Source organism: Hesperophylax consimilis, chromosome 27 (genome assembly GCF_061612785.1).
Source record: "Hesperophylax consimilis isolate HC1 chromosome 27, BYU_Hcon_1.0, whole genome shotgun sequence".
Classification (NCBI taxonomy): Eukaryota; Metazoa; Arthropoda; class Insecta; order Trichoptera; family Limnephilidae; genus Hesperophylax; species Hesperophylax consimilis.
The window spans coordinates 677464-816990 of record NC_142862.1 but is presented as its reverse complement, the minus strand read 5'-3'; the positions used below and the strand labels follow the sequence as shown (position 1 = coordinate 816990).

Here is a 139527-nt window from a genome sequence, read left to right as displayed (position 1 = left end):
TGTTAAAAGTGGCGGGGGTCATATTGTCGGGCCCCAAGCGACAGATTAAAACCTTTGCGCTTCTAGACGAGGGCTCAACTGTCACCCTTATTGATGCCACCACAGCACAGAAAATCGGCACAACCGGACCCACCCGTGAGCTACGACTACACGGAGCAAAAAATATGTGCTCAACAGACTTAACGTCCCGCCGCGTGCCAATCACTCTACGCGGCGCCGGAATCTCTGATGAGTACGTCATCAAGGCCAACACCGTCCAGCAGCTCAGCCTTCCTGAACAGAGGATCCACGGCCGCTACATCACCCCCACACTTCTCATCGGGCAAGACAATGTACACCTTATTGTCTCGAGGGAAGTGCGCGACGTTCGTGACTCTACGCGAATATTGTCACGGACGGCGTTGGGGTGGATCACCCATGGCGGAGGGGCCCCTGAACACGAAGCTGAGGCTACAACACTGGCCCTGCGCGAGGAGAGCCACAAAGACGACCTCATGAGTGATCTCATCAAACACAATTTTGCGATTGACTCATTGGGGATCACGTCCGCCTCTCGTGTAACTGCGCACATAGTACGTGCAAATCAGCTGATGGAAGATACAACCCATCAACTGACATCTGGCCGATGGGAAACCGGCCTTCTGTGGAAGGAGAATAATATCACACTGCCTGACAATCGGCAATGTGCATTAAAACGATTGTGGTCTCTGGAGAGAAAATTATCGAAGGAAAAGGACTTGGCAACCGCCTATGCAGCTAAAATCAACGGACTTATAACACAAGGCCACGCACGTGAACTTACGGATCGAGAGGTAGAAAAACCCTCTGCCCGCAAATGGTACCTACCGCATTTTGCCGTAGTGAACCAAAACAAACCAAACAAGATCCGTGTGGTGTTTGATGCTGCCAGCCGCTGCCGAGGGACCTCCCTCAATGATCAGTTGCTGACTGGGCCTGACCTGCTGACTTCATTGTTAGGAAATATACTCCGGTTTCGAGAGGGAAAAATAGCTCTCGCCGCCGACATCAAGGAGATGTTTTTACAAGTGAAAATCAAAAGTGAAGATCAACAGTCACAATTGTTTTTATGGAGACCAACACCTCAACAAGAACCACGTACTTACATGATGTCATCAATGATGTTTGGCGCTACCTGTTCACCAAGCAGCGCCCAGTACGTGCGAAACAAAGTGGCCCAGGAGAATTCTGCACTATTCCCTGCTGCCGCAGCCGCCATCCAAACAAAGTTTTATATGGATGACTATTTGGATGCGGTCGATACCAAAACTGAAGCGACAGCACTCATCACTACTGTTGCCAAAGTACTGTCAACTGGAGGATTCCACCTAACAAACTGGGCCTCTAACGACACTTCAGTGATGGCTACTATCCCGCTTATAGACCGAGCCAGGTCAGCCATCACCATAAACAGCGGAGAAGCAGATACCGAGAGAATCCTCGGACTTCTGTGGGATCCTGTCACAGATCGATTTTTATATGCATTTCGCGATGCTGCCGATCCTGAACTGATCAGCAGGCCTACCAAACGCCAGCTGCTCAGCATTGTTATGAAAATCTTCGACCCTGTGGGCTTCGTCGCTTGCCTCACAGTCCGATCGAAGATACTACTACAAGCTGTCTGGCGATCCAACATCGGATGGGACGACATCATCACACCTGAACACAACGAAAGGTGGATGGACTGGCTGGGACTTCTGCAAGACTGCAAAGTTGCCATACCTCGGCGCTGCTTACAAAACAAAGAGAGCTTCGTCACCCTCCACCTCTTCTGTGATGCCTCAGAGCAGGCATGCTGTGCGGTCGCCTACCATACCGAGGAGATTGATGGGAACACCACAGCCACCTTTTTGGCCAGCAAGTGCAAAGTGGCTCCTCTGAAACCTCTATCAATACCCCGCCTTGAGCTACAATCAGCGCTCATGGCGGCCAGACTGGCAGCAACCCTGAAGAAAGAATGTCGCAGCAACATTGCGCGAACAGTGTTCTGGACAGACTCGACAACAGTGTTGTGCTGGCTGCGCACAGATCCACGCACATACTCCGCCTTTGTGGCCAACAGACTCGGCGAGATCGACGAGCTCACCCGCATTGCAGATTGGAGATGGGTCCCTACCAAACTGAACCCGGCAGACATCGGCACCCGAGACGTCAACACTCCTGACCTCTCGCACTCTGGACGATGGTTCAGTGGACCAGCCTTCCTGACCTCAGACGAGGCAGAATGGCCGCGCGAACGGTGCAAACTGCCTCAGCCTGATGATGGCACCCTAGAAGTGAGGCCTCAATACGTTGGCATCACAACAACTGTGGCAGAGACACTGCCCGAAATCAACAGATTCTCTTCATGGCGTCGACTTATTCGAACTACCTGCTGGATACACCGTTTTATTAAAAGGTGTCGTGGAAAACATCACGAACAACCTGATAAATATTTAAGAAGCGAGGAAATCAAAGAAGCAGAGGCCCGATGGGCAAGAATATGTCAAGAAGAGACATTTTATCATGACATAAATGCGCTCCAGAAAGGAGATCCACTACCAAGTGACAGCCGGCTCAAAGCCTTGAGCCCCTTCCTTGGACCTGATGGCCTACTGAGGATGAATTCCAGATTACAAGCCCTCAGTAAAGTGCCTCAAGCAGTGCGGACACCGATCATATTAGATGGTGATCACGCCTATACAAGACTTCTGGTGAGACATCATCACCAGGAAGCCAATCACCCAAGTACGGAGAGAACCATGGCTGAGGTGCGAGGCAGCTACCTTGTGCTGCGACTGCGAACAAATATTCGGATGATCGCCCACAACTGCCCCACCTGCAAGATGCGCAGGAGCAAGCCAGCCCCCCCACTTATGGGGCCCTTGCCGCCATCAAGGCTAGCCCACCATGTTCCTCCATTCACAAACTGTGGACTAGATTACTTTGGGCCGATGGAAGTCACCGTATGCAGACATCGGGAGAAAAGATATGGTGCAATCTTCACATGTCTGTCTACTCGTGCCATTCACCTTGAGCTGACAACTTCACTGACCACGGACTCCGCCATCATGGCTTTACAACGCATGACGGCGCGCCGAGGCCAACCAAAAGCTCTGTTCTCAGACAATGGTACGAACTTCCATGGTGCCGACAGCGAGCTGAAGGATGCCATCGAATCACTCAAAAATGATACCCGGATGAGGGATCATTTGTCAACAAAGGGGATCGAATGGAACTTCATCCCTCCAATGTCTCCTCATATGGGGGGAGCTTGGGAGCGCCTGGTGCGTTCTGTAAAAACCGCCCTGAAGGCCATCTTGCTGGAACGAGCTCCACGCGAAGAGACCTTGAGGACAGCGTTTGCCGAGGCCGAGTGGACTGTAAACAACCGCCCCCTCACACACGTCTCGGTGGATCCCAGGGACGAAGAGCCCCTCACCCCCAACCACTTTTTACTGGGAAGAGCCGGAAACCGACCTCATCTGTCACTATACGACAGGCAGGATGAGGAGGTATGCCTCCGTCGCCAGTGGCGTATCAGCCAACAACTCGCTGATATGTTCTGGAGACGGTGGCTCCGCGAATATCTCCCCACCCTGGCTGCTCGCCAAAAATGGCAACAGCCAGTCATCCCCATCAAGAAGGATGACCTCGTGATCATCATGGACCCCGCTATGCCCCGCAACAGCTGGCCACGCGGTCGAGTCCTTGATGCCACCCCTGCTGCAGACGGCCAAGTGAGGACCGCCAGGATCCAGACGAGCACCGGAATTTACGTCCGCCCCGCTGTGAAGCTCGCTGTAATCTTGCCGGCCCCACCTACCGATGCAGCCTCAACAGTACCACCAGCCCAGCACCATCCTAGAGGGACTGGCCGCCGCGGACTGCGCCGTACCAACAAACGTCCTATTTTTTAGTTCAGCATAGCTAAACGGGGGGAGTGTAACGGACGTAGTTGAACATATTATTTAATTTCATAAAAATTGTTTACTTTTATAAAATGTCCCTACTCCACGCCACTGGCAAAATCACCACTCCCCGCCACTGGCCATTTTTTCCAATTTTCGGCCCAGGCCGCTTGAAAACTTTGTCTACGAACGGCATCGATACCGCGTCGCCGGCTTACCTGCCGCGTGGATCAATGTCCAGCATTTTTTCTATGTAAATTTTACATAGAAAAATCAATTTTTAAACATTGCAAATATGTATATTTTACTTGTTCATCCCCTCGGCGGTAGTCAAATAAACACTATTTTCGATATACTACCGCTGAGGAGATATTAAAAAAGCTGTTTTTCACCCATATGTAAACCCATTTTTGAACAATATTTTTTACCCTTTTTGCGTGTACAAAAATCCAGGAACCTCGTAGCATAGTGAATCTTATCTCTTTCTGAGCGCTATGTTACGGGGGACCTCGGAAAAATACTAACTTAACATGTTTTACAAATTTGATCGCTTGAGATCATTTTTACACATTTATTTTACAAAAATTTCTTATTTTTTGTCGTATCTTGACAAACAAAAAATCTAGTTGTCAAGATACACATTCCTATAACTACTATGCATTTAAACCATGTAATTGTCATTCATGTAAGCGCTCAAAATCTTTTCTAACTCGCAAATTTAAGCGACTACTATCACCATTGCTATCGACAAAATGAATATGCAACAGTTTGTCGGAGGCTATAAACTCATTGTTGGCGCGGGTACAACCCCCCACCACTTTTGGGCTCCTAGCCCAATGTCGGGCGCGAGTCAGGCTAATTAAATATAAGCAGCCACATAATAAAAAATAAATCAGTTCATCTTTACCACCAAAACCAAGCGTTTTATTTATCAACAAGTGACTCCTGCTCAACATCTGCCTCACCTCGCCAAGTCTGCTGCTCCAAGATCTTCTGGTGTTACCTCTTCGAGACCAGCCGGCCCTCCTTTGGAAAACCGCAAACACCAGAAGCGAGCAGAGACGAAAGCACACCCAGTGCCCACCATTCACCAAGCCTGGGTGCGGGAGGCAGATTTCATCACCAATATTACTACTATCATCATCATCGGCCGTAAAGGAGCATTCTCATCGGTTGAAGACACGGTTTGGACCCGGCGCCTAAATCTACAGTCTTGTGCGGACTCCCGTCCAGTACAACTGGGTTAATTTCCACTTCAAATTCATTCACGCAAAAGAAAGTAAAATTCAAATAGATATATTTAGAGAGAAACAGGATTATTTATTTAACAGTTAAACTGTATAGTATAAATAATATTTCATTGCAGATAGTTTAAAGTAATACTATAATAGTGTAAATTAACAACAAACTAATAAATTCCCCTCATACCTCATACTCATATATGGAGTTTCTTTAAAGTCTAGTTCAGTGAGAAAGCGCATTTCTTCCACTTCTTACCGTAATATGGTTGAGAAAACGACAGGCAGGATTGTCTGAGAAAATATATGATTATTTTTGTGAATCGACAGTCATATTATTTGCCCCTCGGATCTGGAGAAATTAAAGTAAGGGGCCAGAGAACATAGCTATTCAGATCTGGTCACTAAACACAGCCAAAATCTGACGTGAATTATACATGAATGGTTGTCTTTCACCACGGCGACTGTAACCAGAATTAAAAAGCCAGGTAGATTCTTCGTAAACCATCATCTTCTTATTGTCTCTTCACTTCACTTCCTCCATTCTCGCGAAATCTCCACAAAAGGGAAGCAATATCTCCTAACGTTTCAGATAGATAACTTTCTTGTGAGATATAGCAAAAATCTAAACTATAGTTTGAAGTTACTCGCAAAATAGAATCGAAATTTTAACTGCAAGTTTTACATGGCAGCATCGACGTGCTCCAAACGTATGGAATAGAGAAGAAAATGGAACCAAATATCCATTTAGCCAAATAGCGCAGCTCTCTGTCTAACTTATACTCACCTGACATTGTAGATCTCCCATCTACATTTCGTAAACAAAGCTTTGTATTAGAAATTTAAGCCTTGATTGGCCAAATATTTGGATAACGAAATACGTCCACAAGGGATTTTGTTGTGTTATTATTGATTATATGTCCGAACGTAACGTCTATGCTCCTCAGCCTAACCCATCCTAACCTAACCTAAACGGCTAAAACAAATGAGGGGGATTTAGGGTTATTTTATTTTTGGAATAACTTAACGAGTAAAACCTCAAATTGTAATTTTTAATCATTGAAGACAATATTAGGGAACCTCAAACGAAAATTTGAAACAGAAAAATCAGAAAAAGATACCGTCGCATCTAGGAATTGAACACAGGACCTTAGTCTTGTCGGGGCTCTGTTCTAACAACTGAGCTAAGTCGACCCTAATACCTTCAGTCATATTTAACTGTATCATACTTTGACTAAGAACTACCAATTCAATTTCTAGATGCGACTGTATCTTTTTTGATTTTTCTGTCTCAAATTTTCGTTGGAGAGTCGCTAATATTGTCTTCACTAATGGTTAGATTAGGTTAGTAAGGATACGATTTATGGTTAGGTTAGGTAAGTGAACCATATTGAACAATGCGTTCATGAACATTCTCAATGCAGTCACAAAATTACTTGCTCTTCTGAACAGTTACGTTACATTGTAGTTTTTTAACAATTTTGAAAGAAGATGGGTTATGACGGTAATTTTACCCATTTCGGCCCTGTATACTCTCGAGTCAATGTCACCGTGAGAACTTATGGAAAAAAGAAAAATAAATTACACAAGATTATAAAACGCTGCGCAGATTTCTAAAATACTCGTTCTAGAGTCATTATACCCTGGCTCGAAGAAATAGGAAGGGACGTACTTCTTTATAAGTATTTCCAATTAAGTGGATGTTTCTACCAATACAAATTTCTCACGTAACAGGTAATATTAGAAGTTATTGAAAAGTAGGTTGTTTCTTAAACCAAATAGGAAATTTGTTAGGTTGTTTCTGAAACCAAATAGGAAAATTATTAGGTTTTTTTATGAAACCAAATAGGAAAATTATTAGGTTGTTTATGAAACCAAATAGGAAATTTATTAGGTTGTTTCTGAAACCATATAGGAAATTTATTATGTTGTTTCTGAAACCAAATAGGAAATTTGATGATTTAAGTGGAATAAAACTAAGTTAATAATTATATGCCGACAAATTAATTTGCGGTATGTTCCAGAATAGTGGTCGTGTCGCCCTTATGAAAGTTCGTCCAATAACCTACTAAGAAAAAATTACCATAGTGATAATTGGTAATCGACGTAGGTATTTCATGAAAACGAAAAATACAGAAAATACCAGAATGTCGAATGTTTGAATGTTGAACACATAGAAATTGAAAAATCCGTTCTTAATCGTTTTACTGTGTCGAATAAAAAAGTTTAATGGCTCACAACGGATCTCTCACGAGTTCGACTATTTATGTAAATTTATTTCCTCAAGAAACAATAATTAATAACAAACATTTCCTCAGAGAAATTTTAATAAACACAGATTGGAAATTCGTTTTAAACCACTCGATCCTATTCACCTACAAATCCAATTCGTTGTTTGAATTCAAATTTGGAATTAAAAAGTATTTGTCGTCTATTTGACGCGTTTAGTATTCCGACGTCGGATGACAGACAAATAGACATGTTTCAGGATAAATTTGACACTATTTGACTGTTCCGGTTTACAATGGTAAACATTACACTTTCTTTAACGATTTTTTTGAGTCTATAAATTTTTAAAATTTAATTAGCAATTAGTGACTATTTGGAAGGTTCATAAAAAATAAGACCAATTAAAATACCTTGAAAATAATAAATCTTAGACATTGGAAAATGTTTCTCTTTTCAAACTGAAATCGTATTGGCCACTATAGAAATTGACAAACTTATCTTTGCAGGCTGCCAAAATAGGTACTGACGCACAATCTGTATCATACTGAATTAATTTCGGTTAGTGATGTAACAAATTTTCAAAATTGGAACTGATTGTGACAAGAATTCAGACAAGCGATAAAGTATCTACCTACAATATAATAATATTTTACCAGAAAAATTATTTTAATACTGTATTTATTTTGGATATGATTTAAGATTTTCACGGCCAAAAGTATTATAGTGATTTATTTTTGGGGTATTATGCCGTGTTGCGCTACCTCCGTCTTTAGCCAATGTGTCGGACAGCATTACAGTAAAATAAATCACTATAATATATTTATTTTGTTTAAATTTCTTAAGGTTTACTGTGTTAGGTGGATGTTATTTAAAAAAATTTAATTTTGTTACCTCTGTAAAATAAGTTTTTTTTCTTTTCAACGTAAAAAGCACCCTTTGACAAACTACTACAAAGTCGTTTGTTGGGACTTTTCTTGTATTATTTCTTATGAGTAATACGGTAACGTGTGATTATTTCCGATAGTGTCCAATTTCATGATTTTTGAAGGGTCTGTGCTTTTCAGCTAACATGCAATAGTTATCAATCCTACTATTATAATAACCCGTGATTTTTAACGGATCTGCGCCATCAACCTGTATTTGTGGCACATTCCATACATAATTTAGAATCGATTCGTTGCTTTTTTGTTGTTTGTTTTTGGGGTGTTATGCCGTGTTGCGCTAACTCCTTCTTTAGCCGACGTTTCGGACAGCGTTGCAGTGTCCATCATCAGGGCAGATCCGGTAGATCCGAAGATGTGAGTTAGCGCAACACGGCATAACACCCCAAAAACAAACAACAAAAATGCTTTTGGCCGTGAAAATCTAAAAACTTACTCGATTCGTAGCTTGTTTAATTACCAGAATGTGAATAGCCAGTTACTTCTTCAGCTTCCTCTTCGCATCTCCTTTCATCCCCGCTCCTTTTCTACCTTATTGGGGATGCCATAGTCCCACAGGCTCCGGGCAGTTATGACTCTTACATTAAAATAATAAGACAAACTGCACATGTAAGTTTGTACACCTGTTTAATCTAGCAAGCCGAGTGACCGCCTTGCTGAGAGGCCGACTTGCCAATTTCTCAAGTGACGCGGCGTTCTCTTAGAATTTACCAACTTATCGTACCAATTCGCCTTCTAATTTGAATTCTATATAATACGTACAAAAGATGAAAACTTTCATTTCGCAGCAATAAAAGAAACGATATAAAAATAACTTTCATCAATAACGGATTCATTCTGCTTCGCCAATTTATTATAATGTAAATTTATAACTTATTGAATTGGCTTCCACTTTAATCATTCCCAATGAGCACCTTGCATGTTTCTCTCTCGAGTATTGAAGAACTGCACTCAACCATATTTTAAAAGTAAATCGATTTTATTTTACGCCTTTTGACAATAAAGATGACAAATCGTGACAAATGTAGGATCATACTGACTTAAGCTGCTGTAAGTGGAATTTGAAAAAAATGGCTTTTCTCGCACAAAGAGTAATCAATTTTTACCCCCACGAAAAATTAATAGGCCTTATTAATAAAAAAATAAATTTAAGAATGTTTTATCGATTTGATTTTAAAATATATCATGACGATAGAAAGCACTTTTGTGGTAATGCAAAAATATTCGAATTTTCATGAACACGTGTCCGGACATCATGATTATATATTCGTAATTTACAAAAACTTTATCAAGAAATCCGTTAATTCACTCCTTAGGCCTGCAATCCCATTTTTAACCCAAAATACCAATAATTTAAAAAAATTCTTAATAAACTCTGACATGACAGCTCGCAACGCTCATGCGTTCTGGCGGAGTAAAAAGGTAGGTACTATCAAACATGGCTACCATCATTTTATTATTTATTTTAACTTCTCCAAATCGCCTGGAGCCAGTGAGACTATGGCATCCCCAATTGGGGTATGTTGTGAGCTGAAGGTAGTGGGGAGGGGAAGGATATGGGAAATAGGAAGGTGGGGTAAACCAAACATGACCAATACGATACTGAGAGTTTTTTCCACTCTGGAACGTACCGAAAATATACTATATATTAATTTTTAGTGAGTAAATCGTAAAATAACACAAATTAATCAAATACGTTTTTTTTTGACAGGATTGACAAGGAACACACAAACAAATTTTCAGACATATGAAATGCAAAGCGGTTGAGTCAAAACAGGAATTCGCTACACTCAAAAATTTTATGCGGTTCTGAAAACACGATTAAAAATTTGAAAAAAAAATTAATCCCAAACAAATCAATATGAAGGTGGCTCATTAACTCATTACTAAAAAAACTATCCACTGTTGATGTGATGTAGACATATTAATGGGTCTATTGAGTTACTGATTAAGTGGTTTGGTAAGTTTATGATACAAAAACCCCAGGAAGAAAACGACAATCCTGACCTAAAATTAAGAATAATTGTTATTAGTACAGAAAATTTTAGTTTTTAATTTTATTTGCTATTTAATGTGCAGCGAAAGTAAAATATGTTAAATCTATAAGTGACGGCCTCCGTGATCGAGGAGTATGGTCCTCGAATATGAATCCAGAAGTCGGATTCGATTCACTTCGAATCCTGGCTTGCGCAAGTAAATTTAATTTATTTAAATTATGTTATTTAAGATTATTTCAATTCATATAAAATAATATATAGTTTACATGCGGCACGTTCCAGGCTACCATTCAAAATTGAAAAGTTGTATGAAATGGCTTTATTGACCTGATCTGAATAGGCAGACTCTTCTCATCTTCTCCCCACACCCAAGTTGGAACTCTTGAATCTATGGTAGGTATGTCAATAAGATATTCAAATATAAGTTTTACTGTGAGATCAACTAATACATGACTACTTGAATAATAAATAAGGTCTGTAAAATCGAAAGTACCTAATTCAACAGCTTACTGATTCGTAAGTTCTACAGTAAACTTAGTCAGTACGTAGTATGACTACGACTTGAATAAGGTCGTTAGTAAAATCAATGGTAACTCTAAAACTTGCTCATTTGCAAGTTCTACTACTTTAAGTACTAAGTAAGTACTACCACTTGAATAAGGTCATAGTAAAATAACTCTACAACTTACTAATTCGTGAGTTGTACAGTAAACTCAGTACGTATACATATAGTATGAATACAACCTGAATTAGTTCAATAGTAAAATATGTGGTAACTCTACAACTTATATACTCCTTTGTATGTTCAGCATTAAACTTAGCCAATGCCCAGTATCGACATAACCACTGATCAACAGTAACAGCAATGGCATAACTCGATAACTTATTCAAAGGTACAGTAAGCTCAATACTTAGTTTTGAAGACAATATTAGCAATTCCTAAAAGAAAATTTGAAACAGAAGATCAAAAAAAGATACGGTCCCATCTAGGACTCGAACCCAGAACCCTTGCCTTGCCGGGGCACCGCTCTACCAACTGAGGTAATAAGACCCTATTTCCTTCGGTCGTATTTAACTGTGTCACACTTCAAATAAGAATTACCAACATTCTCATCGCAAATTTTTATTGGAGCTATCATTAGAATCTCCACATTTCTTCCACGATTATACACTGTTTCCCACACATGCCTCTTAGCGATCTTATTTCTACAGCATTCAGTCTACATTTATCCTTCCATGCCTCACTGCCCAATATCAGAGTAGGTACTGGTACTCTATTGTGGACTGCTAGATTTGCTTCTTTAGACAATGAGTTTCATGCATTTACTCTTCTTTCAATATCTCTTTATATATCAGTCATTCTATCTCTCGTAAACATACTTTCCAAATACATAATCACATCACCTGCTCCAAGTATTCATCATTCACAACTTACAATCAAGTTAATACTTAAGTTAATTGTATGTTATCCTAATCAGCTCAATATAAGCATTCGTCATGTAACTTAATCGAGGAGTAGGTACTTTTATATCCACAGTTGTAAGAATAATTGCTAAGCGAAACAGAATCGAACTCTCCAGTTAGATAATATTAAAAACAGGATAGAAACTTTAGTGTTGCATCAAAATAATTCATAGTGAACATCGCAAAAATTGCAAGCTGTACAGTAGGCAAATACCGACCCCACAAAGTACCTACCACACACCATACCGCGGTGTTTATATTAAAATATTGTCAACACCTAAGATCTCGAGTGCATGCTGTGGTTACTTGGTGACCCATTGAACTGAATTTGGCTCCCAGTTGCAGCCGAGAACGGTGCCAAAGTGCCAAGAGACGTGCTGTTTGTTGGTGCCATATTATAGCACAAACGCGGCGTGGAACTTTCGCTCAGATGCTGCGATATTGCTATCTGTGAGAGGTGATCTTCGGTCAACTTGCCGCGCTGGCCCGCGGTTCGCGGACGTGTTGTTTTGCGCTGTTTATCCATGAGAAAGTATTAAAGATAATATTGAGATCGCATAGCAGATGTAGGTGATGATGGTATTATTGTTTGTTAAATATACATGTACCTACACCTATTAGATTGGAGTAATTTCACTTTACGTTCATTTCTATGTACCTGGGAATTATGCTCATTTTGAAGATTCCAAACAAAGCTAGTTTTCAGTATGAGTTATGTAGTTGTATTTTTTAGTTGATATCAGGAGTACCACAAGGATCTAATCTTGGTCCTCTGCTGTTTCTAATAAGACTCTATATCAACTCTAGGTTACCTATTAAATCATTTATAATATATAGCTCTCATCATAAGATAATTCCCAACTTTAAATCGAACTATAATACAAGATATTCCTACCAATCCAACTATATTATTTCAAAAACAAAAAACCCCAATGAACCAGTCACATTTTAATTATTTGCTCCAAAAATCTTCAATAATTTGTCAATTGAAATAAAATCAATAGCATATAATATATATAAATATCATGTACATACATATTTATAAATAAATAAAATAAAAAGTTTTTTCTGATTGTTTAAAAAAGAGTCGTAATTTGGGCGAAGCCGGGTAGTAAATATTAAATTTTATTGGGTATGAACTGTTTTCTTAATGCGTACTATTAAGGCGTAAGAAGATTATAGCAGAAATTTACGAGTGAAATATTCCTTAAGTTAGCAATTTTAAGGTTAATACAGCCATCTAAGCTTGTCATGTCATTTCAATCATGTGCTATGGAGTATTGAAATATTTATTTGGAGATGAAAAAAAATTGAAAAAATTGTTAAATCTCGGGAAAAAAACGCTATTCCCCTAAAATAGTAATACACCTTTATACCAAACACCGACACTCCATAATAAACAGGTACCCCGTTATCATTAGCTCATCACAATACATAAATAGGCACCCGTCAAATAATAAAACCGGATCATTTGGTTTGGGACCGCCGCGCTGATAACACGGACTGCGCCTAAAAACTGGCCCAGCCGCATTCTAGTCGAGACGACTGCGACTGACACACTTTGCTACGGATCATACGGTGACGTGATACCCGAAATAAATATTCCCTAATTAGGATCAAAATTTCCCTCAAAATTCCCCTGCGATTACCCAGATTCAGGCTTCAAACATGATGTCAAAGAATTCTTATTCATAATCGCGATAGGTGGGTACCTAAGAATATTTTTTCGATGTTGGGATAGTCATGATATGACACAGAAAGAGGTGAAATTCTATGAAAACTTTAGGTTATGTTTATGGTTAGAAATCACAATTTTTAAAATATAAAATATAATTGTAATAATTATTGATATCGTAATAAAAAAATCATGTGATTTTCAGGAAAATTTCTATTGCACGGTTTCCTGAAAATCTAAATAAAAAAACAGAATTTATGAGAAAAAAACACGTTTTCAACTACAACAACATCAATAATGCCATTTTTTGTAATATTAGCACTCTAGTACATCCAAAAAGGCACGAGCCGCCAATGACCACGAGTCCTCTTTTCAAACATTAAACAGGAATATATATTTTCTGTACTTGATTATTGTTTTTAATATCGAGTAAAAAAAACAGATGTTTTTCCTGGTTTAATTGTGTTTTTAAATTGACCTTACACAGGAGGATCTGAGGAAAATAATTTTCCTCAGGGCCTATGTCATCTTTGGGGATGCTGTGTGGAGGGTATTTTTAAGGAAAGGAAAGAGAGAAAGTTCTGGGAAGGAAAAAGGTGTGAGGAGTGGGTAGGAATCCAGGAGTTAGTGTGTCTAAGAGTGACGGACGTTTGAATTCATTCCTCCCGCTGCAGTGCAAGACAATGGGTCAAGGGCCTCCACAAACGGCCTCTCCCGATCCTCCCCGCCACGCAGCTGGTGGAAAGGCACAACCGCTAAGATCCGAACACACCTCACCCAATAAACACTGGCATTTCTACAAAGTCACCAAACGTAGCGAGCCACTTGGGATGACCTGTTGAAGAGGTATTGGTTATCCAATTAATGGTTCTCGGGGCGGCGGTACCCATACCCGCCTCCCAAAGGGAAGTTTCATTGGCAATGCAGATAATATTTCCAAACAAAGAATAATGGTATATCACTGGTAGCTCCTTTGCAACCTCCTACTCTATCTCATAAATAATGCAAGTAATACAAAAATGAGGTTACAGCGCAAGAATAAATGGTAAATAAATGTAAACGAAATTTTTTTCTGTATTTGTGAAAACCTCTGTTTTAAACAAAAAATTCCCCAGATGTCGGGGAATTTCCCCACACATCACATCACCGCAACTATCAGAGTCTTATAAGTTATGCAGCGCGAGAAAAAAGCGGATAATACTATTATTATAGCGTAGCCATTACACGGAGTGTGCTATTATATCACTGATTTATCGACTGGTAATCTATAAACAAGAAAAACTACACGTCTCGTCGTAATGATATACCTACTATCTACATGTAGTGATTAGGTTCATTGACGGAATCTGAATGATTAGGTACCTGTCCCTAACTGTTAGGGCTCGTGTGTCTAAATGTATGAAACAGACAACCGAGTGTGAGTGAGACAACAATGATAACAATGTGTTCCCTCACTTACATCGGGTTACAAATATTAACATTGAGGAAGATAATATATCTAAACGAAACATGAAACAGAACAAGACACAGAAAAAAAGATAACGGTCTCAACTGTATATGTGTATTATTTTAGATACTATCTTGGTTACAACCGATTCTTACAACTTTGTAGTCATTCAAAAAGATAGCTGCCAAAAATATGGGAAAAACTAGTTGCAAGATAACTAATATTATTCATTCTGAATTTAAAAGATCGACAAAATTGACGTAAAATAATTAGGTCCCAATGGTCGAGTGGTTAAAGACGTTGTTCCGGTAAGACAGAGATATTGGGTTCGATTTCCAGTGTCTTATGTGAGTGTCTTATTCTGTTTCATATTTCGTTTAGGTTTATTAATATTATCTTCTTCTTCAATGATATAATATTACATTGATGTTATAACCTTCAAAATCTACCCCCAATATTAATGATTACTACCTTCCAGCAAGAAATTTACTTTGTGATTAATCACCGTATTCTAAGCCAAGGATGATATTTCTTATGTAACCTCGTAGAAGCATTCTAATCTATGTGGGTAGTACAACTCCCCCATTCTTTAAAAGCCCCGTAGTGGAAGGTTTTATTGGGTTTTGCGCACAAGTTGGTCAGTTTCAAAGTATCAAAAACCCAAGCGTGTTTGATTTCGGCCAAGAGGGAGATCAATGAATGCCTGGTGCAATTTGAAGGAAGCACCTGTTATGAAGCAGTGTTAAAATTGTTATTTTTTCATAGTAGTGGAATAAACACTGCTTTATAACATAATCCGACGCAGTACAATCCGCATCAGTTAATTACTAGTTAATTATTTCCTTATAAGTTATCAGTGGGATTACTAGGGCATCTAATTTGATTTTCGATGGCACGGGAGCACCATCGAAGATAGCATAAACATCTAGAATTGAGAATAAATAGACGAATGTCTTGATTCGGGTGGATATAGCTATGTTAAAGTTTTCTTATATCTAATACGAGATGTGTCTATAATATTCGGAGTAAATACTCAAACAAGTTGGTAGTTGTGATATAAATAGAGAACGCCATGGAGTATGAAGGGTTAGTTACATATGTAACCTATTTAAGCTAGTTTTTGTTTCATCACTTTTCATAACTTGAGTAAGTATATCAGTCCTGCTGAAGTATTAAGGCTAGATGGAACCCCGAGCAAATCTGGATTTCAAGAAACTGGGTGTCTTGTATAGGGCTAGCACATACTTCAATAATGAACAGCTGCTACTCCTGCACAACTGTACAAATCTCGCCGATATCCTTCTCGAATGCACAGACGCAATGCTGAGTCTGGCATATAAGTATTTTAACGGAGCCTACTCGAAGGAGCTAGCACCATTGATTCCCTGTGCTCGATGGACACATTCGAATTCAATATTCCAATCAAAGTGACTATGGTCATAAAGTCATTATTAATTGATGATCGGTTAAAAACCAACAAAAGGTTAACCAGTTAAATGGAGGGGTTGAACATACAATATACAATGAGTTTGAATGGCAAAGTTTCACAATTCACGTCCAGTGGATCCTGCTAGTTGTTAGTTGGTAACAGTGAGTTGGGGTTAGCTTGGTCTCGAGAAAAAAGCTATTTACTCGGCGTAATTGAAGCTTTCTATTGATAAGTAAGCTGCTGGGTGAGAACTGAATACTTGTTACGAACTTTATTAAGCAGGGACGCAATACTGCCCGAACTATTTATTATTTCTCTATAATTAGAAATATGCATAATTTAAATTTTGGTTAGAAAAAATCAGTAGCAATTCAACACAACGTTGAAAAGTGATTTAAAATCATAAAAAGTGACCAAAAAGGCATATTCACCAAACCTAACGTAATCTATTTAACCTGTTTTTTCATCACTTTTCATGACTTTATTTAACTTTTTAAAAGTGTGTTGAGTTGCCACTGTCCTGAGTTGCCTGTTTATCAAATTTAAATACTTATTGACCACGCTGTAATGTATTTTATTTATCAGCTTAAAAGCATTACAAGCACTAAGGCATATTTAAAAATAATTGGAAATTGAGTTTTGAAATACATATAGTAATAAGATGGGAAAACTCAACAATAAATTGAGAATTCACAAACAACAAAGAATACACAATTAACGGACTCCGTGGTTGAGGGTTAAGGCTCCCATCTAGCAAAGCCGGAGGTTGCGGGTTCAAATCCCGGCGGGCGCAAGTAAATTTTATTTGATTAATTAGTGGTATTTCATAAATAACTCATATAATAAAATATATAGTAAACTTGCGGCATGTTTCAAAGTGGAAGATACTATTAGTTTCGCGCAGGTGTAAGACCATCATTCTGAGTTGAAACGTTGCTTGAAATGTCTTTGGCCGTGTTTGGTGATCAGATCTGAACAGCTAGGTACTTCCCTACCTTCCTCTTCCCCATTTCATTCCCCTCCCCACTACCTTCAGCCTCACAACATACCCGAATTGAGGATGCCATTGTCTCACTAAATATAAAGTCAAAACTATTTCACCAACAAATGTAGATATAATATGTCTCGACGCCATCTGGTGAGAAATTTAGCACTAACAAAGCCTTTCTTACACAAATAAAGTTGGTTGTTTACAGGTGGAAAAAATATAATAAGCAGTAATTGTTGATTGAGATACTAGTACATATTGAATCATTTGGCGGGTTGGAAATAAGCCGACATAGCTCAGTGGTTACAGAGCACCTGACCGGACATCAGAAGGCACGAGTTCTTCACAGGTTCGTTATTTTTATTCGGGAGATATTTTCAATCTGTATTGATATTTCAGGCGACTAATTATTGCTTATAATTATTTGTTATGCAAAAAACCTTGTCATATAAACATTAGATTATAATTAAAAAAAATAATTTGCTAATGCTTCCAAGTCATCTTATTTATTGGTTTGTCTGGGGCCTAGCAGTCTAAAGTCTACTAGTAGTACCTAAATTGGCAACATCAGTTTACTTTTTAATCGGTGTAGACTTATAGACCACATTTTAAGCATTATTCGTTCGGTGGAAAGGAGATAAAAGGGTGAATAAAAAAAATTAGCTCCCAGTTTGTGGCAACCCTGTCGCAAGTGTTTAACCCAGTTCAACGTTGACAGTATATTCCGACGTTTCCAACATTTCCGCTGTTTATAGAGCATAAAATATGAAACTAGACCTGACTTGCCTGCGCTAAAAAATCCAACAACGATACATGATAGTTGCTGCTGATAGCAGGAAGCAGGGAAACAATAATTAACATCGATCTTCGCGTTCTGATGCCAATTTTCTTCGCCAGGTGAGAAGCGAAGGCAGAAGTTGATCGATCAGTGTGGAAATCAAACGGTTGAAGGGAAATATGATAACAACTGTAATTTATTTATACGGCTTTACTATATTTTTAATGTATCATCTTCTTCTTCGTATTGAAGAGAAGAGTTGGTAGAGTTCAGAGACCGTGATTGCTCGGATGCGGTTTGGTGAGGCCCACGTCTTTAGAGATAACTATGGGCCTTGATTCTCGGCGTAGTCATTCCATTCGAACAACGAGTGGTTCGACCAACTCGTTGTTCGAGTGGAATGACTTTTGAAGTTTGGCGTATGTAAATATGTACAATCGACGAGGCTCAAAAATAAGAACGTTGACCAATGTATTTACTTTCGACGGCTATTGCGAGCGGCCTGCATTGGAGAATCGATACCCTGGAAGTTTGAATGTATCATTAATTAAATTTAACCAAAATAAGTCCTCTAACACTATTTTTTATATCAAATACATTCGTGAATACGAGGTACCAATTAAAAAAAATACATTCGCCATTTCCCCCGTTAGGCAAATATTTTATCTGACGGGTCCACAAAAGGTAACGTATAAGATGTGATAACTCCCCTTAACACCTCCCCAATTGTTATTGTACAAAAAATATATTATTGAAACTATTCAAAAATACGGAATCCTCTACAATACCACGTATTCATCAAACTAGGTCAAATCACAATGACATAAAAAATATTCCAGGTCATAAAACCACATTCGGACAAAGAAATTACATTTATTTTGCGACAAAACTCCACAACATCCTTCCCCCAGATATAAAGTGAATAGAAAATTTGAATGAGTATAAATTAAGAAGAAAAATCTGGCTGAGATTAATGAAAAAAAAACATTAAAAACGACATAGAAAACTAATATAACAAAAATGAATAACTTTAGTTCACATCAGCACAGGTCAACGTAGTGAGGAGAAATAAGAAATACATATATTCACTATCATATTTTGTAAGTACAATGTTTCAATTGTCGCTATAATAAAACAAATAAGTTTTATTAGACTGCAAAAATAAGTTTGTGATTTACTAGATAGTTTAAGAGATTACTCATAGATGACACTAGATAGTACTTTAATGGGTAACCCATAGCTGTTGCAAATGCAGGGATTGAGTTTAAATACTATTGCAACCTCAAAGTCTAGGCCCAGAATAATTCCTATCGCCTTCTAATAATAATCCAATCTAATTTTACCAAAAATCATATTTGACGAAATTAGTTTTTTAGATCTTCATACAATATTATACGCTAGTGCGATTACTGTTTGTAATAAGTTAGGAATTAAATTATCATCCTCTGACGATAGATCATATAGTTATAGTAAACCAGAATGGCAGATCAGATTAGAAAATGATGTAGTATTTTTAAGAAGTAACATAGCTAGAGTAATAGAATATAAAAATGGAAATAGAAGTAGGAAAATTTTGAGACATGTAGATGAAATTGGTAGAAAATTTGGTTATAACATTGATAGTCATAATAATGAAAATATAATCAATGATTTATTGGATTTATTAAAACAAAAATTAGGCGTAAAAGCTAGTAGATTAAAAAGATATAATTATACGTATAATAAAAAAAATAATAATAGATTATTTCAGAAAAATGAAAAAATATTTTATTCCAAACTTGACGATAAACAAAATATTATTTCGAATAATAATATTCCGTTGCCATCTGAATCAGATATGCGCGATTTTTGGAGTAAAGATATAAAACATAACGAGTCAACTCCATGGATAGAAAATGAAGAACTCAATTTTTCAGGTATTGAACAAATGAGTTTTTCTAATATATCGGTTGAATTGTTAACCAAAATTATTAAAAATACTCATAATTGGAAAGCCACGGGTTGCGATTGGATACATAATTTTTGGTACAAACGTCTGACTACTTTACATCCTCTTTTGGCAAAAAATCTTTCAAAATTTGTCAGTCAACCTCAAAATTTTCCAAATTTTCTAACTAAGGGTATTACTTATATGTTACCCAAAAGCGAAAATATTAATAATCCTTCTCAGTACAGACCCATTACATGTTTACCGACAATATACAAAATTTTAACCTCTTGTTTAACAGATTTAATATATACTCATTTAGATGAAAAAAATATTTTATCTGAACAACAAAAAGGTTGTCGCAGAAAACATATGGGATGTAAAGAACAATTAGTTATCGATTCTGTAATTCTAAAACAGATTCAAACTCGAAAACGTAATTTACATACTTGCTATATAGACTACCAAAAGGATTTCGATAGTGTCCCGCACTCGTGGCTGATCAAAGTATTAAAAATATATAAAATTAACCCCATTATTATTAGCTTTTTGGAAAATATTATGTCCTTTTGGAATACCAATTTACTTATCAATTTAAAAGGTAAGAAAATAGTAATACCGGGCATTTCAATTAAAAGAGGGATTTTTCAAGGAGACTCATTGAGTCCTCTTTGGTTTTGCTTAGCATTGAATCCTCTATCTAAAATGTTAATTAAAAGCAAGTTTGGAATAAAAGTTAAGGGTAATACAAGGGAGAGTAGTACAATTTCGCATTTATTATTTATGGATGATATAAAATTATTTTCGAATTCTGAACAAAATTTAGAGAAAATGATCGAGGTAGTTAAAAACTTTTCAGATGATATCAAAATGACATTTGGTTTAGATAAATGTAGAACGATCCATATAGAGAAAGGCAAAATTGTAGATGGGGACGCGAGTATATTTAGAAATTTCCAAATTACTAGTATGAAAAGGGATGAGGTTTATAAGTATTTAGGATACCCACAATCAAATAGATTAGACCATAGTAGTATTAAAAATGATATTAGGATTAAATTTCAAACTAGGATAAGGAAAATTTTAAAATGCAATCTATCTGCTAAAAATTTAGTAAAAGCAATAAATACTTGGGCAATACCTCTATTAACATACTCATTTGGCATAATTAAATGGTCTAATACAGATTTAGATAACTTAGAAAGATTAATTAGAACTACGCTAACAAAGTTTAATTGCCATCATCCAAATTCAGCTATAGAACGAGTTAATTTACCTAGAAATTTAGGAGGTAGAGGTATAGTCAAAATAACTTCTTTGAAACATAATCAGGTAGAAATGCTAAGAACTTTTTTCCATAGGAAAGCTCATAGCTCAGAAATGCACAAAATAATTTGCAAGGCAGATAGAAATATTACACCTTTAAATTTATACGATGAGAATGCCAACATTTTTATAAATCCCAACCAGGAATTATTAGATTCCTGGTCAAATAAAATTTTACACGCAAAACACTTCAATTATCTCAACCAAACGTATGTTGACAAAATTAAGTCAAACAAATGGTTGAGTATTGGAGAGTTGAGCGCAGAAATAGAAGGATTTATGCTTGCAATTCAGGATAGAGTCATTAATACTAAAAATTATAGAAAGCATATAATCAAAGATACAAATCAAATTGATGATTTGTGTAGAAAATGTTTGGCTTTTCCGGAAACTATAGAACATATTATATCGGGATGTTCTATATTAGCACCGTCCGAGTATACATTTAGGCACAATCAAGTTTTAAAAATAATTCACCAAAATTTGGTAATTAAACATAACTTGATTGACTACCGTAATGTAGTACCATATTATGAATACGAACCAAATTCATTTTTAGAAAACGAATTTTATAAAATATATTATGATAAAACTATACTAACAGACCGAGCGATTAGTCATAATAGACCCGATATAGTTTTACATGACAAAATTAAAAAAATAACTTATATCATTGATGTCGCTATTCCAAATTCCTGTAATATTCAAAAATCTGTTAGTGAAAAAATAAGAAAATACACAGATTTAGGAAATGAAATAAAAAGAATTTGGCATTCTCAGACTATAAAAATATTACCATTCGTTATTTCGGCTACTGGCATTATACCTAGCTCTCTAATTAAAAATTTAGGCGTATTAGATCTATCAAAAAATTTATATATAAAGATGCAAAAGTCGGTCATTTTGAATACATGTAGGATAACAAAAGATTTTTTAAATATTTATGTTGAGGGATCAGTAGGATTTATAGGCCCTGTTAGAAGTTCTACCGAGCCGAACCCTCTGATATGAAAATATCTGGAGACGGTGAATTTTTTTTTCCCATTTGATATCTGGTGATTTGACGTGTTGTTGTTCTTGTATTGTTTTGTATTTATTTTACTTATATAATGCACTTACATAGTGTTGATTGACTAGCTGATCATTTGTGGAAAAGTGAGTGGAAGGGTTAAGTTTTTCCTTTGGGGAAGACTTAACCCGGACAACTAAATCGGAAGTTTAAAAATAATAGATTATTCCAGAAAAATGAAAAAATATTTTATTCCAAACTTGACGATAAACAAAATATTATTTCGAATAATAATATTCCGTTGCCATCTGAATCAGATATGCGCGATTTTTGGAGTAAAGATATAAAACATAACGAGTCAACTCCCTGGATAGAAAATGAAGAACTCAATTTTTCAGGTATTGAACAAATGAGTTTTTCTAATATATCGGTTGAATTGTTAACCAAAATTATTAAAAATACTCATAATTGGAAAGCCACGGGTTGCGATTGGATACATAATTTTTGGTACAAACGTCTGACTACTTTACATCCTCTTTTGGCAAAAAATCTTTCAAAATTTGTCAGTCAACCTCAAAATTTTCCAAATTTTCTAACTAAGGGCATTACTTATATGTTACCCAAAAGCGAAAATATTAATAATCCCTCTCAGTACAGACCCATTACATGTTTACCGACAATATTCAGCGCCCTTGAGGTGATTTTTCACAAAAACGGCGCTCTACAAATTATCCAATTATTAATATACAAAATTTTGACCTCTTGTTTAACAGATTTAATATATACTCATTTAGATGAAAAAAATATTTTATCTGAACAACAAAAAGGTTGTCGCAGAAAACATATGGGATGTAAAGAACAATTAGTTATTGATTCTGTAATTCTAAAACAGATTCAAACTCGAAAACGTAATTTACATACTTGCTATACAGACTACCGAAAGGCTTTCGATAGTGTCCCGCACTCGTGGCTGATCAAAATATTAAATATATATAAAATTAACCCCATTATTATTAACTTTTTGGAAAATATTATGTCCTTTTGGAATACCAATTTACTTATCAATTTAAAAGGTAAGAAAATAGTAATACCGGGCATTTCAATTAAAAGAGGAATTTTTCAAGGAGACTCATTGAGTCCTCTTTGGTTTTGCTTAGCATTGAATCCTCTATCTAAAATGTTAATTAAAAGCAAGTTTGGAATAAAATTTAAGGGTTATACAGGGGAGAGTAGTACAATTTCGCATTTATTATTTATGGATGACATAAAATTATTTTCGAATTCTGAACAAAATTTAGAGAAAATGATTGAGGTAGTTAAAAACTTTTCAGATGATATCAAAATGACTTTTGGTTTAGATAAATGTAGAACGATCCATATAGAGAAAGGCAAAATTGTAGATGGGGACGAGAGTATATTTAGAAATTTTCAAATTACTAGTATGAAAAGGGATGAGGTTTATAAATATTTAGGATACCCACAATCAAATAGATTAGACCATACTAGTATTAAAAATGAAATTAGGATTAAATTTCAAACTAGGATCAGGAAAATTTTAAAATGCAATCTATCTGCTAAAAATTTAGTAAAAGCAATAAATACTTGGGCAATACCTCTATTAACGTACTCATTTGGCATAATTAAATGGTCTAATACAGATTTAGATAACTTAGAAAGATTAATTAGAACTACGCTAACAAAGTTTAATTGCCATCATCCAAATTCAGCTATAGAACGAGTTAATTTACCTAGAAATTTAGGAGGTAGAGGTATAGTCAAAATAACTTCTTTAAAACATAATCAGGTAGAAATGCTAAGAACTTTTTTCCATAGGAAAGCTCATAGCTCAGAAATGCACAAAATAATTTGCAAGGCAGATAGAAATATTACACCTTTAAATTTATACGATGAGAATGCCAACATTTTTATAAATCCCAACCAGGAATTATTAGATTCCTGGTCAAATAAAATTTTACACGCAAAACACTTCAATTATCTCAACCAAACATATGTTGACAAATTTTCGTCAAACAAATGGTTGAGTATTGGAGAGTTGAGCGCAGAAATAGAAGGATTTATGCTTGCCATTCAGGATAGAGTCATTAATACTAAAAATTATAGAAAGCATATAATCAAAGATACAAATCAAATTGATGATTTGTGTAGAAAATGTTTGGCTTTTCCGGAAACTATAGAACATATTATATCTGGATGTTATATATTAGCACCGTCCGAGTATACATTTAGGCACAATCAAGTTTTAAAAATAATTCACCAAAATTTGGTAATTAAACATAACTTGATTGACTGCCGTAATATAGTACCATACTATGAATACAAACCAAATTCATTTTTAGAAAACGAATTTTATAAAATATATTATGATAAAACTATACTAACAGACCGAACGATTAGACATAATAGACCCGATATAGTTTTACATGACAAAATTAAAAAAATAACTTATATCATTGATGTCGCTATTCCAAATTCCTGTAACATTCAAAAATCTGTTAATGAAAAAAATAGAAAATACACAGATTTAGGAAACGAAATAAAAAGAATTTGGCATTCTCAGACTATAAAAATATTACCATTCGTTATTTCGGCTACTGGCATTATACCTAGCTCTCTCATTAAAAATTTAGGCGTATTAGATCTATCAAAAAATTTATATATAAAGATGCAAAAGTCGGTCATTTTGAATACATGTAGGATAACGAAAGATTTTTTAAATATTTATGTTGAGGGATCAGTAGGATTTATAGGCCCTGTTAGAAGTACTACCGAGCCGAACCCTCTGATATGAAAATATCTGGAGTCGGTGATTTTTTTTTTTTTCCCATTTGATCTCTGGTGAGTTGACGTGTTGTTGTTCTTGTATTGTTTTGTATTTATTTTACTTATATAATGCACTTGCATAGTGTTGATTGACTAGCTGATCATTTGTGGAAAAGTGAGTGGAAGGGTTTAGTTTTTCCTATGGGGAAGATTTAACCCGGACAACAAAATCGGAAGCATAAAAAAAAAAAAAAAAATTATCTACCACAAAAAGTTCAAAGTGTTTTATTGACCCCGGAGTTTTTATTTATAGATGCTCCGAGTTGTGGGGCTGACTCATTTGCGGTGTATAATTATATTCCCAATATAGCGTGGTCTGTCACAGGCATTACAACAAAATTGACATAATATTTTAATGGATTGAATCACCGATACAATATTTTTGCATGCCTTTCTTGAAGGAATTGTGATTTTATACCGACAAAACTATTAATTCACATTCATATTGTGTATGTATGGGCCCAAACAAATAATTCGTTGGACCTTATTTGGCCACATTTTGGCCAGTTTGCAAACGCCCGCGAGCTCACGCTGGCTAAAATGTGGGCAATTCGAAGAGATATTTTAAAACATTTATTGGAATTATTTCATAAGCTCCAGCGCGTTGGAATCTTCGATTAATCATAAAGCTAACTTAGTGATTTCATACTCTAATAAAAGATGTCTCACATTTCTTTCGAATTATTTGTTATTGACATTCCATGAACCGAAATTGTTGAAATATTTTTTCTCACAAATCATTTTATTATAAATAATAAGCAGAATTAACGCTTTTTAAATGAATGAATCCCAAAAATGTGCGATAAACGATCAAATGTACTTACATCCAATGGATCGCTAGCACTCCATGCAGTTTATATGTCTCGGAGAATTTTTTTTTGAAAGAGGGCGGGATATTTTCAAACCAAACATTTAAAAATTTCAAAGGTTGAAATTAATAACCCACCAGAGCTGCACGGCAGACAGGCTGATTGAGGGCAGTGGCGGCTCGTCACTTTTGGGTGTACTAGAGTGCTAATATTACAAAAAATGACATTATTCATGTTGTTAATGATGCCGAAAACGCCTTCTTTTTTTTCGAGAGTTAGTTTTTTTGTAAGAAGATTTTCATTAAATCCGTGCGGCCAAGCTGAAATTTCAGAAAATCTTCATAAAAAAAAACTTTTCTAAAAAAAAATCGTTTTGGACTAAACAACATCAATAATGTCTAATTTTTCACACTTAACTCTCTATCACACTCAAAAGTCATAACAACCCTTGACCTCTCCAGCCGGACTCTCTCGACCCATCGCGCCGCAGTGGGAGAAATGGATTCATAGTCGATTCATATGACTCCTGGACATACTGACCTTCTCAGAACTTTCCCGCCTCCGTTTCAAACAGCATCCCCAAACATAACATGCCTCCAGTGAGGAGTTAGTGTTAAAAAGTAACAATTACTCTCCATACTGATTATTTTGATAAGAAGGTTCTATTTGGCCCGGTACAAGCCATCATCATCACACATCATCACACCATCCATTAAGCAAAATATATCCTCAGTCCATCTCCTACACCAGATATAGAAAACTAATAATTTTGATGTCGCCCACTTGCTGAAATAATTCGTATCCAAACTGTGAACAAAAGTGGTGCCATCTCGGCGCGACAAATAAATGTATTGTATCTTCGGGTATTTCCGCCGCGTCATTGAAAAATTTCAATGCAAGTGTTTCGTTCCTGAGAATATTTAAAAAATCATTTACCTCATCACTCGCAGTGCATTTCTCGAATGCATTGCAAATCAGAGGACCCAAGTTAATATTTTTATATTATTACTTTTTTTTTAAATTTTCCGACTTTATGTTCAGGTTAAATCTTCCCCACAGGAAAAAACTAAACCCTTTCACACACTTTTCCACAAATGATCATCTAGTCAATCCACATTATGCAAGTGTGTTATATGAGCATAATAAATACAAAACAATACAAGAACAACACGTCAACTCACCAGAGATCAAATGGGAAAATAATTCACCGACTCCAGATATTTTCATATCAGAGGGTTCGGCTCGGTAGAACTTCTAATTGGACCTATAAATCCTACTGATCCCTCAATATAAATATTTAAAAAATCTTTCGTAATCCTACGTGCATTTACTTTTATTAGTGTTATTTGATTTTTGTTGGTATTATTATTTTTATATTTATAGAGATTTAGGGAGTCAACGCTCCTCAGCGCTAGCCGCCACTGATCACGCATAGACTGATTCAACCCCGGAATAAATAACTGGCGGAACATGGATAAAACTGCTAGAAGTAGATAATGATGTTAAACATCTTGCAGCTGATTTAGAGTATAAAGAGAAAGTATGGAAAGTTAGTATCGGAATACAGTAACATAATATATCTACGATTTGTGTTGTACTTGACTTCAATCTCGTATCCATTCGTAATACAATCGGCTTCATTAGAGACCGAAACGAACTTCACGTCATGTGAAGTTTTTAAATTTTTCAATCATTTATAATTGACTGAGAGCTTGATTTATCTTGAACGTTTGGCATGTCATCTATCTGTAAATTTGTTTCAATATGGTTGCCATATTGTTGAGTGGAATACTACCTTTTTATCCCACCGAAGTTCGCATTAGGTATCTATCTACCTGCCTAAAGAAAATAATATATGAAAAAAAATTGTTATTGAAAAATTATATAATTCTTTTTTTGAAAAACGCGTTACATAAAACATATGGTTTATGTTTGAGTGGGTAGGTATTTAAGTACCTTCTTTTGTTTTACAAGGTTTTGATTTATTAAAAGAGAAAATTAGAAACCTACTTTTTTGCACGAGAAGTCTACTGTTAACAAAACAACTGATTATACCTGACTTATGACCTCCGTGGTCTAGCGGTTGAAATCCTCGCCTACGAGTGCAGAGGTCGCGGGTTCAAATCCCGTCGTGCGCAAATAATTTTAAATGTTTTGTTATTTCATATCAATATATTTCAAGTTTAACATGACTTTAGCCGAGTGTGGTGACCTAATCTGATAGCCAGGTACTTCCCCACCTACCTATTCCTCATCTCCTTCCCCTCCCCGCTACTTTCAGTATCACAACATAGTCTCACTGGCTCCAGACGGTTGGGAGCTCTGCATCTTGTGCGGTATTCACACAAAAATAATGTATTTGCGGCACGTTCCACAGTGATATATACTCTCAGTATGTATCGTTCTCGTGAAGACCTCCACTCAGAATTGAAACGTTGCTTGAAAGAGCTTTAGCTGTGTTAAGTGACAAGATCTGAATATCCAAGTAGGTATCTACATCTTCTTTTCAACTACTTCCCGTGTACACTTCGGCAGCAAAGCAATGTTGCTTTCATCAGAGAGCTTTCATCGCAAATCCAGGTTGTAAAACTTTCCCAGCCGATTGTATTAAGATGTTCATTATATGGCATTTGGCGAATATAATTATTAGAAATTAAAAATGGAAATCGAAAATAAATAAAGTATTTTGATGGCAAAGCCGTGTTTGCGATTATTTATGCAGTTTGTAGGTTAAATGTTTGATTTCGTAAATCTTTTGCAAGAACTCGGTCACTCGTCCGTGAAAAAAATCAGTTGCCTGCAAATAATACGTACAAGTACGTATTTTAGTTTAAAATGAAATACACCATATTATATTTATTCTAAAAACCCGCGTTCCAAGTAGTCAGCGAATGTAAAAATTCAGGATTATCTTTAATGGTGATTTTCAGTCAGTAGGTAATACAGGTTACTACTACTTAGTACATAAATGGTATTTGTAAACAATGAAGTTATTTTGTAGGCTGCATATATTCGTAATGGTTGTTTATTTTAAGTGACCGTGAATTGCTATTGAAATTCTGTTATTATGACTGCAGAAAGAACCGTTGTAAAATATTGCCGATGTGATGGGTCGCATTCATCGATGGTCGCATTGTTCTTGTTGGTCTTGTCGAAGTAGGGAATCCGCGATTATTCAATGACAGGTGACAGGTAACCGGAGGTTGCAGAAAATAGATCGCATCAAAAACCATCAAAAGTGTTTTCTTTTTCTACGTAAGATTATTATATTATCTGATTGTTACAATGACTGTACAGTGTACGATTGTTGTAGACGGAAGTAGTGCCCTCTGTTATTTAAAAAAATAACCAATGAAGTTTTCAAACAGCATCCTCTATAAAATTTACAAAAATTGGAATTTCTCAGTTTCAAAAAATTTAACAAAATTTCTCGACACATTTTAAGTCCAATTTGAGGATAGTAACCAATTGATGCATTAAATCTTCGCAATAAGTGATGTCATTTTCTGTAACTTTTTGTAGGGTTTTGTTATTATTGCATTTAATGATTACAGAGTTTTATATTAGGGTTTTGTTATTATTGAATTCAATGATTACAGAGTTTTATAAGATTTTATTATTATTGCATTTAATGACTACAGAGTTTTATTAGGGTTTTGTCATTATTGCATTTAATGATTACAGAGTTTTATAAGATTTTGTTATTATTGCATTTAATGATTACTGAGTTTTATAGGGGTTTTTTTACTATAGCATTTAATGATTACAGAGTTTTCAAAAGTTTTTTGAAAGTGATCTAATATACTACCATACTTACGAAAATACTTACGTGAATTGAATTAAGAACGGAATATGAGAATATCTGAGCGTAATGCTCATAAAGAGTCGACATTTATAGATTTTTTCGTTAGACCTAGCATACTTTAAAATACACACCACGAAACGTAGACACGGTAAGCAACAAAAACGAAAAAAAAACCGTAACAAAAAGTATGATGAATTGAACATACAACCTCCTGACTCCAAGTTCTCACGCCTTAGTTTACCAATATATAGGTAATAAACATTAGAGTGATACAAAAAACAGGAAACAGTATTTTATAAAAAAAAGCAGACATAATATTAATTAAAGTCGTTGCAACTGACCTAAGCTCATAATTTAATTATTAATCAAAATCGGTAATTGGTGCGAGATTCTTTCCTATTCAAATTATGAACAAATAATAAAAAGCTTAAAAAATGTTGCTCCTCACTTCCCGATGACTGCAGCTGTATTTATACTGTAATATACTTGTATTTACGTCAGCGGTGGCGAACCTTTTCCACAAGTGGGTCAAAGAATACCTAATTACACTTCATCCCATTAGATTAATAATACTTATTCGAATCTTTTTACCTAAATCAATTTTTCATTGGGGACAAATCACAGTTAGGAAGATGAATTCTAATAAAATCATTCACAATAATTCTAAACTAGGATTTAAAAAAGCATCTATAATAACATGCAATGCGCAGTGTTTCCAATATTATGTCCCCTGGGTGCAAAACCGTATACAAAATCCCATAACAATACCAAAGTGATCTGCCAGGTAAGTATGGTCCTGTATAATTATCTACCTGTACATATATAAATAATATGCACGTTTATATGCAGCACCACGCTCACTGGTTATACACTGTACAAAAGGTTTTTATACGATATCGAATGATGAGTTTGTGGATGTACATAATTGTAACCAATTATATTTATTTCGGTAGAGCCCCGGAGAAAAAATTTACTTCGTCCTTGAGGTGATTTTTCACCAAAACAGGGCGATATAAACAATCCAATTATTATAAAGACAACCATTAAAAAGTTGTTGCTCCACATTAGGTTAGTTAATTAATCAATCATAAGGAATACAAATGAACTATTATCTCGAATGCCGAAAATTATGACTGTGTAGGTGCCCCAGTGGAAGTAACCCAGAGGAAAACCAAGGAAGAGGTGGATGGAATCTGTGACAGAGGATTGAAATAGGATGGGAAGTATTCGACCGGTCAGCGGGCGTTCAAATCCTCGGCTGGTTAAGTCCTCTGTTACGACTTAAGCAACATTTTCAACTTACGGTGGTGGTGGTAGGAGATTTTCAAATATTGTCATGTTATTAGAAACCCGGGAATTTTCTTCTTTCTTTCAAAGAATAAGAAGGACTGGGGACTGTTGTTGAAAAAGCGAACGATCTCAGTCAGTGAAGAACATTTGTGGAGGAGGTTAAATCCCACCCTTGGTGATGGGTTGATTAACCATTATAAGGTTCTAAGGTCAGGGCCAGAAAACTGCAATGAACTGGCCACGTGGAAGAAGGTCAGATGACAGGACTCTGAAAATCATGGCCATGTGGGTTCCCCGTTAAAAGCAACTTAGAGGCAGCTGGAGGAGACTTAGAGGGGTGAACTCACTGAGTTAAAGTGTTGGTGGGAAGGCCTGAAGACTGGGAAATAATGTTAAGATGATGTTTATTTTTATAAAACACCCTTCCATTGAAAAACAAACAGTTAAACAATTTTCACTCGTAAAAACGGGACAAATTCGATGAAGTGGCTCCATGAGATTACGCATTAGATGACTTTAGATACTTATCGTCTTATTAGTCCGAGATCGTGTTCCAGTCGGAATTCGTGACGTCAGTCTATAGCTGAAACTACCAGATCGTTTTTTTTTTTATCTTTTAAATTGTACTTAGAATAACCATTGTCAAAAAATTATTATATTCAAAATCGACCTAATTACACTGCTACAAGTGCTATGGCTATCTTTGGTCTGGTTTATTACAAGATCAAAAACAAAAACAAAAAGTTTTGGTGTTTATAATCATACTATTTTGGATTTGCAACCAAGTTTCGCACGTCCTAGGTTTGCTACCTCTGCCGGGAAATGGTAACTTGGTTAACTCCTCACGTACTGTAACTGGGTCAATGTTCCGATGTTTTGTTTTGCGTTTTTTAACTTGTTCTTAATTTCACTGCGGCAGTCAGTGGCGAATTTTAAAGTACAAGGATTTGGGACGTAGCGGAGTTTATGTCATAAGGTGAGCTATGCGCTGCAGGTGGATTTTTAGTGTCGGATTTAGTAATATTAGCTTTCAAATTATATAATAGGTTGATTTTTAAAAGATTAACCTTATTTAGTTTTATGCGCTCTCCAGACACTTTGACCTGGAGAGCGCATATTGAAAATACGGCCAAACGAATAAGCAAACTAATTTTCTTCTTGAAAGATATACGCAACATTGTTGATAAGGAAACCATTAAAATTGTGTACTATGCTTTTTGCCATTCAATTATCAGGTATGGGATACTAAGCTGGGGCGGTGCAGCCAAGACTATACTAGATCCGTTAGCCAAGGCACAAAAAGCTGTAATAAGAGTGATCGATAAAAAACCTTAGGTATATGTATCCATCAACACCCTTATTTAAGGAAAAAAATTATTAGATGTAAGACAGATTTATATACATGCACTCATAATGTACTATACAAACAATCCCAAGCTTCATAGTCTTGTTGATCACAGCTACACAACAAGACTAAGATCAGAACAAAGGATGATAGTACCAAAAATGAACACATCGTTTGGACAACGTTTCCATGTATTTCTGGCTCCTAAGGTGTATAATGGGTTCAAGCAGCAATGCAGTAAGATTAAAACAGGCCCTCTTCAAAAGAAAATAACCGTATGGCTCATAGAATGTGGCAGAATGAAATCAGAAAGCTTCCTGAAAGAAATTATTATCTGACTGAAGAAAGACCATTAAGCGAATTCATTCCGACTTTATTCATATTATCGCATATATATTTATTATTTTTGTATAATTGTGTTTAACATTGTATAATTGTGTTTTTATTTTATTTTATATGTTTTTTTTAATATTTTCTTATGATTTCTTTTTTTATATTTTCTTATTTATTACCACCATTATACGGGCATTTGCCTAGTTTGGGGTATTAATAAAAAAAAATACTTAGTTTAAAAAATTATTTTAAATAAAAAAGTTTGAACTATTTCTACAGCTACATTTTCGTGAGAAAATCACCCCGATGAAGTAATGAATTCATCCTATAAATTAGACATATAACTGTTACCTAATAACTTGCAGCTAAGATTTATAACTAAGTGAAATAAAACTAAGATTTTTAACTTACTAGCTGACGTGTACCCGGCGTTGTTTGTGGACTTAGAAATGGTTTGGGGTTAAGTTTTGAGGTTGTTACGATAACTGGGTACATTTTTAAGGTGGACATAATTTTATAATAAGTATTTGTTTCACTTGATCGTGCAATGTGTTCCTTGGGCGTCGTTCACTTCCAAGTCACACGTTCTCCTTGCATCTCTTTCTTCGTTCATCCCATAAGTCTCATGTTACCATAAATAATTATTTGATTCCCTTTTTCCTTATAAAAACAAATTATAAAATTCTCAGCGAAATCGGACGAATGGTATAGGAACGCGTATGGGACAAGCATGTTACAGGAAGGATTGGTAACAAGATGTGTGACTCCTTCTAATCGATTTATATCTATGGTTTCGGTGTGTGGCACTTTCAGAAGTTATTCAATTGCCAATTTAGTACTGGCCATATTGCTGTCACTGGATTTTTGACATTCTGCAGTTGCCAAACCTGCGAACTAGGACAGATCTGGACAGAGCCTGGGAAGGCGAATCTGGGAAAGAGCTGATTCCTTGTACGACAGCTGAGTGATTGGTCTGACGGACGACGAATCCGTAATTCGCAAATAACGTTATCATTACCTAGACTCTTGGGGAATTTGTAATGTGAAATCATCTTCCTATGGACACTCGCGAGCTTGTTGGCATGGAGCCATGGTCAACTTGGCCGCTCTCACTCTGGAAGTCACTTTTTTAATTCAGCCTTATTTTATTGCTGCCTGCTATGCTGTTCATCAACTACGCTTCAGGTGCTATCACACAATATTATTATCCTAAACAAACCCTTTTGCCAGACAGTTTCATTTTAGGATGTTTTTGATTTATTTAAATATATATATTTTCTAAGATCTTTTTTTTTCTGTTGTAAAAAACTCCACTCGTTTTCAGAGCACCAGTGAAGGATTCTTCATTTCATTATATTATTTTGGTTTCAAAACTTATCACGTGGTAAAAAAAACAGAAAAACGTTCGATTTAATATTATAATTAAAGTTAAAAACTTACCACTGAGCCTTATAACTAGGGACTTACAGCACTAAATTTTAATGTAATTCCAAAGCTATTTGTAAGTTGAAAACCGTTCAAATCTAATGTGATTTGACCATAGCAAGTAGGTAAATGATGAAACGTTCGAAAAAAGAACAAACTAAATTATTTACCAAAATATTGTAACGATGTGATTTTAATCGGATGTGATTTTAACCGGTTCTGTAAATAACATCATACTTTTTTACTCAGTTGATTGTGTACGTTTATTACTGTAGTAACGCATGTTAAAAGTTATATTTTCATATTTTGTACGATAACTTAGCACAATGATAATTCAAGCACACCTTTAAAAAGTGATAAAGTCATTAAAAATGAAAAAAGTAACCTACAAGGTTAACCCACGTAACTTTATGAAGTAGGAGAAACACGACGACTAGAAAGATAACCAAATGCCTGAGTTCAAATATTTTTATAATATATGATTTGTTGAATTTGAATAATTAATTAAATGATTTTTAAGTTCGCCACTGCAATGTCCATCTGCTTCCCGCCAATTTGCGAAAACTGTTTCAACTTTTTTTTGTTACTAACATCTTTTCTTTTGTCGGGTTTTTGTGTTAGAATCATTATTGTCTGTCCATTCCAGTCCGTGAGATATGGTAATCGATTTTTTTTGCATGTCTTTGTGTTTAAAGAAGAGATTGGATGTAGAAAGTTGCATGAATGGGAGAAGTAATTCGCGTATATGTGTAATTAGTAATTATAAATTAGATTGGTTTCAACTAGATTGAGCTTTTGTCTGCGTATTCACAGCACACTGCTTCGGTATATAAGTTTCTTATTACCTTCTTCCCCTATAGCGGTCTCCGCTCATAGCACATACTAGAGAGTTTCTAGCGTGCTATACCACTGTTAACATTATACAGTGTAACTTCATAGACAAAGTCACAGTATATGAAGGTACGGTTGAAATGGCAAAAGCCGTGTTTAGCGACTAGATCTGCTGAATAGCCAAGTGCTTCCTCCGCCAGGTTTCGACCATTCCTGGTTCCAGAGCAAATGAGCTTTCCGCTCTACAACGGAGATCGTAGATAATAGTAGATATACGTTACACAACTTTAAAAAAGAAAGGCCTTTTAAAAGAAAGAAAGTTTTGGATAAGTAGGGTCTGTCTTTTTAATATTAAAGGAAATTATTTTCTTGAGGCTGCGTCGAGGATATTCTTAGGAAATAAAGGAGAGGAGGTACTTAGAAGGACAAGGTAAGAAGGGTGTGTAGAAATCTGAGGGTTAGTGTATCCAGGAGTGACAGACGTAAGAAAGTCCTGCTGGAGAAGTCAAGGGTCTCCCATTCCGGCCCAGCAGCAGGAGAGTAGACGCAACCACCACCAAGACTTGAGCAAACCTCACCTGTTACGTCATCAAACATAGATAACCACGTGGGGTGACCTGTGGCAGAGATGTTCAATGAATGGTCCCTGGATGGCGGTATCCATACCCGTCTGAGCTGTTACCGCTCTATCTATCATAGTTCACTGGCTCCAGATTGTTGGAAGCAGTTGGGACTATTGTGCGATACTCACAAAGTAAAGCGTAAAGATTGAGAGATTACAACGGATCTATCAGAGGTATGCCTTCAACTCTGCATTTTTACACGCGTTGTGTACCGTTAAATTAGATTAAGAGTTCCTAACCTTGTTTTTACTTTTAATAGAAAGTCATTTCCATGGTAAAACGTGTGTTTTTGTTTGCAAAACAGAAAACGGCGGCGACCCCGATAGACTGCAGGCAGAGCGTTTTGCTTTCCAATTAGTATGAGGTCATGGGTTCAATCTCCAACTAGTAAACTAACAAACTAATTTCCAGGCTGTTTCCCCGAATGGATAGGCAGAGAGTCTCAACTCTCTCTCAGAACACACTCTTAGCTTCATTTACATCCATTCATCGTCTAATGCGATTCCATGGCAAACATGACACGGTATCTTCAAGACCCAGGTTCTCCACTCCTTCCTCCACCCGGGTCACTCCTTCCTTCCCTAAAAAGACCCTCTACACAGCAACCCTTATTAAGCCTTATCGAGTTAATGTAAAAAAGTTACGAAACTGAAAATTGAAGAAAAACAACAAGCCAAACCTAACCTATTCATTTATATACCATGTTCTGTTTTTTCCGGGAATATTTTATACAAACACACAATTTTCTGTAATTCTGATTTGTTTCATAATCACCTGGTCATTTGATTCACCTGATCATTCCATGTCTTCCTCGGACGTCCGAGACAACTTTTATCACTCACTTTCGGGTCAAATATTCGTGTGCTTTCAGGCGTTGTAAAACCATACATATAACATATATATAAAAGATATAAAGGGAAATTAACCCACTACCCGACATCGATCTAGCTGAAACTCATAAGATATTCTCGTTGTCGATGACAATGCATTTTATCAACTTTTGGTGGCAATAACGTACCCGCATTTTCTGAAAATGGATGAAATTACAGCAGTTAATAGGTATATGAAAGAAATCGGCATTTGGCGAGGTTGTTAGCGCGGTTGACTCCAGTACCTAGGAAAGAAGGTACAATCCCCAGTCAAACCAGATTTTAAGTTATTTTAAAACAGTAAAAAAATTCAGTAATTTTTGTTGATTGATTTTTTTTAATAATTTGTTTTACGTTTTGAGAAATTGAATGTTTGAGTCATTGTTAGAATTCAAAAGAAGCAAGAAGTGTGTGTAAAATCATATTTGTGTAGTGTTTAATCCTCTGAATGTTGTAGAAAAGAGATCGCGTAGAGGCGTATGTGTGTTAAAACCACTTATGATCATGTGAGAAATGTGGATATCCGCAAAGAATGCAATGAGCAAGTTTAAGTTGTACTTTATTTTGTTTCTTTCTCTCTCCTTTTCTCTCCCCTGTATGTGTAATCGAGCATAATCTATTTTTACCAATGTACTAAGTGAGTACCTTCTTCTAAATTCCTACTTTGGCTCTGTGCTTATGTGTATATCCTTTTTTAAACTCATTGAAATTGCTCTAGAAATAAATAAAAATAATTTAAAAAAAATAAAAGGACGCTTAGATGGTTTTGGCATGTAGAGCGAATGAACAAAGAAAGGAGTGTAAGGAGAATATATGACGCAAATGTGAATGGTAGAAGATTTTGGTGACGCTCGAGGAAGACATGCCATGATCAAGTGAATCAGATACTTGAGTCGAGCCATGTCAAGAGTCAGAATAGTAAGAGAATATTAATGTTGGCGGTCCGTCCTCTCTGTGATGGTTACTCAGTTCAATCCTCTCCACTTACTCCTACGGGAAATAGCATAATAGTTAGTTGGTTAGGCAATAAATATTAATTTCAACTAATTGCAACGATATACACTGAGATGCGATGGTTTGCTCAGTTTCGTGGACGCATCGTTAGCGTATGTATGCACATTGTAAATAAAGATGGTATATTAGAGACACAGACTACTGTGACTTGAGAGTAGTTGTACTTGGTCAGGAAGATGTAGGTTTGTTCATCTAATTGGTGTGTCCGTTGAAGGCAAATAGAAGATAGGAAATGACTAGGACAGTACTACTAATACTAGGTACCAGTAATTGAAACAATATACTTTGCTATTTTATTGATGGATTCTTGACTCAATGCCACAAACATTTTAAAATCGTCTGTAAATTTGTTTGTACGTTTCGTTTCCTGCTCAAGAGGGTGGCCGTTTCATTTTTATCATTTAATACACACAGGCGGCCCCGAAGAAACTATTATACCCTTAGGGCTTACGCCATATTTGGGGATGCTATGTGGGGGGTCGTTGTTGCTGTTGCGAGTCTGTTGAACTCAAGAACGACCCGTTTTCATGTGACGCGCGTTCGGCATCTTCCATTTTAATACCGAGGGAACAAGGACAGCATACCCACCTGACGCCTGTTATAAAACCTAAAGATTGCAATCCGTTTGTTAATATAGGGGAATCTATAAATGTACCGCCCGTTTCTGCAAAAAGATTTTTTCAGGTATTTTGGAGCTCTAGATCAGAGGTGGCTGCCAAATTCAAAAGTGGGCAACAAATAGGCGTTTATAGAAATATTGTTAACAGTATCATACAATGAAAAATAATTAAATTTTCCTCACTAGTTGTACCCTGTTCTAAGGTATTGACATTTTATAATATTTCCCTACTTGCTACGCCATCTTGCGTCGTGTTGTAACAAGTAGTCTACGATTTCATTTTGAGAACGAAAAAAAAATTAAAAATGAATATTTTGATAATAATAAAAACAATACAGGAATAATGTTGAATAAATCAAAACAATAGAGGTAAATAAAATAAAAACAGTTAAATTTTAATTTACTTTCTATGTTATATCTAGTGATTTAAATAATTAATTGAATCGCTAACTATATAATATAGTATAATTAGAAAAAAGAAAAGTTTAATAAATTTACAATGATGGAATGCATGATATTTTCAATATTGCAAGGGCCCCACCACTTTCCCAACGATTGTGAGGAAACTGATTGTTTACATCCTACATCGAAAACGTCAAGATTCCTTTAATAAAACGAAGCTACATTTAATTATTACGAACCCTCCAGTGTCCTTGCATACAATATTTTGTTAGTACGTGTACATATTTACACTCAGTAACAAATGTACAGTACATAAAATAAACAGTTTGAAATAATTTCTCCTCGTTATTGCCGGATCTGAAGAGAAACAAAAGTAATAAGTTCATTATTCAATTTCTGTACACATATTTTGAAAACAATAAGAAGATAACCAGGGCAGTTTAACTCTCATCACAGGGCCGTCCCTGTCATAAATATGCTTTGTAATTAGCCTGGTCACCTGCTAAAGCCAGTTCACCGAGAGTTTTTATGAAGAAATCTGAATTGAATAGGAGAGCTCTCTCATTATCAGGTTTTTCTTAAATCCAGTATTGAATACCCTTCGCAAAGAAAATGTTTTTAGTTGAGATCTAGCCTATTGTATATGAAGGGACCGAGAAAATTATGAGATCTCTGTCGATACTAATTAGATAACCAGAAAAATCTTAATAGTCCATCTACCGCTACAGGCAGACTGATAGAACCCAAGCGCAAGCCAAATACTAAGTTTGGTGATCGCTCTTTCGGTGTATCTGGGCCAAAGGCTTGGAATAAACTTCCTCCGGAACTAAGATCCATAACAACTCCAACAGAATTCAGGACTAAACTAAAAACTTACCTTTTTAAGCTGTCGTACCCTTAGATTAAATATACCATTCCTAAGAGAAAGTCTAGTTATATTCAAGTCCTAAATCCTGTATCTAAATTTCGCTAATAAACAATTAGATAATGTTAATTAAGTGTTAATCTCAAGTGACCTACCAGGTAAGTATTGTACTGTATATTATCTCCATAAATAGTTAAGTAATAACATAGATCACGGTAGAATTGTATTATAAGTTTGTATAGCGCCCTTGAGGTGATTTCGCACAAAAACGGCGCTATACAAGTCATCCAATTATTATTATTATTATTATTACAAATAATAAATTAAGAAAATATCGGAGACGTCCCAAAAAGATATACCACGATCAAATACTCGATTCAGGTAATGACGAGACTCGGTGTAACATAAAAACATGGATAGATGTGAATGAAGCTAGAAATGTTGGCCTTTCTGCTCACCCCTTTGGAGAAATTACATGATTTTGAGATAATTAGTTAAGTATGAGATACATCCGCAGGGATAGTCAGATAAATCTTAATAATCCACCAGTATATCACGTTTCAAGTCATGAAACCATGACAAATTGAATGCATTTAGCTTCTTGATGATGATGCAGGCATCATTTGAACATCCCACCGATCATCCCATCGTCATGAATCATCTTGACATCGTTGATGATGTACGGCGTCGGGAGTACCACATCAAATCTGTAAATACACCAAATAAATAAAACGACACAGACACACACACGTACGTGCGTCTATATTGGTATACTACCGCAGGGACCGCACGCACGTCCATGCAGTGTTCCGTAGAACGGCTCTAGTTTGTCCCTCAGAGGGTAAAGTTACATTTCAAATAAAAGGTTTTAAAAGTTTAAAAAATTTGTTGTGTCGCTGTCTTTTTTTACATAAGTATTTTGTTATAAGTGCGATATACTAATCATTTACCATTGCTTTACAGTGAGAACCAGAACCGAATCACGAATTATGGGAAGGGAACGAAGCAACCGTAAACGTAACTGTATTCAAAATAGTAGCAGTGATGGATATATTTTTTATGTGAATACCGCACAAGAGTCCCATCTGTTCCCAACCGTATGGAGCCAGTGAAAAAATGGCATACCCAATTGGGTATATTGTGAGGCTGAAGGTAGTGGTAAGGGGATGGAAATGGGGAGGAGGAAGATGAGGAAGCAACTTCTATTCAGATCTGGTCACCAAATATGGCCAAAACCATTTAATGTAACGTTTCAAATTTTGAATGGTGGTCTTACACCATGGTGATACTGAAAGTATCTTTCACTCTGGAACTATGCATTATTTTTAAATAATGGTTTGTGAAATAACACAATTTATTCAAATAAAATTTCTGAATTTGGAGTCAAATTCCTCGGAATTTGATTCAATTCAATTCAATTCAATTCAATTCAATTCAATTCAATTTTGTTTATTCCTTTAAAAACATTACAAAATTACATTTTATTTCGTTTTTAAGTATATTTGTAAAATGGTATTACATAATAGTTAGCGGTGTATAAACTATACCAGCATCAATAGAGCTTGCCTTTTAAAGGCAGCTTCACCGATGCTAAATATGTCGATATCCGAATTAATTCTGTTCAACAGCAAGACTGCTCTCCCCACCGGCATGACCATTGGCAAGTTGGTCCTGCAGGCCGGGAGATAAAACAGTCTATGCTGTCGGTGACGGAGATAACCATCAGGAACATAGAGACTAATACTCTCCATTATAGTCGGATTTTCAAACCATCCACGAATCAGTTTGAAGAAGTGTGATACAATATGCACATCTCTTCTGACCCGTAGATGGTTCATACCGAGCATGCCCAAGAGAAAGTCAGTAGAATAGAGCCACGGGTAGTAGCCATACTCCCTCAGGTAGAGGAATCTCAGAAATTTCTTCTGCACTCTCTCCAACATAAAAGAATACTTCACCTGATGTGGGCTCCAAACCACCGACCCACTCTCAAGCCTACTCCTAACCAACGCAATGTATAGCACTTGGAGAACCCGGGTGTCTCTAAAATTCCTCGCAGTGCGTAGGACGAAGCCCAGCATTTTCAGTGAAGCACTACACGTCATTTCGATATGAGTATGAAATGTCAGCCTACTATCAAACATGATGCCAAGATCTTTCATAGTGGAGACACGTTTTAAACTTCGGGCATTCATGGTATACCGGTAAAACCAAGTATGACGTGCCCGTGTGAAAGAAAGAATGAAACATTGAATTCGATCCGATTCCGTTTACTCCAGTCAACAATTCTATTAATGTCCGATTGGAGTCGAATGCAGTCTTCTAAAGTTTTAATTTCCAAGAATAGTTTTAGGTCATCAGCAAAAAGAAGTGACCTGGAATGCAGAATATTTTCTGTAATATCGTTAATAAAAATCAGAAAGAGGAGTGGTCCTAAATTAGAGCCCCGTGGAACGCCTGACAGCACAAGGAATAATTTTGACAAGAATATTCCATGAGATACAAATTGCTTTCTTCCAGTAAAATAGCTTGCAAAGAATATGAGAAACCGTAAAGAAAAACCTATAGTTGACAATTTATTTAATAATATGTCATGGTTTACGGTATCAAATGCCTTCGAGAAATCATTATATGAGCAATCTACTTGGTAGCCCTTATCTAAAGATTTGGAAATATAATCTGTGAGTACCAGTAGGTTAGTATCTGTTGATCGACCTTTTCTAAACCCATGCTGTTCCGATATTAAGAAAGGCTCTACTTGAAACAGCACATGTTTATGAATTATCGATTCGAATAACTTAGCCGGGGCGGAAAGTATTGCCACTGGCCTGAAATTTTCGACAGATGTCTTTGATCCACTTTTGAAAATGGGACAAATTTTTGAGACTTTCCAGGAATCAGGAAATATACCAGTATCTAAAGATAGGTTGAATATAAAACTTAGTGGCATTTTCAAAAATTCAACACATCCTTTAAAAAAAAATACTGGAAGAAAGTCTGGCCCAAGAGAATGTGTATGTTTCATGTTATTAATTGAAGATTTAACATCTGATTCGTCTATATGACTTATATTAATGTTTTGGGCTCCCTTCACATTCAACTTGGAAGCAGAAATGGGATTTAGTAATGGAGGCTCATTACTGTACACTGATTGGAAATGGGTTGCAAATGCATTGGCTACATCCGCTCCTCTAACTTCCCGATCACCATGCATCATGATGTCTGTTATACCACCATCCTTGCGCAGTGATTTTACGTAGTCCCAAAATGCCTTGGGATCATGCTTGATATCACTCTCTATTGAGTCGACATACGTTCGGAATGCTATATGAACATTTCTTCTAACATTTAAATATTGAAGACAATATTAGTGATTCTTAAACGCAAATCTGAAACAGAAAAATCAGAAAAGGAAACGGTCACATTTGGGACTCGAACCCAGGACCCTTGTCTTTCCGGGACAATGCTCTACCAACTGCGCTAATGGGACCCTATCCTCATCGGTCACTTTTAACTGTATCATACTTCGAATAAGAACTACCAACGTTGTCTTCATTTTTTCACCGCACATTTTTATTGGCAACTATCTTTATGTATGTTGGTAGAGCATTGTCCCGGAAAGACAAGGGTCCTGGGTTCGAGTCCCAGATGTGACCGTTTCCTTTTCTGATTTTTCTGTTTCAGATTTGCGTTTAAGAATCACTAATATTGTCTTCAATATTTAAATATTATAATTTGAGGTTTTACTCAATAAGTTATTCCGAAAAATAATAATTTCTTCTAACAACTGCTCTGAGATTACTGAACATTTCATACTCATTTTGGTCACCAGTAGCTTTCCATTTTTTATGGTGAGCATGTTTTTTCTCAATGTTCCTGATGGTATCTCTAGTGAACCACTTCGGATATCTACGTCCACCTCTGTTGGGAGGTTTCCTAGGGAAGCAAGCGTCAAATACGTTATATATACATGAATAAAAATGGTGTAGCGCCTCATTAACGGTATCGAATTTAGAAAGTTCATGCCGATCCAATTGGCTCATCATCTGATAAAGTTTGACAAAATTTGATACTCAAACCCCTCTCAAATCCCTCGGAATTTGAGACTCAAACCCCTCGGAATTTGAGACTCGAACCTCTCTCAAATCCCTCGGAATTTGAGATTCAAACCCTTCGACAGCGGAGACCATTGATGTTGTGTGCATTTATCACAAGTTTTGATTGTTTCTCAGACATTTTTTTTCTTCACATTATTATCATCATTGCCATTTTCATCCTATCATCGCTTCGACAAGGCGCTTTTTTTTAGGCGCCTTTCTCCATTGTTGTCCCAGCTTTTTCTAACAATCACTGCAGTATATTTTCTCTGTAGTAGTCCTTTCCGGTAGCTTTGTCTGGGGCGGTCAATTGGATGTCTTCCTTCTGAAAATTCCGTCAGTATCTTGTGTAGACTCTCTGGGGGTTGTGTCAAACGATGCTATACTCTCAAAGGGTTTTTTGGCGTGGTATATACAGATTATGTATGTGTAGCGTTGCTCAAAAGCTATTAGTTTCCTCTCCCACCCTAGCTAGTGGGAGAGTATGGAATAAAATTTCATTTTACGGGACCTTTCACCTGACAGCTGACAGTTGTTTGGCCACAGCACCTCCCTAATTCATCATTTTCAAATATCGCTCGGATATCGCAGATCATCTAGGCCACGCCCACAAATATAATACATTATCTGTCTCGTGTGACATATCTGTATGGTGTTGTATGGAGAGAGATACGGTGATACAGGCCACTCCAAAAAATTGCTTTGAGAGTATGGCGTCGTGTGACACAACCATAATACAAATTCGGAAGGTGGTTTTTCCTATACACCACCCTACCGCTTTCCCCCACCCTAAATCCTGAAATGTCGGATCCTGCAAGTCGTATAGAGTGCAGGGTCTTTAAATCACCTAATCTGAAAATTTTCCATTAAGAGAAGTAGAATTTCGATGCCAAACGCGTCTCGGATCGTTAGAATATATTTTTTCAATTCGGACAAAGTTACCCCATAAGGGTAAAAGTAGGTCACTGTTACCGTACCTGTGCGGGTAATCGTCACATGAAGTGTAAAGTACATGTATGCAGTGCGGTGTGTGTGTGTGCATCCCACTTGTGGTACGTAGAGTACACATAGTACCTGTAGAGGTAGCTGTCGGTACATGTAGTATATTATAGTATACGTGACGGCAGACGCCGCGACCCACATATCGACTGTTACGGTACATTCGTGGGGCTAGCTATGCACGCATATTACATACGGGGAGGCCGGATTTTCAAACGTAGTTTACATTATTATTTTATTGTAATTTAATTATTCAAAATAAAAACATAAATGAAAAAAGAATTTATGTGTGTAATCAATAGCTACGTTTCATTATCGCAATTCAGACCAACATTTAGAATTAAGACGTTGATTAAAATGTCTTTAGCCGTGTTTGGTGACCAGATCGGAATAGCCAGGCACTTTCCTGCTTCACCACCTTTCTCTTTCCCATATTCCTCCCCTCTCCACTACCTTCAGTCTCACAACATACCCCAATAGGGAATGCCATAGTCTCACTGGCTCCAGCCGATTGAAGGCAGTTTGTTTGATGCTAGAATTAATGAAAAAACACCGCCCGTATGAGTAAGTAAGTAGGTTAATGGATTAAGGCGATGCACTACGTCATGTAATATTTTAAATTGAGCCGCTATCAATAACAACCCTTATGTAGATGGCGATAAGGTATAAATTCCCGCTTAGCACCATCCGCCTGTTTTGATTTATGCAAGAAAAAAACACGGCCAAAAAATTGCTTTTATTTTATTTTGTGGATGTTCAGGCATAAATATTTGTTTTTTTTTGATAATTTTATAAATAACTTGATTAGCCACATTATACAATAAAATCATAACTGAAAATGGGTTCGTAAGTAGGAGCTTTTGAACTTTAAAGCAGTTTTCATAGGCCTTATACATTATTTTTTTCTGGGCTTATAAAAAGACTTATCTAAAAAATACTCATTATTTCAAAGGCCAAGATGAATTCTACTCGCAGTATTTAATTAAAGCATCTGAAACATTTCTAGGCGGCCAAATTTTCAAACCAAAAACCATTACTACGTATGGCATCGCCTTAAAAAAGAAGTTTGAACTGAAACATATTTATTGAGGGTCCGGTAATAAAAGGTTTTAGTACCATAAAATAAAGTTTTTAAAAATTTATTACCCAAACTAATAAAGTTTAATCAGAAATCCGTGATAGAAATATTCACTGCAAAACTAAGTTTGACAAACCCGAACCGATATTCGAAAAAATAAAAACCGGTCCTCGGAAACAGATGCTCGTACTGTAATGGAAGAGTAATTACTTGGGTGGTAAGTCTATCCCATTTCCCCGCCGGGGTGCGCAGAGAGGTGCTCTAATTGTGTATAAACGATGCTTTACCATCTAACAAACATTACTTACGTATTTATTTAAACATTAAATTCATAATTTTTATGTGAAACATCTTTTGGCTCAAATATGATTTAAGATTTTCTAACTCTTTCTTTAGCCAACGTTTCGAACAGCATTGCAGTGTCGCAACACGGCATAACACCCCAAAAACAAATAACAAAAATCTTTTGGCTCCCCTAGGGAGGTAAAACCGTATTTTGCGTCTAAAACGTGGCAAGACGGGACGACGCCCTTACACGGAAACGGGACGACGCACTTCAAGGAGCCACGCTTTGTTCAGCTAGCCTCTTGACTCGTCAGCTCTTTCCGCCCGGCTGCCAAAACTCCGTGCGGTATATTTGCTTCTATTCTCACCAAAATTGACAATGGATTTTTTTAACAATAGCTCCAAGGAGGAGGCCCTAAGAAAAATAATGGCCCATGCCATCTTTGGGGATGCTGTGTAGTGGCCGTTTAGAAAAAATAAACTTGAGAAAGTTCTGGGAAGTAAACTGGTATGAGGTGTGGGTAGGAATGTTGGGGTTAGTGTCCAGGAGTGACGGATAAATCATATAAATAAATATAAATATAAATCTATTCTAAATGATGATGCATTGTTAGTTTGTAATATATTTCGTTGAAATTAAAATTATTGAGTACAGCACCAATAACTACTTTAAAAAGTGATTAAAAAATGACAAAAATCCCTACTACCCGGAGCCCTTAACTAATCAGATATGGTCACCAAACCCAGCTGAATTCTTAACGGTGGTATCACATCAGGGCTTTAATCTACATGTGTCAAACAAGTCTTGTCATAGCTAACAACTTTATTCATTAGTCGCACACTTGAATTCAGTTTGACTTTGACTTTCATAAAATGGTGACATTTCCCACTCCTTTGAGCCTCACGACACACCCCAACTGGCGATCACATAGTCCCACTAGCCTCGGACAGCAGAGACGCTTACATAGTATTCACAATTAAAAAATATATAAATATTCCTATAAACAAATAAATAATTAATTAGACAGTCATAAGAAACTCACGGTCATTGAATATATTTTTATTGTGAATACATTTGGACCATCGCTAGAAAATGAAATCTTCAGAAAATGAATGAACATTTAATTGAGCATGAACTCATCATAATTGGAGTAATTGTCCGTGGAGAAAAAATGCCAAATGACAGGACACCAAAAATTATACTGTCCAATTGGGTGCAACGAAATGAAGCGACCCAGATGCAGCCCGAGTGATAACTGTGGAAAAGAATTGGCGCAGGAAGTTCTGACAATGCAGGAAATTGTCTATGGATAGGAACTGATGAAGAACATCACAGCACCGTGGTGATGATGACCGGTGGCCATCGGTCACTGTGAGTTCAATCAGAGATTAAAATGGGTCAAAAAAAATCATATTAACAAATATCATAGGTGTTGCGCACTCAGCCAACTGGTACATTCCAAAGGCCACCAGTTTGTTTTGTATGAATGTAAATTTTCGGAAGGTCCTGTAGATGATGATATTCACAGAGCATTTATGGGATTTGGGATTCATTTAGGACTCACTTTTGGCCAGTCCGAGTATTGTTCGGACGGGTGGATTTTTTAGCACGGAATTTGAATGGTGGTTTGTTTTAAGTTTCGTAAAATTATAATTAAAGTTTTTCTTATTTCCTTATATTATCTATGGGAGTTCACTGAACAAACACACTTTAGAGAAAACGGTAACTGATGATGACAAAGAAGACCGGAGACTAGATCAGAGAAAGGACGATGAAGTAATAAAAACAGAGAACTGAAATGATATACCATGTTGACCTTGAAAGAAAGGGTAATAAACCCACCAACAGAAATGCGTTAATCGAGGATTAAGAAGAACAGGGTAAAGAACATATGGCACACAATGCTTTTCGCGTCTTTCACATCTATGCATCTTCTACTTTCTCTTTGGCACCGTTCTGCAGGAGACCAATGAAGTGGGTCTACCAGCTAAAGTACTGTGCTCAGCCAGCGGCGTTTCAAGACGTTTTTCACAGCTTTCACCTCTTTCACCAAAAAGCACCAAAACATTTTTAATGCAAATTATTGCGTTGTCTGATAAAGGCGATGTAATTTCTGAAAGGTTTTCCGTGCAAGCAGCCACAAGAGGAACCATTGTTTGTTTATTTGTTTGTTATTGTTTCACAATATCACATAATGGTCTCTCAATAAAGTGTGAATGTGAACAGGTTCAAACCACAGAGATCATTGTGGAGGACTTTTCATTCTACCACATTGATGCTGTAAGTTGCAACCCCAGATGGATAAACCCAACCTCAAACCGTGCGAAGAAAAAGAATAGTAGAGATGCCTTTGACTAATAAAAATAGGCATGGGTAAAGGATGAGGAAGAGAAAGGTTGAAAAATGTGTCTAACTTTGCCATTAAAAGCAAAGTTTGGTTATCTAAATTTCGAAAAAAATTTCGCCAATAGAAGTTTTAAATCGAAGCCAGAGTTAGCCTCTCAGAAGCTGGGCATACTGTACAGGGCACGCAAATACTGAAGATGGTATACAACTGCTAACCCTGTACATATTGCAAGTGCGCCCCATTATTAAATTTGGCAGACACTTTTGGCCTGTTGTCCAAAAATACCTGAAAAACCCTTGACTCTTTGCAGAAATGGGCAGTCCGTTTGATAGATACTTGTTCTACCGGTATTTCAATGGAAGACCGGTGCACAGTCGGGGAACAGGCCAAACGCGCGCCCAACATTGCCACACAGTTGCCATTTATCACACGAGAACGGGTCGTTTCGATTTGCCAGCCTCTGTCTTTCTTCCCTCCTAATACCTGGATCTCAGGTTTACTCCTTCCTTGCCTCAAAATACCATTCACACACCACACAGCATCCCCAAAGATGACAAAGGGATTTTTTTTAGATTGCACGCCACTGCTTAGGTGCGTAAGTACTGTCAAACCCTGTCCCCGTAGGAGTAACCGGAGACAAACGAGAGCAACATGTTTCTGACCTTAAGCTCAACTTTCTCTGAGACGACCCACGGATTTGCATAGGAACCTAACCTACCTACTGCAGCAAGTAAATTCACCATAAAGATGTTATCGGCAAATTTATCATATTTTCACAGCGGGTCGCGAATGCTTAGAAAGAGAAAGTGCGAACATTTGTAGTATGAATATCAACGAGTATACTACGCGGTACTGTGTTTGTGATGTTTGATTTTGGATTCCAAAATCTGGAGTTCGATTCCAATTGAAGTGCAAAAATGCAAGATTTAAAAAAACTATCTCATCTCATTCAGCTCCACCACATACCGTATCGTATATAACGTTGGGGATGTCGTATTCTCACCGGCTCCAGGTGGAATAATAAGTTAATACTATTAATACTGTTTGCTGACAAGCTAGGCAAACTAAGCTAACAACTGTTTTATTAATTCCCGGCAAGGCAATATTGGCATGGGCTTTAAGTAAGTACAGTTTTTTCTTATACTAACGAGCACTCCTTTGCTAAACACAAGCACCAGTTTACATTAGGAAATAATAAAACAAATGCAAAATCTTTTGATAATTTTAAGTCTGAAAAAAGTATCCTGAATAATAAAGAAAAAAGGTGTATAAAACACATTACCCTTAATATAATCCACAAGCTAACCTTTAAGTCGATAGAAATTAGTTTAGATGAGGCATAACCATAAATTATATTGCACACCCCTGCCGCGGAGGCTGCACGTTCTGACATCATGGCTTTCTTTTCTTTATCTCACTCATCATACTCATGTTATTTCGCACAATCTTCTAATTGACCCTATTTCATTCACTTCGTCTTCTCATTTCTTTCTACTTTGCCGCACTCCTCTCTCCGCTTACATTACATTAAATGTCCACATTTAAATCTTCCACATTAAACTGTAACTACGCGAAATAATGCACATTTAAACGTTACGCATTTCGACATTTTTTATTTTCTTCCTGTCACTGATACAAACTGTAAAATCTTGAAATTTTTTGAAAATTATTAAAAAATCCGTCAATTTTTGATTGTGAGTCAAAATGACGAAGAAATGTTTTGCAATTTGTTTTCCGTGTACGAAGTGAAAAGATTTTTTTGGTTGGTGTCTTCTTTATTGAGATCAATTTCACCGTGTTTATATATAAATTATGTTCAAGACGACTTCACAATAGCGAGAATGTGTGTTTTATTTGCAAGGGAAATAAAACGCATTTGATTTTAATTTGATTGCGAGGTGTTGGGTTCAATACTTTAGCATCTCAAAAAATTGTTTAAATTAATTTTCAAGATAATTTTTCTAACAATTGATTTTTTTCTTTTTAATAACACGAATACCAATCAGGAGTCCCAACTGCCCGAACCCAGTGAACTATTGCATCCCCAAATCTGTTGTAGTAAAGCTAAAGGTAGCGGGGATGGGCAGGAAATAGAGAGATAAATTAATAGAAAAGCTCCATGGGTCATGACGAAAGATGCTGATAGCTGAAAATAGTCGCGTTTGCCTTAAAATTCAGCTAGAGAAAGCGGTGCAACTTCCATGACGCCAGAGCTACCAGACTTCCTGATTTACAAATAAGATGAAATACTTGAATTGACCGTTACAAATTTTAAACGAAAATAACGTACAAATTTCATAACGCTAGATTAAGTGATTTATAGATAGATTGTACTTATTATTAATTACACCGACCCCCCACTTCATCACAATTAATGTATCACATTTAATTCATACAACAGTTAATTATATCTTCTATAAATCACACCGTCACGCAATAACACGAAATAAAAAATGATAATTTTTCATTCATAAATAAATACTTTTTTATGGAACAAATTTCCGCTCTCGTCCACCCGTTGTGAAACCGATCTAACCGTTTAACTAGAAAAGTGAGTATGGTCGGAGAAAGAGGCAATGAAATTCCACCGATATGTATTACAATCCCCAACCGGTTAACAGTTTCAATAACCGGTTTCTAAAATTAACTCACGTGCTGAAAGGGTTAAACCCATGTAGCAATACAAAAATATTTTTTAAATTGTGTTTATATATTATAATGCCCATAAAAATGAAGCTACAAGTGTGGAATAATTAAATAAATTAAAACTGTAAAATTAATTTTTATTTGGTTTTCGAAGTATTCCTATATTTTGACGACATATTAAGTATAAATCTAAGATATTTATCAAGTTATACTCGTTTGTCTGGTGAGGTTAAGTGAGACGATTAACCTTCAGGATGCAGCCCTAAATGACGCGGAACTGCATTCGTACCAGGTATTCAAGGATAATTTATTTGTTAAGCAAAAGATTTGGGCACATATTATATATATAGAGAACAAATTATATTCCCGAACCAGTATGAATAGATTTGAAATATTTATTTAAAAAAAATGTTTTTACTGCGCACAGGTTTTAAGGCCTTTTGACGAGTGGGCGCTTTGCTGTGCGCATTCGTTAGTGTTACGAACCAGGGCCATAAACTTAGCCGATTAAAGAAAAGTTGGTCAGTCGGGCTCGGGGTCTTCTGCGCGGAAGACATGCGCACAATCGATCGCCTATAGTCAAACAGTTATACTAAATTAAGACGCTCGGGAGTTCGTAAAACAAAACAAATTAATAAAACAAAATTTCGGTGTCAAAAATATTACTTTTACCTGATTGTTGCCATTTAAGAAAAAAACGTTTTTTTCAAATTGAATTATCAAAATTAACGTTTTCGATTCGTTCTACTTTGACAGGTTATTCGTTCTACATTTGAATATTCATGAATTGAAGAACGCCGTCTTTAAAAGCCTAGGAAATTTGTTGAATCATTATTTATACAATACATTGAAAACGACTGCTTAAAAAATGTGAAGTGTTTAAAATAGTGTTAGATTTAAAAATAATGTGTAGTATTTAAATAAATTTGATTTATTTAATTAAAATGGGCAAAGTTTCAAAAAGTTTGACAGCTGTGTCAAAAACGACAAATTCGAAAAGCGTTCGAAATTTAAATAGCACATCAATGGCGACCAGGAAGTTCCGGTGTGCGCCGGAAGTGCGGGATTCTGTGAAGTGCAACAATACTAATATTAGTATTAAGGAAAACATTAAGAAAAATAGGACTGTGTATAAGAAATCTAATTGTGCAATACTTGTCAGCGTGCAATTGGTGTTGCTGGTGATAGTACTCCAATACTTTGTAGACTTTGCGGAATCTCAGGAGACCAGAGGAAGAACGAGACAAAATAAGGCCATGCAATTCAGAGGTAATTCTTTATTTTTACGTGCTTATTTTATCTTCACCTCAACTATCTATTTATCTGTCATCTTACCTTTTATTATTTTGAGATGTGCAAAAGAAATTTTGGCAACTGTTGGGTTATTTAGATATGAACCCACGACACTGGGACCTCAGTCACAGCCGTTATGCATAATATATTATTTAAATATATGTTTGATGGGACCTAAATGATTCTGTATTATGCATATATAATATATTCAAACCACAGAAAACATCATAGAAGAATGTCGCCTTCAGTTTCCTTGTGGCACATCTGTGCTGAACCAAGTGGACCGGCTAAAAAAACACAGCCTTCTAATTTGACCTCACCAAGTATCCTCCACCATACGAAGACGAAAAAGAATTGTTACTATTTCTCGAAAATTATCATTAGTTACAATTAAAGAACACAATGCAAAACAAAATAATTAAAAAAAAAATACTACACATCTTAAAAACCAATTCGATGTTTGCTCCAGGGTATCGATTCTCCAATCCAGGCCCTTCGCAATCGCCGTCGAAAGTACATATATCGATTGACATTCTTATGCTTGAGTCTCCTCGAAGGTACATACATAAGCCAAACGTCAAAAGTCATTCCACTCGAATAGTGGAATGACTTCGTCGAGAATCGAGGCCTGTAAGAGTTACAGATTTGTAAAATGAATATAATAATAAAAAAAAAAAAACAGAACAAAAATACAGCAACGCTGAGGCAAGCGCGAAACCTAAAATCTCCATTATTATTATTATTTATAGTACTATCATTAGTCGTTGCTATTTCCGTATATATAAAGTATTAAATTTTAATTTATTTGTGCAATATTCAGGTGAATGAATTATTTATATTAACTATTTGAAGGTTCAGTAGAAAGGAGAAAGTGCGACACAATTTTGTCGTGATAATAATTAGCTAGAATTGATAAATATTCTAATGATACCCGCAGGCCGCATCATGGAAACAGTCCATAAGTCGGTTGTATTGGTCACATATTATCATTTAAACAGTAATTTCATTATTGTATTATCATTTAAACAATTCGAAACTTATTAATAAAAGAATTTTATGCTAATTGAAAAAAAATGTTTGTCTGCTCTAATAGAATCAAAACATAACGTTATATGTTATAAAAAAGGTTCTGAAAATGAAATGTACAAGTGAAAACGTATTAATAACGTAAACATAAACAAATTATTGATTGAAATTAGCATTTGTAATAATATAATAAAGTCTTAAAATCATTAAATGGAGTCTTGTAAAGAGGAAAGGCTGTGCGGCCTTTTTCATACTGAACTTAAATTTAGATTTGAGGCCAAAATACCCAACTAAACTAAAAAAAAATTTTTTTTTATCAAAAGGTATAGAAAATATCTAGTAAGAATGTGTGCTACATTATTTTTTTTCTAAATTATAATAAATAGGGCATTAAATAATTCAATTTCGCGTGATTTTCGTTAATTATAATTATTAAAAAAAATCATCTTCTCCTACTTATCGACCTATCGTTCAAATATAATAAAAAATAGTACATTGCAAAAAAGGCATTTTTTGGGTGGAAATTTTGATTTATAGACGATAAATTTGTGTTCGAACATAAATCGTTTTTTTGGAATAGTTTTCGCCGGTAAAAATGCTAAATATCGGATATCATATATAGATCAGAATCACATTCGTATAGTAAATAGAACATTTAAAAAAAAAATAATTATTAACTCAAAAATAATTGCCAAAGTTGCCTCTAAAATTATGAAAAATTGGATTCTCTAATGGCCTATATTTTATAATTTAAAACACAAATAAATTATGTATCCGCACTAGAAATTTGCTATACCTTTTGATTATAAAAATAATTTTTCATTTTGGTTAAGTATTTTGACCTCAAATCCAATTTTAAATTTTATATGAAAAGGGCAGTGTTACCGTTCCTCTTAAATAATTAGTTACATAAGTTAAAAACAATAATCGATATTTTTCAAAGCCAGAATATCTAAATAATAATATCTTAACTGAAGATAATTTATTTTTATGGTTTTACTATTTTATCTCTAGTTTTAGCGATAACAAACCATTGGTAAAATGACGATGAATAATTGGAATCGTACAAAAATCATAAAAAAATACGAGAATAAATCTAGGCCAATGAAAATATTCACATATTTTGGCCAAAAAAGGTTATTAAAATGACACAGACCTAAAACACTTAACTTTCGGTCGTTTTCTGACGATTGTGGTAAAAGGAATTCTAAATTACTGGCGGACTTTACAAATGTGATAAAACACAGCTATTGTTCCTGGAACTGTTCTACCTTTGTTCTGAAATACTTAGAAAACTAATAAAAACCTATTCATGTTTTAAATGCTTCCGTAAAAATGTTTTTCTTTTGTTGGAGAACTCATTAATATTAAGGTAAATGAAATAGTGCATTGAAAATGGAAGCAAAAGAATTTAATACTTCGTAAGTCGGTAAATTGGATATAATATTTAATGAAAAACTATGAAAAAATAACCTACTTTATATAAATATTGTCTACTTTCATTGTTACGTAATATTGGCATTAATATTGTGCAGAAAGAACACTTATAACTTGCAGGTTGTTGTAAAATTCTAGACGGCTCAAATTAATTTGGTGTAAGTTGTCAAATTTAATTCCGTGTCCGCAAGGTAATTGACATAGCTCCCGTAAGCATTAAACCATTTGCGCATTATGCTATCTCATACATGTAAATACTGTAATAATAGTCATCTTATTGAACATCTATGGTAATGAGAACTTTGGATTCAAGTGCAAATAAAATAGTATTAATCTGAGAGGCGGGTTCGGGTACCGCCGCCCCGGGAATCGTTTATTGGATAACCAACATCCCTGCTATAGGTCACCCGAAGTGGTGTGGTACGTTTGGTGATTTATCAAGGGGCCCGGGTTCATGGAGTGAGGTTTATCTAGGTTTTGGCGGCGAAAGGCTTTAGAAGGTAGAGGAAGTCGGGGACGTCCGATGAACCAAATAGTCGTGTCGGGCCATATCAAGAGTTAGAATAACAGATGAATATGTATGAGAAAATTTAGGAATGTGAATAGTTTCATACAAACGGGCCGCACAACGCACGTGCGCCGCTCCTAAATAGTAAATAAATAATGAAGCAGTCCAAATAACAAAATAAACTATAATAGAGAATTCGGGCCTTCCCAAATGTTGAAGTATTTATTAATTTACTTGTTGATTAGGACCGGCTCAAGTGTGTTGTGCGGTTCGTGTACACGAAGCTAATGAACCAAGGAAACGGCGTAATGGTTATTGTAGCCTTGTTATTTGGTTGTAGTTACGATACCGCCCACCAGATAATCACTACAGTGTGTGGATCTAAGTTATTATTATCCAGTTAATGTAGTTTTAAGGTATTTCCATAGATGGCAGTACTTACACAATCTACCAGAGACAGCCTGTCAGCCGTACCCGAATGGTTACGAGTAGAGCCGATGCTAGCCGATCTCTAGGTAGCCAGATCAGGTCCAGTTGCTCGTTAGAATAACTCATGACCTCTGATAGAACGGTCATATATCCTGCTAGAGATTCATTATTCAGTAATTATTTTACGATAGTAAAGTACTCTTAATCTTTGACGAACCGAAGCATTTCTTGAAAACTACCAATCTTAAGTGTATTTCATGCTAAGAAAATAATTAAACAGTATACCAGTACAGTTAATTAGTTATGTATCAGTTATTACACAGTTCTCTGAGATGCATTGTTCCGTTATTCTCACCAACTCCGTTTTTTCTAATCTTCCCAAAATGCCCTTAATTTAGGGATGCCATAGTTCCCATGGCTGGGGGCAATTGTAACTCTTTAGTGGTATCACAATCCTAAACAAACTTGGCATTCTTGATGAAGTTGGGTCGTCTTTTATCTGTTGCTAAATCATGTCAAAAATGTATTCATCGTATAATTTAATCACTGATTTTTAAAAGATACTTTAGTCCACAAAATGAAAAATTTCACCTTTCTTTCTTTATACCCAGATCTACCATTTAACATTAAAAATCACTTCTAATGTACACATATATGACATAAAATTATTTAAACAACTCAGTCCTGGACGTAGGTTCCTTTAATAATCAATATTTCTGTTTTAATGTCAATGGTGAATTTTTCGTTTTAAAATCCCATACGTGCCAACTTCTAAAGCTGTGCACAATGAAATGTAACAATAAACAAACAAAAAAATAATCATACTCAAAGTTTTGTAGAATATATTGAACCATCGGTACTCAATTTATACAATCACATAAACCACTGAGATACGACAGAAAGTGGACAGATAAATTAAATTGATGTTTTAGATTAGATAAGGTTTAAATTTTTTTTTTCGGTTATTGGAACAGTCTAAGTACCATGCTTTTAAATAGAAAATTAATAAAACATAAATAATAATCTGACAGCCTCCGTGGTCGAGGGGTAAGGCTATCGACTAGCAATCCGAAGGTCGCGGGTTCAAATTCCGGGGTGCGTTATAAATTTTAATTGATGAATTTGTGCTATTTCACAATTTATTCAATTAAAATAATAAATAGTTCCATAGTCGCTTGAAATGGCTTTTGCCGTGTTTAGTGGCCAGATACTCCCCCACCTTCGTCTCCCACCTTCCTCTTTCCCATCACCCTCCCCTATAACATAACCAATAGGGAATGCCATAGTCTCACTGCTCCAGATGGTTGTGAGCAGTTGGGATTCTTGTGCGGCTTCACAAAAAAGTATCTTTTAAGGATCAGTGATTTAATTATTCAGATTTATCATAAGAATACGTGTCGGGTGAACACTATGGTAGTGTGCAGAGTACCACTGTATACTATGGTAGTGTGCAGAGTACCACTGTGTATACAATGGTAGTGTGGAGAGTACCATTGTATACTTCATCATTCACGACTATACTAGATAAGGTGCGTTTAGTGTGTCGCCTTACGGTTATTACCTGTGGTACATGAGGCACTCCGAGTTGCTTCGCGCTGGGAGCAGCAGTGATTGTTTGCAAGGTGATTACTGATTGGGATTTGGTACCGAAGAATAATGACGAAGAACAAATTGTTATATTGATTCGTGATAGATGTTTTCTTGAGTGGTTTACCTACTTTACTGAAGTAGTGTGAGAAATTGATTATTTGTATACGGAGAAAAATGAGTATTGATAATTTATTTAATATCTCTTCCAATTATTAGTATTCCGATTTGAAACGGGATTGCAGGCCGTTCCCGGATAAACTTTTAGTAAATTCCTAGTACATAATATCTGTAATATAATAATAAGATAATGTATGATGATGACATCGTCATGATACATTCGTAATATATACTAAAATTTTATCAGGAAACCTATCAATTCATTCGTTAAAGGCCTGCAATCCATTTTTAACCGGATTACGAATAATTTTAAGAGATTCTTAATAAATTAGCAATACTCTGTATAAAATGGAAAATCCATGTTCAAATGTTTTAAATCGACCGTTTTGCAATTCGCCTGTTCGTAAATTGTTTGTACATTCCGTTACTGGCTCAAGAAGATGTCCGTTATATTGGTTCAGTAAAGATTCTTTTTTCAAATGTGAATTCGTTCTGTGTATTTGGACATTCTTTTTCTATATATATTTTTTTCAATATAATGGTAGGTACTTGTTTGCAGAAAGTTTGAAAAATAATTGTTTTTGTGATGGTGACGTTTCATTGGAAAAATTCTATAATTCCTTATGTGAATTTTAAAAATTATAACATAAAATATGTATTACGGTTTACAATTGAGTAGGTAGGTATTGATTATGATTGTTTTTACAGAAGGAATAACAATAATCCTGCAACTAGTTTAAGTAGTCACAAAATTCTAAAGAATTGGTTTGTAACTTAGATAGTATCTCAGATTTGTCTAAATGTCTAGGATGGGTTGTTTCGGACAATTTGAACAATTCTTCAAATTTTAAAGTAAATTTCTGTGAAAGATTTTTTCAAGTTCTGTTATTGTTTAAGTTCTCTCAAGCAACTAGCCTATAATGATATAATAACAGTTCTGTGAAAGATTTTTTCAAGTTCTGTTATTGTTTCAGTTCCGTCAAGCAACTAGCCCATAATGATATAATAACAGAACTTGAATGGGACTTTCACAAAACCCGTAAATGAACGTTGAAATTTGAAGAATTGTTCAAATCCTTCAATTTTTATCTGAATAACCTATGAAGGTTATACCCACCAATGTAACAAATACTAAGTTGATTTCCAGTTGAGACTGTTATGTATTATTTTGTGTGTCTTGTTGTGTTTTTTGTTCCGTTTATATTTGTTAGTATTATCTTCTTCTTCAATGATAGATTCTCAATAAATTAGCAATGTTCAATTTTCTCCGTGCAGTATCGCGAGGAGTGGAGGAGTGTTGTTCACTTTGAGTTGGAGTCACAATCCTCAAGATAAGATCCTATGGATAGCAATAAACCTGCAGGCTAGGAGACCTATACATAGAAGCAAGATGTACACGATCATCGGAAGTAAAATAGCATCACCAAAGAGGCTAAAACTCTTCAAGAGTTGAATGTCCATCGAAAGTAAAGTAAATAGGTTTTATAGCTGTTTCCATATAATTCTGACAAGTTAATGTATTCAACTTCAAGGCTTAACCTGAATATTTGGTGGCAGAGGAAGTGTACCTGCACAGGAGGTGTATGAAGTCCGCCTACATTGAATGTGCATACCGAAGGTCTAAAGCAAGTTTTACTTTCGTTCAATGGTCAAGAGGTTTAGAAAATATTTCCATCAAGAATATTTTAACACGATATTTTAATGAATTATGATGATGTTCAACCAAAGTTTTTAACTTTGTATGTTTTTTGTTTGTTTTTTTTTTTTATTTTTTATAGTGAATACCTCACAAGAGTCCCAACTGCTCCCGTCTGGAGCCAGTGAGACTATGGCATCCCCAATTGGGGGATGTTGTGAGGCTGAAGGTAAGTGGGGAAGGGAAATAGGAAGGTGGGGAAGTACCTGGCTATTCAGATCTAGTCACTAAACACGGCTAACGCCATTTGGAGCAACGTTTCAATTCTGAATGGTGGTCTTACACCAGGGCGATACTGGTAGTATCTTCCACTCTGGAACGTGCCGCAAATATACTATATATTATTTTTAATTAATTAATTGTGAAATAACACAAATTAATCAAATACAATTTATTTGCGCACGCGTCAATTGTTAAATTCATTTACCGGCAATATGCTTTCCGAAATTTTTACATTGAATACTGCTAACTTTTCAAGAAAAGCTGGAATTTAAAAAATAGGAAAAATAACTCGTTAGACTAATTTCGAATTTTAAAATATCTCGGTTTTTAATAACTTTATTGATACTTGTTAAATGCTGCAAGGACAATTTTTTGATAGCCTTAAACAATATTGGCACTTTTCGTCGGATATGTTAAAAAAGTATGATTTTTATACTTACCAAGATCACTTTTATATCAATTTATGTGAATTTCTTACGTATTGTTACCTTTTTGTGAAATGTATTCTTTCCTACTATATGTATGAAATCATTTTGCATACTTACTTCTATATAAACGTTCAAAAACAAAAAAAAAACACACACACGCTTAAAAGTTAATTGTTCATAAAGAGTGAATATTTTAATTCGTGTCGTTAGAAGAACAGCGGTCATTAATTTGAATGATGGCACATTTAAAAAAAAAAATTAAATTGCTAAGCGTTATTTCGAAATTAATAATTAAAAATAATTTACTGTCTATTGGCAGCACGTTTTTTAATGTGAATACCGCACAAGAATCCCAACTGCTCCAACTGTCCAGAGCCAGTGGGACTATGGCATCCCCCATTTGTATTTTGTGACACTTGAGGAAGTGAGGAAGGAAAAGAGATAAAAGTTGGAATATACACAGAAAAAAGGAGTATTGCTAATTCTTTAAAATTTCAAATTATTGTTAATCCGGTTAAAACCGGAATTGCATGTCGTTTCCTGATAAACTTTTTGGTAAAATCCTATTATATCGGAACACGTATTCATGCACCCGCATTTGCCTTAATAATATACAAATAATATACTAAAAGTTAGGAAATTTATCAATTCATTCGTTAGGGGCCTGCAATCCCGTTTTTAATGGGATTGCTAATAATTTGACGAGATGCTTAGTAAATTAGCAAAAATTAATTTTACAAAGTTTTCCATGTTCCTGGCTATTCAGTTCTGGTCATCAAACAGAGCTTGAGCTTCTATCACCAGGTCGACACTGAGAGTATCTAGGTAGGTACCTACAACTTGGCCAACTTCTAAGAGTAGGTAATACTTAATAATAATAAGAGCAGGTAGTAATGTGACCAGTTATAAAGCCATCAAATCATCTCACGTTCACACAGATGGAAAATACGAATCTCTCGTAACCGTCGATTGATCAAATTACGTATCGAACTGTGGATTCCGTTTACCGTAACACTTGATACGTAATACGTATGAACTGGGAGAAACGGGCACGTAATGAATAATGTACGATAAGGTGGACTGTCCAGATTTATTCTAAAATAAATTTAGATACCAAACATTTGAGAAGAACTACCCAGGTACTGCATCAGATAGTGCATATTTTTTTTCACTGACATTTTTTTGATGTAATTGTAACCGTAATACAAAACATCAAAATTAGTATTGCTGATTTATTAAAAATCTGTTTAAAATATTGGTAATCCGGTTAAAAATGGGACTGCAGGCCGTTTCTCAATATTTTTTTAGTAAATTCGTAATAATATCGGAACACGTGTTCAGGCAAGAATTTTTATAAGCAAGTGATCCGTGTTGTGATTATACATTCCTGTTTTACTAAAATTTTATCGGGAAACCTTTCAATTCATTCGTTAAGGTCCTGATATCCCCTTTTTAACAGGATTACGAATTATTTGAAGAGATTCTTATAAATTTAAAATTAGCGATTCCCATTTTTCTCCGTGTAAAGAATTGTAATATGTAGTCTGAGTAACTGGCTTTCAGTTCTAGTATCTGAATAGACATTTATTTTCTCCAGGTCGACTGTCGGAGAATTTGGTTTCTACCTCACTGGAATATATTACTACTCATTAACCGAGTCTAATGGGTAATGTGCATAATGCTCTATAATGTAATGCGCTTCTCCTTTCTCATTTATAATTCGCAGAGCATTTCTGCGAATAACAGAAGGTCTAATAATAAACTGGAGATCCATTATTTAACAGTCGAACAGATTGACGATGAAGGTCTCTACTAGAACGGGACTTTTTGTTGTTAAAATACAAACGTAAAGAAACAAACATGTTCTGCATGCTTAGTGCCAAAACAACAAATCTGCCACCTTTCTGATTCTATTCAAGATGCACTGCATACGAGTTCAACTGTTGTCAATCAGGGAGAAAATTACACTATATAGTTATTATAAATAACGAGTACACAATGTATGCACGATCTTTAATTACAACACAAATAACAATGCTCTTGAGACATTAACACAAATTTAAGACTTAGTCATCAATTATCAATCAAATCTTTTATTTATTAACCACACAACGGATATCTCTAACAAGGGCTTGCAAATGTAGGGATTTATAAATAGGTTAACTAGAAATTTCTGCAATATTAAGTGTATTAAACTGTCATATTTTGCCTTTGTTAGAAGTCAACTTGAGTATATTACAATATTCAAGTACGAGCTAGTGAAATAATACAAAAAATAAATTCTTACGTTTTTCCATTTTTAAAATGAACTTTCCAATAATTAGTTTGAAAACTCTTTTAATGAAATGAATAAGCTTGAATTGTTGAACAGAAAGTTTTCACTGAATTGGTATTTCTATATAAAATTCTAACTGGTGCGGATTCCACTACGTAATACTAGAAGTCAGGATTTATTTCAGTGCAGAAATTCTGGTACTAACTACCATATTCCTCACTGCCCAGAATATTTTTGGAGGGAAATATAATTATATCGAGGCAGTGGAAATCTCTAATTTATCACTTAAGAAATCCAAAATATTATTACTGAGGTACCTAGTTTAGTTTCATTTTTATTATTTATATGTAAAGCCCCTAAAAACGGTGTGAATAAATAAATAAAGAGCATAATAGAATTATCGGGAGTATTTCCTATCCTTATCCTATATTCCTCTTCCTCTCCCCTTTAACTTCTTATTAGTTTTAAGGCAAAATAAAACTATCTCTAACAAACATTAGCTAGTGAAACTTTATCTGCTTAACCTAATTAAACCTCACATGTATTACCGGTATATCTGTGTATTATAAAATCTGTTTGTTTCTTACAAATAAATTATTTTCAATTAGATTTTTAGATAGGCTTTTAGTCTTTATGTTTTTGTCATAATGACGTTGTAGCCAGTTAGAACCATCTCGGAATAATAGAGTAAAGTTTTAAAAATCGAATGACCATGAATGTAAATATTAAAATTACAAAATTTTAGTACACTGATCAGAATCAGAAAAACGAACATTAAATCTTCCACACATTTTTATCGCTTGTGACAATACCCCATTAAGTACCGTAACATGTTTGAAGACCAGATTTGAATGGCCAGTAAATTGACGACCTTCCTCTCCCCCATCTCCTCCCCTTTCCCACTCTATTCAGCCTACATAACCCAATTGGGGATACCATAGTTCCACTGGCTCCAAACGTGTTCATGCCGCATAGTGGGCTGAAAATCGCCTTTCATAGACATAGAGACTTGAATTTTCAAGGGTATTTTTTTTTGGCTAGAAATGGATTCTGCTTATCATTACTATGCTATAAAATGTCGTACGAAGCAATTGCGTGTACAAATGAAGGAGTTATAATTTTTTTAAGTGTTATCTGTGTGTAAGGATAGAACGGCCAACCTTATGATTCCAGAGATAGCCTCATTTTTAATGTCAGCGCCATACAAATTGTTCTTAAAAAAATTATAACTCCTTCATTTGTACACGCAATTGCTTCGTACGACATTTTATAGCATAGTAATGATCAGCAGAATCCATTTCTAGCCAAAAAAATACCCTTGAAAATTCAAGTCTCTATGTCTATGAAAGGCGATTTTCAGCCCACTGTGTGGCCGCTGCATTTGACTTGATATATTTTGACGAATTGCGGAAATATGAGAATTTTATTAACAAGTGTTCCGACTTCATGATATTACGTATTTTACTAAAAGTTTGTTTATTATGGCCTGCATTTTTTTTTGCAAGCCTGCCGTTTTTAACCGGTTTACGAATAATTTGAAGAGATTCTTAATAAATTAGCAATATTTAATATTATTAATTTAATAAGAGGTATTCAGATCAAAATAATCAAAATGTATTATATACACATTGATTTATCACTTTTTGGGGTTTTAAACACACACCTGCAATAAGAAAGCAATTTCACTATGGTACGGTATAGTATTATTGTCGAACGGAATCAATGGCCTGACAGAAGCAAATGTTCCGGCACAATCCAATTCTCCACACTTCTACTCTCAGTCGTGCACCGTGAGAGAGGAATTTAAACATTTTCTCCTTCGATTGCAAAGAAAGGCAATAAGCATCGTAAGAAGTTATTATTATCAATTTCTGTTAAACTTACTTTTCTTGTCAATAGGTTTTTTTCCTCCCGATGACAATAAGGCAGCACGACAAATAATAATGTCCGACAGAATTGGCGGAGATTTCACTAAAATCGAGAGTTTGCTTCTGTGTTTTATTTTGTTTGTTTTTATTTATTTGTAACAGAATGACTGAGCACTTATTACAAATTATAGCTTTAAATTTAATGGAACTTTCGATTACAAATTTAAAAAATAATTAAGCATAATAATAAAAATATATTCAGGTATTTACCGCAATTTAGTTAGGTATAATTATACCACAGATAAATTCCCCTAATAAAAGATATTTCTCGTTCAATCCAAAGCGTATGTTTATTTATTTATTTGGTAAAACCAAAAGTTTTTTTACTTGTATAAAGAATAAACTTATAAACAATATAAATAAAATCTAATGAGAGATTTTCAAATTAACATCGAATTATCACAAAAATACTAAGGCTAATTTCAAAATTGTTAACATTTGATAAATAATTAAATAAGATAAAAGACAATAAATATAAACAAAATTTCTTCCCCACATATATACCTACAACTAAACTGAACAAATATTGTTTAAAATTAATGGTATGCTATACAATTAATGGCGTAAAATTAATGGTACAGGTTTCATAGCAACAACATTATAACTTGCAGTATGTTATTAAAAAATATGAATTATTCAATATTAGCTAGGATATATTTTTTAAATGTTCTTTACACCAAAATTTTTAAATATCCTTAAAATTATTAAATAAGTTACAAGCTCTGATTTTAAAAGCGTTTTGTCTGTTATTAGTAGAGCATGATTGATTTATCTTTAGATCTCGTGCTTTGGACTTAATCTCAAAACAAAGGGTGCGAACAATCAATAAAGCCATTGATAATTTTATGGAGATATAAAATTTTCTTTGTTTGGCTTCAATGCGATTTACATAAATATTATATTAGATTCTATATGGTAGAAGCAAATTCAAGATGACTGCGAACATAAGAAAAATATAAGTTTAGTATTTGAATATTATTGAATTGTTTTCTAACACGGAATTAGAATCCTAACATATCTGCATTATATCTTTTGTTTTCAAAATTGTATCTTTTTTATCTCCTCCCATTATTTACCAACTAAATAATATTAATAATAAACATTAATAATTTTGAATATTGATTATTCCATCTGCAATAATACGATTTATACTAGTGCAGGCCCGTGAAAAATCGCAGGATAAAGCAGAAATATACCCTTCGAATGTTAGTTAGTAGCCATATCTACTTGAAAAAATATTATCCAATGATATTATAAAAATAAAAGTAACATAGTGTTCAAACAAATCGAATAAAAATGTAGTACCGCTCATGAAAAGCCATTCAAAGAATATGTGCATACGAATGAAATGGTTATATGAACGGTCCGCTAAAGTATATCAACTGGACCTAGTTCAGTGAAACCAGGAGCATTGTCTCAGTAAAGTATCTTCACTCTATCAATTCATATGAAGATCTGTCAAACAATTAAATAAAAAAGCACATTTCGAATAAAAACTTATTATTTGGGTAGTAAAATTATTTTGGTACCTACTTGATCGCTTGTCGAATATGATTCATAAGTTACAAATTTTAAAAATAAAATTTCGTTGAACTTGATTAATGTTTGGCACTACGCAGGAATATTTCACATTACCGACGCATCAACAAACAAAATTAATAGGTTTAATAGTTAAATCATATCTCATTATATTTGTATAGTGATATTTTTAATTTAAACTTATAAATTATTGCTAAATATGATTTTAATAGTTTTAACAATATGTTTGTGTTATTTAGTTGTGTTTCTAATTCAAAAAAGGTTTCTATTACAATTTTTTTCATTTTAAACACCCTTGAGCTTATTTTTCACAAAAAAACCAGGAGGTAAAAAATGACCTAAATAGCATTATTTACGAGTATATGTTCATAAGATATACTTAATCATTTTTAAGTGTATCAAAATAAATCGAACGAAAATATCTTCTGAACAAAATTCCGCAATTGCCAAAAAAATCAATCCTCACTATATGCAGCACTGATTTAGTGTAATGATAGCTTACATTAAATTGTAATGCAAACACGAAAAAAAATATTGAAATATGCATGGTATCTCTTGGTCACTCTCGGCGAATCTGATAACTCAGCTAATAATGATTATGGAGTGCCTCAGGGCAGCGTATTGAGCCCGATACAAAATCCTATCTTCCTGATAAATATAAATGATCTTTGTAATAAAAACTGGTGGTCAAATAGTCACCTTTACTGATGATATTGCTATTTTATTCGTAGCCGTTTTCTGGGAAGAGGCTGCCAAAGTTAACGAATGGCCTAAAAATAATTGTTGAAAAAAATAAAATAACTGAACACCATACAAAAAAAAACATATGGTAGCTATAAATTGTAATGTAAACACGAAATATTGTTAATGCGTTAAAATACAAACGCAATATGATCATGAATAAATAGTTTTGCCCGTTTAAAAACGGAATTCTTTATAATATCGGTGTTTCTTCCAATATTGTATTTGAATGCCTTTCTTGAAAGAATTGAGTTTTTATTTGGCTATAGAGATAAATTTGCGAATCTGAAGAAGTAACTCCGCCGAACGAAATTCCCCCCATTGCAAGGAATGTTTAGAAAATTATAAAAATTCATCTGGTTCTGTTATTTAACATGTTACAGGTATATAAAATGTTTCTTTAAATGCTACTGAAAACATTTTTTGGGGAATTTTTGCTCTAATTTAAAATTAAATTTATGCTTTATTCAATATTTTCTCGTTCACCTATTGATTATAATCGTTTTTTTTTTAATATTAGCGCTCCCGCTCTAACATTCGAATTTACATATTTGTTATTCAAACGCGTACTAAGGAGCTTTAAATAGTTTCCATTAAATATAATGTCGCACAGTGGTCGAATCAAACTTTCATACCGGCAAGAATTCTGTTGGGTGTAAAACCTCTCACTGCGACGAACACAACAAACTCCAATCTCAGCTAACAATGGCTGGAAACGTCGAGTCATAGGCCCGTGGCATCGTAATTTTCCCATTTGGAGCATGAAGATGGAACCGTATCACTCTAGCTCTAGAGTTAGACTTGTGGCTTTATTTACCCGAATCAAGGGCAGTGTCAGTATCACATTGTTCACTTTCTTTTACGATGGGAACCAGTGTGCGACCTTCAAATTTCACTATGTCACTGGATTGAAATATATCTACCAACGTCAATTCATACTTCATATGAAAATAAACTTTTTGTTCAAGTACTCTAAATTTGAATTTTATATGCACGGATCACAATCTCATATTTAAGTTATTTTTTGATTATTTAATATTTGTATTTTTTACAATAAATATACAATGTTTACATGTCATACAGTATTATAATGTAAAACACAAATAGCCTTTCCTCACCATAAAAAGTCAAGGCTCTGGTGTTTGGTGAGGAAATTCTAGCTCAATTATAAAAAAAATCATGTAAGTAATTAATAAAATATTAACAAAAAGATAAGTGAGAAAAACGCAAAACTTATCAATAATATATTTTAAAAGTTAACGCCTATGTTCAGTAACGCCTTGACGAAACAATATTAATTTGAATTGAAACCTTGCGTTACAGAGTAATTCAATTATTTGGTGGAGAGATCTTCTTTATTCTTCAATATAACCGGCCGCTAAACTGCCATAGCAATTTGACAGCAGGTCATGTTCATAATATTAATTATATAACAAGACACATATAACGAGAAACCACAATCAAATAGATACAAAATATATCATTTTAAGGGACTACAACACAAATACTCGTACATAAAATTCGTAGACAGATAGACATAAGACAATCAAAATACTTAAAATACTCTCGTAGGCATATTTATACAATTACATGCATACAATCAATGGATACTAGAGTATTTGTAAAAAATATCAAATCTTTATTCACTAACCACTGTTTAAGCTTTGTTTTAGTTCAATTGTGCAGGTTGATTCAGTTTCTACATCCGTTGGCATCTTATTAAATATAGAAGGCACAACATAAGTAAATTAAACTCTGATTTAAGTTTCTTTTACCATAATACATCTATTTTAAAATGTCTTTTGAAATATAAACCAAAAAAATATATTTTTTTGGTTTAAATGAGTATTGAACCTTCCTATCCAGGAACTAGAGTCGATAACACTAGCAACCTCGCCAAATGTCAATCGGGTAGGATCGACATTTATTTCGTATATTAACTGTCATCCGATTTAAGTGAAATACGTGTGTGTTTACTTGATTGCCACCACAAGGTGATAGAATCGTATGTCAGAAAGTAGATTAATTTGAAATAAATAACAAAAACAAAAAATATTTGAGGCACAAAGATGACATTTATGAAACATGCTTCTAGGCAATATAAAATTTATCATTACTATTCAAATATAAGCCCCAAGATTATTGCACATTTAAAAAGTGACCAGTTTAACAGGTTAGTTCTGATTACCAATTAACTTAAAATAAATGTTTATTTTGGAATAAGTTATTGTAATACTTAATTATTGAAGACAATATTAGCGATTTTTAAACGAAAAATTAAAACAGAATAACCAGAAAAACATACGATAGTGTTTATATATAACCCTGATGAAGGGTGAACCGAAAACGGTTGGTTTACATATTGAAAATATAAGTGGTGTTAATTTTTCTTTTATTTTATTCTAATTATTAGAAAATATGGTTGCATCTAGGACATGAACCCAGAACTTTCGCCTTGCAGGGGCGCTGCCTTACCAATAAGCTAGCTAATGAGATCCTATTTTCTTCGGTCATATTTAACTGTATCATAATTCGAATAAGAACTACCAATATTATATTAATTTTATCACCGAACATTTTATTGGCTGCAATCTTTTGTACGATCGTAAGATTCATTTCGAACTAAATGCCATCTAGATAGTGTCTTGGATAAATCCTATTTTAATTTTAATGTGCGACATCTATTGACTTTTCTGCATTTCTAGGATGAATATTTATTTTGGAGTAACTTATTAGAAGTATTTGTGTGTTTCAAATTTTCGTTTGAGAGTCCCTAATATTGTCTTCAATGATTAAATATTAAAATAAATGTATTCCCATTTTTTCATCACAAAGTAACAATGTCGAATACATTTTTTTAAAGTTTCTTATTTTACTTATCCCAGCATTGTATGATGCAATAGCATACATATTACGTACACATAGTATCATCAATACCTAATCACGCCAATCAATAATTGATGATATCTGACAACGGTACTTACCTGCCGGCTAAGGTGAACCCAATCTGATTAAAATGAACCACTAACTGTTAACACGATGTACCTACTGTGTATTTATTGACCTAACCAATTAGGAGTATATGCATACCGAACTGTAAATATATTTATTGATTTGATGTCGTTTTTAATTAGCGGAACCCGAAATGTTCCAAGGCGAATTTATCATCATAAATAAGATAAAATTTTGCTGAGAAATTTAATTAAAATACTTGGCCAATTTTTACAGCGCCTTCCTCGTGAAATATCACCCAATTGTCATGAGACAGTGGATGATGATCCAGAATTAGCGGTATAATGGAAAGCTGAAAGAAGACGGGGTGGGAAGGAGGTGGGAAAGTGAAAGGTTGGGAAAATTCTGCAAAATTATGTGTTTTGTGAATGTTGTAATTAAGTCTTTTATAGATAGCAGGAATTTTTAGGACATTGTCAATTCAACACACTTCAACACTAGGATGAAGAAAAAACACTAGGTTAAATAGGTAACGTTAAGTTGGGTTATAAGCCGTTTTATATCACTTTCAAAAAGTGTGTTGAATTGCCACTATCCTAGGTTACCAAGTAACTCTTTAAAAGCCGAAGAAATATAAAATATCAGGCGTATAAAAACTGCAAAATCTGCCCCTTTTCAGATAAATATGGTTTTATTGTATAATGTGGCAAATTAAGGTCTTTAGAAAATGAAATTTATAAATATATAAAATTTAATATTTTTTGCAAAATATAATAAAACATACTTCTTGGCGATGAGATCAAAACAGGAGATGGTGAGGTTAGCGAGAATTTAACTTTATCCTCTTTTACGTAAGGAGTAGGTAAGTGATTTCGCATGCTATATACGCCGCGCTACATCGCCTTAATGCTGCATAAGGGCCCCAACCGTTCGGAGCCATGTGGACTATCGTGAGGCTAAATTAGACTAGGAAATACCTAACTGTTCAGATCTAGTCACTTAACTTGGCTAAATAGGGCGATACAGAGACTAACTGAACCAACAACAACAGTTTTGCATAAATAAATACTTAAGGTTAATGAAATTACGGCATGTTTATTTATAATGTAGCCAAGTCTCATCAATTTCAATTTGCCAATTAATTATTATTTAGAAGACGATTAATTAATTACTCTCATGATGTGATTCACCATTGACTGAATGATGATTAACAACACCAATTTAAATTTATATTGCCATAAATAAAAACGTTATAAATTGCAAGTACCTACTTATTATGTTATTATCGTGAGTGGAGGATACTGTCAGTATATGCCTGGTGAAAGACCACCGTTTTTAGCCGTGTTAGATCTGAATTGACAGTTATTCCCAACCTTCCTCTTCTCTGCCTCCTCCCTTTCCCATATATCAATTTTTCAAATCTGAATGGTGGTCTTTCACCCGGGCGATACTGAGAGTATCTTCCACTAGTGAAGAATGTATCTAGTGAGAATATATCTGTATGCTTCAGATTAAATAATTAAAATTACGTGTGAAAATAAAATTTTAATAACAATTTAACTTACAAGTTCAACTTACAAATGTAACTTTAAAATCTAACTTACAAATCTAACTTACAAATGTAATTTAGGTACAAATTTAACATACACTATTAATATAACTTAGGTAAAGATGTTACTTACACTATTAATGAATCTTACACTATTAATGTAACTTAGGTACAAATGTAACTTACACTATTAATGTATGTAAAATATGTACAAATGGAACTTACGAATGTATTTTATGTACAAATGTTACTGACACTATTGATGAAACTTACACTATTAATGTGACTTAGGTACAAATGTAACTTACACTATTAATGTAAGTAACATATGTACAAATGGAACTTAAGAATGTATTATATGTTTTTTTTATTTATTTATTTATAAAAGGAAAAAGTACATGTAAGTAATAAGGTTTACAATTTACAATGACAATATTTAATACTACTCTTCCAGAGAAGCATTCGATTGTGGTTGGATGTAACTTACAATTAATAATGTAACTTACACAATTAATGTAACTTACAAGTGTGACTTATAAATGTAATCTACAAATGTGACTTACAAATGTAACTTACTAATGTCACTTACAAAATTGTAATTCACAATCTATCTTTCAAATTTCAAAAAAAGAATTCCAAATTTAACTACCCTGTATGTAATTTTTAGTTTATTTGGCCAAAAACTCGAAGATGATTTCGAGTCCAGAGCCAAGTGAGCCCGCTACGGAGGTCGTTCATTAAATAGTTACATAACTTACATGCAAAACAATTGACACAAATTAACATTAACGGGCTAATTGTATTTATAGAAATTTGATCACATACTCAGTTCCATTTTTGAATGTTTACAAAACCAGTGGCACCCGCCACTTATATTATCCGATATCTGCCACAATGGGTTTCCAACAAAATATTATTATGATAAAAATTAAAATCTTTACTCAATAATATTCCATAACATAGTATTTTTACATATTAGTAATTTAAAAAAATTAATGTCATGACAATTCAGCAATTGTTGATCATTTAAGGCGATATAAGACTCTAATAACGGGGGTTTGCTCGACGCTCACATTTTAATTATTTCTGATAAACGTATTACTAAAATTTTAAATGTTTTTAGAGGGATCCCTACGGATGCAAGATATTTATATTTGAGATTAATAAAAATAGGACCTTACCACTAAAATATTTTATGGAAAACGGTTTGAAAATTTTATAAAACGTTTTTCAACTATATAATTATCGGTAAGCACCAGCTTTTATTTCTCAAGACGGTGAATTAGCAACTTCCCTAAGGATCCCTCTAGAAACATTTGAGATTTTAGTAATACGTTCATCAGAAATAATTAAAATAAACCCCACGGAAATAACAATTTTCTAGGCCTGCTAGAGCAAAGTCGACCGTAGGTCCGTACATTACGCTGAGCTGCGCGCCGATTTTTGTTTTCACACGAGTTCATCACTTATGTCGTTAAGATTTCCACTTTATTTTAGAAATTTGATAAGGCAAATTCAACTGCAGGTCTGTCCAATGCATCAGAGCCACGAGTCACACTTTTTTGTGCACGGCTGCTTCTCTCACGTCGTTCAGCTTCTGGCTTTATTTAAGGGTATTGTCTCGTCTTAATTGGAATCGGCCATTAATTTTGAATTTGTTCCTGAATTCCTGGGAAGAGCCAAAACATGTAGGCACGCCTAATTACGATGGCAATATAAATTCATAAAAATCCTATTAATATTAATAAATACGACAGGGCTAAGCTATATATAATTCTTTATATTGGGGATCTAGTGAGGAGGCACGGAATGAAAAATGTTGTGAAGGTCAGAGTGTTTATTTGATGAGTCAGGTAGCCGTGATGAGATGACGTTGGACAGATGTAGTATCCTCCGGATGCAGGTGGTGATGGCAGGTCAAGCGCGGGTCTGTGAGTTGACGCCGGGCGCTGGTGACCGGACTCGTTGACTGTCAGGCACTGGCGATCTTGGCAATCAGTACTCCAGTGCTGACGAGAAGGCCGAAGGTGCGGTGGACCTTGTAGGCGGTTGAGTGGGAACTGAGTAGACCAGTGAGGATGCTGCGTGTCCTCGTGGTGGTCATGGTGAGTGGATGAAGCGCTGGTCAGAGACGCTGGAACCAGGGCGCTGTAATCCATGTAGCGTTGGCCAGGGACGGCGATCTGGGCCAAAGCGCTATGATGATGTCCCGATGGAGTCCATGAGCAGAGCCGGGAAGAATGTCCTTCACGCAAGTGAGGTGCGCGGATTATCACTCGTTGAGCACCTTGTTAACTGATGGCGGATTGATGACTGACTGACTAACTAGATTCTTCATGCTGTCGCTTTTAAAAGGTGAAGAAGCTTCTGGAACAATTTGGTTGCTATGTAGAATTTTCCAAACAAATAAATAAAAGAACATCCAAGAAGCTTGTTTGGAAAAATTGAGACTTCTAGAATTTCGTTCGAATGAAGTAGTTGCGTACCACTAGAGGAAAGAAAGCATATTCGGAATACCATTTACATTTTAGGGTGCAGAAAATAAGATAAAAATGTTTTTACGAATAAAAGTCGATTTAAATGTTAAGAAACTAATAGTTTATTAGGAAACGAGAACAGAAATTAAAAAAAAATATTACAGTGCTCTTAAAAAATAAAAAATTAAAGAATGAGAAAAAATGCGTTTTTTTAAAAGTGCATGTAATTCGGAATAGTATATTCCAAATTATATTCACTTTTAATATTTCAGAATATAATAGTGTCTTGTTAATTATTTGCAATAATCACATACATACTCTGTTTCGCATCCGGCACATTCATTGTGTACCCAGAGGTTGCACATTAGGCACTTGACCCAAAGTTCTCCCCTTACATCCTGACTGAAAGGACCATTGCAGAAAAAGCACACTGCGTCTTCATCGTTTGGTTTATTAGTTCCAGGAGGGATGACTATATCAGAAGGGGAACTGTCATCAATTACTTCCGATGCAGAAGAATCCGAGTCAGTAGCAATATCTGTCGTTTTTTTCTTTTTGGAATTTTTTGTACCCTTGGGTTTGTTCTTGGCAGTCCTCTTTTCCTGTTCATCTATTAGTTGCTTCTTGTATGGAGAACTTGATATAACGGTTGAAACCGCTGATTTACGCCCTCTATTGGATGTTTTTTTCCTAGTTTGCGGAATAGGGGAAACATCAAATGGGGTAATGATAGTGCGATTGGGTCTTCCACGCGAAGTCGATGGCTGAGGTTCAATCGCGACCAAGGAAGGACTTTGTTCTTCGGGTGGACTTTCCATTAAAGCTAATGGACGTGCTTCAACTTCCATCATGGGTGTTGTTGACGCTTCTGCACAATGCTGGACTTCAGACTCTTCAATTTCTGCAGCAAGAAAGTCAGCATCGCTAAAAATATGCCGGTTGAAGGGATAGACTCCACTAACTTTGAATCCATTTGCTGCAATCTCTCCGGTTTGGCATTTGCGATAAGCACATACGAATTTCTTCGCTATAATAGGCCTTCAGAGGACTCATGAATGACCTGTCGAGGGGCTGAATTTTGTGTGTACAGTGAGGAGGGAGTGATATTATGGAGACGTGATTCGCTCTAGCCAAATCTACAATCTCCAAGTTTTTTGTATGGCTATAATGACCATCCAAGATTAACAAAACCGGAGAGCTCTCGCTTGGTTTAGTTTTCTCCATGAAATGTAAAAACCATTGGGTAAATAGGTGAGTTTGTATCCACCCAGATGGATGACATACTCCAACAGATCCAGCCGGGGCTCCTTTCATGAGCTGTAGATTCATATTTTTGCGGGGGAAAATTATCATTGGAGGCACATACATGCCTGATGCGCTCATACAAACCACAATAGTTATAAGAGACCCTCGTTCAGCCGAAGTTAGTGCACCGATTTATTTTTTACCACGGCGTCCAATGATTTTCGGGATTTTACTTTGAACGATAGATAGTCCTGATTCATCTACGTTGAATATACGGTCGGCGGGGTAGTTTTTTTCTGAATACACATTTTCTAGTATGTCGTAAAATGTGTCCAATTTTTTTTTGGTAAAACCGATGGCTCTTGCAAACGAGGTTCCTGTAGGTTTTCTCATAGATAACACATTTTTGTGTCTATTTAGGAAGCCTTTCAACCAGTATCTGCCAGCAATTCCCGATTTAAAAGGAGTTGGATGATTATTTTTAACAGCCACTTGATAAGACAATCGTCGGATATCCATTTGTGTTAGACCATAGAATTTTTTTTCCATTACAATGGCGTAGTCTACCAATTGTTTTTCGAACTCTGCACTAAAAACTGGTTTTCGGCCAATTTTCTTTGAGGTTAAAGTCAAAGGGTCCGCATCTTTTTCAGATACGAGTCGAAACAAAGTAGTACGTGGGACTTTAAAGTGTTTAGCTGCCATCAAATATCCCATTTTTTTATTGCGAACAGCACTAATGGCTTCACACATATCATTCGAATCCCACTTCTTCCTTTTCTGGTACAAATTTGGTGACGACATCTCTGTAAAATTAAATAAAAGTACTTAAAAAAATGAATATAATTTGGAATACTATTCCGATTTTGCATCACATTCCGTATTCCGCATTAGCAACATATAACCTAAAAGATCTTTCTTATATCACATGTCAACTTATTAAAAAATGCAAAAACGAAAGCCATACTATAAAAATATAACTCTTTCTGAAGTGCTTTCATTTGTAATGTTATAAAATAGTTTGGAATATGGGGTGATTATATTGGATTAAGAACTCACCGAAAAAGTTTTGATAGGAGCAACTTCACAAAACACGTCAGCATTCATCCGCAGACACAGGAGAACTATTATACCATAAATATACCACTCTCTAGATCGATATCTTCGGGCTTTTTGTATGTAACGGAATTATACAGTACTTAACCACAGATATACAAGCAGCATACAAGCAGTACCTACCGTGCGGAGCAGAGCAGTAGACAAGGTAGAGGAAACTCAAGGCCATTTAAAAAAAGATGCGACCATAGACAACATAATTGCTCTCAGCCTACTCTATTCATTCACTAGCCCAAAAAAACTATTATAAAAATAAAAATATCCTTGAAGCAGAAAAATGTCGAAATGTTTTCCAAGGGCAAGGTTCATCTGACTAAGAAAATAAACTTTTACAGTGCATTTCCTTAAGATGAAACTTGTTAATCTGAGAAGAAGAAACCCAAAATGACAAGAAATTTGCAAAAACACTGAAGAAAATTTCCAAAACATGATTGTCCGACAGTACGACGAAGAATTCCGACATTTTTCAGCCTCATGAACTCATGGTTACATATGTTTAAAAATCTTTAATTTCACCAAAACAATAAGATAATACAGGATAACACTAATCAATAACATGAATAAGTTTATCGATATAATAAATAACATTTATACGTTGTGGAGGAAGACATATGCCAAGTATGAAGCATTGTTCAAAAAACCGAACGAATAACCTAAAAATTGTCAATTCACTTTAAACTTGAACTTACGTAGGTAGGTCGAATATATGTTTGTAACTCGCTAACACTATACTGGCTTATATTGTATTTTTATCACCAACAACTTTAACACGCAATATTTTCGACGGAAATGATAGTCTTTCGGCAGCAAATGACAACCCGCGTATATAAATAAACCACACTCATTTTGTTTGAATGATTTGAAACTGTCAAACGGCAAAATTCCGACATCTCTTTCTGTTACACGAGTCATTATGGTAGAGAGCGAGAGATCAAACCAATCCTTCTTTTTCTCACCAATGAGATCTGAGCTTTTAGCCATATTATTCGTTTTCTATAAGAATTTTGAGGTGGGCGTGGCGGTTTGAAATGAGTTTCAAGGCCAAAGCTTAGTTAAATGCCCCTGTATTATACCGGCCAAAATCAAGGCTCACAGCTTCGACTTTCAATAGTTATAATTATTACCGATAGATTCCGCCACCCGAACCGAAGATAAGACGGTATTCCGAATTACCAACAGTATTCCAAATACGCTTCCTTTCCTCTACATATTCCACAATTGACGGCTTCACCAAAACCAAACTCAGAAAACTTTAATACTTTTGGCCGTGAAATCTCACAATAAATATTTAGTTTGGTTGGGTATTTTGGCATTAAATCCATAATTAAGTTTGCATGAAAAAACCATGCATTTATGTTTGCCAGTTTCCAGGAGTTAAAGTAACAACATTTTATAAAATCATTTTAATACACCGGCTATTCCTACGTTATTCTTTTAAAAAAATTCATTGTTGCTTGGGCTCTAACTACTGACAACTAGTCTGGTATCGTGATATAGAAATTTAAAAAAATAGAATGAACTATTAGAATTCCTAATCTAGCTATTTATTTATCTATGTAAATCTCTAAAAGTTTTTCACCGATAGTGCTGAAAATTTCAAGGTTTGTTCTTATTAGAGCCAGGTGTTAGATAGTGCTTTGAATGGTAGAAAAAGTTAAAGACGTAAAAATGAAATACTTAACGCAATATCTCTGCACCGAAATGAGATACGGAGTCGAAGTAATGTAGTTTTTTGACAGTAACAATGTGGTTCACAGTAGTGAATGGTGGAATAAGTCGGAGACGTCCGAGGAAGATATTAGCAATAGCGAAACATTGCTAATAATAGTAAATTGTGGCGCCACTGGCATTATGGTCGCACGCACTACGGCAGGTATAAGAAGTAACACACGGTACAGAGCCTAGATGGGCACGGTCTACACTTTACCGTTATTGTTCCATTTATCACCTGTTATTGAATACGGCTGTAATTGAGAGTACAGTAACTGATTAGCTTTTGCCGATTTATTGTGTCTTGGTTTCGCTGATCACACGGTTGTCTCTGTGGCTTTGTACTTATAGTGCATGCCTTTGGATCCTCACAAGAGTACCAACTGCTCCCAACCGTCTGGAGCGAGTGAAACTATGGCATCCCCAATTGAGGCTGAAAGTAGTGGGGAGGGGAAAGATATGGTGAAGAGGAAGGTGGGGATTACCTGGCTATTGAGATCTGGTCACCAAACACGGTTAAAGCCGTTTACTGAGTACGTGATACTGAGAGATTTGAACCCGCGATCTTGGGATTGCTGGTCGCTAGCCTTACCCCGCGACCACGGAGGCCGATTTTTGACTGCTTAATTTAATTATTTATATGCTAGTTGGGAGTGGCTCGGTGCGTTGTGCGGCATAGTATAGATAAAGCCAATTGTGTAAATTATATGCATTTAACCCGACCCTAGATCAGTTCCGTCGTGAGAATCATACTTCAAACATCACACGTTCTAAATTGATGAACACTCTTAGCGCACTTTTCTTTGTGTTATTCGTTGATCCGTGAGATGAAGAGGACGTTGAACTAACCATTACAGAAGATGGTATCTAATGAATGGTAATCTAATAAGTTACTTTGTAACAATAGACTGACAACCATTTATGACTAGCTAAGTATTTATTTATTAATTTATTTTCTCCATAAAACGGTAATGCATCAAAATATGACGGAGAAATGTCAATAATTGCACCATAAATAAGTACTTAAGATAGGTACTATGAAAGTTGTTACCGAGCAATTTTTAGTAACATTGTTGATATTTATAAAAATAACGTTCAACAGTTTATTGTACAGCGTGAATAAGTGTATCATAAAAATAAATTAAAGTAAGTTTGTTATCATAATCATAAAAATCTATATAAATAAAAATGTAAATGTTCGTTTGTTCAAAATCTTAAATCTCCGAAATTACTTTTTTTTTTTTTTTTTACAGTGAATACCCCACAAGAGTCCCAACTGCTCCCGTCTGGAGCCAGTGAGACTATGGCATCCCCAATTGGGGGATGTTGTGAGGCTGAAGGTAAGTGGGGAAGGGAAAGAGGAAGGTGGGGAAGTACCTGGCTATTCAGATCTAGTCACTAAACACGGCTAAAGCCATTTGGAGCAACGTTTCAATTCTGAATGGTGGTCTTACACCAGGGCGATACTGGTAGTATCTTCCACTCTGGAACGTGCCGCAAATATACTATATATTATTTTAATTAATTAATTGTGAAATAACACAAATTAATCAAATAAAATTTATTTGCGCACGCCGGGTTCGAACCCGCAACCTTCGGAATGGCAGTCCAATGCGTTACCACTGGACTATGAGGGCCGTCATAGTCCAGTGGCGGTGTATACTACACCGATTACCTTCAAATTTTGACACAAAGTTGCATTCGAATACGAGTATTCGAATGCAACTTTTCTATATTATATAGATGTCACCTGTGACAGGGAAAAACATGTTTTTTTAATAAACAGCTCTATCTGTTGGATATTCAAGCAAAACGCGTTATTGTTTCTTTATCTGCGCATACAGACTGAAACTTTCCTCATCATTTGGAAGTTTTTGGTTCTTTATATCACCATATCAATATTAAATAGTGGATATACTTCTTCATCGCCGTTTGCGCATTTAAAAAAAAATAATATCCACGTTTTAAATATACCACAAACAATAATTGAATGTCACAGTATACAAGCATAAGCAAATACAAGAAATAATAACAATAAAAAACCATTGTCTGTGGCATTTTGGGATATAAATTCATACAAAATAATTTTGGAACGAGTGCAATGTAGTGGTTTAAAAAATAGATACGTTCACATATAAATTCCATACCGAATAAGATATACCATACCGCACATTTCATAGCGCTAGAGTCTAGAGTTTTAATTAGGACATTCAGACAGATTTTCTACTTCATGGTTAAGATACGTGACAGCCGGTAAAGCTGGTACAACTATCAGCAAAGTGTACTTTGACACAGATACAGTGCTCGGATGCAACCGCTGCAAACCGAAACGTTGTACCGGATAGTGAAACTCATCGATCCAAATGTTCCTGTTTGGGAAATTTAAGGAAAATCTAAACAAACATAAACCGTCTTACTCATAATAAAGAATACGGGGTATAAGAACGGGTTAGTAGAAAACATAACTCATAATCATATACTGCGTATACTGGCAGTAATACAACAGTATTAGTAGTTGAGAGATTTTTAAACTACCAGACCCCCAGGTATATGAACGTATTACGGTCGTAGTAATTACGCATTAAGATTCTTGTGATGTATGATATATATAAGTTGAGTATTTAAGCTATATACGGCGCTAGTCATAAAGCTTACTCCAGAGTCCGTCAGATGACGCTATATTGTAATAGATGCTTGTGAGGTTATAGTGACAGGGAACAAGCTTCTTGAACGAGAGAATTACCAACCTTCGGGTTGTGTATGAAGTTGTCATGAACAGTGTATCTAAATCCAGATCTTTTATTTGTAACGTGAATAAACACAATATAAGTAGGACCTTTTACTTTTTAACAAAGAGTCCCCAACACTTAAATCTGCAAAGTAAGACAGATATAACAATTCCCTAACAACCCGCTGCAGCATTGGTATAGCTATACGGTGAAAGAGGGATAGTAATAATAATAATAACATATACCGCTCGGATTGAAATATTTACTCATAATAATATTCATGCACGATTTTTTAGATTGGCATCACTTTGTTCCAATCCTCAAAAAGATGGTCATTTTTGCATTCGCGTTTAGATGCTAACTTCACGTTTCTTCAGATGACATTTGCGATGTGATTTGTATTGTGACCATCCATCACAATACAAGCAACAATTTCCGCTTAATGTGGTAGTAGTAGGAGATTTTCAAATATTGTTAGGTTATTCGTAACCCGGTATGTTTGTCTTTCTTAAAAAAAATCACGCCGGGATTTGAATGAGTGACCTCCGGATTATGCTCTGTGCGTACTAGAGAAGTAATTAATAAAATATACGTTGTCATAAATACATAATCTGATCTAATCCAGTGAAATCTATATCGTAGCCTTAATCATAATTAGCATTGTTGTCCGCTATTCGTAAATTATGAAGCATCATTTACATTTCACACTATCGCCGAAAATAATAATGGTAATTATTTTTTGTGCCGTGTACACTGGGCTTAATCTACTTTCTTTTGTTATGACCTCGTAAAGAGAGAACCATTATCATTCTATGTCGGTGGTTGTACTAGATTCGCCCATTCTCATGCGTCGCTATCATTAAAATACGCTCTTATTCGCAGTAGCACACACAATACCGTCGCGCATCATGGAATATCGGAAGTAATAAGGTAGCAGGACCGGAATAAATAAATTAAAAATGTTTTGGGCCCGGTGTGCAAAGTGTAAATGTCACCCATTCCCACATTTCCCAATAAATATGATTGAATTACAAAGAATGAACATTTTCGCGTCCATAAATAAATATTGTTTTTATTCTGGTTTTCTCTGATAACTAATGCATCTATAGTAATTGAAGTAACTAACTAAACATCTCGCCATTTGCCTCAAAAGGTAGGCAGAGAGGACGCCCCGTCATACAGCTTTGCCTTGACAAAGACGCTTCCTTCTCATTCATAAATCGTCTCATTCGTACTCACTTCATCATCTCACGTCTTCGTAGCACGTCCCCCACTTCTTTTGCCATTAACTTTCACATCTAAACCATCTAAGCATCCCTTAATTTCGCTCATTACGCTTACATTCAGTCAGCATTCTTTCCGGATCTCAACATTTGTAGCATGGTTTTACCACACATGTGCCTCAGAGATCTTATTCTTATAGTAAACATTCTACTTTCATCCTTCCTCTAACAGTTCCTTGCTGATAAAGTGAGTATATTACATCTCCAATAGGTTTCAAGCATAGACATACAAGAGTAGACTCGCCTTAACGTAAAATCTGGGTATCATTCCCATGAAATCGAGGCAAAACCACGTGACTTATTTTTGGCACCGGTAAGGTTAAATTACGACAGTCGTACGTTGACCGCCGAAGGGCGCACATTGAAATAACCAGATTCTATACAGAAAAGTAAAGTTTGCTAAAGCAAGGTAACGGTTTGCAGCGCAGTCCATTGTGGGAGAGGGCCCCGACTTTTCTGCGCAGGGTCATCAAATCATGTTGCGAATCGATGCAAAAATGAATGAGGTGAGTAAATGAAATAAACTAAATAGTGTGACATAATATTAGATTTTCGGAAAAAACCCAAACTTTTGTTTACCTGATTTAGGATTTGCAGTTAAGGTTTTTACACAGCGAGCAATTTGGGTACCATTGTTAAAACGACCACTTATTCGCAAACAGATTTTAATAAATTATTATAAGCAATAATTAGTCGCCTCTAATATCAATACAAATTGAAAACATCTCCCGAGTAAAAATAAATGCCGCCGACGGGAATTGAACCCGCTCCTTCTGATGTCCGGTCAGACGCTCTGGACCACTGAGCCACGTCGGCTAATTTCCAACACGCCAAATAATTCAATATGTACTAGTACTTCAATCAACAATTACTGCTTATTATATTTTTTCCATCTGTAAACAACGAACTTTATTTTTGTAGGAAAGGCTTTGTTAGTGCTAAATTTCCCATTAGATGGCATCGAGACATATTATATCTACATTTGTTAATGAAAGATTTTGACTTGTCGAATATTATTATTTTTTTAATGATAATCTAATGTTTATAAGACAAAGTTTTTTATGCATAGCACAAAGGTTATTAAATTATTATAAGCAATAATTAGTCGCCTTAACTCAAATAATAATTATTTATTTTTACTTGATATTACAGGTATGTATTCTGTCAGATTCATTTATTGACAAATCTCAAAAGGGTGACAGTCACGCCAACTCCCCGTTCCTCGCAACTTGGTTTGTTCCCATTTTGCTCATGGGCAGGTCTACTAATTTGTATGTCTATGGTTGCAAGGCTGAAGGAAGTGGTCAGGAAAATGAAACGGATAAGGGGAAAGATTGGAAGTACATCACTATTTAAATCTCGTAAGAATTTAATTTCTTTTCGCTGTCAATGAATATTTTATGAATCAAACTATTTTTATTACGTTGTCATATTATTATAACCGGACAGATTACTCGAAGAAAAAACAACGATATTCCAGTTATTAGTTGAGTCACATAATATATGAGTAATTGTAACATGGCGTCATCGTAATCTCCAAAATACAATACGGGCAGATTATGATTACTTGTACTTGTATAAACATCATTATTTCTTTATTGGTCTCGAGATCACATTCGTGTGCTCTAATAAAGGTACAAACATGATCTTAAATAAAAAATGATTTTTTGTTGCTTACAAACTTTCATATTCTTATTGTTATTGTAACTACAGTACAAGAGTCCCAACTGCTTCCCGCTTGGAGCCAGTAAGACAATGGTTTCTCCAGTTATTATTGAGGTATATTATGTGGCCAAATGTAGTGTAGAGGAGAAGGAGATAAGGAAAGGAAGGTAGGGATGTAACTGGATATTTGAATCTAATCACTAAACACGACTAATATAACTTTCGAACAACGTTTCGATTTTAAACGGTCTTAAGTAGTATTTCACAAAGGCGATACTGACAGTATCTACAATTCTATGGTAACTAATTAACGATAGCATCAAAAAACACAAGTTTACATCACTAGTTACAAAAAATAAAGGGAAAGACGAACAATGAGTAACTTTGTTTTACAATATTTTTTTTTAACGTTCTACTTTTTGGCATTTTTCTTTCCTGATCTTTTTTATTGTAAATTGTTTGTTTGATGTCGGAATGGCAGTTAAAATGTACTGTCAACAAAAAAATAGAATATTCATTCTATGCTAGGAGAAATGGAAAGGAAGCCTTACCTTATGATCTCGGTTTCTTTTGATGCTGTTGATTTCCTGAAAATTCCATCGTATGGATCACTCAAAATTTATAGGTGTACACCTCGTTTAAATCACAATTACTGTTATATTTCCACAACACGACTCTGTTTAATGACACCACACAACGATATGGAATTTGGAGATGCAATTTAAAACGATTTAATGGCCTTTTTACGAGAGTAACAGGACAAGAGCAGCGCGATTATCAACATTATCAACGGCGACAATATTACAAGAAAAAAAAGACTTATATCATTGGAATATCACTAGCGTAGGTCTTCCTTTCCTTTCTTCCGTTCCTGTTTCTTCCCTGGTAAGAAGGAGGAAGGAGAGGAACAAATTAAATCACTATTTGAACACGACATTGGAAATTGGAACAATCATAAAACCATTTTAATATTATATACTGTTTATTAATATTCATATTATATACTGTTTATTAATAAACATATTATATACTGTTTATTAATATTCAAATTATATACTGTTTATTAATATTAATATTACATACTGTTTATTAATATTACATACTTTTGATATCAGTTTTGGTTGAAATATTATTGATTTTGCAATATTCTCACAAATACGTATTTTTATTCCACTTGAGCGATTATATATATACATTTACCATGTTGTTTAATTAACACCATTCCCAAAATATTGACATGGAAACATATGCACCGCTTACTGCGGTTTAAAGCCACTAAATCCATCTAGATTTCACTGCTTTTCCCATATTTTTACTGAATAGTCAGAAACCTATCGCTTCCCTAATTAAGAAATTTATGTCTTGATGAGGGCGTTACGTTAAAAAATTAACATTTGATGTTTTTTAAAGAACCTTATTAACATACAAACACACAAACCTACAAAAAATCACACACATTCAAATTTATCTATAAGATCGCGCATAACTTATTAAAAAAATATAATAAAATCACCATGAAAATGTGAGAAATTTATCATTTTTATGATCTGAAGTTATGCGTCCGTGGGCACCAAATCATAATGTACCAAATCCAAATTGAGGTCGCGCAACGAAAAGTGAATTTTTTGCATTGAACGAACCGACTTCCGAGTGAAATTTCCCACATAATGTGGGCCTCAATACAGTTATGTTCAATATCGTAACTGACTTACCGAGACAGCTGAAGCTAACCTTATTTATAAGTGTGCCTGGCGATACTGACAGTAATTCGTACATATTAATTAATGAATTATATTATAGACTGCCCTGAATTACTTAATTTCATCAAATTATATTAATTTACTCCAGAGAAAACTACACGTCGTAATTTATTATATGTTTTTTTATATTAAATTAAATTTAGTTACGAACATTACAGTTTTATATTATGTTAAGGTTAGACAGCCTCCGTGGTCGACGAGTAAGAGTCCGGATGTCGCATTTGTTTGCGCTCGTAGGTACCGCAATATGATTATGAATAAAAAGTACATAAACCCAATTCTTTCAAGAAAGACAAAGAAATACAATATTAGATTCTATCACCGATACAAAATTGTATTTGAATGCCTTTCTTGAATGAATTGACTTTTTATACGGACAAAACTGTTATGTATTAATATTCTTATTGCATTGTACGGGCGCAAACAAGCAATTTATCTCAATATCTTAAAGCATAAAATGTTTTTTTTTTCCGAAATAATTAAACTAGCTCCTTCTATGAACGAGCACTTTAAGAATAATATAATGTACTGTATAATTTAATGAAGTACAAATTTAAATTCACATTTACGTATGAACTTATCAGTATCCGAAAACGGGTGGGCATGCCCTGAGATGTTGTCAGTTGTCAGCATCAGAAGGTAACGTATCAATTTCGTTTGTACTTCAAAGGAGACAGATACTTCACTCCCATGTGATTTATGTGAGAGTATCTTTTTAAATTTACCTTCATGGAAAGCTTTCAAGAAAAATCTGTATTAGATTAGAAAAAAAATCTATTTAAAGATCAGAGTTAAAAAGAAAGAACTTTTATTTATTTATTTATTTACGAATAGGGTATTTCACGCACTTCTTGATAGCTTATCCTTCGGAATGTATTTCACCCACCTCTTGATAGATTTTCATTAGGAATGTATTTCACCCACCTCTTGATAGCTTATCCTTAGGAATGTATTTCACCCACCTCTTGATAGCTTATCCTTATGAATGTATTTCACCCACCTCTTGATAGCTTATCCTTAGGAATGTATTTCACCCACCTCTTGATAGCTTATCTATAGGAATGTATTTCACCCACCTCTTGATAGCTTATCCTTAGGAATGTATTTCACCCACCTCTTGATAGCTTATCTATAGGAATGTATTTCACCCACCTCTTGATAGCTTATCCTTAGGAATGTATTTAACCCCCCTCTTGATAGCTTATCCTTAGGAATGTATTTCACCCACCTCTTGATAGCTTATCTATAGGAATGTATTTCACCCACCTCTTGATAGCTTATCCTTAGGAATGTATTTCACCCACCTCTTGATAGCTTATCTATAGGAATGTATTTCACCCACCTCTTGATAGCTTATCCTTAGGAATGTTTTTCACCCACCTCTTGATAGCTTATCCTTAGGAATGTATTTCACCCACCTCTTGATATCTTATCCTTAGGAATGTATTTCACCCACCTCTTGATAGCTTATCCTTAGGAATGTATTTAACCCCCCTCTTGATAGCTTATCCTTAGGAATGTATTTCACCCACCTCTTGATAGCTTATCTATTTATGTACAGAAGAGTGTATGTGACCTGTCGGCGTCGATTTGATTTGTATAAAACTCTTCACTTTTATTCCGAGATTGATGACTTTTTGCACATTGACCTTTAAAATTGGAGAGAGTTGATAAAATGTATTGTCATCGAAGAGTCTATCTGCGGAGATTTAGCTCGATGATGTTGGTAAGTCGACTAATTTCCACTTCCAAGTTTTGAATTAATTCACAAAAAATTGAAATTCAAGTATATGCATTCAAAAATCAATTAATATTTTTGACTTGACTGTGGATTGAACCTTACCCCTTCAGAGACCGGCTCATAACTGCCGTGAACTTTTGAAAAAGTCTTTTAAAACTTAATTACTTTGTTTTTTGGTTTGGCTGAGGATTGAACCTACCTTCCCAGGGACCGGAATCAACAGCGTTACCGAACTTGCCAGATGCTGTTCGTGTAGGACTGACTTTATTTAATAAAATTGTGAAATCGGACAAAATAACAGCAGTTATTTAGTCCGATTTGAATTCAGAGAAGTACGTATATGTTCGCGTGTGAAGACGTGAATGCCACAAAAAGTTGAGAGAATGCATCGTCATTGACAACGAGTCTATCTGCCGAGTGGCAGCTCGATCAGGTGTCGGGAAGTGGATTAATTTTCAAATTAATAGAAATTCAAATAGATGTATTAAAAAAAAGAACATTTGATTTTTATTCTATACTAGCTGTACCCGGACACGTGTTGCTATGGCTCAGTCTGTCTGTGCAGGTATAGATTCAATTTGCGCATGTTTCTTTTAAGTCGAACAGATGGCGCTGTATTTACCTGTCACAGGTGACTTCTATATAATGTAGGTATATAAAAATACACGCGTATTTGAATACAAAGTTGTGTCAAAATTTCAAAGCAATCGGTGAAAAACTTTCTGATATTTTTAAGATTTTGAACAAACGAACATTTACATTTTTATTTATATATATTTAAAATGTGTAAAATATATTTAGAAAATTTCTCAGTTTTGATCTTGGCGTGGTTTTGCCACGGGTGCTTTTTGTATTGATATTGAATGCGGCGAGATGAAAAAATAATACATGACATCTAAAATAATTTGGTTGCGAAGTTATTTTTATTTTATTTGAAGGTTGTGTAGTCAGATTAGGTGTAGGATAATGTTTGGTATAGTGAAAAATGTTTTCATGCAAAGTGAAAGCTACAGGTTGGTCTGAAAGTCAGTTTCAGGTATTTTTTAATTCGTAGAAATTGGTGTTTGCTTTTTATAAAAGATAATGAATACATATTATGAATTATTGCACTTCCAAATAATATCTACACATGCATACTTATGTAGATATCATTTTACCCTGAATCACGTCTCCGTATTTCAATAACTACAAATATTTTATTTATTTATTGTTTTTGTGTTGAAAATTTATGTAAATCAAATTTAATTAACGGAAAAACTTGGATAAGACAGCATAATTATTAATACTACTACCGCAGACCTGTGAAAAATCACGGGATGTTGTGAATTCTCGACGGCCGCCATTGTCGAGGGTAAGGCTCTCGACTTGCAATCCAAAGGTCACGGGTTCAAATCGTAGCGTGCGCAAACGAATTTTATTTGATTAATTTGTGTTATTTTGCAATATAAGGTAAATTTGCGGCTCGTTCAGAAATGGAAGATATTTTATTAAGTTACTAGTATTGCTCTGGTGTAAGACCACCGTTCAGAATTGAAACGTTGCTTCAAATGGCTTTAGCCGTGTTTGGTGACCATATCTAAATAACCAGGTACATCCCCATCTTCCTCTTCCCCATCTCCATCCCTCCCAGTAAATTCAGCCTTGCAACATACCTCAAATGGGGATGCCATAGTCTCACTTGCTCCACATGGTTGGGATTTTATGATTCACATTTAAAAAAATTGTTCCAATTTTGAAAATAACAATTCAAATATTATTTCTGTTCAAACGAAATGTTATAGGTACGTACCTACTTTATAGCTTGCCTGTATTCTTCACCCATTCAGTTCCAATTTTTAAAATGACACTTAGGACGGGTTGTTTAAGAAAATTTTAACAATTCATCAAATTTCAAGTTAATTTTCAAATTATGTGAAAGTTATATTCAAGTCCTGTTATTGTAGACATAGAAAAATAATAAGCTATAGACTATAAGCCAATAAAAAATAGCCTTCGAATAATGTATCTTAACGCGAGAAGTATCAAAAATAAAATTGACGAGATTGAAGAAACTTTAAAGAGCATCAAACCCACTGTACACGTACTTGCAATATCCGAAACCTGGTTGGAAGATGGTGAGGAGTGCTTCTTCAACATCGACGGCTACCAAAGTACATTTGCGTCTGGCACCAATGAAAGAGGAGGAGGGGTGATTCTCTACACGCACCATTCACTAAATGCTACAACTATCGAAAAACATTGTAGTGAAAATTCTTTCTTAGGAATTAATATCCGTAATAGAAATTTTAAACCGTTAAATATTTATGTTATATACAGAAAGCCTACCTCAAACATTAACGAATTCTTAATGTATCTTGAATCTATTTTAAATAACTGTAGAAATGATACCCTTATCTTTGGTGATTTCAACATTGACATTCTTCAAAAAAATAATACATCTCTTAAGTACATCAACACGCTAGACTCATACAACTGTTTCATATGTAACACATCCTATCCTACACGAGTAACAGATACCTCTACTTCTCTAATAGACCATATCATCTCAAACAGACAAAATATTTCCTCAACTACTGCAAATATAGATGCCTACCTAAGTGATCATAACATTTTGATATTAGATTACCAAAACAGCTTGAAACATCACACTAATAATAGAATACATTCTTTTTCAAACAACACCAAAACCGATAAAAACATGTTAAAAACATATGTAGAATCCCACAACTTTCCACACGAAACCACGAGTAATGCCAATGAAAACTATAATAATTTTAATGAATACATCAAAACAGCAATAAAACCATCTCAACATAAATCTGAGTTACGCATAGGAGACCAACGGAGGGGTAATACTCCATGGTTTGATGCAAAATTAAATGCACTTATCAAACAGCGCAACAATGCGTTTAAAATCTGGAAAAAAAATCAGCAAAGAGATATATTCACAGCACTGAGAAATAAAACAAGAAATCAAGTTACCAACTATAGAAGATATGCTAAAACCAAATACTACACGACTATATTTAAAGAAAACCTGCGTGATCCGCGACAGACATGGAAAATAATAAATGCAATTCTAACAAATAGCTCGACACCCCAGAAAGATGAAATTGAATGTCTTCTCATTAAGAATGAAGAAATAACATGCCCAACACAGATAGCTTCAACTTTTAACAACTTCTTTTTATCAGTTGGGGAAAACTTAGCAGCTACAATTGCATCATATCCAGATGATTCTATCACTATAAACACGGATCAAAAAGCAATCCAGTCCTTATACATGGCCAAAACAAATAAAACAGAAGTTCTCAGTATCATCTCTCAACTAAAGTCTAATGCATCTCCAGGTTTAGATGGAATTACACCAGTGTACCTGAACTTTTGCAAAGATATATTAGCTGACCCCTTGTTTTTCTTATTAATCAATCCCTAGATAGTGGAATCTTCCCAGATCAACTAAAGATAGCAAAAATAATTCCGATTTACAAAGATGATTGCAAAAAAAATCCTTCTAATTACCGTCCTATATCCATCCTCTCTGTCGTCTCTAAAGTTTTTGAAAAGGTTATTAAGCTTAGGCTCACTAAATATCTCCTATCAAACAATTTACTCGCATCCCAACAGTATGGATTCAGAAACCAATCTAACACAAAATGTGCTGCCTTCGATTTTGTATACGCCCTCCAAAAGCATATAGACCAGGGTAAGCATGCTGCAGGCTTATTTGTAGATTTAAAAAAGGCTTTCGATACGGTTGACCATGGGATACTATTAAAGAAGCTAGAACACCTAGGCATAGTAGGCACTCCCCTGAAGTTACTGTGTAGCTACCTCTCTAACCGACACTGTCAGACCTTTATTGGAAAAGGGACAAGCAGCATGGGAACGATAAAATGTGGCGTGCCTCAGGGCTCCGTACTTGGACCATTACTATTTTTAATATATATAAATGATATTGCTAAATGGGGACTTAAGGGTACAATACAACTCTATGCAGATGACACAGTGATTCTTTATCACAATAATGATTTAAACGAACTTGAAAAGGAAATGGAAAGGGATGTAGCTTGCCTGGCAAACTGGCTGCGATTAAACAAACTTAGCCTAAACATAAAAAAAAACACATTACATACTGTTTGCAAATAAAAAAATGTAAGTCTTAATATAAGTCTTGATAATAACCGCCTTGAAAGGGCTGATGTTACAAAATATCTTGGCCTTTTCATTGATTCACAACTCACATGGAATCACCAATTTAAACATGTTCTATCCAAAATTACTCCTATAACTGGTGTTTTATATAGACTTCGCGGGTTACTTCCTCCCTCTCTATTAAAATCGATTTACCATGCTATGATTCACTCACATCTAATATATCTCGCCGGAATCTGGGGATTTGCTACAAAAAAAATGATTTCAGAAGTCCAAGTCGTCCAAAATAGAGCCCTGCGAAATATTTTCAGTTTACCTTGGGACACACATGTCAAAGACATCTACAGAAACACCCAAATACTTCCTTTTAATACCATTCCCACTTTTGAAATAAAGAAAACTATATTACAAGTAATTCAACACTCGGCACATTCCAACACTACACTCTATTACAATTACGACGTACACCAACACAACACAAGAAATCACAACAAACTACATATACCAAAAATCAAATCAACAAAATATGGACTAAGATCCCTAGAATACATAGCTCACACAAAATATAATCAACTACCCAACGAGATCAAATGTGCAAGTCAATGTAAAAAGACCCAAACTAACATGCTCAAACTTCATCTTATTAATGACTATCTGAAATAATAATGTTGTGTATGTCCCATCATATGTCCATTTATATAGTATATTTGTATAATAATATATAGTATATTTGCGGCACGTTCCAGAGTGGAAGGTACTCTCAGTATCGCCCTGGTGTAAGACCACCATTCAGAATTGAAACGTTGCTTGAAATGGCTTTAGCCGTGTTTGGTGACCAGATCTGAATAGCCAGGTACTTCCTCACCTTCCTCTTCCCCATCTCCCTCCCCTCCCCAATACCCTCAGCCTCACAACATACCCCAATTGGGGATGCCATAGTCTCACTGGCTCCAGACGGGAGCAGTTGGGACTCTTGTGCGGTAATACTGTAAAAAAAAAAAAAAAAAATTTAATACTACCTACATTTAATACTACCAGTCCTTCCAACTATAGGCCGATATCTCTAGCCACAATAATATCCAGAATATTTGAAAGGGTTTTACAAACTTACATAGAAGCCAAACTATTTACGTCCGACAGCCAATTTGGTTTTAAACCTTAATTGTCAACAGATATGGCAATATTCAGTTTGCAACAAAGTATCGAATATTATAAGGCAAGAAAAACAACAGTGTATGCTTGCTTTCTAGACCTAAGTAAAGCTTTCGACCGAGTATCTCATGCACTGCTTTGGAAAAAACTAAAAGAAAGGAATGTACCCAGTTCAATAATTAACATTCTGGCGATCTGGCATCATCAACAAGAGAACCAAGTTATCTGGAAAAATAAAATGTCAGTACCAGTAAATACGAAATGCGGCGTCAGACAAGGGGGAAGCTTATCACCAATCCTATTTAACGTCTATATGAATGATTTAAGCAATAAACTCACCTCGGCAAATGTAGGTTGTTACCTGGGAAACATTTGCGTAAATAACATTGCGTACGCAGATGACATGGTTATTTTGTATCCAAGCATTAAAGCATTGAGAAAGCTATTAAAGATATGCGAAGAATATGCCGCTGAACATAACATGGTCTACAACCCAACTAAATCTGTGTTACTAGTATTTAAAACGGGCGCAGGCCCTACAAAAGTACTACCCGTCAGCCTAAACGGCACAAAAATAACTGAAAAACCGGAGGTCAAATACTTAGGACACATCGTAACAGCGGAGCTCAATGATGATATGGATATTGAGTGACAGAGAAGATCACTGTGCATCAGAGCAAATATGATTTCTCGACGATTTAACAAGTGTGGCCCGAAAGCAAAAAGGCAACTTTTTAACACATACTGCACGAGCCTATATACCTCGGAGCTGTGGACCAACTTCAACAAAGCATCTCTAAAAAGAATGGAAGTACAGTACAACAATTCCTACCGAATACTTTTTGGGCTGGCCTGGTACTGCAGTGCCACTGAGATGTTTGTAGAAGGGCGTGCTCCCGGATTCCGAGCACTAATGAAAAAACGGATCACCAGCTTTTGAACACGACTAGCCGCGAGCGAAAACGGTTTTGTGATGGCAGCACTGCACTTCTGGCAGGGACCTATTTACAAGCGATGGAGCCAAATCCTGATGTCATAGATTAAAAAAAAATATATATATATATATATATATTTAAAAGATTTTTTCTTTAAAAAAAAAAAAAAAACTTTAATCTAATTATGTTTTTTTTGCATTATTATTATGGTCTTTTGTTTTCGTTTATTGTGTATGTATTATCTTACAATATTTCTTTATATTTACTTTATATATATTCTACGTATAATATAGAGCTCGTGGGATTGCACCACCCTCCCCGAGATCTGGAATAAAAATTAAAAAAAAAAAAAAAAAAATACATACAGCTATATGTTTCATGTAATGCGTATCATTCCCGCAATGAGTTTATTAACTCCTGGGAGTACAATGCTTTATATAATATACTATATTCTGTATTGTATACTTTTAATAAAAAAAAAATAAAAAAAACAGTAATTTTATTTTATATTATAGAAACAAACAGTACATGATTTACAGAGATGAAACAATATACAGGAATAAGATATTTCATGTTGGGTACCAATGATATGTTTCCTTGTAATATCTGCTAAGTGGTATGTTTATTCCTTAATTACCAGGTGACGTGTGTAGTTTATAGGTGTGTGTGTGACAAGTATAATGTATGTGTGAGTGTTTTTTTGTGTGTCTGTATGTATGCGCATTGAATAGTTTAAATTATTGACATGATGCCACGTTTGAATTTGGGCAGTGAATCCGAAAAAATGTAAATATTAGAGTTAAGACAAATATCTTTTAGAGTATAAAGAGCTAGGTTAATTCTCGAATTAGATGCTGCATTTGTTTTATAAATAATCGTGTGGAATAGCACTGTAAATGAATAACTTTAGTCCACCTCAGTCACCCTAGTGAGGAGGACTAGAAATACAACTTACTATACATATATTTAACATTTTATTTTCTATGCACAATGTTCAAATAGCCACTATAATAAAACAAAAAAAAATATGTCACTATGGGCAAGTTGCTTCATAAAACTGAAATGATAACAGAACTTAAATAGAACTTTCACAGGACTCGAATATTAATTTTGAAATTTGATGAATTGTTCAAATTCTTTGAAACAACCGGCCCTTAAATTCAGGGCTAATACGAGTTCATTGAACCAGAGTTACAATCACAGACATACCAGAAAATATTAGAAAAAAATTCTACTATTTTCGTTAGTGCAATTAGAAATTAACAAAAGTGTATAATAAGTAAACTAATTTCGGAAATACGTTCTGCTTTTCATTGACATCCGTGGCGTGCGGTTAATTTCCTTCGCTACAGATTCGTCTGATGGGCTATCAGGTTCAATAAACTCCAGAACAAGGATTTGCTTTGAATGTGTCGTTTTCTAAATTATTTTTAATTTGAAATATGTAAATTTTTGACAAATGTCATAATTTTTTCAATAGATTTAGTTCTTCTAACATACTGCAGTAGAAATGTGAAGATTGGTCAATGCCATTTGTTTCAGAGTTGTCGTCTTCTCTGTAAGGAGTTTTCCGAAGAACTTTTTCAGGATCGAAAGGAGAAAGATTCCCGCTGTCGGCTGCCTTAGAGTCTATTCGGCAGGACTACTTTCCTTTTTCAGGATCGAAAGGAGAAAGATTCCCGCTGTCGGCTGCCTTAGAGTCTATTCGGCAGGACTACTTTCCTTTTTCAGGATCGAAAGGAGAAAGATTCCCGCTGTCGGCTGCCTTAGAGTCTATTCGGCAGGACTACTTTCCTTTTTCAGGATCGAAAGGAGAAAGATTCCCGCTGTCGGCTGCCTTAGAGTCTATTCGGCAGGACTACTTTCCTTTTTCAGGATCGAAAGGAGAAAGATTCCCGCTGTCGGCTGCCTTAGAGTCTATTCGGCAGGACTACTTTCCTTTTTCAGGATCGAAAGGAGAAAGATTCCCGCTGTCGGCTGCCTTAGAGTCTATTCGGCAGGACTACTTTCCTTTTTCAGGATCGAAAGGAGAAAGATTCCCGCTGTCGGCTGCCTTAGAGTCTATTCGGCAGGACTACTTTCCTTTTTCAGGATCGAAAGGAGAAAGATTCCCGCTGTCGGCTGCCTTAGAGTCTATTCGGCAGGACTACTCTCCTATTTTTTTATCTTTCATTCGATTAATTATTTTCGCGTAGCGATTTTTAAGGGTTTCATTTTCTTTTTAGATACGCAATATTTTTCTCTCTAATGGAAATTTTGTACCTCAGACGCGGCCTTATTTTAAATTCTGTAAGCTTCACAAATCCTTCAATTAAAATCGCCCGTGATTGTTCACCAGTCTGCGCTAGTACTTTTTACCGGTCAGTGGTTGAGTTATCATCGCGTTTGGGTCCCACCCAGGCGTAGTGTGTTCAATTCCTCGGCTGCATATGTCCTCCATCACAACACAAGAAACATTTTCCGTTTACTGTGATGGTAGTAGGAGATTTTCAAATATTGTCAGGTTATTCGTAAGCCTAGAAAAATTAAGAAAAAAATACATGAATGTTGTATTTTGAATGAAGCAGGATCAAAGTGGAATCTAATATTAGTTTTTTCCTGGTAAATTTAGAATCGAAACATTGATTTAAATCATTAAATTATGAAGTAATCATCAACACAACTTTCAGTCAAAAAACATGAAAATTTGATTAAAAAAACAGGGGTCTGCTTTCTTCATAAGAATGCAATAGTGATCAGACTGGATAACTCCGAGATAATAATATAATTATATATAATAATGACCAAGTCATCGACTATCAAATCAAACTAAATAGAAACCCAATACAGATAGTCTTTGTCAATAGGTAGTTCCCTGTTGACAAAGTCCACTATCTCCCCAACCCCCTACCTATTCCTACAACCTCTTCCACTGGAACTCAGCACAATTTCTTGCAACATATATAATATATATTCAATATATTAAATTTAAGTTTAATATATTTATAACTAATGTTACTGGTAGATTTTAGATTTAAAAAATTAAATACAGTTTCATACAACCCTGATTAGCTATGGTTGTAGCGAAAACAATTTGGCATTAATATAGTACTATACAGAACCGATGAAGCTACGGTTGTAGCTAAAACCGGACGGTATTGAGTAAATAACGAAATAAAAGTGGTGTTTACCAATTTATTGTTTTATTTTAAATGAACATTTTCTACATTCTTTTTTATTTTGTGGCAATCAACATACATTAAGATGCAGAAAACATGATGTAACACCCATACAATAACTTACAGTACCGTCTTGGAACAGGAATACCTTTTGAGAAGGATCGTTAATAAACTACTTTACTTTGCATTTTTAAAATAGTCATTATTTAAAAATTATACAGAAATTTATATACTTAATAGAATTTCTGTGAGAAATGTCTATTAAAATCAATTCACTGCAGAAAATCTGACCACTTTCAGGTCACGCCGTACAAAGTTTTTGCTGTTGAAATTGGTTTAGTTGAAAACATTTTTTTTTCGATAAGACTTCTCAGTATCCAGTAATCACACCAACTTTTGGGTAACTGAATTTTGACTTTGTTCACTTTTGACCGCCGGCCCGAGAGATAATAAAATTTCGTTTAGTGTGAATAGATGAAAGAAAATACGAAATATAAAAAAATAAAGCTATATCTTTTAAAGGACTCCTTGATCGTGACTGGATTTAGAAAGCCATGTAGTTACTTCCTAACCCTCATCTTTCTTTTCTCTTCTTCAGCCTTATATTCATTTTCTCCATGTCATGAGGCCATCATTTAGCCGGTCTTCCTTTTCCACTCTTTCAAACCTCGACACATTTGTTCCATACACCCTTCAGTTTTACGACTTTCCCCTAATGGGGTTGAAATAGTTCTACTCTGGGTAGGGTAGAGTATGTTGCGAGGCTGAAGGAAATGGGAAAGAGGTACCTGACTATTCAGATGGGGTAACGAAACACGGCTAAATCCATTTAGAGCAAACGTATCGATTCTAAATGGTGATTTTAAACCAGGGCCATGGGACATATCAATAAAAATGAATCTTAAGACGGCGCATTATATAACACACTTCCCTTGAACACTTGAAGTTTTTAAGCTCTTAAAAAAATAGGTTATTTTTAAAGATAATATATTTGCCATGTTCAAAACGTAATTCTATGATATACACCAAAAATTATAAAAAATACACTTGGTTCTGTTATTTAACATGTTATGGGTATGACAAAATTCGCTGTGTTTCATTTTATCAAAACACTTATTTATCGAGAGAAGTGTGTTCTATTTTAAATAAGTCATTCTTTAAAATGAATTATAATCGTTTTTTTATATTAGCGCGCTTCTTCGAACGTTCATATTTACATATCTCCTTTTCAAATCATCCTCTTCTTATAGTTATTAATCTTTGGGGTATTATGCTGTTGTTCTACCTCCTTCTTTAGCCAACGTTTCGAATAACATAAAAGTGTCTTCCATAATCAGGGAAGAATTGTGAAAAACACACTTTTTTAAACATCTGAATTTTAAACACTTTTCACACATTTTTACATATCTGCCCTGATAATGGACACTATAATGCCGTCCGCAAAATTGGCTAAAGAAGGATCTAGCCCAACATGGCGTAATAAATCACTATAATTCTTTTGGCCGTGAAAATCTCAAATCATACCATCGTCTTCTTATTTTTAAACGCTTACTACTTAGCCTTAATTATGTCAAACACTTCCTTTTAGCACTACAATATTACTTTCGCTAATTCAAAAAATATCACATTCCTCTGCCTACGGATTATTAGGTCCAGTCACGCAGCGGACTCACTTAAGAGGACTCGTTTCTGCGTCACGGACCGTTACCCGGATCAATCCGCATACTACGTGTGCAGTGCATGTAAACTGATGACACTTCGCGACCTCCGTAGAAAGCGTACACTCGCTGCATAGACTTTCACGAAGTTTCACTATGAGTAACCTTACAATATTATTTAGGTGGTTTTATTATCATATTGCTCAGAGTCAATAGTTATAGTGACCTACACATAGTCTAGGCCAGTGGTCGTCAAACTCATTAGTCGAAATTATCTGTATTAAGTCCACCATTCTCTTTGCCAATATTGGATGGGGATCTGCCCCAAACACCCACACAAAGAAGCTACTAATACAAAAACTAATATCCACAAGAACTCTATCAAAAGATTTTTTAAAAACTAAATGTTTTCAGTATCATAAAACTCTACTCAAATTTAAAGAAAAATGAGTTACCTACTGACCAACACACCTACACTACAAGTACGAAAACCTTAAATCTAAAGAACGTCCCAAAATAAAATACATCTTTTGGCCAGAAAAACCATAATTTCCATGCTAAAAAACTATTTAGGTACTTCCCTTCCAAATGACATTAAAAAAATTATGATATAAAAAAGTTTAAACACGAAATCAAAATATGGTTGACTAAACATGGAGATGAGAAAATCGTGAAGTAACATCAGTACAACTTATAGTCAACAAACATGGAGATTTTTAAAATTTTATTTTGTAGAAATCAACACACATGAAGATTGAAGACGAGAGAAACATAATGCAACACCCATACAACAGTAACATTTAAAATATGTTTTTTTACTATTAAACTCCGAAGTACTTACGAATACTTATATCGATAACTTTTAAAATTATGTCGATTTGTCGAAATTCAAACAAGTCTGCTCTTTTTAAACTGGCGATAAAAACAGTATGATATCCAAATAATTTAATACATATTTTTTCTTACTAACCCAAATTTAAATAAACCATCTCTTATTTTTAATATAATTGAAGAAGAGGATAATACTAATAAATCGAAACGAAAGTTGAGAAAAAGAAAGAGACAAATAAAAAAGGGAACGGCCTCAACTGGGAATCGAACCTAGGATCTTTGCCTTACTGAGACAACGCCTCTAACCACTCGGCCATTGTGACCTAATTATTTTATATAATTTTTGTCGATCATATTTCAAATTTAGAAATAACATACTTTTATTTATTCCGTTTCAGATTTATCAGAATAATCTTATTTTTCAATTATATATTACACTAATGGGTATAACATTAAAAAGTTATTCTAGTAAAAATATCTCGTTTTTAACTTTCACAAATTTTTACCCAAATGACAAAATTGTATAAAAGTAAAGATTTTCATTTAAAATCTTAAATAATTCATGAATTTTGGATAAAACCTGCCCTTGCCAACGCGTGGAGCCAATGCTATTAGACCGAAACGCTACGTCTGTCTCCGGGGACTTTTCGTGTCATCATCGTGTATAATTTATTATAAATTGTCTCATGTAACCCTCCCTCGCGATGGGTATTATTAAAATTAAGTTACCTGTGTTGAAAGCTTACATGTTTTAATTGACAGGATTGCGTGGTTATACCGTTTTGGATCTTAGTGTACTTTAAGGAGATATTATATAGTTTCGCTTTTCTACTAATTGTTTCAAATTTTGAGTAATCTGTCAATATGTTGCCTATTATATGCTAATGATGGGGTAAATGATTGCATAAAAAAATAACAGTAAGGATGATCTAAAGTCTCTCGTGTCTAGGATGAACGTAGTATATATGAATAGTGAGTTAATGATGAATGTAAGTAAGTCTAAAGTAATGGTGTTTGGAAGAGAGAGTACGAAATCATTGTGCAATATAGTCATGAATGAGAAATATTTGGAGCAGGTGGATGAGTTTGTGTGTTTAGGAAGTATGTTTACGAGAGATGGGAAGGCTGACAGAGATATTGAAAGAAGGGTAAATGCAGGTAACTCCATTAATTGAAGACTGAATGCAGTTGGCGCTTGCAAAAAATTGTCCAAAGAAGCGAACCTATCAGTCCACAATGACGTGCTGGTACCTACCCTGGTGTATAGCAGTGAGGCATGGAACTGGTAGAGGAAGGATGAAAGTCGACTTAATGCTGTAGAAATTAGATCCCTGAGGAGTATGTGTGTTAAAACTGTGTGATCGTGTGGGAAATGTGGAGATCTGCAAATAATGCAAGGCTGATGTAAGCGTAATGAGTAAGATTAAGAAAGGGACGCTTAGATGGTTTGGGCATGTAGAACGAGTGAGCGAAAAAAGGAGTATAAGTAGAATATATGACGCAAATGTGAATTGTGGCATAAGTCGGAGACTGCCGAGCAAGACATGGCACGATCAAGTGAATCAGATATTTGAGTCGGGCCATTTCGAGAGTCAGAATAATAGCAAAGTATTTATGAAACGATGTATGAATGTGAATGTCTACCCTACTGCGGGGAAACGGCGTGATGCTTAGTTAGTTGTTTCAAGATAACTGCAAAATTCTTTTTTATTGTTTTGTGTTGGGAAATATTTCTAAATGTTAAATTTTGCAAAATTTTAATGTTAATTGTTATTGCTGACTGTTTGTTGTTTTCATTTTATTGTTTTTATTTTACACTTTTATTTGATTTAATGTTACAACTCACAAGAGCGCCATTATATGTACAGTGTAAGGACAGGGTGGAGGATGGTTAAGTAAGGGGGTGTAGGATGTAATTAGTCAAAGCGAGTCTTGAAGAGACCCAGATTATATGAAGCCGAAAATTCAGAGGCCACATGCCATGCGCAAAAACGATTCGGAGAAACGACCCGTTCTCATGGAGTTGACATTAACTGCAGTGAAAGGGTGTTCAGCTCGTCTGCGTCGAGTTATGCGCACATGGAATTAATGCTGGTATCTTCTACGTGCAGGCTCCATAGAAATAACCGTAGAACAGACTCAGCATCCTAAATTGTGTCTGTGCATCAGTGATAGCTATCGGTCATGTTTTATTTGTGTTAGCCCTAACGTGATACTTGTGTGTCCATCTGTTTACTTTATTTAGGTACAGGTACATAATACAAACTCTAATAATGTCATTTTTATTTTATTTACAGATTCACGAAAGATGTTTGGCGGCTACAGAATAACTCCCAAGTTTTGTGAACCCTCCAGACCATCAAGAAGACACGATTCAGCAGGAAGCAACCAGAAGACGGGACCAGCCATCTGCATGTTCAACCACGAGTGCATCCAAAGAGATGGTGAAGTAGTTGGAACATGCATGGAAGGATTTCTCTTCGGGGCCTGCTGCCAACTCTTCGGAGTACCGACACTAAAGAAGGACTCTGTAGAAGCTGGAGTCGTGGTGCTAGAGGGAGATCAACAGATGCTGTACCCAGATAATTTAACCCCAGACAGAATGCACATCATCAGCCATGAAGAAAATTTGTTTACCAACAGCGATTCAGAAAAACCTACGGAAAAGAACACAGCAGCAACTCTAAAAGAAGCGATGACTTCGTTGGAGTACACTGACGATTTCACAAAGAATCCTGATGATGAACTAAATGAAAAAATCATAGAGATTAGTAATCATTTCATTAAAAATCCTTCCACGCTTGCAGTTAGTATGAGCGCTCTCTCAAGCACTGAGAAGTATGTAGATTTAACTTCAAGCGGTGTAGCTCAAATAACTAACTCTTTGTTACAAAGCGGACCAGATATAATTACCTTAGATGCTGGAGGGAACTCAGATACAGGCCTGTTTAGCCACAGTACCATTTCCCACGAGGAGGCTGACACTATTTTGGTCGACAAAAATGGTACGGAGATTATTGATGTTTCAAGACCTAGTGAGTTTTCTGGCCCAGGAGGCAATATTTATGTTTCCACAGCGCAAAATAAACCAGCATTGAATGCCATGCAGGATAGTTCAACTACTCCAGCTAATAGTTATGGTGTATATGGAGGTGAAGATGGAATTGAAGAGAAACAGTCAACGACAGATCTAATGACATCCATTCCAACTAAATATTACACAAAATTCTCCACAAAGCCCCAAGAGCATATCACAGAAAAACCAACGTACCAGAAACCTGGTTTCAGACCGAAGCCTACCAAAATACCTGCCAAAGAAAACTTTGTTTTAGTACAGACTGTTACCAGACCTCAAAATCCGTTGAAAAACTCTGTGACCAGCGCAGAAGTAAAACAAGAATTAGCTTCTGTAGAATCCATAATCACAATGCTTAACGGATCCTTCTCTATGAATCAAAATTCAAACAAACATGTGACAACAGAGATGCCGCACACATCCTATCCATCAAAATACTCGAGCAGTTATCCAACCTACTTTGATCCTTCTTATGAAACGACAACGTTCAAGTACCCTACCGGCGGTCACTTTATAACTTCATCGGCTAAAAAACCGACCACTTCTAAACCAAATTCAAACAACCTAACAAAACTTCCCAGTTTCGGATCAGATGCATATCCCATTAAGTATGGTTCCTCAAACGGTTACTTCACGAGAAAGCCAGTCCTCCGTAATGTAACAAAACATCCTGAAGACATAACCAATAACGTAGTTTCTTCAACTCTATCTTACGATGAATACTGGGGTTCGCCATCGACGACCGTAGATCGTAAACCTCCCTCGACTAGTTACGTTTATAGTCCAGTTCCTACAAAACGACCAGAATCTAACATTCACAACGTAGTTCCAATTCATGAAGCTACCAGCGGCAACCTTGATAACTTCGGCAGCGTCACTCCAACAGTAATAGTTCTGAGTGATCTGAATTCACAGTATGACCACACGCCAGATCCTAACAAATTCTTTATTAAATCACCAGTTAAACCAGTAACTGAAGAAGAACCTCTGCCAATACTAGTGAACAGAATTTCTGAAACAGAACCAGTTATTAAAAAGCCAGCCACTACGAAACCAGAGATAACAACTCAGCGTCCAAAGAAGCCAGCACACGGTATTACAATCAATAATATAGTAACATCAACTAATGTCATCAACTTTGGAGACACCCATGATCAAAATATTGGGGGTCGTCCAGAAAATGATAAGCGGCCGCAAGTTCAGTCTGAAAATGAAGATACCAATGAAGTCGAAAAAGAAGACGATGCAGATAAAAAAGACGAAAAAGACAAAGAAGAAAACGAAAAAGAAGAAGCGGAAAAAGTAGATTCAGAAAAAAATGAAGCAGACAAAATCGGAGAAGTCGAAAAAGTCGAAGCAGTTGAAATCGGACAAATTGACAAAATTGAAGCAGATAAACTCGGAGATGATGAAAAAGTTGAAGAAGAAGTAGCCGGTGTTGTCAGCAATGATTTACCCAAACAAAAAACTACTACCGAAAAGACTATTGATTCAACTATCTTGATAACACCAAAACCAAGTTATTCAACCGGTAATTCAAAACCAGGAAGACCCACGAAAAAGCCTTCTAAAAAGAAATCTACAACAACATCTACACCCTTGACGAATCCAACAACTTCTCCAATTTACGTACAAACATCTTCTGATGATTTGATCAATTTCCCACCGGTTAGAAATCCAAATTTAAACTCTACTGGTACAGTCCCAGGTATATTTACTGGATCCAATACGACTGGTTTCATTGACCCAATCTTGCAAGAAGTGGAATTCACAACTCCAGCACTAATGCTTCAAGAAGACGATGAATTGAACGAGAAAATGAGTCTTTTTGTCAATAAAATAGTTGGCAGTTTACAGGGAACATTCCAAGAGCTGCACGATATTGTCATCCTCGATAAAACACCCAACGCTACTATTACAAACCAAAATAATAAAACGCCAACAACAAAAAAGCCAGCAACTAAAAAGCCAACCAAAAAGCCAACTAGAATAGCAACAACGACTGTGTCCACTACAACGCTAACAACAACAACAACGAAGAAGCCAGCAAGAGTCACGACGAAGAAACCGGCTACTGTCGTTACCCAAGCAGCTACCACAAAGAAACCACCCATAAGAGTAAGTTAAACTGTTAATATATTTAATTATTGAAGACAATAATACGCGGCAAGGCAAGGGTCCTGGGCTCGTGTCCTAGATGTGACCGTACCTTTTTCTGATATTTCTGTTTCAGATTTTCGTTTAGGAATCGCTAATATTGTCTTCAATAATTAAATATTAAAATTTGAGGTTTTACTCACTAAGTTATTTCAAAAAATTAAATATTAATATATTGACAAAAATCAGTGGGATCAAACACCTTGGTTGTCAGCATCTGGACCGCATCACATTAGATCAGCCGAAAAATTTTACAAGATTTGTGTAGTCGTACTCTTAGAATCAAAATTTACCCAATTACTTGTTTTCGTCGTTCTATTTTTTCTTACTCATATTACTTATTAACAAACGAGACATTATTTATTAACGAAGTTACTGCTAAATTTTGTTCACGTTGTGTTTGAATGTATTTTCAGCTGAGTACAACAAGTGCAACAACCAAAAAGCCTAAACCGACCAAATCCAAGACAACTCCTGCTCCTACTACGACAATAATTACCACAGAAGCGCCTATTGTAGAAGAATCGTTCACTACAGAGACACCCAACGGAGATTTTAAACACCGTAAGAATGAATTTAATTATTTGGAATTTCAGTAAAATATGTTCATATCGATTGGCTTAGGGAATTACATTCCGAGAGATGTGAACATGCTAGTCGACAACCGCGTGGAATTTTCAATTTAAACAATAACTCTCGGAACGTGGTTGATGTGGTATTTTTAACAATAGGTAAGCCCTCACCACACATTTTCCACACCTCACAAACACCTTTCCTTTGCTCCAGCATATCAACATCAATATCATAATGGCGCCCTGGTCGGAATTTGGCCTCCACCACAAATATTCTACACTGGCTTTGGTCCCTGGCCATTTTTCTTCAGTCCTCAGGCCCTCCCATATTTCTCCAATCTACTACCACGCAGTCAGTCCACATCTTCCTTTATCTGCCTCTAGGTCTTCAACTGATGCACCCAAATTGTCACGATTATTGTTATCATATAATCATTAGGTATTCTAACATAAACTTGGAAATCCTGCAATGGTTTTGCGCTCGAATAGATATTAAATATGTGATACTATTAGGTTACGTTATGCAGTGTACACTCCATTTGATGACCTCGTTGATAGTTTAAGTCCCGTCTTCAAGAAGTTAAATGCATACATCTACAATTTAATCCTTGGGTAATGGCTCCACCTACCCTGAACTTTTGCTCTCTTCTCCTAGTTCATCTTGTCTCGTGCGATGATTTCCTTCATAAAGATGAAAACTTGCAGCACATAATGCAGAAAAGCTGCTTTGATGTCATCTATATTTCATCCTTACGTCATACATATTCAGTTTTATGCATCTTGTTATTTACGATACTTAAGAAGATATACCTACACCGAGGCTGAGGCTTCATCAGGACCCACCATACTTGTCCTCGGATCTTAATGAATGTAATATGCAATACGCTGTGACCAGTCTTCATCAGCGCTCAGTATCCGGAATATTAGGTCATATTTTCTGGTTTGTGTTTGCTCGACGATTAATGAATTTAACAGGGTGAGGCTCGTTCTAATAATAGAGACTCGGGTGTTCTCTTTAGACACCCATCGTACTAAAGAAGACTGTTTTATAGACATTCATTGGATGTGTTATTCTTGATTTGTGATCTTTCTTAGATATGCTAATATGTTTCTTCCGTCTTTAGTATGCGGAGTCCGGCCGATGATTAAGTCCGGGCGCATAGTGGGCGGTAAGGGAGCTGTCTTCGGTGAGTGGCCGTGGCAGGTATTGGTGCGTGAGTCCACGTGGTTGGGCCTTTTCACCAAGAACAAGTGTGGCGGAGTGCTCATCACAAGCAAATATGTCACCACAGCTGCGCATTGTCAACCTGGGTGAGTATCAACGCTTTCCAAGTAATTTTTTTCTTTATGAAATAAATAATCAATTCACATGTTCATTAATGTTAGCAAAAATAATTCATAAAATTAGTTTTCACTGCTTTTGATTTGTTTAATGTTTCTCTTCTATAGAAGCTGGCGCTTGTGTCTAGAAGAGCGGTAATGTGACTTTTAGGTATTGTGCTTATTTTTCGTGCTCCAAGAATAAGTTAGTCCAAATAAGAATCTCAGAAACGTTGTTTGGGTGGTGCGTCCAACGATTCCCTCACGATGTCGGACAATAATCCCGAAAGCCGAAATCATGAACGATTTCCGAAAGATTATACCAGGAAAAAATAAACTTTTATATTTGTAATGTGAAATGAATGACATGGATTTCGGTATTCGGCATTTCAGCATTCGTAATTTCAGCATTCGGAATTTCGGTATTCAGGATTTCGGCATTCGTGATTTTGGCATTCTAAATTTCGTCATTCAAGATATCAATCATACGATCAAAAAACCTTTACTTACAATACATTCATTCTAATGACTCGTGTGTCCAGATTCCTGGCCTCTCTGGTGGCCGTGATGGGCGAGTACGACATCTCGGGAGACCTGGAGACTAAGAGGGCCATCACCAAGAACGTACGCAGGGTCATAGTCCACAGGAACTATGATGCCGCGACCTTTGAAAACGATCTAGCCTTACTGGAACTGGAGAGCCCTGTGATTTTTGATTCTCATATAGGTAAGAAAACATTACAAATGTTCCATGAATATTCAAATATTTGCCATAGATAAAGGTAAATCATTAAATAAATTCTTTGTTGTGTAGTGGTGTACTGGATGCATATTCATGTTGTCCATTCGGGATCTTCGGCAGCGCTCGAGTACTAGTACATTTTTTTACTACAAATAAGATTAGGAATAATTGATTAAAGTCTGTCAGATACGTCTTGATACACCCTGTATATATCACTAGAGCCAGCTGTAAATTAACTGCCAAGTTAGGAAACTGAAAAGAGTTTTTTATATGAATTTAATCAAATATCATAGGGTTCAATCAAAATCACAAATCTAATTAAGAAATTCATTTAAACTAAGCGAAATATGTCAATTTAACCGTCTATTTAATTTATAAAAAATACTTTTCGTAAATACAGGGTGTATCGGCACGTACCCAACAAACTTCAACCAGCTTTTCCTTAGCACATTTGGAGTAAAAAATGTTATGGGCACTTTGCTGTCCGGTAACACTTTTTTTTAATAAAAAAAATATCATTCAAATTTTCACCACATGTCACCACTGTTTTATCCTTTGTCACAGTTTGAAAACCCATCTGGCAATATTTTATTCGAGTTTCGTTGAATAATATACGTACGTAACTACATTGGCGCGCTTTTAAAATCACAACGAAATGGCATGGCACCATTCGTCTCATTTTTAACTATTATTATTTAGTGTGCATGAAAGAGCGAAGACGCTCTTTGACACACTCGCTAATAACAGCTGTTGAACACGAGAAACAATGCCAATGACAGTGACGGAGTGTGGATTTTATTATAATTTTTTGTTTTTAATTGAAAAAAAATGTTACCGGACAGCAAAGTGCCCATTACATTTTTTACTCCAAATGTGCTTAGGAAAAGCTGGTTAAAGTTTGTCGGGTACGTGCCGATACACCCTGTATAGTTCTGATGTCTCGTGACGAAAATAATCAAATTTTATAAACGATTCAATATTCTCCTAAAGTACCTGAAATATAAAATTTGCAATCATGCAAAGTCTAATAAATAACTGTCGTGTCCGACACGTCTGGTATTTACGAAGCTACTTCGGTAATTTACATTTGATAACGCGTTGGATATTTACAAATATGCGTATAAAAAATAACGATTACCTTTTTAACGCTTTAAGTTTGTGGACAAATTGAAATTATTATTATATTTTTAAATATACAATTAAAGCATAAATTACAAAGCGTCTACTCTGGTTCAGAGGTTTATCATATTTCTTAAAGTTAACCCAATAAAAAATAAGTAATGTACATCTTATTTCTTAAAGTTAACGCAATAAAAAATAAGCAAAAAATATATTACACTATTGTGGACATTAACAGCCTTAATAATTTTTTTTTTCAATTTATAAGCCACCTTGTATGCGAAAACATTACTAATATAGTTCATGGAAAGATATGTACTACATTGCTTATACAGCCGAAAGGGTTGTTTATCTGTTGTGTAAACTTGAAATAATAATAATTTCTCATCGAATGTAGGAATTTTTTAAGGTATTTTAAATTTTATGTATATTTATTCATTTATTAAAACGCCGGAAAACTCGAAAAAGAGAAAATTACAATTTCAAAACACGGTTCTTTTATTTAAGGAGTTTGCAAGCTGTCATTTCACTCTTTTCTCATTTATATAATTCAAAATTATAATAATAATTCACACACAGTAACCAAAAAAAACTGATGTTTTTAAGAACCATCACTTTCATGGAAGTTTTATAAAATTGACGCGATAAGTCAATTAAAAAAATAATGTATTCGAAATAACCTCGTTTTTTTTCACAACATGCTACTATGTTCACAACATGACAATGTTTGGAATAAAACTGACGAAAAATTACACAAATAATAGTAAATATATATTGAATTATACTTATACAATAGTGAATTGGTCATTAGAATAGAAATTATTAACTGAAACATGATTTCGATTATATATCTCATATCACAAATCAAAAAACTCATCTTTTCGGAAAGATAAGCGCTTGAACAATTTACACTAATCCCGGTTCTTTGATTCGTGCACAGAGGCCACGGATTCCTATCCGGAGTACAACACATTTTAATGCGATTTTGGGTTATTTCATAAACTTATGATTAAATAAATTATTAAAACATTGTAATTTCCCACCACATCCCCAGGGTTGCAGACACTCAGTAAGCCTTCAACGGTTTCCTCCCGCCCAAGAGCATTAACGGAACCTTCATTTAGGGACGTTCCGGTTTCCCAATCCTATGTGAATGTGCTGGGACCTCAAAAGCTAGCCTGAAAATTTATTTCTATAGTCCTCGACAAAAAAAATTGCAGTCAGGCAAACGAAATTAATTGGGACCGTAATAATATTTCGGGGCCTTGTATTTAATGGTCAACTATTGTTTAATACTTGCTCACACTCGTCTAGTTCACGCGTCGTGTTTGAGTTTTTTTATAATTTAATTAAATACCTGTTTTGAATTTACGACGTTACTATATTTACGATTTTTTATACATTAAATAGACGGTTAAATTAACCTATGTCGCTACTTAGTTTAAACGAATTTATTAATTAGATTTATGATTTTGATTGAACCCCATGTTGTTTGATTAAATAATTAAATTCATATAAAAAAACTCTTTTTCAGTTACCTAACTTAACAGTTAATTGACAGCTGGCTCTATTGATATATACAGGTATATCAGAGACTTTAACCAATGATTCCTAAGCTTATTTGCAGTATAAATTATACTAAGATATAATTTTACTGTCCAGTGACATTTATTCAATAAAAAAATTCTACTACGTGTCGCCACTGGTTTCAACCTAATGCATCACGTGATATGTGCTCTATCTCTTTAGAAAAGTACTGCTGGTGCGAAACAGAGTGCGTACCACGTGATTCGTTACGTTGTAGATATCCAGTGGCAACAAGTTAGATATTTTTAAAAGTTTTTAAGTGAAAAACATGGCATGACAGTTTTGTTTAGGAAGCAGGAACTGCTGGTTAAAGTTGAAAAAAAACATGTTTTCAAAAGGGCCCAAATGAAATATATTTTTGTTGTTCCAGTACCCATCTGCATGCCCTCTAACGAGGCGGACTTCACTGGGAGGATGGCAACGGTCACGGGTTGGGGCAGGCTGAAGTACGGAGGAGGGGTTCCTTCGGTATTGCAGGAAGTTCATGTAAGTATAGAATATTAACAATTAATAGTATTTCAATGCATTTTGTACAAATCTCTACATATCAGACCTGTGTGTGCCAGAACCAACCACAATGGAGTGCCATAACAGTTCAATTGTTTCGGTTACCGAGGTCTTGCGGTGCCAGCGAAATGTTTACATCAGGTGGAATAATTTCATCAGTTTTTTATGGTACAAACTGCCTAGAACTTCATCTACTTTATTTACTTAAAAAACCTCCACACAGCATCTCCAAAAAGGGCCCCAAGGGCAACTATGTTCCTCCGTGAATGGGTCGAATTTCCCAGATTTGGTACAGAGGAACAAACAATTACTTTTTTTTTAACTTCCGATTTAGTTGTCCGGGTTAAATCTTCCCCAAAGGAAAAACTTAACCCTTCCACTCACTTTTCCACAAATGATCATCTAGTCAATCAACATTATGTAAGTGCATTATATAAGCAAAATAAATACAAAACAATACAAGAACAACACGTCAACTCACCAGAGATCAAATGGGAAAATAATTCACCGACTCCAGATATTTTCATATCAGAGGGTTCGGCTCGGTAGAACTTCTAACAGGGCCTATAAATCCTACTGATCCCTCAACATAAATATTTAAAAAATCTTTTGTTATCCTACATGTATTCAAAATGACCGACTTTTGCATCTTTATATAATTTTTTTGATAGATCTAATACGCCTAAATTTTTAATTAGAGAGCTAGGTATAATGCCAGTAGCCGAAATAACGAATGGTAATATTTTTATAGTCTGAGAATGCCAAATTCTTTTTATTTCATTTCCTAAATCTGTGTATTTTCTTATTTTTTCACTAACAGATTTTTGAATATTACAGGAATTTGGAATAGCGACATCAATGATATAAGTTATTTTTTTAATTTTGTCATGTATATCATTTTTTTAATTTTATATTTTGTCATTAATTTTATCATATTTTATATAGCATTACTATTATTTTATATCACATTACTATAACTTCCTATTACGTGTTTTTTATTTCCCTTTGAAAATGATTTCTTTGCTGTGAACAGAGGTCCGCTAGCCTTCAGCCAAGTTAGTAAACTACCCTTTGTTATGTTTTTATTGCAGATGTGGCTAATAAGGTAGGATATACCTACTAAAGTTTATTAATTTAACTTAAAATAAATATATTACTAGTAGTTCTGTGAATAGTTCCTAATTTTCAGTTACTTATATAATAAATCAAAACGAAAATTTCCTGTGAAATCATAAGATTTGTAAGTAGGTACTTGAAAATCTAACCACTTATTTAACATCATATAATTTATGTTATCTTTTTTAGAAATTTCAAACAAGGAATTATATGATTTGTCCAAAGAAACGCCAAGATATTTTTGTATATACTATTTGAAAAAAAAACATTTATTTTTTCAAACTTTCTTCAGGCTAGGCTAGTAGGCAATATCGAAAAAATGCTGTACCCAGCAATTTAATTAATATGAATCATTGTACATAACATAAAATTTGGTCATGTTGCAGGTACCAGTGATAGAGAACAGTGTCTGCCAGGAGATGTTTCAGACGGCTGGCCACTCGAAGATCATCCTCCACAGCTTCCTGTGCGCCGGGTACGCCAATGGACAGAAGGACTCCTGCGAGGTAATTCATATCAAGAGTCTGGCAAACAAGCGAATGCGCAACGGTTTGTGCGCAGAAACGCTATTCGATAGCATATTCGCTACTCTGGATTCCCTCAACATTCAAAACATTCAAAGAACATCGGCAAAGTTGCACAATACGTGAAGGGCCAAGCGTATTCTATAGTTTGTCAAACTCTACCAATTCAAACATTCAAAGAACATCGGCAAAGTTGCACAATACGTGAAGGGCCAAGCGTATTCTATAGTTTGTCAAACTCTACCAATTCAAACATTCAAAGAACATCGGCAAAGTTGCACAATACGTGAAGGGCCAAGCGTATTCTATAGTTTGTCAAACTCTACCAATTCAAACATTCAAAGAACCTTGGCTAAGTTACGCAATATACGAAGGCCAAGCGTATTTTTTAGTTTGTCAATCTCTACCAATTCAAACGAAGTGCTAACGGTTTCAGAGGGTTCCATGGTTAAACAAAACACAGTTAAAGTTTTTTTTACCATAATAAATCTACTTTCTATTTGCGACATCTCTTTGGTTTGTTTGAGGATTGAATCGTCAAGTGCTGAATCTCGTAGGTCCGAATATTTCGTTTATTAACTTCTGTAATGTCATCCAATTTCAGAGAAATACGTTATGTCCACGTGTGTATGCGTGACTGCTAACAAAAGTCGACAGTATGCATTGTCATCGAGAACTAATCTATCTACCGAGTTGAGCTCGATCAGATGTCAAGAAGTGTGTTAATTTCCACTTTCAAGATTTACATTAATTCTTTCACGAAAACGAAATTGAAATTCAAATAGATGTAGAATTTAAAAAGCAAACGCCTAAACTACTCTAACCTAACCTGACTTATTTTGCTGTCGTGTTCTTTTTCGTAACCACTCTGTTTTATCCGGTGACCGAATAGCAACCTATCAAAGCCTGTAAGTAGAAACAAAGGCGGGGTACCGTTATGCGTAGATGCGATTTGCAATATTATGGGTGAACGATGTTAGTGACGCGCGTTGCAATACTAATAAATATTTCTCGGCCCATCTCTCTTGTTTCTTTTATCTATGACTATTCATCTACGACATCCATTTACTGAATATATAAACAACCTCTTGCATTATTTTATCAGAAACCCTATCACTGGCCGTTTACTATTGAGCGCACTCGGGGTGACTTTTTTCGCATCAACATATGCGTCTGAATGAAAAAACACCGCGTGCAGCAAACTTCATAGCTCACTTGCTATGCGTATTGCCTACTTCAACAATGACAGGCGCAGTTTCTTATTTTGTGCTCTACACGTAATATTTATTTATTATTTTATTTCTGTAGGTACTCGTATTTACAGTTTCCAGGTAAATAAATGATATTTGAAAGTAATATTTTTTTTTTCGCCATTGAGACCATGGCGCCCCTAACAGGGAATTTTCACTGCATTTTTTTTATTCTCGATAAAAAATCACGATAAGGTATTTATTAAGGTATTTTATATAAAGGAGACGTTAATTTTCTTTGACGATTTAAAATGTGCCATTTAAGATTTTCTGCAAAAATTAAATATAGTTTTTTATTCATGAATTCGGCGGCGTTGACGTCACGCCGAGACATTGGCGTTTTCTTTGTCATAATAACGTTGTAGTCAGTTTAAACCGTATCGAAATGTGCGGTTTTGGATCGTTTATGAAATTATTAATGAAAATATTATATTGACATATTTTTTTGGATATAATAAACTTTAAATCTTCCACACATTATGATGTTCATAGTTAATGAAAATACCCTAAATAAAAAATAGGGGAAGGAGGTGGGAGAGGAAGGCAGGGAAGTAGGTACCTGGCTATTCAGATCTGGTCACCAAACACGGATAAAATCATTTCAAGCAAGGGTTCAAATCTGAATGGTGATCTCACACCAGGACGATACTGAGAGTATCGTCGACTCTGAAACGTGCCGCAAGTATACTATGTATTAGGGTTTATGAATTAAATGTGAAAAAATACAATTTAAATACTTTCAATTTACTGGTGTACACCTGGGTTTGAACCCGTGACCTATAGATTCGTAGAAGAGGACCTCATCCCACAACCACGGAGGTCGTCAACTAATAATCTACACTTAGTAAACAATGTATCTATAATTACTAAATAATACATAGCGAATTTCTCTCATGAAAAATTCATAATTCCCTTCGTTCTGCTTCCTTTGTTACTTCCGGTTCCGGTTTCAGAATTATTATTACAGGTTCTCTATTACACAGAGCTTCCGCAAGAAGCGCTAAACGAAGCCAGCTGCCAGCTGCCAGCTGCCAGCTCGGGCAGACTCTTCTTTGTTTTCTAATAATAAGTTTGCGGCGGAAGTTACCGTCAGATCGTTCCGTAGGCGAAGAGAGGCGAATCTAGGGGCGTAGAGAGGTTAAATAAAATAATTTTATGTAACGTAATTTCTCGGCAACCGCAGGGGTAGGCAGGTAGAATAGACGACAGCAAATAACAGGGGTAGGCAGGTAGAATAGACGACAGCTAATAACAGGGGTAGGCAGGTAGAATAGACGACAGCAAATAACAGGGGTAGGCAGGTAGAATAGACGACAGCAAATAACAGGGGTAGGCAGGTAGAATAGACGACAGCAAATAACAGGGGTAGGCAGGTAGAATAGAAGACAGCAAATAACAGGGGTAGGCAGGTAGAATAGACGACAGCAAATAACAGGGGTAGGCAGGTAGAATAGACGACAGCAAATAACAGGGGTAGACAGGTAGAATAGACGACAGCAAATAACAGGGGTAGGCAGGTAGAATAGACGACAGCAAATAACAGGGGTAGGCAGGTAGAATGGTACGCCACATATAACAGAGGCGGGCAGATAGAATTGACACATATAACAGGGGTAGGCAGGTATAATGGACATCCACATATAACAGGATAGGCAGGTAGAATGGTACGCCACATATAACTGAGGCGGGCAGATAGAATTGACACATATAACAGGGGTAGGGAGTTAGAATGGACAGCCACATATAACAGGGTAGGCAGGTAGAATGGTACGCCACATATAACAGAGGCGGGCAGATAGAATTGACACATATAACAGGGGTAGGCAGGTATAATGGACATCCACATATAACAGGGTAGGCAGGTAGAATGGTACGCCACATATAACAGAGGCGGGCAGATAGAATTGACACATATAACAGGGGTAGGCAGGTATAATGGACAGCCACATATAACAGGGTAGGCAGGTAGAATGGTACGCCACATATAACAGAGGCGGGCAGATAGAATTGACACATATAACAGGGGTAGGCAGGTATAATGGACAGCCACATATAACATGGAAAGGTAGGTAGAATGGACCGCCACAAATAACAGTTGATTGGAACACATTCTTCGCCCCATTTCCGTTCAAAAATTTTATGAAAATACTCTTCTGTTGTATTGACTTTGAGTTATTTTATGATATGTCTATTTTCAATTTCCGACCCAGCTGCGCTATCTCATTTGCTGTTTTACATTTGTTATATTATTATAGTAAATAAAAACAATTTGAAACCTTGCTCCCCAGGGACTTAATTAAATACAATATGAACACCGCTAACGACGCTAAAACTTAAGCCAAATCTCAATTAGAAAGAACCAAGATTTATTTCGTACATTTCAACTGCTCTAATTTAAAAATATATAATATCTTATACAGTCCGCGCGTAAATATATGATTGCCATCAGTCATATAGTCCAATAGAATGCATTGTTACTGACAACAAGTCTATCTGTCGAGTTTAAGCTCAATCTGGAATGTCGGGGAGATGGTTAATTTCCACTTCTATGATTCAATTTCATTTATTCATTCAATCGAGAAAACAAAATCAACAATCAAAGATATGTACATATTTAAAAATGGACTTTCTGGATCTAAGACACAATGGAATTATTTAACAACAAAACAATCAAAGGACACAATTAATAAATAAAAATAACTGCATTTAATATCAGCTCATAAATACTACCTAAATAAAGGTGTTTTCTCTACAATTGCTAGAAAATAAACCGTACTCCGTCATGTCAGACCAAAATTCCCAAAGGAAATTCGAAAAACACCCCTAAAAACAGTTTTCTTAAGCCCCACTTGAAAATGCTTCTCTTGTACGTGGGTCAGAGATCAAACAGCTTACGAGACTTTTATAAAACTACAGAACAAAATTATAATGGCAATTCTCCCCGCCTCTGATTCTCAGTAAATTACAATATGGCTCAGGTGTTTGGATTGTGACGTCACAGCTAGCCGCCATCTTGAATGGGTGTTACGCACTGAAGAGATTATGTTATATAAGTGTATTGCGGGCTTATCCGTGTACTCTAAGTATCGCCCTGGTATAAAACCACCATTCAGAATTTGGCCGTGATTGATGACCAGATCTAGTCATCTCCACCTTCTTCTTCCCCATCTCCTTCCTTTCCCCACTACCTTCAGCCTCACAATATACCTCAATTGGGGATGCCATAGTGTCACTGGCTTCAGACGGTTGGGGGCAGTTGGGACTGGAGCCGGGTATACCTTCGACACATTTTAAAAGACCTAGTTTACGAATATAAGACCTTAAAAAAATCCAGCTTCAAACTCGAACTTTACTCGAATATCGATTAGAGAATGTGAAATCAAAAAATTCTGCGTCTATTGATCCAAATGATATAAGAGTATTGTAGATCATTTTAGAGGGTACGAAATTGTATGTAAGAATATCAATTAAGGTTACGAAGTTGACTAAAAATTGACCAACAATTAATAACGTATTTTTAAATTTGATCCACAATTAATATCTCATTTTATAAATTGACAAAAAAATAATATTATGTTCTATAAATTGATCAACTCTGAATATGGTATTCTTTAAATTGGTCAAAAATGAAGTCATGTTCTCTAAATTAATCTACTATTAATTTCGAATTCTTTAAATTGTTCGACAATAAAATCGTGTTCTCTAAATTGATCAACTATTATATGTATTCTCTAAATTGATCAATTATCAATATCTTATTCTTTAAATTGATCAACAAGTCAATCATGTTATCTAAATTGATCAATAACTCATTTTTCGAAACGTGAAAAAGTTATACACCACGAAATCGACTCCAAATGGGATGTAGATCAGTTTCCCGCATGTAGGTACTACCAGTTTTCGGACACCGTTTGTAAACTTGTGACATAGTTTTCCTTCAAATCGGTGTAGATCTCACTTCTTGGGATTTTCTGTTCAGTGGAATTATAATATATTATGGCATTTTGACCTCTCTTTCTGGAACATGCCTCGTTTATAAGAAAGAGGGAGAGGTCACAGCGGATAGTTAGAAATATTAATGAAGCGTGCTTATCTAAAGTTTTAATGCCAGTCATTAATTTGTTGTTTAATATATTGTTACTCTTCGCACTTCGCATTAACTAGTTATTTCCATTACAGTTTTTACACCATCTCTTGTAAGTTTAATATTTGCCAGCAAACAAATTTATGTCCTCACGGAGAAAAATGAGAATTGAAAATTATTCAAAATCTCTTCAAATTATTGTTAAGTGGTTAAAAACGGGATTGTAGGCCGTCTCCCGGGAAACTTTTAGTCAATTCCTAATATATCGGAACACGTATTCATGCACCTAAATTTGGCTTGATAATAAACAGTGCGAAATGCGAAAATACACCTGGCGTCACAAAAATCAGACAATAAAGCGATCGTCTCTCTCAGATGTGCAGCGTCTTCGTATGTCGTCGTAGTTCACGCCTCCAAATGATGCCACCATGGATGGAACCGTTGGAAAATCCGTCAAACAGCAAAATGCTTAAATTAAGTTGCCGAGTAACGTCATTCTGTCGCATTCCTGATTGCAGTAGTGCCACCACTTGAGCGGTTTTGTCAGCAGTGGTGTCCATTTGATGGGGTTGTTTTCCAGTGCTAATTAATCACGTTTCTCCTCTTCAACGTTAGAATTATGAATGACCCACGTTTGACTTCAGCTGCTCCTTTTATAGCCCAGGAAGATGTCACAGGTTGCGGCACCTGTAAAGATTATATGCGTCCCGTACTCAGAAAATTAGTATCTTTAATGGAATGAAACTATTGTCTGATAGGAGGTCGTTAAAAGTACATTCAATCAATATCAATATTGTATTATTATATTCAATATTTTTCGAAGATGTGCGATTTGCGTGACGCAGAGTGTATTATAATTCTTATGAACTCATGTTTTGACCTCGTAATAATGCATTCGCATTTTACTAAAATGCGAATAAGTGCCTGTTCTGTCTCACAGAAATCGTTTTGTCTTCTTTACTGTTATGGTGAAAATATGAACAATTTTAGAAAGAGAAAACGTCACGCTTTATATTACGTTTTTTTAAAAATATTATTAATTTGAATTACAAATAGCGTAAAGTGAGCCATTTTAATTTTTTAACATTCAATATTTGAATATTCAAAAAATGATATATTTATTTCTACCTTTCAAAAACAGGTTTTAGTTTTCGGATAAGTTCAGAAATATTCGAATTGTTTGGATTTTATTGCAAAGCAGAAATACTCCTACCTTCTAACAGAATATGGCCTGGAAAGTTAAATTGATCTACAATAAATATTTTGTCTTCTTTCTTATGTCTAACCATTAAATTGATACACTTACACCTGGTACCTTCTGAATTTATTTACAATATTTTATTTCATATCATCTGAATCGATGGACATGCAATTTGTTGATTTCATGTCATTTCATTTTTATCTACACATATATTGTGTCCTATAAAATGATAAAAAATTAAAACTATGTCCCCTAAATTCGTCTAAAATAAATATTGTATCAACAGCATCATTAATCTGAACTGAAATCATTACCATTAATTTAGTATCATCTAAATAATTATTGATTTTTAGAAATTGATGCATTTTTAAATCTTCAAAACGATCTAGACTAAACTTTGAAAACTCTAAAATAAACAAATATTTTTTTAATTCTAAATTTAATGACAATTCATTTGGAATATTTTTAATAGATTAACAAATTGATGCATTCTAAATTCTAAATCTGAATTGAATCACAGTTAATATTGTGTCATCTAGATTGATCCCCAATTAATATCGTATTCTCTAAATTAGTCAAAAATCTGAGTCTCTAAATTCATGAACTGTAATTAAAACCACGTTCCCTAAATTAATCTACAATTAATATCTTATTTTCTTAATTGATCTATAATAATTAATGTCACGTTCTCTAAACTGATAATTAAATATAATATTCTCTAAATTGATCAACAATTAACATCTTCCTAAATTAATACATGCTTTGTTTCAACAGGGAGACAGCGGTGGTCCACTGGTGCTCCAGAGGGCCGACGGAAGATGGGAACTGGCCGGCACAGTATCGCACGGGATTAAGTGCGCCGCCCCTTACCTGCCTGGTGTTTACATGCGGACCACGTTTTACAAGCCCTGGCTCAAGAGTATCACAGGCGTCAATTAGTAAAGTAAAGTAACAGGGTAAACAATGTGCCTTTCATAACAATATAAGACGCTCTCTACAGACAACTACAGTTTTAAGCGAAGATTTCGTATACACTAGTGACAATTTTGAACAAAAAGATTATATCAATGTATGAGAGGTAGTTGACAGCTTGGTGGGTAAGACAATCGGCTAGTATTCGGACGGGTTGAATTCTATACCCACTTACAGCTGACACTTACTTAGGTTGGGTTGTTTCAAAGTTTTAACTGTCGAACATAATAACAATTCTAAACGTCGTTGATCGATGATAAGATGGTCGTCAAATGTAATGAACGTTTGAAATACTCCAACCTTACCTAATCCCTTTCAATAGAAGTCTAGTTAAGAGAAATGGTTTGTGCAAAAAATATTTGGATTGAAATTTTGGATGTTGAAATTGTAATAAAAAATTATAACTTGTTTTTAATCACCATCATCGACAGAAAGTGTATAAATGTGGTTTGTGACAAATCCAACAGAGGCGCTGTAAGTTGATGATGACGTCACTCGTTCAATAACAAGCCCGACTAAAGTACAGGCGATGGATTTTTAAGTGTAACGTGATCTGTCAGTGCCATCGAGCAACGGCAGGTTGAAAATGGCGGCGATTGTTGTTGATACTAGTTGTTAATCCTAATTTGTGCTTTGTTTTATTCCAAGAATATTAAATAAACAGAATGATTAGACTATTTTAATCAGTGGAGTATACTTAGCGATAGCACTGACTTCGTAATTTGGCGTTCGTGCGCCCAGACCTGTACTCCGGTCGGCCCTGTTAATAATGTGTGCAAAAAAACGATAAATATTTATACTTAAAGGTCTACTATAGCAGACAGCACTTAACATAGGTAGTGACATCTGTTGTTGATATATATTATTTAAAAAATCAAATGAATCAAATGTGAAATCAAAAAACATTTTTCAATTAAAATTAATTTAATTAACTATTTTTGGAAAATTTTGGTCACTTCAAGAAAATACCTTTAATCCTCCCCAGTTTCATTCAAAAATACTAGTTAGATACATCGGATACTTTATAAGTATTTTTTTAGAAACAGACAAATAGGAAAACTAGAAAAAATTTTGAAACTCTTGCTACCATCAATTTAAGCGGTAAATGCGGCTTGTGTAATGATGGAAGTCTTAGCTAGGAGATCAATTGAACCCACGACGTTAGGGTAGTAAACTTCTATTGTCCAGTCGGCTTCTAACCGGCCAAAGGATCAAATGTTGATAGATCAAGGTTAAATAATAAGAATTACTAAAAATAAAATCTAATAGCAAAGAAGCCTACTATACCAGTTCAATGTTTTAGTTAAAATCTCCCTTGTACAAAAACATGAACTTTCAATGGTTTTTCTTCCTTTCTTGTAAAAAAAATCTACAATCGGTAAATCAAAAAAGTTTATAAACATTTTTTGAACATTCTGTATGTATAATTACAATTACAGCAACTAGTATTTATAAGTCGTGCTGAAATACACAATAATGTTATTATATAAGTTGTTTTTATTAATTATGCATTGATTATTAAATAACCAGCAATCGACTGCCAGATACGAATGTAGTAATTAGATATTATTATTAAGTATTTATTTACTGTTATCGTATGTTGTTAAATGTGTAAAATAACATAAATATTTTGAACACACTTTTTTACAATAGCTACCTTATCGTGAATATTAAGGACACAACCTTTCAAATTAAATTTGTGTTATAAATTACAATTCACTATTGGGTATGACTAACATTCTTTCATATATTAACTGTTGTAATGCCATCTAATTTCAGAGAAATGCGTATATGTCTGCAAGTGTACAAGAAAAATTTGATAGAATGCATTGTCATCGACAACGAGTCTGTCAGCCGAGTTTTAGCTCTACAGGATGTCGGGAAGTGGGTCAATTTCCACTTCAGGGATTTGATTCATTCATTCAGGAAAATAAAATAAAATAATCAAATCAAAAATTATTTACTGTAAAATAAAAATTACAAAAGGTGTAATAAATCCAGTAATAAAATTCTAACAGATGAATTAATAAAATTAAAATATAATAACGAGAAATTAAGATGAATATTATGTTTGAAATTTAGTTGGAGGTCTAGCACGGTTGATCGATTAAGCCCTATATCTATGGTCAGTTGGCGATATTTGTGAGCACGGTCAGAATATGATTCCGACAGTAGGTAGACAAAATCCGTTGCTTTCAGCGCGGCCTTCAAGCTGTCAATATGCACTTTTTTGGATAACGTCATTCGTTATGCAATATAACTGGCTTATTGACTAATGGAGATGAACTAACTAAGCTCTTAGAACTGAAATAAATCATAAAATACTATCCATAGACTAAATTACTTCATATAAGACGCGATCAATTGATTCAGTTCCAGCTTCGATGAAAAAAAAGTTGATAGTTATGACTAATTATCTCATGAAGTAATGAGCTCCCTTTAAAAAGTACACGCGGACTGCCAAGTATATTAAAGTTAATATTTCAATTCGACATTGTCAATTTATTAGTATTTTTAACTTTTACGTACTCGTACGACGTTTAGGAATGTCAATTCATTTAAAGTTTCGCCAGTGTTGTCAGTGGTATAAAATCGTCGGTAGTTACGCCTATCGCTTCGATATTGTAAAATTATCATTTTCACTGTGCTAGACCCCCTGATAATGGGTTATAACTGCATATTTTTAATGTGTGTTGTTATTTAAAACCAGTTTTGTGAGAATGATATTTCGAAGCTGTAACAGGCGCCATAAACTAGCATAGAATAAATGTTTGGCACTTTTCTGACGATATTAATATCACAGATCAAATTTATCATCACTGACTACCCCTCTGGGAACACTGCATGATAATTTCCATGTTTTTAAAAATATTAATTCTTAGATAACAAATCAAAAAGGACTAAATAATTTATTTGAATTAATTAACTAATTGCTAATTTAGACTAATAATTTATTATCAATCAATGTAATTTAGACGTGTAGTTTATTTTTATTATTTATTAAATTGTTAAATTTTAATTATTATTATTGTAACATTTGTATATACTCTGGTTTAAAAAATATGTTTAACCGATTAAAAAATAATTCATATAAACATTTTTTGTATTTTTTTTTTGTAAAAGTTTTGACATATTCCTCAATACATTACATATACAAGTTTCTTCGATTTCTTTGATGGCTACATTATACTAGTAATGTACGATTTGATGTCTTCTGTGGCTGAGCGGTATAAAATCCTTGGCTACGGATCCAGAGATCACGGGTCGAACTTGGCACGTACCAATCAAATTGTATGTTTATAGTTCGTTGACGGCTTCCGTGGTAGAGAGGTTACTGTCTTTGCCTACGCGTCCGGAGTTCACGGGTTCTGTGGTTAACAGTTAGCATTGGAAAGGGATTCTGACCCTTGGTCTGTTTGATCGATATTACGGCCTTGAGGGACACTGCTGGTGATCACTGCACTGGTGAGCCTCCGTAATAGACTCGAATTAAGAGCACTGAAGGAATATGTTCACTGTAGCGGTTTTCTTAACAGACTGGTGATGTATAATAAATGTCACAAATGTAGGTATGTAGGTACTCCACGCTGCCAGACAGGGACAGGCGGAGGGGTGCAGGAACATACGTTAAAGGAAGATGCATACAGTTGCGTCAATCGCCCTACTGTCGAATTTGGCAGCCATCTCTGGTCCGGAGCCCCAAAATACCTGAAAAAAACCCTTGACTCTGTGCAGAAACGGGCGGTCCGTTTGATAGATTCCCCAATCTTAACGAACGGACTGCAATCTTTAGAGCACAGGCGTCAGGTAGGTATGCTGTCCTTCTTCTATCGGTATTACAATGGAAGATGCTCTGAGGAACTAGCGTCATTGATCCCTTCGGCGCCGATGCGTAGTCGGGATACACGCCAAACGCGCGCCCAACTTTTGTACATGGTTGACATTTGTCACATAAGAACGGGTCGCTTCTACGATTCGTTCTTAGGTTCAACAGCTCGGCTGTGGAACGAACTGCCGGCCTCTGTGTTTCCTCCCTCCTACAACATGGGACTCTTCAAAACCCATGTTCACTCCTTCCTCTCCACAAAAAGACCCTCCACACAGCATCCCCAAAGATGACATAGGCCCTGAGGGAAATTATTTTCTTCAGGGCCTCCTGTGTGGAGTTAATATAAAAATAAAAAAAATAAAAATCGACTGTATATTTGCGGCAAGTTCCAGAGTGGCAGATATTTTCAGTATCGCCCTGGTGAAAGATCACTATTCAGAATCGAAACATTTCTTGTAATGGCTTTAGCCATGTTTGATGACCAGAGATGAATATCCAGGTACTTCTCCACCTTCCTCTTCCCCATCTCCCTCCCCTCTCCACTACCCTCAACCTCACATATCCCAACTGTGGATGTCATAGCCTCACTTGTTCCAGACGATTGGGGGTAGTTGGGACTCCACTCACTTTAACAAAAGGTTCCAGAAAAATCGCCCCGGTAAAGAACTACAATTCAGAATTTAAACTTTGCTTGAAATGGCTTTAGCCGTATTTAGTAACCAGATCTGAATATTCAACCCGCCTCTTCCCCATCTCTTTACTATCCCCCTCCCTTCAGAATTACTAAATTCTACAATTTCAGATGTCTTAGAATTCCGCTTGGGACTCTTAATTTCGCTGAATGTGTCATTAATATTATTAAAAAGTTTTAAATTGTTATTTATCGATCGCTATATATCGATAAAGAGTACAAATCGATAAATTAGTATTTTTTTTTTTTTTTTTTTTTTTATTTAGTTACTATATTACATTTTTTTAAACATTTTTATAAGAATTATATATATTTATATGATTAATTGATATAGATTTTTATAGTCCTCCTCACTAGGAGATCCTGTGCTGAGGGGGACTAGGTTTTGAATAATTTTTCAGCGACTTCTATGGTTCGACTTCATGTTTTGGGTAAGGGTTTCCAGAAACTTCTACGACGATGTTTTAAATATGCTAGTAAGTTCTTTTTCCGGTAATTCCTTAAGCCAAGATTTAATGTTCTTAATGCAGTTGTTTTTTGTTTTGATTTGTTTGATACTAAGTGGGAGTTTGTTATATACCTTTACTGCTAAAAATTCAGAGCTTCTTTGTCCAAAGGTAGAGTTACACTTTGGTATAGTTAGTATCTCTGTTTGTTTGGCTCTGGTATTATGAGTATGTGAGGTGTTTTCCTGAGAATTATTTTTGAGGTGTTGTACCAAAATGTTTTTGGCATAGATTTTCTGTATGCTTGGAACGTCAAATTGTTTAAAAATTTCTGTTGTTGATGTCCTTATGGGAACCTTTAGTATGGTCTTTATGATGCAATTCTGAGTTACCTTCAGCTGTTTTATATGTTTTGATACTGCTGAGCCCCATCCTATTATTCCATATTCCAATTTGGAGTGGCATAAAGCATAGTAAACTCTCTTTAAATCCCTAGCTGACAAAATGTTCCGTAATTTTTTGAAGAAGTAGATGAGTTTAGTTAACTTTTTTGAAGTTCGATCAATGTGTGAATCCCAGTGTAGTTTATCGTCAATTTCAATACCAAGATATTTTATGCTTTTGGTTTGAGTTATAATTGAGCAGGAACATTGAGGAATTTTTTTTTGACATTCATGTAGTTTGAGTATATGCTCATTCATTGGTTGTCCTCTTTTGTTTTTGGAGAAAATTAAATATTTGGTTTTATTCACATTTAATGTAAGGGAGTTTGCTTTAAGCCAGTTTTGAAGAACAGTTAGGCCATGTTCAGCCTCCTTATATGTGCTTGTCCAATCTTGTTCATGGAATAAAATTACAGTGTCATCTGCAAAGCTCATTATGTTTCCTTTGATGGGAAGATTCATAAGGTCATTTATGTAAATTAGAAATAGTATAGGTCCTAATACGCTTCCCTGGGGGACACCGTACTTAATTGGTAGAGTTTTGCTCCTTCTTTTACCAATTTGTACAAATTGTTCTCTTCCCGTTAAGTAACTTCTAATTAGGTTTAGGGTTGTTTCGGTTATTCCATTTTTTTTTAGTTTTAAATACAGTATTTCGTGGTCAATGGTATCGAAAGCTTTTTGAAGATCAATGAAAACTGCTAGGCATTTTTTGCCTTCATCCAATTTTCTAATAATTGTATTTGTTACATTAGCTATAGCGTCACCAGTACCCAGGTTTTCCCTAAAACCATACTGCGTAGATGATAATATTTTATTAGAATCCAAAAATGTAAGCATTTGTTTTTTTATAACTTTTTCTAATATTTTTGATAGTGTAGTTAAAATACTAATTGGTCGATAGTTTGATACATCATTTTTGGGACCGTTTTTATATATTGGAATGATCGTAGCAATTTTAAGACAAGCAGGAAAAATACCATTTGATATTGACAGATTTATAAGATACGTCAGTGGGTGGATTAACTCATTTTGTAGATATTTAATTGATTTGCTTGATATCAGTTCATTTCCCGATGAAGTATTTATATTTAGGGAGGCTATAATATTTCTTATTTCATCACTTGTTATCTTGACAATATTGAGGCTGTTTTCTTGATTTACATCGTCAATCCTCACTGTATTTTCGATAGTACTAATTGAATTTTGTTTAATTTTATTTGCTAAGTTTGAGCCTATATTGCAAAAATAGTTGTTTATAAAGTCAAGAAGTTTGTCCGGGTGTTCTGTAAAAGATGTGGGAATCTCATCAATGTTTAATTCCTTAATGCTATTGTCATTATGTGAGGCTTTAGAATTAGTTATTTCATTTATGATCTGCCAGAGTTTACGTGAATCATTATTACATTCATCAATCTTGTTTTTATAGAATGTTTCTTTAGCATAACGTATTACATTTTTACATGTATTACGATATCTTTTGTAGAATCGAAGTGTTAGGATATCATAAGGGTTGTTTTTGACTTTTTTGTGCAGTTCATCTCTTTTTCTGATTGAGTTTATAATATTCTGACTAATCCAAGGTTTAATGTGTAAATTTTTATGAGATAACTTTTTTTCTATGGTTTTGGTGTTTGATAGGATAATGTTCTGTAAAACTTCTATAAAATAACTCCAAGCAGTATCAGTATCATCTTTTTCCAGAAGGCTTGTCCAGTCATTCACTGTTAACTCGCATTTGACGTTTTCCCAATTTGTTTCAGATTTCGTTAGGAGTGATTTCTTTTTTTGGTTTACATATGTATTTTTTTTTGTAATAGATAGAATTATTGTATAATGGTCTGTCAGTGTGGTAGTAAAAATAATGGCTTGAGTTTTTCTATTAGTTTTACAAAAGATATGATCAATGCAAGTTTTGCTTTCATTATATACACGTGTTGGTTCATCAATTAGGCTTTTATATCCATGGTATGCTAGTGTTTGCATATAATCAAATTTTTTTGGATGGCCATTTTCAAGAATATCAATATTTATATCACCGATGATAAATACATCTTTAGTTCTTTTTAGTAGACTTAGTTGATTAGATAAGGAGTTGAGGAATGGTTCTAGATTTTGTGTAGAAGGAGATCTATAAATTGCGAGTATTGTTGTGTCATTACCGATTGATATACTTAGACAGTTTGCATTATTGATACAGATCTCTCTGACATCAGCTTCTATATCTTCTTTAATATATACGATGACACCATCATTTTTTGTGTTGTTCATTATTGTAGAGTAAGGGACATAATTCCCAATTTGTAGGGGGTAGTATTTATCAGTTAGCCAACATTCAGTAAGAATAATAATATCCCATTTTAAATTTAAGCTTTTCATCAATATTTGTAGTTCATCAAAGTTTTTATTGATACTTCTAATATTCTGGTGCATTATGTTAAAATTATTGTTTATGGATGATATGTTTGGTATGTTTGTTGTTAGTGCGTTATTCATTTTCTCAATTTAAATTATTAAGTGGATTAAGTAATGTTGTTCATATTATTCACTAAATTATTTTCACCATATCATCAAGGTGCTCTTAATGTAGATAATTTTATCATCTTGTTTTTTGCGTATCATAACTTTACCCTGTTTGTACCATACATATTGGTAATTTTTTTCTTTTGATAATTGTTTTGTTTTCCATAGGATTTCTTTATGATACGGGCTTAATTCTTCCCCGATGAAGATTCGAGATGTCGCCAGATCCTTGATTTCATTATAATTTATTTCCTTTTTCTTATCAAGGAGGGAATCTCTTTTTCTTTTATCGGAAAAGGTCACAAGAAGTTTAGGAGGGGCTTCATTTCGTCTGTCTGAGACTCTCGTGACGTCAGTTATATCAGTGTGTAAGAGGTGGATTCCTGCTGCGGCAGCAACTTTTTTAACAATTTCCACAGGTTGTTCGCGGTTTTGTTGTGGAATTCCTGCTATTTCCAAACTATTAGATTTTGATAACGTTTCCAAATCAGAAAGTCGGATTTCAAGTTTTTTAATAATCATATTTTTTTCCATTTGGTCTTTTTTTATATTTTCAAAATCTGTTTGAATCGCTCGATTTAAATTATTTGAGACCTCAATTTTTTTTAACATCTCATCGTATTGAGCACTGATAAAATCAATACTTTTTGTAGTTTCTGTAGTTTGTAAATCAATTTTTGTAAATATATCTTTTTTCAGGGTTTCAAATTTTTTATCAATGTATTCAATAATCTTATCCATGTTCAATTTATCTTCCGAAATTATTGGGGTTTTGCTACGTGTGCTAGACATCACTATTTTAGTAAGTTCACAAATGCCCCTCTTTAATTATGCTTGATGAAAAATTGATGGTGGCAATCACTATTTAATATTTGTTTTATTGCATAGACAAAGTCACTCAACTTGACATTTAATATTTTTTTACTTTAATTAGTTTTTGCGCAAAAATCACTCACACTTTGAAATCTTAACTAAAACTTTTGATCCCACAAAACGTAGAAGGTTTAAACTTTAATTTAAATCTATTTACTGTGGCTTTAAACAACTCCTATTAATTTTTCGGCTAGTTTATAAGGGACGCGGAAATTTCAGATCTTAGCACTACAGTTAACCATAGACGAATAATAATAAATCGATAAACTAGTGTAAATCGATAAATTAGTATAAATCGATAAATTAGTATAAATCGATAAATTAGTATAAATCGATAAATTAGTACAAATCGATAAATTAGAATATATGGATAAAATTGTGTAAATCGATAAATTAGTGTAAATTGATAAATTAGTATATATTGATAAATTATTATAAATCGATAAATTATTATATATCGATAAATTATTATAAATCGATAAATTTGTTGAAAGTGAATATGAATTTAATCCAGATGTTGACAAAGCCTAACAAGTTATTAAATAAAGTAGACATGCAATTAAACAAAATGATTAATTGGCCGTTAATTAATTGAACACGACACGAAACACGCGACAGGAAAAATTCAACTCGATAAACACTATCGTTTGAAAAATTACAAGTGCGGTGAATTATAAGTGAAATGTTTTATGACACATTACCATATAATATATTGGTACATTCACAATGAAGCTTGAATTAATTAAGCAATGAATTAATTAAGCTTTTATTTTTCGGAATAACTTTATTGAGTAAAACCTCAAATTGTAATATTAAAATATTGAAGACAATATTAGTGATTTCTAAACGAAAATCTGAAACAGAAAAATCAGAAAAGGAAACGGTCACATCTGGGACTCGAACCCAGGACCCTTGTCTTTCCGGGACAGTGCTCTACCAACTGAGCTAATGGGACCCTATTCCCCTCGGTCACTTTTAACTGTATCATACTTCGGATAAGAACTACTAACATTGTCTTCATTTTTTCACAGCACATTTTTACTAGCAACTATCTTTATGTATGATCGCAAGATTCAACCCGAACTAAATGCAATCCAGACAGCGTCTTTTTAGATAAACCTATCTTATTTTTATTTTTTTATTATTTGGTAGAGCACTGTCCCGGAAAGACAAGGGTACTGGGTTCGAGTCCCAGATGTGACCGTTTCCTTTTCTGATTTTTCTGTTTCAGATTTTCGTTTAGAAATCACTAATATTGTCTTCAATATTTTATGAAAAAAAAACATACACTTAGTAAAACACCACTTTATTTTTGAATCAATAACAATAGCCAACCGGGTTTCGCTTGTCCCAAGCTTCATCAGGGCTAAATATCAACTGATAGTTGAGTAAGAATAAGCTTGGGACAAGCGAAACCCGGTTGGCTATTGTTATTGATTCAAAAATAAAGTGGTGTTTTACTAAGTGTATGTCTTTTCATTCAATATGTCACACCCCAAAGTATTTGCTTCCTTTGAAAATTCAATATTTTAATTAAGCTTTTCTTTTTTTCCATTATTGTCCACAAAATGAATAATATGCAAAGTCTAACAAATAATTAGAATTTACGAGCGCAGTTGGAAATAATTGGCAATCGATGAAATTCTTACAAATTTCCTGATTTTTATATTTTTATGTAAAAAAATAATGATTTTTATGTTAAGTATTAATTTTGGTCTAGCTGTAAAAATATTTTTATCCGTAACATTTCAATTCTGAACAGCTATTATTTTAAAGTTATATTAAAAACCTTTGTTCAGAGATTATTTATCGTTTGTGATAAAGAATTTAATTTTCTTTGTCTTCTATGATAAAGCTCATAATGTAAAAGCTATACAATAAAAACTGGAAATAAAATTATACGCGGGTCTGGAAACGTTACCTTGGATTATGAAAACTTCTAGTCAGCTAGGAAATTTCTACCGGGAAAATTCCAACATTACACTGATATTTTTTTGTTCATAACTGATTTTACAAGAATACAATGGTGTTTGTTTTGTTCTTTTTTTAAACAACACAACCCATCCATAGAGATACAATAATCAGAGGCGCTACTGCGTACTAATTAATATCCCGTCGAAACTAGTTCCACTATTAGAACGCTATAAGCGATGCGCATAGACCGGATTCGGTAGTTTTAGTTAGAGCGTTGGGAGAGTTGGAGGTCAGTTGGAGGTCAGATGAAGGTAAAAAATCGGAATCTATTAGTTTGCTACATGTGTTAGAGATGGGGTAAAGAACAGTTAAAGTTTTAATTAAAGTGTGTGATAATATACAGTAGAATCAATGCAATGTAATAGTAATCTTATGAGATATAAAATATATACCTAATGAAATATGCAGAGAGCAATGCTCTGGCCCAACGTGTACAGAAGCACTTTGCATATATTCGCCATTGCACGTATTGGCCGCCGACATTGACAACACGATTATTGTCGGTTTTCGTGCACACATCAAAGATTCTTGACACCAACGGGATCAAGGGTTTTAGCTTTTAAAATGACAAAAATTAATTACATAAAATTTACTTGCGCTTTCCGGTATATGAACCCTAGACCTCCAGCTTGCTAGTTGAGAGCCTTACCCTTCGACTCACTTACTACTCGATTAACTCATAATATTTATTAATTTAGCAAACCGATCAATTACCAGAGTATGCTTGATGTAGTATTTTTTACTAAACGGGCGGCGCCATGAAATGATAATACTAATAAGTCTAAGTGCTTAAGGCCACTCAGCGTAATATATTATAAATATGCAAGAAAAGGCAAAAACAAAAAACTAGAGAATAAATTTGAATATTCTGCAATTTCCTTCCGCTCCATTACACATTTTGCTTAACTAAACACATTTCTGGAATAAGAGATCTTCTCTCCGACTTTTTAAATAGCATTTCTTATTTTAGACTTAAATAAACATTATGTTCAAAGGAACAGAGCATTTTATAATTCTGTTTGTAAGGTACTGTACTATAGTGTAAGTATCGTTGACATAACATTCTATTTGTAAGGAAGAGTACTAATATAGTGTAAGTATCGTTGACATAACATTCTATTCGTAAGGAACCGTACTAATATAGTGTAAGTACTTATGTAGGTATGGTTGACATAACATAATCATTTTTTTATTTTGGCCACTCTGTAAGTAAACGATAAGATAAGGTGAAAACAATCTAATTTAAGAAAACTCAGTTAAAATGTACACAATACAAAGAAGATACATAAATGTATTTAATGGACACAAATGAAGATATGGCATGGAAGCTTGTCGACTGTCGCCCAGACTACTAAACTGCACACACTATCAAAGCGGCGATGCTATGAAAGTAATGCGTTCTAAGTAAGTCTTCCATCATTATAAAAGCAACATCTTCTCATTAAAGTAATAGGATATTTTTAATATGTTTTGTCAGGTTATTCGTAACCGAGGAATGTTTGAATTTCTGAATAAGAGAAAAGATCAGATGCATACATAACCGATGAGTCAGTCGTACGAAGGAAATAATAAAGATAGATGTGGGAGAAAATAGCAGAAGAGAATACAAGCAAGCAGAGGTGTAAACATGTAATGGATGGGCATCTCGCTCTGAAATGCGATGACGTCATTGTGACAATTTGTCTAAATCAAAGTGACGGTACTCTGTATCTAACTCAGACGTCACCAGCAAAAGGTCACAGTCAAAGCAAACCTCTAGAATAGAACTTTAAAATACTATTCGGAATCCGACCTACCAGCATATATGCTGAGCATTTTAAAATTACAACCGTTTAAAATCATCTGAAACTGTGTTATTTGTCGTAGATTTGGCTTCAATGCCGTTCATACAAAATCACGCTAATGCTCTGTCAGGGCTTCTTAGGTCCAAGGATAATATGGATGACTTAACACTATGAGTACCGGCCAAATACACATAAAACTTACCCTATGCAGGCCCATTTTTTGTAAAATTTCATGTTTTGTGAAGGGTTTCTTAAAAGTGTTATAATTATCAAAATACTTTAAATTACTTTAATATATCATTTTTGTATGGTAGTTTTGCCAACATTAGCCTCAGTGGAGAGACACATTGCAATGTTTCCACATATGCCGGCTCTCACTCCTTTTTTTGTGCTTTGCACACACCTTGCTGGTTCGACAGGGTATCACACATCAGATGACAGCTCTTCATAGAACTATGGAAGATATATAATAGAAGCCACTGGATGCCACTAAAATGCACATTTTTAGACGGCTGATCAATCACGTGAAAACACGGGACCGGGATAAAACGCAAGGTTTACATTTTATTTTACGTGTTTACACGGCTCCGAGGTACAATGTTCAAGTCCCAAATCGTAACACGAGATTTCCAGAGTTGTTCTTTGTATATTAGCCGAAAATAAACTACTTCATTCATTCCCCAGTCCAAGGGCTACATAGGCTTGGAAATAAAATCATTTCCCTTGATATTTTAATTTATTCCTCATTAAAATCAGATATTTCAAATATTTTATTATTATCATATATTATATAATTTGTAAATTAGTTTTATGTTGGTTTTTACCAAATACCTTACTTTTGTATGTTGATTTTTGCGACTTATTTTAGGCAGGAATTAACACTTTTTTTCTATTCTTTGTATTTGTTGTTGTTCGAGTTTTGTTCCCATCATATTTTTTTAATATTCTATTGTTTACTATTGTGCTAATATGGATAAATTGACTTGCATATCCCTTTCATGTAGCTGGGAACAAATATTTTTCTATTTGTTATTATTTTAATTTTAATTCACTAATGTAATTTAGTTATTTTACGTAAAAGCTCAAAGGGCGTAAAAAATAAAATAGAAAATTGTTGAATACTTTCGGCGAAGGTACCACAGGTTTTTTTACCAATTACCAACACTAAGCCTGTATAAATGTTTCAGAAACATTCTCAAGCAGTATCCCAAAAGCAGTGGCAGGGTTTATGAATCTTGCACCTTTTTTAAATCCCGCGCGAGTGCGGGATTGGATTAAAAAATCCCGCGGGATTTTTGCTAAGGGGTATTAAATTGAAATAAAACCAATACTTCACAAACATTTAAACTATTATAAGGAATCAATTATCTTTTTTTACGGACACATGTATAATATAAAAAGAGGCACCGAAAAGATTAGATAACAATAATCTTTGGTAATTGTAACATTGAAAAAGGTAAAAAAATAAATATTTTAAGAAGACTTTGATAAAAAGACAATTACAAATATATAACAACTGTCACTGACAGGAAGATTCTCCACAGTCATTTGAAATCAATCATCTTTGGTGCGAATAATATTATCAAAAGACTGATAAATATAACTGATGATATTTTAAGACTGATAAAAAAAAGTCGTAAGTTATAATATCTGGGCATTCTGACACTTATGCAAATAAAAACAGCATGTTTTTGATGTAAATTCAGTATTTTTATGAAAATCCCGCAAATCCGCGGATGAAATATCAATGGAATTCCGCAGGATTGCGGGATGCGAGATTGCGGGATTGCAAACCCTAGTTGCAGAATAGTAACTAGTATCTACACTTAGTAGCCTTAACTGTACACTAACTGCCAGTAACTGTACACTTGCGCATTGTCCGAATATTTATATCGTGTTTTGTGGTAAAAATGGCACGAAATTATCTTATCTGTAGGTCTTAACTGTAGGTATGGTATAAAATCTGGGTGCTGGTGATCATTTTTTCTAGGCCAACGCAACTATTTAGTTACAGATCTTACTTCAATTCTTATATCCAAAAAATAAGAAGAGATGACGTTGGTTTCATATTTTCTACTTGTTACGTAACCAAAAAATATTTCATTAATATTAATATTATATAATATTATATTAAGCTGTGCAAAATTATTGACTCCATAGCTCACTGTTGGAGAGTTTTTGCTGCTCCGGAAAACAGTTTGCCGCTTTATAGAGTTACCCTACAGGAGATTGCTCTGATGATAGCTTACCTCCGATATGAGATTGTTCCAGAAGAGAAAGAAGACTTGTGGAGAATATGGCGCTCTCTCTCTCTGGTTTCAATCCTGGGATTGGTTTGCAGCAATTTCATCTAATCTTCTCTTCCATTCTTCCCTGTCTTGTGCGGCTCTTTTGACTTCTGCATATGATGAGCAGCGCACGTCCACCAGCAGGTCCTCCAGGTACTCTCGGCGTGGGCGTCCCCTAGAGTTGGTCCCCTCGGTCATACCCTTCATTATGACATGCAAGAGGCCTTCTTGTCGTATAACATGGCCGATACATCTTGCACGCCTTTCGGACAAGGTCCTGAGCAGGTGCCTTCCTCCTTCGATTCTTTGGAGAACATCCTCATTTGTGTAATATGGTCTCTCCAGGAAATTCCTAACAGCCTTCAATAGGACCACATCTCAAAAGCCTCTAGTCTCCGTTTATCTCTTTCGGATAGGCACCATGTTTCTCAGCCGTACATCAAGATACGAAAATAAAGAAAATAAATATGCGCTAAGAAAATATTATTAATCCTTTTTTGGCCACCCCCTGGATAGTGGCGCCCTGTGCACGGTACCCGCACAGTGCACACCCTGCCTCAACTGCCCTGGCCTTAGTCCGGCAGCGGCCCTAGTGCAGAAATCAATACTGCACGGGACGAAGTTTAAATTGAATTTCCACTTGAAGTTGATTTTGCTGGAACTTAGTATAAATGTTATTTGAGTCGAGATTTTTCTACTTACTGCAAATATCATTCCTCTCTTCTGAAACATCGCTTAAAATGGCTTTCATTGTTTGGTGGCCAGATTTGAATAGGCACTTGACCACCTTCATCTTCCCTTTTCCCACTACCTTTAGCCTCACAATATACCGTAATTGGAGATTCCATAGATTCACTGGCGTGAGACGGTTGGGAAAAGTTGGGACTATTGGACGGTAATTTTTCGGCTTTATGATAACGGGTAGTTTTTACGACTCCCACACGGAGAAAATTGAGTATTTATAATTTATTAATAATCTCTTCAAATTATTTGTAATCTGGTTAAAATGGGATTGCATGGCGAAATACGAAAATTTTAAGATTTTGATAACACGAATTCCGACATCGTGATATTACTCTGATATTTTACTAAAAGTTTATTAGGAAACCCTAAATTCATTCGTTAATGGCCTGCAATACCGTTTTTGACCGGAATACGTATAATTTGAAAGGATTATTAATAAATTTTTTTTAGTACATTTTCTCCTTGCGCCTTAGTTAATTAGTAGAAATTTCCCAATACGATTATTGCTTCCCCGATTTTCCGAATGATGCGAGGTCATAGGAAGTGGGGAGGAGACGAAGTAGGGAATTTCAAGATCTGCTTCGATACTTCGATTTAGGGCGATACTAAAACTATTTGTCTGTCACGTTCATATATATGTAATGTAGTTGTCCAGAGGCGGCTCTAGGGGTCTAGAAGTGTAAGGCGCACTTGAGGTGGACTATTACAAAACTGCACTTTTATTTATCTATTCACTCATGGTTATTCTGCTGTCGTCTTCCGTTTTAAACAGTCGCCACTGGGTTGTACATTAAAATTTAGGATTAAAATAAACGATTAGGTTTACTAGATTGTACTGGATAACCTAAGATCTTATTTTTAGACCATTCCGCCTTCGTTGAAAATAATAATAAAGATTGATGTCTTCATCATCTCCATCAACTTGCTTTGTGACATTTTTGAACGCAATATAACGTATGACGTATACGACAATATGAGACAGATGACAGCTGAAGTTTTTTTTTTAAATCTATGGTTAAACAAGCAGACAAAATCAGTAAAATCGTAAACTTTAATTGGATCGTGAGAGAAGTTTGGTTGCCAACCAGTTTTAGCTTAAATTAAATACATGGGCATTATAAGAGACAATCAACTCAAATTTTACTGTAACTTTGAATAATTTAATTAGAAAATGGCAAGTATTTACAAAAAAAAAAAAAAAATTTTTTATTTTATTTTTAATTTAGTTACTTTTTTTAAATATTTAGGTACATTTTTGTATGGCACATGAAATAAAATATATATATATATATATATATATATATATATATATATATATAAAATTAAAACAGATCATTGAATGTTCAAATATAAGATACTCCCGAAATACATATATTTTTTAAATCTCCTACTACCACCACAGCAAGGGGAAAATATTGCTTGTGTTTTGATGGAGGAGCAGGCCGAGGAATTGAACGAGAAACAAGAAACTGTGCAGATTTTAGTCTTCTGAAAACAAATTTGTCGGTATCCCAAAATAATGTGTATTTTAAAGGATTCAAGATATTTAATGAATTACCGACGTATGTAAAAGAAGCTAAAAGCCTTGCAGCTTTTAGATTGAAGTGTAAAGTGTGCCTAAATTTTGATTGATTCGTAATATAAAAGGTTTTTTTTCGGTTTCCGCATGAGAGAAGGGCCTTCGATTGATTCGAATTGTAAAAAGTTTGGTTTCGGTTTCTGCATGAGCGAAGGGCATTTGATTGATTCGCAATGTAAAAAGTTTGGTTTTAGTATCCGCATGAACGAAAGGCCTTTGATCGATTCGAAATGTAAAGTATGGTTTCGGTTTCTGCATGAGCGGAGGGCCTTTGAATGATTCGCAATGTAAAAAGTTTGGTTTCGGTTTCTGCATGAGCGAAAGGGCTTTGATTGATTCGTAATGTAGAGTTTGGTTTCGATTTCCGCATGAGCGGAGGGCCTTTGATTGTATTGTAAAGTAAAAAGTTTGGTTTCGGTTTCTGCATGAGCGAAGGGCCTTTGATTGATTTGTAATGTAAAGTTTGGTTTCGGTTTCCGCGTGAACAAATGACCTTTGATTGATTTGTAATGAAAATAATATTTACGTTTCGCAAAGAAATTGCATTGCACTGAGCTAACTTTACCATTTGAACAGGGAGGCCGTAAAACGTCACTAAATATTATAAACACAAATACAATTTTATAGGGCATAGCGCTTGGGTCTCACCCGAGCGTCGCGTGTTCGATTCCTCGGCTGGCTAAGTCCTCCATCACAACACAAGCAACATTTTCGGCTTTCTGTGGTGGTAGTAGGAGATTTTCAAACATTGTTGGGTTATCCGTGACCCGGGAATGTTTGTCTTTCTTTTTTAAAAAAAAAAATATATTTTTGGTTCACTCACTGAATACCCTGTACGTGTACACTCCACCGAAGGGGGTGTGTGGGTGTTAAAGCCTTAACAATATCAAAGTCTCAAGACAGCTTAAATGTGTTAATTCAAACAGGGACTTAATAATTCTAAACTTGAATTCAGAGGGATAGTAATAATATTAGGAAACTGATTATTCGGAAACTGCCGCGTTTGTACCCACGCATAGCGTAATAAAGAATTGTAAGGAGAATTCATTGACGCGGAAGTGAACGTTAGAAGAAGTCGGCAACACCCGAGGAGAACATTGTACGATCAAGTTAATCAAATACTTGAGTCGGGCCATGTCAAGAGTTAAGAATGAACGGAAGGAACAGAAGGGTACACGGAGAAAAACGATTACTGCTAATTTATTAAGAATCACTTCAAATTATTAGTAATCCGGTAAAAACGGGATTTCAGGCCCTTAACGAATGAATTAAAAGCATTTCTGACAGTTTACCTTGTTTGATTTTACCAAAAGTTGTTTAATTGCAAAAAAAAACCATCATATTTATGTGTTCATAAAACTTCCAACATTGTCGCGTTTCGACATTATATATTATCTGTATTCTAGTGCATGAACATATTTCTAGTGCATGAACAGTATGAACACTTGTTCCGATATATTAAAAAATTACTGAAAGTTTATCATGAAACGGCCTGCAATCCCGTTTCCAACCGAATTTGAAGAGATTCTTAATAAATAATCAAAGCTCAATTTCCTCAGTGTAGATAGAAGATTTATACTGAAAAAGCAACAAATCTTTAATCGCATTTATTTTCACTGTGAAAATTAGTGGCAAACGAGTAAATATAGTGTAATTCTTATTTGAGATTTTCACGGCCAAAAGTATTAAAGTGATTTATTTTTGGGGTATTATACCGTGTTATAGTACGTCTTTCTTTTGCCAACGTTTTGGACAGAATTACAGTGTTCATATAAATAATTGTCATATATCATTGAAGAAGATGAAAATACTAATAAATCTGAACGAAACATGAAATGGAACAAGATACAGAACAATAAAATGGCAAAGGTCTCAACTGGGAATCGAACCCAGAATCTCTGTTTTACCGGGACAACGTCTTTAACCACTCGACCATTGGGACCTAATTATTATACTTTATTTTTGTCGATCTCATATTTCAAATTCATAATTAACAATATTAAACTGCAAATAAGTGGTTAGAGGCGTTGTCCCGGTAAGTTTTGAGATTGTAAATATACCCTCAGGTGTGCCCCAAGGATCTCACCTGGGACCGTTACTGTTTACAATTTTCATCAACGACATTATAAAATGCTTTAATTATGCAAATGTTCTACTTTTCGCTGATGATATGAAAATATTCCTGCCTATTAATTCTATAATTGACTGCTTTAAACTACAAGAAGATCTGTATAGGCTTAATGATTATTGTATCCGCAATCGTCTCAACATGAACACTTCTAAATGTTATGTAATTACCTTCACTAGAAATAAAATTAAGTTTGACCATAATTATCATATAGCTGGCCAACTACTCAAAAAAGTTACACAAATTCGTGATCTAGGTGTTATACTTGACAGTAAACTTACATTTGAGGCTCATATTGATATGATTGTTAAGAAAGCCCTTAGAATGCTAGGATTCTTATTCCGTATTGGAAAAGAATTTAATAATATCATAACACTTAAAATATTGTATTTTTCTTATGTTCGCAGTCATCTTGAATTCGCTTCTCCCATATGGAATCCTCAATATAATATTTACATAAATCGCATTGAAGCCATCCAAAGAAAATTTGTCCATCATTTAAATTTCAAACTAAATTCAAACCTTGACGTAAACAGCTCGATGGACCTTTATGGACTTAAGCCATTAAAAACTAGAAGAGACTCCGCAGATATAATATATCTCCATAAAATTATCAATGGCTTTATTGATTGTTCTCCCCTTCTGTCTGAAATTAATTTTAGAGTCCCGAGCGTTAGAACTAGAGAAAAATCACTTTTTCATCTCCATAAATGTTCTACTAATATAAGACAAAATGCGTTTATATTCAGAGCCTGTAGTATATTTAATAAGAATTTTAATGATATTGACATATTCTCAAGTAATTTAGGATCCTTTAAAAGATATGTAATAACTAACATTAAATAATTTTAAATATTCTACTTGAAGTTATCATGTTATTGCTTTGAATCCTTTCCAGTTACTTACCTTCCAATTTATACTAATGTGTTCAATTTAGTTGTAGGTATACATTTATTATATTGTTATTATTGCTATTGTGTAGTGCTTTTATTGATTGCTGCTGTGTTGAAATTTTACAATACATTTTGTTTTGAATTTTAGTTGGTTATTAGTATATCAGTTAAATTTAAATTTTTGAAATTTAGCTGGTTATTAGTATATTAGTATATCAGTTAACTTTAAATTTTAATTTATTTGTGTTCCTAGATCTGTTATTATTTTTTATTTATTATTTACAATTTTGTATTTTTTTGTAAATTTCTCAGGCCACGGGTACAGAACCCTTAGTTTCTTTTTTTAATATTTTTTATTATTATTATAATTTTAAGTGAAAATCTGTTATTGGATTTTATCTTTATTATTTAGTTTATTCTTATATATGTAAATAATCTGTTGATTTTCCCAAATAAATAAAATAAAAAAATAAAAAAAATAAAAAATAAAAGATAAATATCCTGGGTTCGATTCCTATTTGAGACAGTTACCTTTTTGTTTGTCTGTGTCTTGTTCTATTTCATCTTTCGCTTATATTTATTAGTATTATCTTCTTCTTCAATAATAAATAATTATAATGGTTTATACATATTGAAAACAAAACCTTTAAAAATATTGACGGTAAGCCAAAACACGTATTACATTACCTCAAAAATTTTATCGTGCTACCTGCTTACATAATTTTTTCCGTCTCGCATGAAAACACAAGAGACAGAAAATATCAGTATGTCGAATGTTTCTAGTTACCTGTAGAAAATGAAGATTTAACGTTTTTGCTGATCGTATCTAGTCAGAGAAATCGGACATTGTTTTTTAAACGAATCTTGAAACATGTTTGTT

General features: G+C 34.9%; 2 protein-coding genes across 2 annotated transcripts in view; both read left to right on the top strand.

The window, feature by feature from the left end:
• Positions 1-3917, top strand: part of LOC149410438 (uncharacterized) — a 6387-nt gene extending 2470 nt beyond the window's left edge. The window contains exon 2 of the mRNA XM_089648248.1: positions 178-3917. Coding sequence (XP_089504374.1) covers positions 178-3917 — 3740 coding nt within the window. The remainder of the gene's footprint in view (positions 1-177) is intronic.
• A 47988-nt stretch (positions 3918-51905) lies between these two features.
• flz (transmembrane serine protease filzig) lies at positions 51906-118419 on the top strand. The gene is made up of 9 exons (XM_089648247.1): positions 51906-52149; positions 100523-101359; positions 101471-103414; positions 103891-104022; positions 105155-105341; positions 105893-106077; positions 109169-109284; positions 110808-110927; positions 118255-118419. Exons 1-9 carry the CDS (start codon positions 51906-51908, stop codon positions 118417-118419), a joined length of 3930 nt encoding a protein of 1309 aa, XP_089504373.1.
• The last annotated feature ends 21108 nt before the right edge of the window (positions 118420-139527 follow it).

Excerpts from the sequence above, each read along its gene's own strand:
- flz (XM_089648247.1), top strand. The coding sequence starts at position 51,906 with ATGGCGACCAGGAAGTTCCGGTGTGCGCCGGAAGTGCGGGATTCTGTG. Across the intron at positions 101,360-101,470 it reads TTCAACTACTCCAGCTAATA|AGCATATCACAGAAAAACCA; the intron begins GTTATGGTGTAT and ends CAAAGCCCCAAG. Across the intron at positions 110,928-118,254 it reads GACAGAAGGACTCCTGCGAG|GGAGACAGCGGTGGTCCACT; the intron begins GTAATTCATATC and ends TTGTTTCAACAG.